At 40.5% G+C, this 144,179-nt stretch overlaps 1 protein-coding gene across 2 annotated transcripts; it reads left to right on the forward strand.

Moving 5' to 3' along the window:
• The first annotated feature begins 31,199 nt into the window (after window positions 1-31,199).
• LOC149458513 (uncharacterized) lies at window positions 31,200-110,043 on the forward strand. Of its 2 annotated transcripts, XM_089682094.1 has the most exons (54): window positions 31,200-31,337; window positions 33,982-34,078; window positions 35,463-35,500; window positions 38,312-38,428; window positions 39,773-39,794; window positions 39,884-39,914; window positions 41,030-41,108; window positions 41,596-41,748; window positions 41,946-42,154; window positions 43,062-43,153; window positions 44,434-44,540; window positions 45,991-46,340; window positions 48,934-49,037; window positions 49,706-49,821; window positions 51,415-51,600; window positions 52,398-52,609; window positions 53,660-53,757; window positions 55,229-55,332; window positions 55,745-55,927; window positions 60,326-60,525; window positions 60,726-60,832; window positions 61,740-61,858; window positions 62,182-62,355; window positions 65,017-65,219; window positions 65,498-65,598; window positions 67,635-67,747; window positions 68,996-69,175; window positions 69,471-69,673; window positions 70,711-70,817; window positions 71,970-72,085; window positions 72,406-72,573; window positions 74,520-74,722; window positions 76,225-76,328; window positions 77,378-77,496; window positions 78,630-78,788; window positions 80,259-80,458; window positions 82,887-82,993; window positions 83,843-83,961; window positions 84,051-84,212; window positions 84,539-84,744; window positions 85,252-85,355; window positions 85,940-86,055; window positions 87,640-87,807; window positions 88,326-88,543; window positions 89,804-89,907; window positions 92,815-92,930; window positions 94,241-94,399; window positions 96,086-96,294; window positions 98,291-98,385; window positions 99,606-99,721; window positions 101,962-102,126; window positions 104,388-104,590; window positions 105,494-105,597; window positions 107,253-110,043. In XM_089682094.1, exons 2-54 carry the CDS (start codon window positions 34,021-34,023, stop codon window positions 107,402-107,404), a joined length of 7,458 nt encoding a protein of 2,485 aa, XP_089538220.1. In that variant the 5' UTR covers window positions 31,200-31,337; window positions 33,982-34,020; the 3' UTR covers window positions 107,405-110,043. The 2 variants fall into 2 exon arrangements, with proteins under 2 accessions (XP_089538220.1, XP_089538221.1); XM_089682095.1 differs by lacking the exon at window positions 38,312-38,428.
• Window positions 110,044-144,179: the final 34,136 nt, after the last annotated feature.

Here is a 144,179-nt window from a genome sequence, read left to right on the forward strand (position 1 = left end):
CCTCATCCCTTTAAAATCGAACACATATTAATTACATAGGTTCTGTGGCTGATTAAGTTGGTATGTAAACTCACTTAGCGCCTTATCTGCCTCAGAACCTGTGTAATTAATATGTGTTCAGTTTTAAAGGGATGAGGTGGCAACCCTACTAGGGCCTCTGCTAAAAAATATATCATGTTTGTGGGATCTAAGTAATTTTCTAGCAAATTATACTTAATTTTAAAAAGTGTCAGAAAAAGGCCCGGTCTTCAAGAAGTTAATGATCCACTTCATCAATTTTCAGCCTCTCTACCTCACTTTCTATATTTTCTTTGTTACTGACCATGAACAAGCTTTCAGCCTGTGAAGTCCAAAATGTTGACTCGTGTACTTGTTCTAGGTCAGTGATTCAGAAAATATTGAAGTCATTTGTAGCAAGTAAAACATCTTGAATCCAGCGATTTTTCCCCGCAGTGTTTTTTGCCTCTATATGTCCCTATTCTCATGGACAATATCATTAAGTCCACTTCCTTTGAGCCCATGTTGTCCTGGACCTGCCCCCAGCCTGTGATTGGACAGTGAAAAGAAGAGCAACACCATGATGAGTTCAGCTGTCTGTCACTCTGCTTTCTCCTCATATCAGCATGCTTCTTGTCAAGACATGAACTGATTTGCTCCTGCCAGGTCAAATTCAGATACTTACTTGCCTCAAAAACGCATTTAAAATTGTATTAATGATTACAGAACTGCATTATGTTGTGTTTTTTTTTATCCGTTGCCTAATCTATTTAAAATTAAATAAAAATCTGGCTTTTGACATACTTTACAAGATGGGGGAGTGGACCGATGTTTCAGGTTTTTATTTTGGAGGATACTTGCACACATTTGGTTTTGGTGCTGGAAGCCCAAAACCGAAAACATTAGTGCCAGGTTTTCAAATCTGAATACTAGACACCAAGATATTACCAGGAACACATATCACAGAAGGGACATTATTTAAAAAAATGTTCTCCACCCTTCTGAGCCACTTATAAAATGTTCACTTGCAGTAGAATATGACTTTCACATACTAAACAATGACAGCTCAAGTGATATGCAAGATCTTACTGCATGTACTGACTGTTTATACGTCAGAATCAGTCATCATACATAAATGGAAAAAAAAAGAATTTTTTTATGAGCCCGCAGTCTGACTGTGCAAAACATGATCGCGACCCCACCCAAAACACATATTTCAAATCCATGACAAAGATGTCACTCACAGCTAGCTAGCGTCTTTAGTTATGTGCCAGTTTAACATTATAGGGCATCCAAAAGGGGAATGTGACACCATCAACCAACTTAGTAACCGAACAGAATTGGCAATTTTGGTTCTCACTACTGAGAATTAGCTAGAATGTGATTCAAACTGACAGCAATCACATCATATTGAACTATCCCTTTAAAGTGGAGATTTTTTGTTATTTTTATAGGAAAATGCATATGAAAATTTAAATCCACCCAAAAGTGATATTACAGTTATTCTGATGATTATAAATAGGTAAAAAGTCTCTCGGGACTTTATTGGTGAAATCTTTGCACTGTGTTCCCGGGTCTGCCAATCTGTTGTGGACAACACGAGTGGTTCCCACCATTAACGATGGATTTGTATTTAGAAAATATTATGCAGAATGTACTTGAGCAGGAGGAGAACAACCAGAGCTCTCAGATGGACAGGCTAGAGTCAGAATTTATGGCAAGAAGTTCTCACTGTTGACCCACCAGACTCCACCGAATATTAATAGGATTTTGACTTACTTTTCTTGGAGTACATTACAGGATAAAGAATCTGAGTTATGCAAATATCTTCAGGTGATTGGACCTTGGCAAACAAAACTGTAAGGCACTACACAACCCAAGGATCTAAGGCTGGCCATAGATGACTTGTTTTATTTCAATCAGCCAGGGGACTGAATGAAAAATTACAGATTACCCCATCCACACAAATGAGGTGGATGGAGGAATCCTCCTCATTGTGCCATTGAATTCTGACAGTGAGACTCCTCTGCTAATACACTGATCAGCGATTGCACTTAGCTGCAGCTGCTGATCATCAAAGACTGGCAGGAACAGCCATACATGGATGGAAATTTCATCCAACTATGGCCAGCTTAAAGTGATTTTAAAAGCTCACTATTTATTTTTTAAAAATAACAAACATGTCATACTTACCTGCTCTGTGCAATGGTTTATCCTCCTCTTTTGGGGTCTTTCACTGGTGCTCTAGGCTTCTCCCTCTGTGGCTTGCTCAGGGGGCTCTCATGCAGGCTCGCTCCTAAGCCCTGCTCTGTGTATCCATAAGACAGACAGTCTCGGTCCTGCTCCTCATCACTGGCTCTGATTGACAGCAGTGGGGACAAATTGCTCCTGCTACTGTGTCTGAACCCAGGAATGAGACAGCCAAGACAGTCTGGGCTCTGTTGCACATTGCTGGATTGAGATTGGGATCAGGTAAGTATTGGGGGGCTCTGGGGGAAGCTGCATGTAGAAGGTTTTTTATCTTGCTGTATAGAATGCATTAAGGTAAAAAAAACCTTCTGCCTTTACAACCTCTTTAAGAAATTACTTTTAGGTGTACTGACCCTTTACATAAATTGTGCAAAAGGAGAAATCCAGGGCAGCCAAATGTGAGAATGAAGTGTTTTGAATCAACTGCCGCTGTGAGAACATTCAGTGTGGATTCTACAAAACTCTAGGAAATCAGCCAAACGCACAACAGAAATAAATATATAAAATATTGTTTTACCAACCATTCTTGTCATTCAGGTACCGCTGCCAGACAGCACTGCCAGGTCCTGCACTCCATGACACTTCCTTGCAGACTATGCTGGAGTTTATCCTAACCTTCAGCTCTCTCTCCTCCTACAGGGAATCTTCTAGTGTTAGATGGACAGCATTGAGAATCGCAGCACATCTGATTGGCCTCTAGTATCAAAAGGTCTGAGGAATTTTTAAGTTTTTCAGAAATCACATTGCTGAAATTTAATATAACCACAAGGTCCGTTGAGTTTGCTGGTTTGGCTGCGCTATTATTTGGGCTTATACTTTAACCTCAGTCATCCTCTCCCTATTTATTTAACAAACCTTAAAGAGGTAGTAAAGTCACAATGTTGATTTTTACCTATAAGTAAGCGTATAATTAAGCACACCTGTAGATAAAATGAATATCTCCTAAACTTGCACTGATTAGGAGATATTGAAGCAAGCAGCAGGCCGTGACATTACTGGCGCATGCACTCTGAAGGAACGGCTTACCGGGGCCGCTCCTTCAGAGCTGTGTGCCGTGGCCAGGATGCATGTGCGAGTGACGTCATCGTGGTTCGACCATTCAAGCGGCCGCAGCCCTCGAATCTGGAAGGAAGACAGGGTGAAGATGGAAACCTCTGCACCGGCGACAGCTTGCTGCTGCAGAGATTCATTTCAAGGTACATCTTCCATAATGTGCTTTTTTTTTTTATAAAGAGGTTACTACCGCTTTAATGCACAAAATCCCACTTGGTCAATTTTCAACAATATCAACAGTCTGCAATATATGCTTCTGTATGTGCTCTCTGCTGATTGGTCTAATTCACCCTGGGGGCTTATGGGATTGCTAGGCTCCCATTCTGGGACAGAATAAATAAGTGACAGTGGGGCATTCTTACACTTAAATAGCATGTAAGACTTTATTTACCTGTTATTTTGATGTACCTTGATGTAAATGGCTACAATTTTGTGCAGGAGATTAAAGTATATCTCTAGGCCAAATTATTTTTTTGTTCGTTTTGGATAGTCTGGGGAAGGGTTAGACCTTCTGTCAAGTTTTTTTTCGTTCTTTCCCCACTGGGGGGATTTACCTCTATTTATTCTGGTGACCATTGTCATCAAGAAAAAAGATGGGGCTAAGTCCATAATTTTAGAGTTGTTCCCAGAACAAGAGGCATGGGGAAATTGTCTAATGGGGTTTTCCCTTCACTTTAGAAGATTTACACTAACTTCTTGTTGCATTTCTGGGACGGGAAGTGAAGGGACAATTCACCAATACTATTCAGATTGGAAAAAAAAATAACTTGGCAAGGATTTTAACCCTTACCTACTCTATCCCAAATAAACAAACACAAAATTGGCTATATATACACTTTAACCACTTGCCACCTTCCCACTGCAATTATACGGGATAACATACATGTATGTCATCCAGCCTGCTCTGGTTTAGAAGCAAGCTGTACACTTGTTGGGGTGTGCAGTTCATCCCTCCTGTGATTACAATTACCGGTAACTGAGTATCATGTGATTGCTATGATTAGTCATAGCAATCACATGATAACAATTTAAACAACCTGCCATGAATGAATTTCCATTCATGAACAGCTTGCTTACTCTTGTGATTGGCCCACAGCAATCACATCGTACCTGGCTATCTGTACCATGTTATTAGCTGTAGCCAATCACAGATCACAACCATAGGCAAGCTGTTTATGAATGGGAAACCCATTCATGACAGCTAAAGCTATTGCGTATACAGTGATCATCAATGCATAACCAATAGCTGTGTAAAGATTTTTTAGGTTTTGTTAACATACTGTCACCAGTCAGTGTCCCTGATCACTGCCACACCAGTTATATGATGACATTGTACTGCACTGGTGAAAGTATGTTAAAAAAAATCGTGAAAAAACAATTTTTTAAAATTTCTTAATTTTCCAAAAAATTGTGACAAACAAATTACAATTTAATGCCTCTTACTAAATAGCTCAGACTATGCTTTCCAAGAAGGGTTAATTTGGTGGTATTTGTACTGTCCTAGCATTTAACCCCTTGGCGCCCGTGCCTCCCAGCCCTTTAAGGGTTTCAAAACCCGGGAGGCAAGGCGGAGTTTTAGGGTCATGTGACCGCCGTGATTCGCTGTCATGGCAGTCACATGATCGGGAAAGGTCCCGATCGCAAGAGGAGATCGGGACCTTTCTGTGAGTACCAGACATGTGCTGGGAGCACGCGGGTTTGCACTCTCAGCACATATGCTTTTCTTAATTGTACACAAATGTGCGGCTCCTCGGTGTTAAGGCCCAGTTGCCAGGAGGCCGCACGTAAATTTACGTGCGGCCGGCGCCAAGAGGTTAAGGGCCTTGAGAAAGGAGATAAGCCGGCAACACATCAGGACAGATCAATTTTCAAATATAAATACCATAGTTTGTAGACACTATAACTTTCACACAAATCAATCAAAATACACATATTGGGATTTTTTCTTTACCATAGACATGTAGCAAAATACATTTTGGCCTAAATGTATGAAGAAATTTGATTTTTTAAATTTTTTTATTGGATGTGATTTATAACAGAATGTAAAACATATCTTTTTTTTTTGCTAAAAATTTTGAGTCTTTTTTAATTTATATGCTGCCAAAAGAAAGCAGTATTTCTGTGAAAAAATGATATAAATTTAATTTGGGTACACTGTTGCACGTCGCAATTGCCAGTTAAAGTAGCACACTGATGAATAGCATAAAAAGCCCTGACCATGCAGGAGTTAAAACATTCCGGAGGTCAAGTGATTAATAGGGCTATAAAGTGAGCTTGTGCAAGACAAAGCAGCCAGTTAAAGTGGTTGTAAACCCTTGCATTTACCCAGTTAAGTGACTGGCCTCAGGTGATACATAGAGATGAAACGAATCATCCTAAGTTGTACCTGTCTATCTACAGCTATCTTTCCCCTACATCCATTTAACCACTTGCCCTCTAGAGGATTTACCCCCCTTCCTGACCAGGCCATTTTTTTGCGGTATGGTGCTGTGTTACTTTAACCTCTTTTTACTGTTTTTACTGCGGCAGGGCGGCACCTGTGCGCACAGTGACGTCTTTTAACATCGCTGTGCAAAACAGGTAGAGGGCGCGCGCGAGGCACCTGCCCGCCCTATCCGTCCCGCCGATCGAGGCAGCGGGTGTCCATCTCCGGCCGTCATTCCCGGCGATTACCGGTAATCACTGACAGATAGCACGGCTGCAGTGTTTACATTGCAGCTCTGCCATCTGTCAGTTTAGAGCACGCTGATCCTGAGAGAAGACTTTATCTCTCGGGATCAGCGTGTTCCTGTGAAGCACACCCCCCCCTGCCCTCTAGTAAAACACTCCCCTCACACAGTTAACCCTTTCACTGAATAAAAAAGTTAACCCCTTCCTCCCCCAGTGCCATTAGTACAGTGTCAGTGTTTTGTTTTTTTGCACTGATCACTGTATTGGTGTCACTGGGGATGTCAGTGACCCCAAGTCAGTCTCCCCCCCAATGTCAGAATGTCCGCCGCAGTTCCGCCATAAGTCGCTGATCACTGTCATAAATCGCTGATTACCGCCATAAGTCGCTGATCGTCGCCATCAGTATAATAAAAAAAAAATCCCAGTATCTTTCCCGCCATTTGTAAACGCTATAACTTTCACGTAAACCAATTAATTTACATGTATTGGGATTTTTTTTTAGCAAAGACATGTTGCAGAATGCATTTTGGCAGAAATTTATGATTAACTTTGATTTTAACATTTTTTTTACTGGACATGTTTTATAGCAAAAAGTCCAAAATATTTTTTTTTTTTTCAAAATTGTCAGCCTTTTTTTTTATAGCGCAAAAAATAAAAACCGCACAGGCGATCAAATACCACCGAAAGAAAGCTCAATTTGTGGGAAAAAAAGGATGTAAATTTAATTTGGGTGCAGTGTTGCATGACTGCGCAATTGTCCGTTAAACTAGCGCAGCGCTGTATAGCAAAAAAATGGTGTAAATTGCAGTATCTATACCATAGTTTGTAGACGCTATAACTTCCACACAAAGCAATCAATATACACTTATTGGGATTTCTTTACCAAAAACATGGAGCAGAATACATTTTGGCCTAAATTTATAACTAACTTTACTATATATTTTTTATAGCTGAAAGTAAAAAATATTGTTTTTCTTCAAAATATTTTGTTTATAGCGTGAAAAATAAAAAGCGCACAGGTGATAAAATACCACCAAAAGAAAGCTCTATTTGTGTGAAAAAAAGGACGTACATTTCGTTTGGGTGCAGCATTGCATCACCGTGCAATTATCAGTTGAATTAGTGCAGAGCCTTGTAGCAAAAAGAGGCCTGGTCAGAAAGGGGGGTAAATCCTCAGGAGGGCAAGTGGTTAACTAACAATTGTGCAGTCATGCAACACTGCACCCAAATTAAATTTACATCCTTTTTTCCCACAAATAGAGCTTTGTTTCAGTGGTATTCGATCGCCTGTGCGTTTTTATTTTTTATGCTATAAACAAAAAAACACAGACAATTTTGAGAAAAAAAAATATTTTTGACTTTTTGCTATTAACCAATTCAATACCGGGCAATTTTACACCTTCCTGCCCAGGCCATTTTTCAGGTTTCAGCGCTCTCACACTTTGAATGACAATTGCGCAGTCATACAACATTGTACCCAAACTAAAATTTTATCATTTTCTTCACACAACTAGAGCTTTCTTTTGGTGGTATTTAATCACTGCTGGGGTTTTCATTTTTTGCTAAATTAACAAAAAAGACTGAAAATTTTGAAAAAAACCCACGTTTTTCTTTGTTACTGTTATAAAACTTTGCAAATAAATAATTGTTCTTCATAAATTTAGGCCGAGATGTATTCTACTACATGTCTTTGGTGAAAATAACCCAAATTAGGATGTATTATTTAGTTTGTAGGAAAGTTATAGAGTTCACAAACTATGGTATAGATCTAAATATTGATCAATCCTGAAGTACTGACAGCCAATCTAATTTCTTGAGGTCCAAGAATGTCAGAACAGTACAGATATCCCCCAAATGACCACTTTTTACAAAGTAGACAGTCGGACGTACTTCATAAGAGGCATGGCGAGTTTTTTGAAGTTGTATTTTTTTTGTCATAATTTTTCGGAAAATGAAAAAATAAAAACAAATTATTTTCACTATTTGATTTTTACATACTGTCACCAGTGCAGTACAGTGTCATCATATAACTGGCATGGCGGTGATCAGGGACACTGACTGGTGACTGGTATATATATTTTTTTTAATTTTTTTTTATGTTAAATTTTTTATTAAACTTTTTTTCTTTTTTTAAGATTTTTTTTTCATATTTCACTATGTCCAAAGTAGTACAATGTTACCATAGTAACATTGTACTACTTTGGGGAAGTGATCAGTATTTTTTTTTTTACACAATTTGCTTATAGCAAAGAATTACTTTGCTATAAGCAAGCATTTACCTGAATGACATCGATTCATTCAGGGTTTTTTTTGCTTTTTTTTGTGCTTAGCTGTGATTTGGCCACAGCTAATCACATGACATGTGCATGTGATTAGCTGTGACCATTCTCAGCTAGACACACTAGTATAGAATGGATGGCATGAATGAAGCCATCCATTGTATACAACTGTCATGTGACCTGCTGTGATTGGTCACAGCAGGTCACATGGTACTGGCAATGGGGGACGGTACTCAGATCTGTCATCGGCTGTGTCCGAGGTACACGGTCGGTGACAGATCGCGCCGCGCGAACTGCGCATGTGCGGGAGGACGCCATATGGCGGCCTCCCGGAAAGCTAATGCATTTTTGCGGACGCCATTTGGCCATAGGCCGGGCATCAAATGGTTAATCATGTCCAATAAAAAAATCAAATTTCAGCATAAATTTAAGGCAAAATAGATTCTGCTACGTCCTTGCGAAAAAATGTGTAAATTAATTAGTTTACGTGAAAGTTATAGCGTTTACAAATGGCGGTATAGGTACTGGAATTTTTTTTTTTTTTTTACTAGTAATGGTGGTGAACAGCAACTAATAGCGGGACTGCGGCGGGCATTCTGACACTGGGGGGGGGGACTGACTTGGTGTCACATCCCCATTGACACCAATACAGTGATCAGTGCTAATAAAAAGCACTGACACTGTACTAATGGAACTGGGCTGGAAGGGGTTAACATCTGGGGAGATCAAATGTAATGTACAGCGCCGAGCGAACTGTTGGCACTATATAAATACTGTATAATAATAATAATAATCAAATGGTTAACTGTGTGCTGTGTGCTGTTTCACAGTATGTTGTGTGTTTGCTTTCCATTGTAAGCACACTGCTTTGTATGGCTCACTGAGGAGAGCTCTGAGAGCTGATTGGAGGGATGGGATACACTCCCCTTCACACAGGAACATAACTGAGGCTGTCAATCACAGACTGTGCCCTCCAATGTCACCATATTTTTTTTGGTGTCAGGAAAACTCAGCAGAAATGACTCATGGTGATAACAGGGACAAGGCAGTAGACATGAATGACACTAAGTGCTCTGGATTGAGACAAGTACATACTATAGAGGGATATGCTTTGTTCATATATCATATCATAGGTTTAATGTTGCTCCACTGCTTATACCTATCTTCTCTTCACTCCCAAGAAGCAAAGAGAATAGGATGGGGGAGCTTTTGACCCACTCCCCTTACTCCAATGGTGAAGTCACATGTGTAGCAGGAGATATTAATCCTGTCTCATGGCTGTGATCTGCTGACTGGCCTCTCCTGTGTAACCTGACACTTACCCTGACACAGTCAAAGCAGTGAGGGATTTCAGCCCCCCCTTCTCCTCTCAGACTGTAAGAGAGTGAGAGAGCCAATTACAAGAGCCATTAAAGGAGCCAATGACAAGGACTCTGTCAAACAGGAAGTGCAGGTGCAAAGCATTGTGGACGATGGAGTCTTGAACCGAAACGGCCTTATAGGCTAATATGGAGATAGAATTATAAAAGAACTACGAAAGCCATCATGCTGAGGGAGAGCAGAGTGAAGGGATCCATCTTGGGGTTTTTCTCCTGAGGAGAGGAGACTGCATGTGGCAGCAGAGAGATTGGACCTGGCAAAGAAGTGCTTTTGGGCAGTGCACTGCATGCTTGGTGATCTGCATCAGCCAAGGGAACATCCAAACTGAGAGAAGTGGCTTACAGTACAGAGGCCATCCTGACCATGTGAAGTGCTCATCCTGAGGTGACCAGAGGAACCTGTCATTTCCAGGACGATCGTTTGGGCCTTTGTCACAGGATCTGGTGAGAGGGATTTTTCCCACTGTCAGATGACAGGAACACTGCACACATACTGCATCATACCTTGCTCAAATTCACCAGGCACTGGGTTGTGTAGATGGCCCTGCTGAACAGACACAGTATTCGCTTTGCTATACAAATACTGCCACAGGATTACAATTATACTTTAAGTGTTTAAGGAGTTTAAGTGCACCAACGAAAGTGGCTAGCTGAAGATCCGAAGATTCATCCTGTTACCAAGAGACTGAAGTTACTGGTGCCATACGTGCACGCGCATGCGTATTTAGGCCTCTATATTGCATGGTGTGTGAGGGAATAGCTTTACCTTGGAAAGCAGCTATTAAGCATCATTTGGATACAGTGTTTGCCTATTGGGCTTGTAGTGTCGGGGGTTAGAAGGGAGAAGTTTGACACAATAGAGAGTCATTCTTCTGCCCTCCTCCTGCTTGGACATCATAGAGCCGAATCTATGTAGAGGAGGTAATTCCACTTTCAGGTTGCCATTTAAGTGTTTGCCTCTGCTCTTGGGGTTAATTCATGGTTGGAATCCCCTGAAAGCAGCCTGAGTGTAAAAGTGAGTTATATTGCTTTCGGTCACAGTATTTGCTGTTCTCTTGATTCTCCTAACATATACCTGTTGTTAATGTTTATTACTTCCCATAGAGGTCTTACAGTAAAGCTGATCTCTGTGTTTTATTATAACATGTGTGCTTTTCATTGATCCTTGCACTTACACTATTGCCAGGTGTGCCAGTTGGGGCTGAGACAGTTCTTGGGGTTGAGAAGCAGAGTGGCGGAGTGAACAAACTTAAACAGCCCCTACGGGGGTATCGCTACATGTGGGGGCTCGTCCGGGATAATTTCCAATACTCTGCAATCAACTCTTAAAGATAGTGCCATGCTGGACCCAGAAGTCAGAACCTCAAAGTCAGGGACATCCTCAGAAGAATCCCCTTCTCTGCTAGTGGCTGAGTTTGGCAAACTAGTTACAGGGCTTCTCAAAAACTCAGTAGGGTCCACCAATTATGAGTATCGCAAACTACAGTTCTTCTCGGGGAAAGTTCCCACACCTTCAGGAGAAGATGGCTTTTATACTTGGATGGATCAAGCCATCCAAGCGGTGGAAGAGTGGGATGTGGTTGACACGGTAAAGAGACAAAGGGTGGTAGAGAGCCTGCGGGCACCAGCTTCTGATGTAGTTCGAAACCTGAAACGGGATAAACCCACCTGCTCAGTTTCTGAGTGTCTAGAAGCACTCTGTGAAGTTTATGGGAGAGTTGAAGATTGCACAGAATTAATCTATCTCTTTCATCACACTTATCAAATGGAGGGTGAGAAATTAATAAACTATGTCACACGGCTGGATAAAACCCTTCAACAAGTTTTAATGAAAGGTGGGATGAAAGCTGAAGAGGCCAATAAATCCTTAATGCTACAGGTGCAAAGGGGAGCCCAGCCACTGGATCCCATTGTGTTACAACTTCGATCCAGGAGTCCAACTGACCTCCTCACTTACTCCAAATTCATAAAGGCTATTAAAGAGGAAGAAGCTCTCATTTCAGCCAAGGCACAGATACCTGAGTCTGCCAAGGGTCTTAAACATGGCGCTACGGCTTACATCATACAGTCTGGGTCTGCATTGGAGACCAGCTCAGATGGAGGGCCCGTCAGCTCTATTGACACTTTGACACAAGCTATAGTTCAGTTGGCACAGGCGCAAACTACTCTACAGCAAACATTCTGTGGAATTCAGAAAACAGTAGGACAAGTGATGGAAGCCCATGCCGATATGCAACAATCACTTGAGGAAGTGAAGCAGACGGTGTCCACTCTGATCAAGGAAGGAAGGGGTGTTGTCTCCTCTAACGATAAGAAGTGTTATCGCTGTGGAGAGGAAGGCCATTTAATCGCTAATTGCTCAAATGAAGAGAACTTGACAGACCTTACTGCAGAGTTGGTGAGAGCATTAAAGAAGTTGTCTCTTGGAAAGTCGCAGAAAAACCTTCAGAAGGCCCCGGTGAAGGAACAAACTGGGTGCCCATCTGAAGTAGAGAGCTTCATAAAAAAAGACAAGAGGAGACAGCGGCGGAAGTTCAACCCTTTGCAGAAGGCTCCTGTTGTAGCCTCTGAGCGACCCAGTGCCCCATTTACTTTGGCACATACGGCCCAGCAGCGGAGGATCAATGCACACCAGATGCCCAGCACTCAAAGGGGACTCAAACCAGATCAGAATTTTCACAAGAAAGTAGTGTGGATTCAGGCCACCAAACAGACTCAGATCCCAACCACCCCCAAGCTTCCAGACAGGCTGGTGGGACCTGCTCCTGTCGTTTCCATCCAAGTAGAGGGAATCTACACTAAGGCCCTTTTGGATACTGGAGCTCAAGTGACCCTTCTCTACCGAGACTTCTATGACAAGCACCTCAAGCACCTGTCCTTGCAGAAGTTGGAAGAGCTGGAGATATGGGGCATTGGCACTCAAAACTTCCCCTATGACGGTTATTTACCAGTCAGGCTGACTTTTGATCCCTCGGTGGCTGGGAAAACTGAGACTTTTGACATGTTAGCAGTGGTCTGTCCTCGCCCAGTAGGGGTCAGTACGGGTTCCCTTATTATAGGAACCAATACTGATCTGGTCAGAAGACTGTTGATGCCTGTTGTTCTGGAGTCAGACACTTCAACTACAAGTGTGCACCCCTTGTTGAGACAGGCCTATCAGCGCCTGGTGCAAGAACAGAAAGCTCCAGCTGAAGGAGTGGGGAAGATCTGGCGTTTGGACCGAAGGGAGAAGGTGTTACAGCCTGGTGAAGTGGCCTGTTTACAAGCGTCCGTCAAGTTGAACTGGAAGCAACCAGGCCCTTTCATTGTCGTCGAGGCAGATGGCCAGAGGAAAGGTTCGGGAGTAGAGATAATTCCTGAAGTTGTTTCAACTAAAGCGTTAGAAAGAAGTCATGGAAAAATCCCAGTTAGTGTCTGCAACATAACGGCCTTACCTGTGAAGATGCCAGCACGGATGTTGTTGGGACGAGTTAACCCAGCCACCCCAGTCTCACTATCTGATTTGGTGGGGGAAGAGAAAAATGGGATCCCTGCCAAGGAATTTTATCTGGAAAATACTCCCCTTCCACCTGAATGGAAGGAAAGGGCCAAGGCTCAGCTTCAGGGATGGAAGGTTGCATTCTCCAAGAGTGAATTCGATGTGGGATGTGCAAAAAGTGCCAAACACCGAATCCGTCTTAAAGAGGATAAGCCATTCAGGGAGAGAGTTCGACGGATTCCTTTAGGGGACTTGGAAGACCTGCGTGAGCAACTGGCAGAGTTGAAAGGGGCAGGTATCATCCGAGAGTCCCGGAGTCCATATGCTTCTCCAATAGTGGTGGTACGGAAGAAGAATGGTGCATTGAGGCTGTGTATTGATTATCGGACGCTGAACAGGAGGACCATTCCTGACCAATACACCACCCCAAGAATAGAAGACACTTTGCAGAGTCTATCAGGGGCCAAGTGGTTTAGTGTGTTGGATTTGAAGAGCGGATACTATCAAATTCCCATGCACCCTGAAGACCGAGAGAAGACCGCTTTCATTACCCCGGTGGGGTTCTTTGAATTCAACCGCATGCCACAAGGCCTTTTCGGTGCCCCAGCGACTTTCCAGAGGTTAATGGAGAAGACGGTGGGAGACATGAACCTGATAGAGGTATTGGTGTACCTAGATGATATCATTGTGTTTGGCAAGACTCTGGAGGAGCACGAAGAGCGTCTAGAGAAGGTACTGAAGAGACTCCATGATGAGGGGTTGAAGTTATCCCTGGAGAAGTGCCAGTTCTATCAACCCTCAGTTAATTACCTTGGCCACATTGTGTCTGCTGATGGAGTGGCCACCGACCCCCAGAAGCTAGAGGCCGTCACTTCCTGGCCAAGGCCTACTAATGTGACCGAACTTAGGTCATTTCTGGGATTCTGTTCCTACTACAGAAGATTTGTTGAGGGATTCGCTAAAACAGCTCGCCCACTCAACGAACTACTGAAGAGTGGAGAGGAAGATGATGACCCAGATCTGCCAAAACCTGTTCGATCAGCTGGAGGTCCTAGGAAACCCAGAGAGTCCATTCAAGAACAGTGGACTGCTCAGTGTGAAGAGGCTTTCAGACAGCTGAAGTGGAGTCTAACCACTGCTCCAGTTCTAGCCTATGCAGACCCAACCAAGCCATACGAGCTGCATGTTGATGCTAGCAGAGATGGGTTGGGCGGGGTGCTGTATCAAGAGCATGACGGGCACCCTCGGCCTGTTGCCTATGTGAGTCGGAGCTTGGCACCCACTGAGAAGAACTATCCCACACACAAGCTCGAATTTCTGGCTCTAAAGTGGGCAGTAGTGGATAAGCTGAGCGATTACTTGTACGGGGCTGAATTTGTGATCAAGACCGACAATAACCCTCTCACCTATATCCTCACTACGGCGAAGTTAGATGCCACAGGTCACAGATGGCTGGCTGCCTTATCTGAATTCACTTTCAGTCTGAAATATCGACCAGGAGTTGGAAACAAAGATGCGGATGCATTGTCAAGAAGGCCTCATTGTTCCAGGGACTATACTGAAGAATGGACACAGCTGACTCCCGAAGGGGTACAAGCCTTATGTCAAGGAGCAGAACACCAAGCTGGAGGAGGATCCAGGGCCAAAGACCTTGGAGTGTCAGCCGCTGGTGTTCCCAGATGTTACTGCAACGTCACCCAAGTCGGGGATGAAGGTCTGCCAAAACTCTCCAAGAAAGACTTGCGAAGGGATCAGTTGGAAGACCCTCTCTGTAGTTTGGCATTGAAAGCCTTGGAGAGCCAATGCCCTGACTTGCTCCTCACTGACTCTCTTAAGGAAGCCCGTCTACTACACCGAGAGTGGGATCGGTTGCAGTTGCACCAAGGGGTGGTCTACCGAAGGGGCCCCTCTGGAGATCCTGGAGAAAGATGGCAGCTGTTCCTGCCAGAAAAACACAGAGAGACAGTATTAACTGCTTTGCATGATAGTCATGGTCACTTAGGACCCGACAGGACCTTCCACCTGGTGAGGGACAGATTCTACTGGCCCTGCATGCGAGCTGAAGTTGAGGGTTACTGTCACTCCTGCATTAGGTGCATCCAAAGGAAGACTTTGCCTCACCGAGCTGCCCCAATGGGCCACCTTCAGAGTCAGGGACCCATGGAGCTGGTGTGCATTGATTTTCTAAGCTTGGAGCCTGATTTGAGTGGACAGGGAAATATCCTAGTAGTAACTGATCACTTCACTAGGTATGCTCAGGCTTTTCCCACAAGAGACCAACAAGCACTCACGGTGGCCAAGATCTTGGTGGAAAAAATCTTTGTGCACTATGGTCTACCTCAACGCATCCATTCTGATCAAGGGAGAGACTTTGAAAGCAGTCTCATCAAGAAACTGTTAGATCTTTTGGGCATCAGGAAGTCTAGAACCACCCCATACCATCCTCAGGGAGATCCCCAACCAGAGAGATTCAACAGAACCCTCTTGCATATGCTTGGGACTCTGACGTCTGAGAAAAAGCAGCACTGGAGCAAGCACATAGCAGCTATCGTGCATGCTTATAACAGCACCACAAACAATGCCACAGGATACTCTCCCTATCGTCTAATGTTTGGGCGAGAGGCCCGGCTGCCAGTAGATTTGGCTTTTGGCACATCCATAGACCGTACCTCTGCAACCTCACACAGAGGATATGTGGACCGCCTGCGGAAAAGTCTGAAGGCTGCCTATGACAAGGCCCAAGCTGCCTCAGATGCCCGAGGACAGAGAAATAAAAGAAACTTTGACCTCCGGGTACGAGTGCAGGACTTACAGCCGGGTGACAAGGTGCTGCTGAGAAACCTGGGTGTCCCTGGAAAACAAAAATTGGCTGACCGGTGGAAATCGCAGCCCTATGTCATCTGCAAACAGCTGCCAGGACTCCCAGTGTACCAGATCCGGCCAGAGGGAAGCACAGGCCCGCTGAAAACTTGGCATCGTAATCATTTGTTGCCTCTATCTGAAGCAGTTCGTGTGCCACTACAGCCAGATCCACAGTCATCATCCAGGGCCCCCCAGAGATCTCGGCCAGTGACTCGGTTTCAGTCTGTGCTTCAGCCTGCAGAAGATGGAGACAGCGAAGATGAAGAGATGGGAATGGATTGGCTGTGGTTGTCTCAGATGCTTGAATCTGCTATCCCTCCTCCTGCCACAGTAATCGACACCGGGATACTCAGGCCAGAAGCTCCTGAGTTTGTGCCTCAGAGTCCACCAATTGAAGAGCTGGAAGACTCTCAGTCCTCTTTGCTGACAACAGACTCTGCAGACTTCCCATCCTTCATTGAAGAGGAAGTTAGGGATGAAGCTAAAATTCAGGGAGAAGAGACCAGTGTGCTTGCAACCCCAGAGCCTAAAGAACAGCGAGAGCGTAGGGTTATTCACCCGCCAAAGAGACTAACATATGATACTTTGGGTGAGAGCTCTGAAGAGGTTGTTCTCACCGCAAAAAGGACTCTTGAAGCACCTGATCCTCCCACCACAGATTTGGTGGTTGAAAATCCTGACTCACCCCCTGACACATCTGGCTGGGCAAGTCCAATTAAGGTGGCTTATAGGCTACTAACTGGTGGGAGGTTCCCCTGCCAAGATTTTATGAGAATGTAAATTGTTTGGTTTCCTGTGTGTACTAACTTGTTTTTCTCCGCGTGTATATATCAAGCATGTACCAGGTCAAGGATTATTACTGCCTTTGGAGGACCAAAGGTTCTTTGGTGGGGGGAGTGTGTAGCAGGAGATATTAATCCTGTCTCATGGCTGTGATCTGCTGACTGGCCTCTCCTGTGTAACCTGACACTTGCCCTGACACAGACAAAGCAGTGAGGGATTTCAGCCCCCCCTTCTCCTCTCAGACTGTAAGAGAGTGAGAGAGCCAATTACAAGAGCCATTAAAGGAGCCAATGACAAGGACTCTGTCAAACAGGAAGTGCAGGTGCAAAGCATTGTGGACGATGGAGTCTTGAACCGAAACGGCCTTATAGGCTAATATGGAGATAGAATTATAAAAGAACTACGAAAGCCATCATGCTGAGGGAGAGCAGAGTGAAGGGATCCATCTTGGGGTTTTTCTCCTGAGGAGAGGAGACTGCATGTGGCAGCAGAGAGATTGGACCTGGCAAAGAAGTGCTTTTGGGCAGTGCACTGCATGCTTGGTGATCTGCATCAGCCAAGGGAACATCCAAACTGAGAGAAGTGGCTTACAGTACAGAGGCCATCCTGACCATGTGAAGTGCTCATCCTGAGGTGACCAGAGGAACCTGTCATTTCCAGGACGATCGTTTGGGCCTTTGTCACAGGATCTGGTGAGAGGGATTTTTCCCACTGTCAGATGACAGGAACTGTCAGGAATGGACTAGCCAGCAATGGTGGGACTCACCTGCCTTTTGATCTGCAGTACCAGGGCTGGCCAGCGGGTGCTCCCGGCAATCAGAGACTCAACTTTGCAGCCAGCTAACACCTGGAACTGATTATGCTGGGGTATTTAAGGGATGGCCAGACTTGCAGACTCTGCCTTGGTGTTGTGTTTCTCTTGGGCCCTGTATCCTGTTCCTGCTCTCTGTTCCTGTCTGATGCTCTGCTACCTGTTCTGATCCCTGGCTTGTCTGACCATCCCTCTGCCTGACCCTCTGTACTACGCTGCCTGCTACCTGTTCTGATCTCTGGCTTGTGACCCTGACCATCCCTCTGCCTGACCCTCTGTACTACGCTGCTAGCTACCTGCTGAACCTGGCCTGTGACCCCGACCAATCTCCGCTTGCTCCCCCTGTACCTACCTGCCCAATTGATATTGACCCGGCCTGCCTGACGACGCTTGCTTGTATGTACTGTTATCTGTGGATGGTTGGTTTGGTTTGTTTGCACTGTATTATGTTTAGTATTGCACTGCGTTTATGTTTGTATTGTTAGTGTTAATAAACTATATTGTTTATCACATATCTGAAGTCTGCGTTTCCCTGCGTCAGTCACACACCTCTGGTCACACCTGGGAGCCCTGACATTACACCAAGGCCAATCCTGACCAGAAGTGGCTGCACAGGGAAGCCATCTTGGCTTGTTGCTGGGAAGGATGGATCTGGATGAGGTTGTGTATTTATATCTGCTAGTGTTTGATGACAGGGAGTATGCTTATCAAACTCTGAAGGAGTATCCCAGGGATCAACTACTAGAATGTATACGGCTCGCTCATGTTCTAGTAGATCAGGGCACAGAGTTCTCTGAGGTGCAGCCTTTGATTGAGGTTTGTGCTGAGTTGGTTTCATCTGGTTCCCCCAAATGCAGGGATGAATTTTTGCCACCATTTAGTGCAGACCAGGTAGAGTCCCTGGTGTGGTTATTAGAGGATGATGTGGGTTACTTTCTGGAGCGTTATTCCACATGTTCACCACAGACACTAAGAGATTGTATAAACGCAGTGCAGTCATTGACCAGACAGGCTTTGTGTAAGCTCAGCTTTGTTCAACCCCTACTGCAGACATGGACAGACTTGTTGCACCCAGCCTCAGTCAGCTTACAAAAACCCAGTCCTGCTTCTAACTCTACTCCTGCATTCCCACCAGCTCCTCCAGTTACAGCCCAGTATACTTGGCTATCTACCGCATGTCAGTACCCTGTTCCCACTCGCTGCACCTATCCTGCCTTTAACCATGTAAAAAAGCCCTCTGTAGCAACTGCTCCCTCTCCTGTTCCATCCTCCAGTTTTTCTCTGTCTCCAGCTGCTCCATTCGTTTGCAGACCTGCGTTTACTTGCAGTGCTCCAGTAGTTAAAACCAGAAAAAAGCGAAAATTCTTTCCAACTAATACCATCCTGCCAGTATCCAAACCGGTGAACCTGCCTTCCGTGACTCAGCCTGAAGCCTCTACTCAGCCTGAAGCCTCTACTCAGCCTGAAGCCTCTACTCGGCCTGAAGCCTCTACTCGGCCTGAAGCCTCTGCTCAGCCTGATGCCTCTCTTCAGCCGGATGCCTCTCTTCAGCCGGATGCCTCTCTTCAGCCGGATGCCTCTCTTCAGCCTGATGCCTCTCTTCAGCCTGATGCCTCTCTTCAGCCTGATGCCGCTACTCAGCATGATGAACTGATCCAGCCCGACGATCCTATTAGGCCAGTTGACTAGATGCCCGCTGTCGAGCCAGACAATCCGATACCTGATGACCCGGTGCCCACTGTCTTGCCAGTCGACTCGGTGCCCGCAGTCTTGCCAGTCGACTCGGTGCCCGCAGTCTTGCCAGACGACTCGGTGCCCGCAGTCTTGCCAGACGACTCGGTGCCCGCAGTCTTGCCAGGCGACTCGGTGCCCGCTGTTCCGCCAGTTGACTCGATGCCCGCAGTCTTGCCAGACGACTCGGTGCCCGCAGTCTTGCCAGACGACTCGGTGCCCGCTGTTCCACCAGTTGACTCGATGCCCGCAGTCTTGCCAGACGACTCGGTGCCCGCAGTCTTGCCAGACGACTCGGTGCCCGCTGTTCCGCCAGTTGACTCGATGCCCGCAGTCTTGCCAGACGACTCGGTGCCCGCTGTTCCGCCAGTTGACTCGATGCCCGCAGTCTTGCCAGACGACTCGGTGCCCGCAGTTCCGCCAGTTGACTCGATGCCCGCTGTTCCGCCAGTTGACTCGGTGCCCGCAGTCTTGCCAGACGACTCGGTGCCCGCAGTCTTGCCAGACGACTCGGTGCCCGCAGTCTTGCCAGACGACTCGGTGCCCGCAGTTCCGCCAGTTGACTCGATGCCCGCAGTCTTGCCAGACGACTCGGTGCCCGCTGTTCCGCCAGTTGACTCGATGCCCGCAGTCTTGCCAGACGACTCGGTGCCCGCAGTTCCGCCAGTTGACTCGATGCCCGCTGTTCCGCCAGTTGACTCGATGCCCGCAGTCTTGCCAGACGACTCAGTGCCCGCAGTTCCGCCAGTTGACTCGATGCCCGCTGTTCCGCCAGTTGACTCGGTGCCCGCAGTCTTGCCAGACGACTCGGTGCCCGCAGTCTTGCCAGACGACTCGGTGCCCGCAGTCTTGCCAGACGACTCGGTGCCCGCAGTTCCGCCAGTTGACTCGATGCCCGCAGTCTTGCCAGACGACTCGGTGCCCACTGTCGTGCCTGGTGACTCGGTGCCCACCGCTTCGCCTGAGGGCCCGAGACCTGTCGCTCCGCCTGGGGGCCCGAGACCTGTCGCTCCACCTGGGGGTCCGGCGCCCGCCGCTCCGCCTGAGGGCCCGAGACCTGTCGCTCCACCTGGGGGTCCGGCTCCCGCCGCCCCGCCTGAGGGCCCGAGACCTGTCGCGCCATCTGGGGGTCCGGCGCCCGCCGCCCCGCCTGAGGGCCCGAGACCTGTCGCCCCGCCTGGGGGCCCGATGCCTGTCGCCCCGCCTGGGGGCCCGATGCCTGTCGCCCCGCCTGGGGGCCCGGTGCCTGTCGCTCCGCCCGGGGGCCCGGTGCCTGCCGCTCCGCCCGGGGGCCCGGTGCCTGCCGCTCCGCCCGGGGGCCCGGTGCCTGCCGCTCCGCCCGGGGGCCCGGTGCCTGCTGCCCCGCCCGGGGGCCCGGTGCCTGCTGCTCCGCCTGGTAATCCGATGTGCCTCTGCCCGGAGTCCTGCCCGATGTGCCTCTGCCCGGAGTCCAGCCCGATGTGCCTCTGCCCGGAGTCCAGCCCGATGTGCCTCTGCCCGGAGTCCAGCCCGATGTGCCTCTGCCCGGAGTCCAGCCCGATGTGCCTCTGCCCGGAGTCCTGCCCGATGTGCCTCTGCCCGGAGTCCTGCTTGATGTGCCTCTGCCCGGAGTCCTGCCCGATGTGCCTCTGCCCGATGTGCCTCTGCCCGGTGTGCCTCTGCCCGGTGTGCCCCTGCCCGGTGTGCCGCTGCCCGGAGTCCTGCCCGGTGTGCCAGTCTTTGATATCCCGCCAGTTACCAGACCCGGGCGGTGGAACATTTTGCCCAGCTAGGACTGTTTGGAGTGTCCTGAGGCCGCTCCTTGAGGGGGGGGTACTGTCAGGAATGGACTAGCCAGCAATGGTGGGACTCACCTGCCTTTTGATCTGCAGTACCAGGGCTGGCCAGCGGGTGCTCCCAGCAATCAGAGACTCAACTTTGCAGCCAGCTAACACCTGGAACTGATTATGCTGGGGTATTTAAGGGATGGCCAGACTTGCAGACTCTGCCTTGGTGTTGTGTTTCTCTTGGGCCCTGTATCCTGTTCCTGCTCTCTGTTCCTGTCTGATGCTCTGCTACCTGTTCTGATCCCTGGCTTGTCTGACCATCCCTCTGCCTGACCCTCTGTACTACGCTGCCTGCTACCTGTTCTGATCTCTGGCTTGTGACCCTGACCATCCCTCTGCCTGACCCTCTGTACTACGCTGCTAGCTACCTGCTGAACCTGGCCTGTGACCCCGACCAATCTCCGCTTGCTCCCCCTGTACCTACCTGCCCAATTGATATTGACCCGGCCTGCCTGACGACGCTTGCTTGTATGTACTGTTATCTGTGGATGGTTGGTTTGGTTTGTTTGCACTGTATTATGTTTAGTATTGCACTGCGTTTATGTTTGTATTGTTAGTGTTAATAAACTATATTGTTTATCACATATCTGAAGTCTGCGTTTCCCTGCGTCAGTCACACACCTCTGGTCACACCTGGGAGCCCTGACAGGAACACTGCACACATACTGCATCATACCTTGCTCAAATTCACCAGGCACTGGGTTGTGTAGATGGCCCTGCTGAACAGACACAGTATTCGCTTTGCTATACAAATACTGCCACAGGATTACAATTATACTTTAAGTGTTTAAGGAGTTTAAGTGCACCAACGAAAGTGGCTAGCTGAAGATCCGAAGATTCATCCTGTTACCAAGAGACTGAAGTTACTGGTGCCATACGTGCACGCGCATGCGTATTTAGGCCTCTATATTGCATGGTGTGTGAGGGAATAGCTTTACCTTGGAAAGCAGCTATTAAGCATCATTTGGATACAGTGTTTGCCTATTGGGCTTGTGGTGTCGGGGGTTAGAAGGGAGAAGTTTGACACAATAGAGAGTCATTCTTCTGCCCTCCTCCTGCTTGGACATCATAGAGCCGAATCTATGTAGAGGAGGTAATTCCACTTTCAGGTTGCCATTTAAGTGTTTGCCTCTGCTCTTGGGGTTAATTCATGGTTGGAATCCCCTGAAAGCAGCCTGAGTGTAAAAGTGAGCTATATTGCTTTCGGTCACAGTATTTGCTGTTCTCTTGATTCTCCTAACATACAGTTGCAAGAAAAAGTATGTGAACCCTTTGGGATTACGTGGAGTTTTGCATGAATTGGGCATAAAATGTGCTCTGAACATCATCTAAGTCACAACAATAGAAGAACACAGTCTGCTGAACATAATACTACACAAACATTAGAGGTTGCCATGGTTTAATTGCACATAACATGTAAACATTCACAGTGCAGGGAGGAAAAAGTATGTGAACCTTTGGACTTAATAACTGGTTGACCCTCCTTTGGCAGCAATAACCTCAACCAAACGTTTCCTGTAGTTGCAGATCAGACCTGCACAACGATCTGGAGTCATTTTGGACCACTCCTTTTCACAAAACTGTTTCAGTGTAGCAATATTCTTGGGATGTCTGGTGTGAATCGCTCTCTTAAGGTCATGCCTCAGCATTTCAATCGGGTTGAGGTCAGGACTCTGACTGGGCCACTCCAGAAGGCGTATTCTGTGCTGTTGCAGCCATTGTTTTGTTGAATTACTTGTATGCTTTGGGTCATTGTCCTGTTGCATCACCCATCCTCTGCGGAGCTTCAGTTGGCGGACAGATGGTCGTACGTTTTCCTGCAAAATGTCTTGATAAACTCTGGAATTCATTTTCCCATCAATGACAACAATCCGTCCAGGCCCTGAGGCAGCAAAGCAGCCCCAAACCATGATGCTCCCTCCACCATGTTTCACAGTGGGGATGAGGTTTTGATGTTGGTGTGCTGTGCCTTTTTTTCTCCATACATAGTGTTGTGTGTTCTTCCCAAACAACTCAATCTTGGTTTCATCTGTCCACAGTATATTTTGCCAGTAGTGCTGTGGAACATCCAGGTGCTCTTTTGCAAACTTCAAACGTGCTGCAATCTTCTTTTTGGACAGCAATGGCTTCCTCCGTGGTGTCCTCCCATGTACTCCATTCTTGTTTAATGTTTTCCTTATTGTAGATGTGTCAACAAAAATGTTAGCATGTGCCAGAGATTTCTGTAGGTCTTTAGCTGACACTCTGGGATTCTTCTTTACCTCATGCAGCATTCTGCGCTGTGCTCTTGCAGTCATTTTTACAGGACGACCACGCCTAGGGAGAGTAGCAACAGTGCTAAACTTTCTCCATTTGTAGACAGTCTGTCTTACCGTGAACACATGAACATCAAGGCTTTTGGAGATACTTTTGTAACTCTTTCCAGCTTCATGCAAGTCAACAATTCTTGATCGTAGGTCTTCTGAGAGCTCTTTTCTGCAAGGCATGGTTCACATCAGACAGTGCTTCTTGAAACCAGTAAACCCAAAACAGGTGTGTGTTTTTTAAGGGCAGGACAGCTGTCAGCAACACATCCAATATCATCACACTGATTGGAGTCAAGGTTGGCTCACTCCTGGCTCCAATTAGCTCTGGGAGAAGTCATTAAGCTAGGGCCTCACATACTTTTTCCTCCCTGTACTGTGAATGTTTACATGTTATGTGCAATTAAACCATGGCAACATCTAATGTTTGTGTAGTATTATGTTCAGCAGACTGTGTTCTTCTATTGTTGTGACTTAGATGACGTTCAGAGCACATTTTATGCCCAATTCATGCAAAACTCCACGTAATCCCAAGGGGTTCACATACTTTTTCTTGCAACTGTATACCTGTTGTTAATGTTTATTACTTCCCATAGAGGTCTTACAGTAAAGCTGATCTCTGTGTTTTATTATAACATGTGTGCTTTTCATTGTTCCTTGCACTTACACTGTTGCCAGGTGTGCCAGTTGGGGCTGAGACAGTTCTTGGGGTTGAGAAGCAGAGTGGCGGAGTGAACAAACTTAGGCAGCCCCTACGGGGGTATCGCTACACATGGGAGCAAAGAAAGAGTCCTTAGTCCATTGTAAGCCCTGACCAGTCTGAATTGGATCATGTACAGGGACTCTTCCCTGAAATCCTGAGGATGAACGAAGAGACAAAGGAGCAAGGGAAGGTAAGTGAAAACAACTGGAAAGAGGAGGGGGCAGGGGGCAGGTGGCATTTAAGTGATGGAGGACACACAAGTTCATTTTAAACAACTTGTTTTGACCACAGGTGTGAAGAAGCAGCAAGAAGAAAATGTCCAAAGGGTAGGTGAAGATCTCGATGAATCTGAAATATTGCAGCTAGTCATATGTTCTGATTGGTGCCATGTGTGGAACATATTTTTGTACTCTGTACAGCTTGTACAACATTGCTCAGCTTTTTTATGCTTCAAAGATGAAACACAGCAAGTGCGTCACTCCAGATATTTGTGAGAAAAATTTCCTCAGGGGCACATGTCCTAGCTAATAGGATTGCCCAACCCCACCCGCCACTCAACCCCACTTGAGTAGATTAAAAATAGCTGAGCATGGCAATGCAGGTCTAATGAAGGGATGAAAGAAAATTATTAGAAAATTATTAGAAATCAGACGGTATGTTCTACATTCTGTTTTGCCTAGGGTGACATTATAAAATGCAAATTCCACCCAAAACTGATGTTTTGACTGCTGGGTGGCAAGGTGAATCATCATGTGACTTATTATAGCTCTCAGTTACTGAAAACAGTATTATACCTAAAAGAAAAACATGGATTATATTGCAGTTTACCAATTTTTAGATGTGATGGCTGCAGTATTATTCTTTTTTAGGCTTTCTTTCTTTCTTTTATTTTCATTTGGTGATCCAGCCAGTAAGTCCATTGTTTTTTAACAGAACAAGCTCTCTGCAAATATAGTGATTAGTGTATTGAGACAAACCATTTACCACTGACATGGGGTGTTTCCAATAATCAACTTTTATTTATTCATATAAATTTTTTATCCCAAAAGAAACAAATACTGTAACTGCTTGGTAACTGCAGTGTGAGCTGGAGTTTGGCTTCATTTTGTTAATATATCTAAATCTACTAGTCTATCTAACACTCCCCGCCTCCAAGGCTGACAATACTGCTGTCCAGGACCCCCAGGTGACCATCCCAGGGCCCAGAGGAGAGCTGTATCCGGCAGATCCCGTCCGTAGCCAGACCTTTAAAGGGGACCTCTAGGAGTTCCATTATCCGCTGAGGAGTTATCCATTCCAGGCTACATCCTATTCAGGATTGAGGGGACCTCTGTTACATATGACATAAATGCGCATTTATATTGCGCCTCTGGTGAGTGTGCAATTTACTCGTTATTCCTGCACAACCCCGGATCGTATGTGTCACTGGGATTTAATCAAGTCACCTCCTTTCAGTTTATTTGTGGTTTCCTCACCATCTTTATTTGTTGTTATTTGCTGTTTCATTAAGTGCTCACTGAACCCTATTTATTTACAAATGTTAGCTGTCCCTCATGCACCCCACACTAAATACACCAACAAAATTGGCAAAAGACTGCTGGTAAAGCAGCTTTTTATTGCAAGTGGGCTGCAAATTTATTGTGAACCAACATTGGCTAAAGCCTTGCACCTGACCAGGGGTCACCTTGGCCAATGATGCTTTAAGCCAGCGTATTTCAACCACTGTGCCGCGGCACACTAGTGTGCCGTGAGATATTGTCTGGTGTGCCGTGGGAAAAATTGCAATTTCATCCGTAACATAGACCTTTTAATCCGGCCCGCGGAGCGTGATACTGTCAGGATGATCTGTCCCCCTCGACGTATCTGCGCATGTGCCGGAGATCGCCGATCGGCTGCTAATGCCTGAAACTGGCACATGCGCAGATACGTCGAGGGGGACAGATCCTCATAGGAGACAGATTTTCATGCTACACCGGAACGGCGTGGGAAGACGGCGAGAGGAACGCGCGGAGCAAAGGTAAGTGAATTGACACAGGGGGGGCTTGGGGACTTAATATGGGGGATGAATTAATATGGGGGATGAATTACTATGGGGGATGAATTACTATATGGGGGATGAATTACTATGGGGGATGAATTACTATGGGGGATGAATTACTATATGGGGGATGAATTACTATGGGGGATGAATTACTATATGGGGGATTAATTACTATGCTTACTATGGGGGAATATTACTATACTTACTATGGATGACACATACACATCATTCATCTACTCTTGGTCCGGCCCCCGGGTCCAATTATAAAATACTTTATTATTTCATAATAAAGTAATTATAAAATAATTTCTTTGTGTTTGATTCCTATTCAAGAGAATTACTTTATATATAGTCAATATAGGCACAGAGGTAAATCTTTTTAACATTTTCTAATGGTGGTGTGCCTCGTGATTTTTTTCATGAAAAAAGTGTGCCTTTGCACAAAAAAGGTTGAAAAACACTGCTTTAAGCAATGTGGGAAAGTTCCAATATTTCCTAGTAGCCATATGTATATGTTCACACAGGACACACATAGTATTCAGATACTAAAAGGTACATTTTAACCTAAATTAGAAATGATATAAATTTAGAAAAAAATTTAGCAATAGTCTCTGTCGTTAACCCATACCAATATCGTACCCATGTAGGCTGGTGAACTGTTAAGAGGTGGCAAACCAGTTTACCATAATGGAGGATCGAGTAGCTTTCACATAACTACCCCACCAAGAAGCAATGAGAGTGCCAAGGAGCCAGGTGACAAAATTTGCACCATTGCTTTGGGGGTTGCCCCTTTTTATAGGGAGACCCCCTCAATATTTTCCCCCACCCAAGCATTAGAGCCCGTTAACAAAAAAAAAGAAGAAATGAGAAAAAAATGCAGCTCTTTGCAAAGGCTCAGAGAGCATAATGATTTTCTCTGTGCTACGCTCACACTTATTATTATTATACAGTATTTATATAGCGCCAAAAGGTTTGCTCAGCGCTGTACATTATAGTGGGGGACAGAACATGAGACAATACAGCAGTGTTTCTCAACTCCAGTCCTCATGGACCCCCAACAGGTCATGTTTTCAGGATTTCCATTATTTTGCACTGGTGATTTTATCAGTTTCACTGCCTTAGTAATTACCACAGCTGTTTCATCTGAGGGAAATCCTGAATCATGACCTGTTGGGGGTCCATGAGGACTGGAGTTGAGAAACACTGCAATACAGTAACACTTCCCCACACTTGTCACCTCCAGAGCAGAGTAGTGCAAAAACTGCAACACTGCTGCAGTTACCCGCACCGCTCCACAGGTGAACTCCAAGATGTTCAGAAAAATCTCACAGCTGTGAACTGGAGGAGGTGATCAGTGGGGCAATCAGAGACAGCTATCAGCAGCTGAAATCCAGCTTAGTCTCCTCTCCTACCTGCTGCTTTCAGCTGCTGTACAGACAAGGGATCAGTTACTCTAGTTTTCCCTCCCATCACACCAATCACCCCCTCCTGTCCACTGTCTGATTCTTCCAGCTGCAAGCTTCTTCCTTGTGCCACCCCGCAGTGCTGTCGGATTCCCTCTTTTCTTCTTCCACCGATCACTGCAGACACACAGAGCAGGGATCTTCAGGATGGAGAGTGTCCCTTTTCTAAATGAACACAGTGAATGATCAGTACTGATCATTCACTGTGTTCATTCATAACTGAGGCATAGTAAATGTGTTTACTATGCTTCAGTTTATGAATGAACTGGAGCTTATATCTCCTGTTCATTCAACTGCAGTGCAGATGTGGCTACAGAGAAAGGTACTGGTGAATGTGTTTCCTCATTCAGTCTCTCTAACTCAAAATTGAGACTCTGTTTAGACCCCTGATATTTCACAACAAAAACAAAATTTTTTAAATTTGTTTTAATTGCCTTATTTGGGGGAAAAAAGGCAGTTAAAACAAATTAAAAAAATATTAACAAATTAAATTGTAAAAAAGAATAAAATAATAAAAATAAAAAAACTAGTGACACCATCCACTGCCCTTCTGACACCTTCCACTGCTCTACTGACACTGCCCACTGCCCTACTGACACCATCCACTGCTCCCCTTTCCCCCCCCCCTCAAAAAAAAGAATTGTGAAAAAAATGTAAACCATAAAATTATTGTAACATATTACTCTATGGGGACACAGCTGCTGTTTGAACACAGCCGCAACTCCTAATTTGACAGGTGTCCAAATGCTGGTGAGTGGCCCTGAATGCGCACTGTCTGTGTACACATGCACCCACATGCCTGTCAAATTAGGACCTGCCACGGTGTTTGTACAGTTGTTGCATCCACTTAGCGTAACATAGGCCTGCACAGTAAAAAAAATAAATCTGCCTTACACTGTACAGACCACAACACTTATGTGACTGAACCCCAAGACCTCATTCACACACAGAGCTTTATTTATTGCTTCAATATAGATCTGTCTTTTAGATTTAGCAGGAATTAAAAGTTATGTTGTGTTTGTGTCCGCTAATAATGATTTTATTGTCTTTTGTCTGAAAAGGAAATGATGACACAGGAGATAGTCAGAAAACTCACAAAAAAGCAGCTAAACGTAATATGAGTTAAAAAAACGCATAAAATGCAGGTATACTGTACATACATAAAAATGCAGGTATACAGACACAGAACTCAGGTACATGCAGGTAAATGTATATCAGTTTTTACCTGCATTTTTTATTCACAAAAGTTTAAACCAGCCCTAAAGGGTATGGCAAACGGCTTGATGCTTAATGCCATGGTGGATACCAGTCACTATGGTTAGTGTGTCAAGCTGATAACTTTTACATTTTTTAATCAAAAAGTCAAATAATTAAATACATTTAGCCACCCAAAACTGAGCACAGATTCAATATTATGGATACTGGTCTCCACAGGCAATTACTGTACTTTCATTGGGAAATGTACCCTTTCTCTTTCTTCGCCTGGCAAATGTGCAAAAAACATGTCCAGACAAAGTGCTAGTCTTCATTTTTAAAATGAGTGAATGATACACCAATCACTTTTTTTCAATGAAGAACAGATATTATCAAACTTCCACTAATGTTTTTGAATGGGCAAACGTGCACATAAATGTGAGGCCAATGTGCAGCCAATTTATTTATAAATGTGCTTGGAATACAGGAGGGGAAGTAGTAACCCCTTTAAAAAATAAATACGAGGTGCATTCAAGTCAGACTGGGGCTTTTGAGTTTATATAATAAAAGAACAAATTTCAAGGAGCGGAAATTACATTTTTTTCTACATACTCCCCTGCTACATTTATACACCTATCCCCGTGTTTAACTAATGCCTTTAACCTCCCTGGCGGGATGATTATTTCAGATTTTTGGTGCTGAAAGCGGTACCATTATTTTGCATGGAAATTTGGCGTTTTATATTGTAGGCCTGTAATTTTTAGGAATAACTCACTGAAATCTATCTGAACAAGAGTCTAGTAAACATCCCAGGTATGTTAAAATTTGAAACGTGAAATCATAAATGATAATTTAATAAATAATCATAAAAAATAATAATATAATAATAATACATTTAATTCAATAATATAATCAAACCAAAAACACTGAAATTGGAAATATAGCGCCAAGTTCGCACATCACTGAGCAAAGTTGCAAAATCGTTTTCAGTGTCTGATGACGAATTTCCCCACGAATCATTATCACTCAATTCTGCAAGTGGTTCTGATTTACTATCGCTGTTCTCTAGCCGGTCTAAAACCGCTTTTGACCTAAAGGGACACTTTTTGGGCGCCATGGACATTTCTCAGTTTCCAGGCAGAAAGAACAGTAAAAATGCAGGCAGGGCGCCGGACAAAGCACTCGGGACAAAATGTATGTGAAATGCTTTGATACGGTAATGTTTTACTATGTGATTTTAGTGATTTTAGTGAATGTCACTTTTTGTCATTTTCAAATTTCCTGCCGTTCCGTCCCCCATACGTCCCGACGCTCGCAGGAGACGGAACCCAGATGACAGATGCCGGCATCTGCCGGATTACATTGCCGAGGACACTGCAGGGGGGATATGGCGGGAGCGCAGGACAAGGTAAGGTGATCAAGGGATCCCAGAGCAGCGCCGCATGGTAAGCCCGAGTGTAGCTTGGGGTTACCGCTTGTGGTACTGAAACTTTACCCCGAGCTACACTCCGGAATACCACCAGGGAGGTTAAAGCTTTGGCATAGAAAGATTTATCAGTACGTCTGAACCATCCTAGGACAGCCTGCTTCACTGCACCATCATTGTGTTCACTGTTCCCACAGCAAGATTCGTCTCTTGCGCCGATTATCCAGGATCAGGCGTTCACAGGAATGACTGCTGTCGGCTAGAAACCACCAAGGCCGCTATCGTCACTGACCTTTAAAAGTTTAAAATGTCTTACTGTGGCTGAGCATCTCATCACCGACCTGTGATTGACGTCTTCTGTAGATATCTGTGAGTTATACACCTTCGTTCACAAGAAACTTCATCAGCACACGCTGTTCCATGCACACACCAACACTGTTGTCTGCCATCTTGAATGGTCTCTGGACTGGCCCCCAACATGTGCACTGCCTATCAGTAATAGGACACACTTGCCACTTACTACTACGTGTAGTACCTCCATGCTAGCATTCCTTTTATAATATTAAAAGTCCTGGTTTGATTTGAACGCTCCTCGTAAAATGGCAGAATTGTTGAAATAAAGTAAGAAAACATAAAATAACAGAATTGTTAAAATGAAGAAGAAAACATTAAATAAAATGACAGAAAAAAGACATAAACATTAAATTAAACTGAAAACTAGAAATAAATGTATGGTTTTATTTTATACGTGATATTTTATTCACTTATTTCTGAAGAAAATGGTCCCATCATTCTGAAGTGTTGTGACCTAGTTACACCAAAGGGTCCTATCTACCCTTCAGGTACAGGGTAGGGACAGAGAAGTACCTCAGGCCAGAGAATGTCCTCTGATGTACAGCACAAGCTAGGAATGTAGTGACACACAGAACAGCCTTTATCTGGGCTGGGCCATTTGACTGCTGTCCAAATAGCTAGGAGCTGTAACCCTAAGCCTTGTGTCAGGCTATAAGTACTCCTTATGTAGGTGACAAAGCATCAGTCTACATCGTATTTCTTCTAAGGACAGGTGCAGAAGACTGAAAACCAGAGTAAGTACTCCTTCTATTCTCACTAGCTGTATCACCTCTATCTACCCAACCATTAGGCATTGATGGCAATGGAATGGATGATCCAGATAAATACTGGACTATCACACTTTAAAGAAAGATTATTAGTTATAAATGCATTTTTATTTTTGCAACTTTGGACTTCAGGGGACTAAAACAAACATTTGAAGCATATGTTTTGATATTATTAATTCTTAATTAAATAAAACAAAGTAAACATATTTTTATATTCGCAACATTTTACTTCGAGAGAAACAAAAATCTGAATAATTATCATTCATATAATTAAAAAAAAAATCTTAACTGCTTATGGCATTTAATATGTACTTAAACAATTCCTTGCTCATGTGTCTTGCACCTATGTGGACTATATTTTTTAAAAAAAGAACTGTAATTGCTAGATAATGTCTGTTCGCCATTATAATTGCATTAACATTTTTTTTTACATTTTAAGCATTGGCATATTTTTACTACTGATAACTTTTATTTTGGCACTGGACATTTGTATGGACTTTAAAGGGCTATGGATACCCACAGACATTAGATGGCAATTCAGATCGATCTAACGTCTTTGTGGCAGCACCAACCAGAAAGCATTCTCTAGGGCATGGGTGTCAAACTGACGGCCCTCCAGCTGTTGCCAAACTACAAGTCCCATGAGGCATTGCAAGATTGAAAGTTACAAGCATGACTCCGAAAGGCAGAGGCATGATGGGACTTGTAGTTTCGCAACAGCTGGAGGGCCGCTAGTTTGACACCCCTGCTCTAGGGGAAAAAACAACAATCAGGTTTGCAAACTGATTTCTGTTGTTTCATCCAAGATAAGTGGGAACTGCCATTTATTCTCTGAGCAGGAACTCCCTGTGTAAGGTGGAAGCTGGTCCATAAGACCGTCCAAGACCCTGGACATTCGTGAACATTCAACCATTGTCGATGTATAAGACCAGCTTAAACAATTAGTTATGTCTGAAAATCTCCTTTAATATCGCTCTGCAATTAAAAACAAAGCTTTTTACATGTCATTTTAAAACAGATCTTGGTCTAAACAATGAAAGAAAAATTATATTTCTTCCGGAATAAAGTTATGTACCACTTACAGCTAAATAAGATGAAATTCAGTTTACATTCTTTTATATATATAAAAATGTTTTTTTTTTTTTTAAATTGTATGTGCAGTTGTTATTATTCCAAGGCTAAGTTGGGCAATACAGCTTTTAATATCAGTTATGCTGCAGATCTGGTTTGAGGCTTGTTCTACTACCGTTATGCATAGTGCCTTTTCCATATTCAACAGTACATGGACGCAGTGTTATTAACTATGATGATCAGTTTCACAGTAATTAACACTGATAGAGCTTTTATATTCCGTTGGGGCTAGTGTCAGAAATATAAACACAATTTTCTGCGTTTTTGATATAGAAAAACACTTTAAGAAAATGTAAATGGCCACTCCTGAAGGGTTTTGTTTTGTTGGAATAGTGCTTGTTCTGGTTATGTAAGTGCAATTTATAGAGCATTCATATAGCTCATACATAAACCAATAGATTACTGCATTCTAAAATGTTAAAAAGTAAAATGTTAGATGATGCTTGAATACCATTAGTCTGGTTTGTATATTTAGGAATCTTGCTTACAAAACGCTGCTATAAGTTTGATTATATATAGATGCTTGTAAACAATGTAATGATTTAGTTATATGCTGTGAATAGCCTGTACAATATAATCTTCTGCTATTTATGTCTATTCATACCAAAAACACAGCTGAATGAGTTGGAGACAGAACAGACCCCCATTAGTTAGAAACAGTCATGAACTAAAAAGTCAATGATTTGCACCCCCCCCCCCTGTTAAATGTAGCTTTCTAAAATATACATTTTTTTTCCATGTAAAGTGGGTAATAATCTTAGTTTTGGATAGAGTGGGGAAACGTTAGACCCCTGCCAATTTCGTATTGCTGTCTGTGTTTCCAGTGGGGAGATTTACCCTCTATTTCTGCTGAAGACCATTGTCATTTAGCAATAAAGTGAGGGGAAATCCATAGGTTGTCCCCAGAACAAGTTTTAAAGGGACATCTTCCAATGGTGCCACTTGTATCGGGGACAACTGTCTAAGAGAGGAATTCCTCTCTCTTTGGGAGATATCTTCTAACTTCCTGCTGTGTCTCTGGGACAGGAAATGAAGGAAACCTTTCCCTAATTGGACAAAAGGAGCAAACAATGAGCTTGCAGGGGTTTGAACCCCTTCCTACACAATACAAAATAAAAAAAAAGGTTTTGGCTATATATATTCCTTATCAAAAGCAATGAAATAAAATATTAGTTTATAAACTTTTAAAATTGAAATAAAATGTATTATCAGCCATTATAGTTTTACTTTAAAGGCTTTTAAATTTCCTTTAGAATGATAAGTCAAACCTACAGAGAGATTTTGAATTATATTGGCTGGGCCATGTTGGGCCAGTTCTTTAATTTATTCCAGGTAGCATGTTCAGGATTTATTTGTGCCTATCCAAAACTTACACTATGTTAATATAATCATTCTAAATTGAGATTAGGTAACACTTATACCTTGATGACAGTTAATTAACTATTTTATATCAATAAATTTTAATATGTTTAATCAACAGTAGAAAGAGCGGCACAGATACAGACAGGTGTCTGGAAGGATGGGCAGGATATCAGCCTCAACCGTCCTTTTATTTATATCAGGAATACTGCTTTCAAGTAAGTTTTTTTTTAATCTACTACTTTACTATTTTATTGTACTTTGTTAGTAGTAGTTTTGTTTGTTGGAAACTACATCCGGCCTATTTATTAAAATACGGACAATAGAGAACTTGCCTTCAGCATAATGAATGCAGTCACCTAGATTTTGGCTCAGCACACAAATGAAGGGACATCATAAATAAACATGATAAATTATATAGTGGTGACTTGGATTTACTGGAACAACATGCTCCTTATTTTCATGATGCTTGTATGCTCATTTTAAAAGTTATTTGAAATGCTTTGTACATATTTGACATTTGTGACGTATAGAAAGTCAGTTTGAAAAATGACATATGCCCATCGACTTCAACCAAAAGACTAAGGAAGCCCATAGACCACTGGGTTGAACGTAAAAATCTGACTTATTTCCCCAATCCACACACTCAGTATGGATGGAGGAATCTTCCCTGCTGAGCTATTGTATTCTGAGTGGAGAAACCTCCTTGCCATCAGAATACACTGATCAGATTTTCAGGCTATAGCCTGCGGTGGTGAATAAGCACGGAAAATGCGACAGAGCAGTTGTACAGAAGTCAATCTGTGAATCAACTTCTGTACAACCACAGTGCCCATACATGGATTGAAATTCGACCAGTCCTTGCTTTGTATGGTCAGCTTAAAATAAATAACTAAAAAATCTAGAGGAAGAGTGATCAAAGTTGCTCTAACAAGGAACAACTTCTTTCCTGACCTCCTAAGACAATCTGATACTCCCCAGGTTAACAATCAACAGTGTTATTTCTTCTACATATTAATAGCCAATTAAATTTTGAGTATTTTAAAACACATCCAGACTTTTTTTAAACCATCAACTGAGTTGGCTAGGAGTAGCTATAGTGGAAGTCTATTCCACATTTTCACAAATATTACTGTAAAGAAAACTTTCCATATGCGGAGGGTAACCCTCTTGTGTTTTGCTAAAGTTCATTTATTACTATCTGTAAGCAACAATAACAAGTACTCACTTGTCAGATCCCATTCCTTTTAACCCTAGGTTCACATTGGTGTGGCTCCGTGAGCCGCATTTTGCGTGGGCATGGCAGCCCATTCATTTGAATGAGCTGCCATTCCTTCTGAAATACAGGGAAAAACACACCATTTCTGGAATCGCAGCCCACACAGGTACTGCAAGTGCAGTGTGGTTCCCAGTGTGGGAGTGATTTCCAGTGCATGCGGTGTGCAATTAGGAATAGTGGCACCTGCACATATCTCCTGAATTTTTCTGTGCAGGTGGCTGCAGGAACAGGTGCAGTCTAGCCTAACAGAGTATATAAGACAATTTTTTAATTTCTGAGTCTCATTCAAAATAAATAGTAACTGTCATTTGTGCTATGTTTAGATCACTGTATAAATGGACAGACATCAGGCCCCGAAATTGTAAGTATTTAAAATTTGGATTTATTGTTCTCTGTGTGCTGCCTGGAATTAGAGAATTCTTGTTCTGTATATGAAAGGAACAGATGTGTGTCATTTTGTGCTGCTAATTTTGAAATTGTAACCTGCATTAAATTCATACATTAAAAATGACATAGTGGTTCAAGGTCGAAGGATCACATCATGATGGCATCAACAATTTTTATTACTGAAACTGGGTTTTATTTCACCAGTTTTAGAGAATTCCTCTAGTCTTAGGTCTTCATGGTTTCCTTCTTAAAAAGGAGGTAGTATGATTTCCATGGTTTACGTGATTTCCATGGAAGTATGATTTCCATGAACAAAATATTGAATGCCAACCTCATAATATTAAACTTCCTAGTTAAATTTTCAGTACTTTATATGACAGATGATAAACGTCACTAAATAGTTGATGCTTAGATGGATCATAATGAGCTGGTAAAGTCAAACGGGTGTAAGTCCCAGGCTGTGTGGTTAGACTGCATGTTGCTTTGATCAAACTAATTTTGCTTGTTCACAAAAGAATGCACATAAATGTAAATGAAAACAGCAGATCCCTAGGTCCAGCTTAGACAGGATTTCCATCATGTCCTCATTTTTGGCTACTTGTCACATTCAGTAAACATATGGTTTTTACACATCCCTAAAAATGTTTAGCGGACATTTAAGCTAGCAAGAAGCTCCCAAGAGCGCTTTTATATTATCTTGGTGTTTAGGCACATAACATTCTTTGTGCTTTGTGGGAGGTCCTGTACCCAAATATATCAATTGGGTTACACCCTTATTTGTATCATTAAATAACTTATTTCTTTCTGTGTGCAAACATCCTAGACAAAGAGACACATGTAATAAAACTATTGTTATGAAATCTCTTTTATTAACTGAATAACATATCCCCTGTTGTTTATCCACTTGATATATTCCAAGTTCAGCTCTACATAAAACTTCTCGAAAAAGTGAACAATTCCACATGTGGGCTTAAAGTTCAGTTTTGTCACTATGTTCATCAATAACGTATTTTTCTTTTATCCTTCTAAAACTGCCTCAGGGCACATACTGGAAATTACTTTGTATGTCTTTGGTAACCAGAATTGATTTAAAACATGAAGCACCTTCTGCCCCTAAGGAAAAAGAACACACGCAAATTTACCACACCTTACACCTAAATACTGCTCAATCTTCACATTTTTCAGCTTTATTTATTAAAAAAACAACAAAAACAAGAAAAAAACCCACTGGTATTTAGCAAACTGAAAAATGCCTATATTCTTTGAATTTGTGGTTTTCCACTTTGCAGATTTTACCTGTTGCGTTTGCTAAATTTCAAGCACAGGTATACTCTAGTACAGTGGTATCCAAACTGCAGCCCGGGGCCAGATGATGTCCTTTGCTTGCTTTTATCTGGCCCTTGGGGCACTATTTCATCCACTGATACCAACAATGGGGCATATTTCCCCCCAATGACACAGATGATGGGATACAATTTCTCCAAATGACACCAACGATAGGGCACAATTCCTCCCACTGACATCAATAATGGGGCACAGTTCCTATCACTGACACCAACAATGGGGCACAATTCCTCCCTCTGACACAAACAATGGGGTGCAATTCCTTCCACTGACACCAAAAATAGGGTGCTATCCTCCCACTGATACCAAAAACGGGGCATTATTTATTCCCACTGACGTCGGGACCTTTTCTACTCCCAATGGGCACAGTCCAGACCCCATAAAGACTGAAGGGCAGAAAACTGGCCCTTTGTTTAGAAAGTTTGGAGACCCCTGCTCTAGTACTTACTACACAACGTTTTAATTGTTAGACAAATCAAAAACAGCTTAAAAAGCGGCTTCAAGATAATTAATAAGGCATGTCCTCACTTGTCATCATTTCTGTCCTTATATTTCCTGTAACCCTATAGGGCCTTTGCAGTGTTATACTTTAAAAACAAATTGGACACAAGGGGGCGCCAATCTCTGTGTAGAGGGTTAAAAATGTATTGGTAACAAGTGGTGTAAAAACTACTCACAAACGTAAGAAGTCTTAAAGCATGGTAAAAGAATGCCTTTGGTAAGCCCTCAGTCTGCCAGTGATGTGTAGATGGGTCCTGGTCATGCGTGGACCGCAAGAAAGTCAGGACCTCGGCGGGCGACCAATGACAGGGCAGGAACAGGGTCAGGTGACGTGTTTTGAAGCACGTTTTGAAGCACTTGCTTCTTCTTCAGACCCTGGCTTCTTCAGAGCCTTCGAAACACGTCAGCTGACCCTGTTCCTGCCTTGCCATTGGTCGCCCGCCGAGGTCCCGACTTCCTTGCGGTCCACGCTGGTTTCGGTGCCATTTTCAAAAACTCTCTGCATTGCTTACTACTGACGGCTGCATCTCTGCTCATCCTGCATGACCAGGACCACGCTGCACATCACTGGCAGACTGAGGGCTTACCAAAGGCATTCTTTTACCATGCTTTAACACTTCTACAGAGTTCTGCTTCGCTCTATGGGGAGCTGCCTTCACCAACCATCCTCTACCTAGGACCCTTGGACTATGGACTTTTATGTCTCTATTATCATTTGTCGCTTTATTGCCATCCAATTTTGATTTAATTATTATTGTACTTTTTTTCCTGTTTTATTTCTCCTGTTTTATCCGTTATATGTCACTAACCATATCTTGACTTTTATATGCGTGGTCCTCTCCCTGCACCGATTTGTTTTTATTTATACTTTAAAAACATCAGTTGTTTTTGTTTTAAAACATGCTAGACAGTAACCTTCAAACTATGGTTTTCCATAAAGTTATCTGCAGAACCAGAAGGAGCAGCTGCAAATCCATCTGCAGAACCAAAAGAATTAGGCGCTTGGGCATTTGAAACAACAATAATAGCTGATGTTGTAGCAACGAATTCTGACAGTGTAAGGACCCCTTTCTTTTTTATATCTCAGTTTCTCATAATAAGACCAATGTTTTAAATACTGTATATTTAATATGAAGTGTTTAAGACTACAGTCACTACCAACATCATGTTGTTATAGGCTTACTAAGCTGTCATCCTTTTTTGTCCCGTTCCTTGTGTGTGTCCATACCGTTCAGTCCTTGTTATTTTGTCTCTTCTATTCCTGTTTTCCGTGTCCCAGTTCTGTCATTTTTGTCTTGTCACCAAAGAAGAAATGGTTTATTTTATTTTGTCTTCTTATTCAATATCCAGAGTGACAAATGACCTCTAGTAATAAGGGAATGGCCAGTTTGATCATACTCCCTTAACTTGTGTGTCATTTGTCAAATTATACTCCTTCATCTCTGGTCATGTCTTGTGGCTTTTGATTTGTGTCTTGCTGACCTTTTACCTGACTCTGCAATTCGACTTCTAATAACTTCAGTCTGTCCTTTGTTCCCTGCCTTCTGGACTTTTCATGTTTGTTATCTTACACTGTTGCACCATTGTTCCACGTTTCCATGTCCTTAGTTTTCACCATGCAACCCTAACTAAATAGCTGACCTAACTCAAGAGGCAAGTTATCCCAACACTCCGATTGTGAAATTCTGTTTCCTACTTTTCTTGGTGCACTGCTTATATTATCTTCTGTGCTAAGTATCCAGAGAAAGGTCAAGAGAAAAAAAGAATAAAAGGAGGTGTGCATAAGTATAACACTGGACCTATAGTTGTACAACAGTTCACTGCTCTACTATCTACTATGTTCCCTACTTTATCATATCAGTAGATGAAAATAGAAGCCCAGAAATAATTACCTCACATAAAAAAATTGGCACATGATCAAACTCCTTGTCACCTAGTCCTGTGACCAGCCACAGTGGGATATCGGAATAGTATCGGAACAGTAATATCTAGAAAACAAGTACTTATTGGATCATCTTGTATCTCAGAAAAGGCAGCATGGCAAGGCAGATCAAAAACTCATTTTAAATGGTCCAGACATACAAATTTAATTTTTCAGTTGGGGGTGAAGAACAATGGTCATTTGATTACTCAGCTATAGGTGGGAGGAGTTAGGAATTAAGGTGCCAAGGGATAATAAAAAAAACACAAGATTTTAATTTTAACATCAGGTGAATTGACCCTTTAAATAAGTATCTGTATCTACTTGAAAGTGAGATGCTCAAGAAAAGAATTAAAGGAATGTTATCTTGTATTTATTTTAATGTTCAGTTTATATAAGTATGTTTAATATTGTTGTGATGGAATATAAAAACGTTTGCCAAAAGCAAAATAATTAACTATTTTATTTAACATTTTGCAGTGCCCCTCTTACGTGCAAGCTGGTAAGTACACATACTGCTTTTTTTTTTCTAGTGTATGGGTAAGAACTAGGTAAGTCAATGCTTAATACATGTATGTTTCTCTATGACAGGTCGTGCAATCTGCTCCAGCTATGTTGGGCTGTAAGTATCCTCTTTAAATAAAACATTCTAAATGATGAACATAATGATCAGAAGCATGGAAAAAACTGTCATGTGTTATATGATTCAGCATTTATAAACTGTATACCTTAACAATGAATTTCACTTGTTTGATTTCTTTTGGTTCTTTGAATGTACCATGGAAAGCATGTTGTTATATCAGTGAGATCAGTGAGATCCACAGGCATTTTTTGCATTTATCAAACAAATATAACAAAATGCTCTCCATGGTATATTTAAAAAACTAAAATGAATCAAAGAAGTGAAATGTATTGTTAAGGTAGTGCTCTCTTGTGTCTTGTGCACTCCTCAGCATTATCTCAAGCAACATTTTCAGCCCTTCCCAGTTTACCTCTGTGAACTACAGAACACCCCCCTCCAATGTTATAGAGAAAAGAAGAGGGATATATTTTCTATAGTCCTGCTTCTCCCGTAAATGCAGTGAGTGAGAATTGTAATTCTAGGACAGAGCATGTTTTACTGGCAGGATTACTAGATAGAAAATAAGGGGAAAAGTGCCTGAAAAATTGCTAATTCAGCCACCTGCAATAGAGGGGAAATCTTGCAATAGGGACTAGACGTGTGCGTTTCGTTTCGTAATGAGTCACTTTTTAGAAGAAAATGCATCCAAAACGAACATTTCCAACATACATATGTCTAATAGGGACACCTGTTTCAAAGATAATGGTGATTTCTTTTATTTTGGAGAGATTTCCTCTACCTGTGTCTACAGGACAGAAAGTAAAGATAAATCTCTCAGTGGGACACAGAAAGCCAAAGTAAAAACCCTAAACCCTTCCCTTAACTTAAAATATTTTCTTAACTTCGAAAACTTAAACAAAGGTTTTGCCTAATAATATACCCTAATAAGTTAAGCTTGCCTCCTATCTAACTGACATATTACTAATAAATAGAGCAACCCTTTAAACAGAGGAAGCAGTGAATATTGGTAGGCACTGTAACTGTGAAATGTTTCTATGTATAGCGTTTGGCATTTTAGAAAAATTTTTCACCCAATATCCACCTTATATTACTTACTAATAGTCTGTTCCCTTTTATAATATTTTTTGTATAATACTTTTTTTTTTAAAAACTAGTGACGATCTAGTTCAGCTTCTGAAAAGTCCAACCTTTGATGTGTGCGGCACTTCTTTTCAACACTATGCTTGTGCAGACGTAAGTTTGATTGTGTTTTGTGTTTCATTGTGTCTCATGAATTAAAACAATACTGTGTCCATTGTTCAGCAACTGCATCAGGAAAGATTTGGTGTGTGTTCAAGAAGGGGTTCACTTAATTGCCTGTCCACTTACTCTTCCATTGTGAACTTTTGTTCAACCCCTCCCTCCACTTATTATGATAAAAAAAATGTGGTCAATATCTGCGCCTTTATGCCTCTGCCAATTGTTATGTTGCAACTGATTGTGTAATCACATTGCAATATCTTTAGTCCCAAAACACACTAAATCTTTCCTTTCATTATGGTAAGAACCAAGCACAGTGTCTGTCGTCTTCTCTTTTACCTTTTACAGTTTTAACTCTGTTTCTAAAATGTGAATTATCTTTAAGTGCAATGCCAGGGAAGACTCAGGTCATGTTCACTGTGTCATGGACAATGACAGGGTCACTTTAAAATGGTTTTATTTCCTGCTGTTTTATTCACAGTTGAGCAATGTGGCAGACAACACAGTTTATGACATCCTGAACTGCTTCATTACAAACCCTGATGCGATCATTACGCAAGGAGGATTCTCGCTTTTCTTCAACCAACTCAGTTTGAACACAATTGGGTTCGTGCTGAACAAGGTCAATCTTATGGTAAGTCCCTTCCTTGTGCCCTGAATATGAAGCAGAAAGTTCGCTTTCATAGCAGTCCCATTGTTTGTACATATTCACCTTCTGGCAGCATATGGCTTAGTCTCCAGCATGTCAGTGAGAAGCCCTTTTTTAAACTTTTGGGAGTCCTAGGGTCAGACTGATATGCAACATCACTTTCACAAACTTCTGTCTTTCAGGTTCCTTATTCATCCATTACAGCACGAAGCAGACAATATGTGTTGAATGCAGTGTGGGAGAAACTAAGGCAAGATCCACAAAATCTGAGCCCTGGGTCACTAGCTATTTGGGTACTGGACAAGCTATATCCCTTCATACCTGCCATCAACAATGAGATCCTGAACTGCTTAACTACCACCACAGTGACATGTGAAGGACTGGAGATCATGTAAGTCCAATATGTTCTCATTACATGGGCTATTCAAGTAGAAGTAGCTTTGCTAAAAATTACCTTTGCTAAAGCACTGGGTATCTTAAATCATTGCCACATGGGGTTTTTTTTGTCTTTCTAATAAATAAACATTTTTACTTTTTTGTTATCTCAGTGCCTCTAATCTTCTCCAGCCTCTTTCAGCCACTTCTTGTCTCAAGCATCACTTGTAAATTGTTGCTGTGGACTGGCTTCCTGACAGTGACAACCCTGGGACATGTCTGCTCAATGTGTGTCAGCTTGGCATCTTGTAGTTTCCATTATGGAAGCATGTAAAGGATGTAGTTGCATAGTTGTCATTCCATAGCAAGAAGTGGCTGATCAAGGACCTTTTTGTCAGGATCACCAGATATTCTCTCAATGAATCTGCAGACATAAAAGGAAAACAACTTTTCACAAGGCATTAACATGTGAAAACATATATGAGATTTTAGAGACTGGGTTTAGATCTACTTTAAAGTTGAACTGCAAATTGCTTTGTTAGTTGTGGAAAAAATGGGGAAGTCTTTTGATGTCTTTGACTCCACTGGGGATCTCTTGAAAGCTCACCAAACATGTTACAGCCTGATTACACGATCTCCTTTAGATTTACCAACATGCATGTAGTGCAAAAGTCTGCCATATTGAATTTAGATTAATTGGATAGTTCAGGTAGGCCCTCACTCAAATTGTATAGTTTTGGTAGATCTAAAGGTGAATGTACAGAAATAATATGGTCATATTTCAACGTGCATACTGAGCCTAACTCACTAGCCACTATGTACTGATCTAATCACCATTAAGGTGGCAGCCATCCTTTGTGCTTGGCATTGTGTAAAACAGACGTTGGAAGTAAACCTCAGCATCCTTTTTTCCTTCCTTTCAGTGTCCAGGCACTGCATTTGCAATATTCTTCATTTAGCAATGTAACTAAGGATGACATTGGAATGTGGATAACCAGTTTCATCAAGGCAAAATGTGAGTATGCAAACTTACACAACGCCAAAGTGATCCCTGCCAGACACACCCTATGACTAAACACGTCATACCATGTATAAGCTATATATAGTTTCTTTCAATATTTCTCTTTACATATATTTGTATAACCCTTACAGTTAAACCAAAATGATCCCAAAAGCACTCTGCTGTGAAGCAAGCATTATTTTCTTAGAAGGATGGTATAGTGTATATTCAGTGAGCACATATTTCATGTTTTGTACATTAATGAGAACTTGTCACTTTCCCAGTGAAGGCATACATTTAAAAGGACAGAGTAAATACTCACCTTCCCCACTGTGTGCACTGCCAAACATTGTTCTGATCCTGAGAATTCATCCCCCAAACTAGAGACAGTAGGGACATAGGGATCAGTAGAAGGAACCAATGATAGCTGCAGGGGACTCAGGAGACTGACATTCTTAGAAATGTCTATTTCCCAGTGGAATCTGGGGGACCACTTCTCAGGACCGAAGCTGCATTTAGAAGCACCAGCAGAGGGGGAGGTGAGTAATTACACTCTCCTTTTAAAGGTATAATTTCACTAGTAAACTTTTGAGTAGTGAAAGGGTTGCTTTAACAGGTGACTTTCACATTTTTACAAGCTTGACCTTCCATATTTTTGTTGTTGCATTAAAACCGGAATGCGTAGATTAACCATAGAGCTCTCAGTGTCTCAGTGAAATAGCTTTGCCTCTCCTTCTTTTAACAAGTGTTGAGATATCATATTAGCCATGCTTGTCTTGTGACATAGAGCAGTAAAGTGCAACTATTGTGTAACGCTGCAAAACAGGATGCAGGTCTTGAGTATGTAATGAACAGATATCGCTATAGATGTGTGATATATATTTAAAAATATACACAGGAACAATGATATACAAATATAGGAACATACTGATATGTTTAGTTACATCTCTCTCTCTCTCTCTTTATATATATATATATATATATATATATATATATATATATATTATTTTTATTTTTTTTGCAGAAGCTTAGATCTTATATGAGGGGTCTTCAAATAGTTTCCGCGCTTTTATATTTTTGTTGGAAACAGTGAGGGCAAGAGGAGTAGTAATTGGTTGTGTCTGAGGGTGTCATGTGACTAGTCTGTCTGGCAAACCAGCTGACCTTGCAGTTTAGTATATAAGTTGTCATGCTGTTTTTTAAATTCCTAATAAATAAAGTTATGGAAACTTTTTGACGACCCCTCTTAGATACTATCTAGTTTATAATATACTGTATTATGTTTGTTTCTGTAGCTTGCTGGAAAGACACCCTAGCAAACTCAATTAATGTCTACTACATGGATTATAAGAGTAACATGAACTTTGAAGACTTTCAAATAGCCTTTGGTAATCGGAACTGGGTAAGTTTCCAACCGTTTATAAAATATCCTAGATAGACATGCTCTATCTAACTGGTCTTCAGCCATTCAGGTATAATAATTTACCCTGGGTACCACTGTATCTTATCATTACATTGCAATACCAGATTTCTCCAGAGGTAACAGAAATGTTACTACTATCTTAAAGTAGTAAACTGCCACTAGAATAAAAGAAATATTTGATCCCCCCTGCAGGCTTAAGTCATAATGTACTAATATGCACCACATACTAGCACATTATGATAGACTTACCTGCACACGGAGCCCTCCATCGCAGCTCTGTCACAGCTCCTTGGTGCTTCCATCTTCATCTGGTCTTCCTTCCAGGTTTTTGAATGGGGGCCAAGATGATGTTAGTCTCGTGCATGCCCTGGCCATGGCACGGCGCTCTGCATTCTATGGCATACTGTATGCCATGAATGCAGACCGTCACTTAGCATGTGCAGGTGATGTCATTGGCTATTGCTGATGTACAGTGCAGGTTTAGGAGATATTAATTGTACCTACAGGTTAGCCTGATTGTAAGTCTACCTGCAGGTACAACCTAAAAAATAGAGTTTACTACCGCTTTAAACCCTAACTTTTCACCCTAGGGAAAAAAAATCATAGGTGATCTTCTTGACCTTTGCACAAAAATGTAAATACTTTTTATTCTTTATAATGCCCAAAATAATGTGTATGCAGTTTTTTTCTGCATCAAATCCCTATCTGGATGGAGCCTAAAGGGTTTTTTTAGGGAACAGACACAAACTGTTTCATAATTTACTAGAGCTTTTCGGATATTTAAAGTAGGAAAAAATAGAGCTGTGTTAGGTCTGAGTGCTTAGTTGAAAATTATGTGCTATGATGGACTGTATTTCCTGGGAATGCATTATGGCGGATATGCCCATAACTGAACGTGATCTATAGCAGTACCACCCCTTTCGGCTCAGCATATACTGAGATCATATAAGGCCTTAGACATCACACAGCTCCTGGTTGTTTGCATAGCCTGCCTTTCTCTCTATCTAGAAAGAGTTGAACTTATTCCCAAAGATCCTCCAAACATATAAAAGAGATCTTCAGATGTCCCTGGGTGTATTGCTGGTCTTCCAAGGAAGGTGGGAGCTGCACAGAATGTGACCTGTAGTGAAAACCTGTGTGCACAATTTTTCTTTGGTGGTAGGAACCAGAAAAGTGAAATAATAATAACCAAATATGTCCAAAATAAAGTTGTTGGCATAAAGCTAATCTCAGGGCAGATGTTATAAAGCAAAAATTAAATCAGGTATGTACAGTATCTATTGAAAAATATTCAATGCATTTTAAATGCAACTAAAGTACCTGCCTCTTGCATCCACTTGTCAGAACATAGAAGGAGGGACAGCCCTAGAAGCTTTGGCTCTGAGTTTATATTTAAATGATCTAATCAGATTTCTTGTTTGCCTTGCAGGGCTCCGCAGTAAGCAGCTTCACTGAGATACAATTGACGCAATATGTTGAAAGCACCAATGCATTTAACAGCTACGATTCCTCAGTTGAGGTGCTTAATTTTCTGGGAAGCAATGACTTTGCCTACAGTTATGGGTTCCTGAGCAGCTTGCCAACCAAAAATGTCAATTCTGATGTCCTTTTTTCCTTGCTGAAAAATCTTGTGGAAAAACTAAACCAAATTCAAGATCCCCTCTGTAAGCCTCAACTAAATACCATCTTCCAGGGAACACTTAGTTATTTGCTCGTAGCCACCAATGAGACCATCCTCCAGATGCTTGCTCCAATAGACTGCTCTGACTTCCAGGCCATGTAAGTAGAAACAAAATACATAGCATGTCATTTTGTTTTACACTGAGAATAGGTCATAAGATGCCTATTGACATATGAGAGCCTTCAGAGGTTCAGGGATTCTCCAGCTACAGTCAGGCAACTGTTTCTACTGATTACACTGTAAAAATGCATGTTTGTCTTGGCCAAGTGTCCTTTTGTATGCCTATTTTAAGTTTATATCAGCATCAGCTTATTTTAGGGGAAAAATAATGGTCAGACAAATATATTTTACCCTTCATTTGCCCAAACTGCCAAAAGGTATCATAGACATTAAGCGGTTGCCCAATGCAACTGAAGAAAATCACCAAATCTGGCTCAAGATGACTGTATTGGAATATGTTGATTTCAAATCAATTGTCCATCTTACACTATTTGACTCTCTTTACAATGGGAGTACACATGGTATAAAAATCTATGGCAATGACAGTACTAATACAGTTGCAAGAAAAAGTATGTGAAAACCTTGCGATTACGTGGAGTTTTGCATGAATTGGGCATAAAATGTGCTCTGAACATCATCTAAGTCACAACAATAGAAGAACACAGTCTGCTGAACATAATACTACACAAACATTAGATGTTGCCATGGTTTAATTGCACATAACATGTAAACATTCACAGTGCAGGGAGGAAAAAGTATGTGAACCTTTGGACTTAATAACTGGTTGACCCTCCTTTGGCAGCAATAACCTCAACCAAACGTTTCCTGTAGTTGCAGATCAGACCTGCAAAATGATCTGGAGTCATTTTGGACCACTCCTCTTCACAAAACTGTTTCAGTGTACCAATATTCTTGGGATGTCTGGTGTGAATCGCTCTCTTAAGGTCATGCCACAGCATTTCAATCGGGTTGAGGTCAGGACTCTGACTGGGCCACTCCAGAAGGCGTGTTTTGTGCTGTTGCAGCCATTGTTTTGTTGAATTACTTGTATGCTTTGGGTCATTGTCTTGTTGCATCACCCATCCTCTGCGGAGCTTCAGTTGGTGGACAGATGGTCATACGTTTTCCTGCAAAATGTCTTGATAAACTCTGGAATTAATTTTCCCATCATTGACAACAATCCGTCCAGGCCCTGAGGCAGCAAAGCAGCCCCAAACCATGATGCTCCCTCCGCCATGTTTTACAGTGGGGATGAGGTTTTGATGTTGGTGTGCTGTGCCTTTTTTTCTCCACACATAGTGTTGTGTGTTCTTCCCAAACAACTCAATCTTGGTTTCATCTGTCCACAGTATATTTTGCCAGTAGTGCTGTGGAACATCCAGGTGCTCTTTTGCAAACTTCAAACGTGCTGCAATATTCTTTTTGGACAGCAATGGCTTCCTCCGTGGTGTCCTCCCATGTACTCCATTCTTGTTTAATGTTTTCCTTATTGTAGATGTGTCAACAAAAATGTTAGCATGTGACAGAGATTTCTGTAGGACTTTAGCTGACACTCTGGGATTCTTCTTTACCTCATGCAGCATTCTGCGCTGTGCTCTTGCAGTCATTTTTACAGGACGACCACGCCTAGGGAGAGTAGCAACAGTTTTGCTCACTCCTGGCTCCAATTAGCTCTGGGAGAAGTCATTAAGCTAGGGCCTCACATATTTTTTCCTCCCTGCACTGCGAATGTTTACATGTTATGTGCAATTAAACCATGGCAACATCTATTGTTTGTGTAGTATTATGTTCAGCAGACTGTGTTCTTCTATTGTTGTGACTTAGATGACGTTCAGAGCACATTTTATGCCCAATTCATGCAAAACTCCACGTAATCCCAAGAGGTTCACATACTTTTTCTTGCAACTGTATGTGACTTCTCCAGATATTTATACTTTATTACCAATAATGCTCTTAATTTATCGTCTGCTGTACCAAGCCTTGTGTTTGATAGTTCCACCTCTGCTTTGTCAATTGTGTCACGTTTTACCTGTACAATGGCTACACACAGTACAAAGGGGGGAGTAAAATTTGCGCTTGTCAAAAGCAGTTCTGGCCTATTCAAATCATGGTCAAGTTAGAAAAGGCTTTTTGGGGATGATCAACAGCAGAGCTTAATGTGAAAGTTAGGTAGAAGATTTTACTACCTCCCTAACTGCTATCTTTGACCCTGGAGCTTTTATACCGTCACTATTTGCCCCCCCCCCCCCCCCGAATGTAAGGCAGGGATCCCCTTGACTATCATGCCCCCCATTCCTCAAGAGAACATCCATTCAAAATGCTTCTCCTTCCATAGAGGCATATCCTGCTCATGCTTGAGATATCTCACAAACACCATATGGAGGGTCTGTGTTCGCTCCATGGAGTTAAAGTGTCTATTATTCAGAGTCCCATTGTTACCACCAGAGTTGCCAATCCAAAATGTATATACCTTTATAGACAACTGCTAGGTTTCGGACAGCTTAAACATTTTACTAGTTAATCATTGAAGCAACAGTAAACTGCCCTATATGATGTAGACCTGTACTGAAATCAAGATATCATTTGATTTGATTCCTAAGTTCTGATGCCTATATGATATTTGTAATGAGCTGTAACCCATTGCTGCTTTCCTTATCGCTGTTTAGCTTTCACATATTGTTATTTTTTTAGCTACCAAGGAATCGACATAGTCTATGATCAGCTGTCTGATGACTTGAAAGAGTTAGTGTTCCAATACAGGATGAACTTTTTGAATGCTGAGGCTACCAAATCAGGTAAAAATCCACTTTTCTTCAATTTTTATGTATTAAAGCAAAACAAATTGCTTCATTTTTCAAATATGTAACCTTTGCTTTATCTACATCATGCAATGCAATAAAAACTTTATTGTGACTTATCAGCTGTACACTCTTGTAACAACCAGGAGCCAATCACTGTGGTTCTTGGTCATGTGATGGTGACAGCCAGTTGTATTATTCACAGTTTTGTCTGATAATAGAAAATTGTCATCAATATAAAAAAATATAATAAACTCTATAATAATTATGTATTTTTATATAGACAGGACCATTATAAAAAAGTTTTTATGTATTTTGCAAATACTTTATGTATGAAGTAAACATTAAAGCAAAACTCAAACAGCTAAGCACACAGATGACTCAGGGATTGCATTTTGCGATTCTCGTTTCACACTGCACATCAAAGCAGGTGACACCTGATAGCTTTTTCTGGTTTTGCAACTACCTGTGTAACCTCTACTCCTGTCTATATATTAAAAAGTAAATTAAAAGTATCATGTTGCCTATTTGTTTCAAGAGATCTGGCAGGTAACACTGAAGGCTAGACTAAAAAGCAAAATAACCATTGTCAGGCAAACCATGACATCTGTAAATGTTGTGTTCAAAGTTGTGATCTCATGTGATAAGTGTTGTATTGTTCCTAGAATCTGCATGCACATATGGACTCAACAGCGTTCAGTGGCTGGAGCAAAATTTTGGAAAATCAATTGAATATGCAACCTATGCTGACCTAGTTCGTCTCAATCTACACTTTGATGGAGTAAGTTGTTTTTTGTTTTGGGCTTCGCTACTTGATTCAGTCCCTGCCACAACTGATATGAGGAGGTTCTCAATAATGTTTCTGGTTGTCACAGTCAGAAGAAAGTTGACAAGGGTTTGAGTCAATAGACGTTGGGCTTCTGTTGATGGCAGAAGTTTGACATCAATTTAAGATTCTTCTGAGATCATTCAGAATTCATTGACAGGTGTGTTTGACCTGTAGTTGACCTTCTAATCTGCATTTGACCTGCTTCAAGGGGGTTTTGCATTTCCTTAGATTTGTGAATGCAAGACCTGTCTGATGGGACTAGAGCCCTGTAGACACAGGCCTTATTACAGCAGAATTCCTTGGAGATTTTGCTGCTGCAAAATTAGTGGTCAACTTCATCCATCAACATGCACCTAAAACATCCCTCGTCTGACTGAGATAACCTAGGTTTCCTCTTTTCACTTTTTTTAAACTTTGAATAGAATGTGGTTAAAAACTCTGTGAATTTTGGATTGTGGTCTGTGTCCCTGCTGGAGAGACTCACTCAGTCTGTTGGTCCAGGTGACCATTTTCTTTAGAGGAAATCTTCCAATGAGGGCAACAGTTCTATGATCCGATATCCCCTTTCTTTGAAGGGATATGCTCTAATTTTGTGCTATGTCTCTAGGATAGGAAATGAAGGTGAATCTCACTAAAAGGACACAAGCAATACATAAATAGATACTGACAGGATCTTTTGTAAACCTCTTCCTGCCCTCCCCTGGGGTCCCTTTAACAGAGGCTAGAGACAAGGAGCTGTCTATGACAACTTGGCTACTGTGCTGGGAGCGTGCAGTGAGCTCAGCTGCCCATGGACGCACTTGTGCAGAGTGGGCATTACAGCCCTTCCTCTTTGCTGATGTGCATATGCATTTCATGGATGCCACAAGGTTAAGCAATCCTTGCATCGGGGGTCTCCAAACATTTCAGTATGAGGACCATGTTATATTTTTTTTTAAAATAATTGCTGTCCATAAAAAATCCCCATCAAAGTACTTCCTTCAATCACGGTAGCCACCAGAGTCTCCCCTTCATCTGGGTCCCAATCAGAATTCCCTCTTGCACTGGGGTCCCCACCAGAGCCTCCGCACATCAGAGTCTGCCTTAGGAGTACCCCCTGCCATCAGGATCCCCAGTAGCATCCCCCTTTACATAAGAGCAGAGACTATAGGTAGCTTCTGTTGACTTTAATCCTCAGTGCACATTGAAGATACACTACTGACCCTTGCTGGGGGATGAAAAAATCTTCTAAGGAGCCAGATGTGGTCTGGGGGAGGTAGTTTGGAGACCGCTGCCTTAATGCATTCAAAACAAAACAAAAAATATGTTTGCTTTACATACACTTTTTGCAGAAGCTTGAGCAAGGAATGAAAAAGCAGGATAGAACCAAAACTATAGCATGCAAATCTTTCCACTAAAAAGATATGTTAAACAGACATAGGATTTAGCTAGCCAATATCCTTACATGAAATATAATGTTTAGGTGAAATGAACAGAATGCTGAATTTTAGATTATTTTACATTTATCATGTACCGATAAAGTCTTTTCTTTCTTTGTTTTTTTAGTACCAAGCTATTCAATATCTGAACGTAAATCAGACTATCGATATGTTCATAGAAACCAAAATCTTCACTTCCGCCTCTCCCAGTGACATTGAAACTCGAGTTACATCAGTAACTAATGCCTGGAAGACCAAAGGATATGAGTACATAAAGTTGTTTCTAGTGGAACTAAAAACCGTCTTAATTAAGGTGAGTTGTACAGTAGATCACAGATACGTTCAAAGGAAAAACTTTGGCCTAATGCAGACATCTCAAACTAGTATTTTTTGGGGGCTGCATGTGACCCGCTTACTCCATCCTGGTGACTTCAGCCCTCATTTTGTTTGCTAAAGTTCTTATCAAAAACAATTGCCATATTTTTAAATAAAATACTTGTTTTTAGACATTTTTAATCCCAACCTCTTTTCAGACACTTTCTAACTACCTGTAGCTCAACAACTGACACTCCAAAAGCTACATGAGCAACTTTTGAGGCAGGTTTGGGTATTTTTGGCCCCTAGACTTCAATAGAAATGGTTGTAAATGCTCAAATTGTATGTTTTCTGAGGTATAGTTTAGGCATTTTTAGCTGGTTGAAACTGCACAAAAGCTCTGAAAACACCTGAAAATCACTAGCTCTGAAGAAGGGGGTATGCCCCCGAAACGCCAGCATAGCGGTAATGTTTTTCGGGCCACTAGATTCCTGCACTGGATGGTGTCTGGCGGTTTAAACACTCTTTTATTTTCTACCTTTGTGAGTACCCATTTTGAAATGTACCTTTGGTAATGCACCAGGTGTTTGCACTCTTCTGTATATTTTCTTTCTTTACCATCATCAGAGCTTGTAGAAGTATGAGGTATGTTGTGCACACTTGGGCAGTGATTTATACTCTGAATATGATATGTTGTCAAAAAGTACTCAGTAACGTTCAGCAGCTGGTTTAGGTGACACCAGTTCGAACATCTTCTAGTTTAGTGATTGACATGTTCTCTTTCCCCCCCAACAGCTTAATATTAAGATCATTGTGAATTTCCAAGTACGGTTCCAATTCTTGGAAGGTATGTGGGGAATAATGAAGACAAAGTTTCCTGAGTTCACATCAAATGACTGGTACAGCTTTACTGAGTCCCTGAGCTACTTCACATCAGCAATTAGTACTGAACAACTTTCCGATCTGTCTGTTGATGTGGTTGAAGACTGCTCTAATCTGCATACAATGTAAGGATGGATGGTACAAGGAGGGGAAGTGTGCTCATGGCTAGGTGTTGGGGCTTCACAGTTTCCTGTCTGAGTCAAGAAAAGAAGTTTTACTTTAAAGTGAATCTCTGCTTTGACTGTGCAGGGCAAAGCAACAGGTTCACTTTAATGCAGACCTCCACAGACACATGTACTTGTCTCACTTTCACTCCACTACCACTCTGCTCAGCCACTGAGGGTGAAAGCCTTGTTATGAGTCTATAGACTGAGAATGCTGAATGGCCTGCAAAGTGGTGGGGTTGCATTAAATAACGACTAAAAGCTTCTGTATGACAGTCTAAACAAGCATATAGAAAACAAAAAACTTCAAAAACAAAAACCATCCCTGACTGAGCCAAATGCATCTTCATTTGTGTCTCACACGTTCCTCTTCCCGGACACTGCAACTCACAGTGGGAGGGTTTCAGCAACAGAAATGTACTGTCAATCCAGAAATCAATGGGTAGTTCTAGGTGTGGCCAGGTGCTTATTGCCAAGAAGAGAAAACGCAGATAGTCATGCCCCCTACAATATTTTTTCATCCCACTGTAGTGCAATTAAGCACAGTCTATATGAGGAAGGCAACTCTGCTCTGAATTTGGGAGCAGCGCAACATTAATGCCACACCATCACAGGAAGCTGCATAAGGTAGACCTCCCTAGCAGGCTTAGCAGGTATTTGTGGGACTTTTCAGAGGAGCTGAGAGAAAACTATAAATGCAGATGTACTCATAATTAGGTAAGGGCATACAGTATTAGAGCGAATATAGAAGAGCATTCCATGGAGGAACTGTAACTCTAGAGAATTCCTATGGTAACCAAAAGAAGTCCTAGGTGCAGAACTGGAAGAGAAAAAAAAATATTTTGGTAAGCACAGGATTATCTTAAGTTAAAACAGATAAACACATCTTTCTTCTGTTCTATCAAGGTATGTGATACCTTTTTTTGAGGGGGTTACATCTGTGTTTCATTTTATGATGTTTACTGTAAAATGATCAAAATTTAATTTTATACAATTATGATTTTCCTTTAGTGTGGCTGGCTTTGGCTCTGGTTACAGTGACATGAATGACAAATCAATATCAGAAGTCACCGACTGGATCTCAAATTTCCTCAGGAATGTGCCAAGCCGTAAGTTTTTGTTTTTCATCTTTATGCATTAGAATGGATGGATAAAATTATTATTATCTTTTACTTGAATGATGCTATCAAATCCTGGGGCGTTTTACAATGGGGTATGAAAAAGTAGTCAAGTGGGTCTGGTGCTATTGCGAGGGTTAGGTGTCAGAACTCTAACACAAGATATGTTCAAGATGGAGGGTTGTGAATAATAATGTCATCAACATTTTTATTTGCAGGTACTTGCCAGTCTAAACTAAAGTATTGTTGATTAACTGTATATTTAAAAATCTTTATTCACAAAAGAAATATTTATTAAAGAGTGCCTCCAAGACATAATTTGTAAAGCATTTTGGGTTTTCTAAAGCTGGCCATACACTATTAGATTCTAAAACTAAGTTTTGTATAAATATTTGTATGAAAATTCTCAGCACATTTGATGACTTGATGACATCCAAAAGTACTTCAGAATTTTGTTTTCTTTTAGAAAATTTAAAGAACGTTCCTAAAATGAAAAAAATTCAAAGTATTACTAGTATATGGACAGCTAAAGTAAGAAAAGAGACAATAGTCTAATTCACGCTAAGGCTTTGCCCAGCTCTTATGAACACCTTTTCTCCAGGCAGGAGAAAAGCAGTGTAAAAAAGCAATTAAAACCATTTTGCAAATGCACTTTTCAAGCATTTGAGTGTTTATTCATTCCATTGACCAGAATATTAATTTATCCTGGCCATTGAAATGAATGAACATTCAAGTGCTAAATTTGTCTAGTATTTAGGCACATCTGACATTTTTTTTCTGCCAAAACACTCCTCTCCTGAATGCACAAGGGATTTTTTTTCTGTCTCTAAATACTCCTGCATTTTAATGCATCCAAATGCTTATGTGTGCATGGCCGCATAGGCTAACATGGAGGGACATTTAGAGGCAGAAAAACAAAAGGTAAAATTCCCTTAAAAGTGGTGTTTTTGACGCCCAGTGTGCATGAGCCCTAAAAGGAAAAGCCTATCTCTGAGCAACTGTGTCCTGCCCACCCCTTTAAAAAAAATCCCCACCCCTTCTCTTTGCTCCTACTTACCTTGCTGCTGTAAGGAAAACATCTTTGGAGTCTGAGTTGCATCACCATCTAGGCTTTATCTGGATTTCAGACCAGAACAAAAGTGTATGTCACACAGAGGCTCCCTCCAGAACTAGTGGGAAATCGGTCACCTAGCATAAACATAGTTGGCTGGGGGTTACCAGTCTCTTCAATGGGAAATGCCGCTCAGTTAGCAGGCTGCATTCCTTAATGATCTGTGGGCAAAAAGGATTTAGAGCCAAATTAAAAAATAAACATGTAAAGTTAAGCTGGGGCACTTGCTGTTATTTATTTAAAAAAATTCCCTGGACAACAATATTTAAGCTGCAGAATAAATTGCTGATGATGTAGATGTTTCTAGGGATGACAGCAGTCATTTTTTAATTTCTCATCTTTGAATTGTAGACTGTATAAGTGAAGTGGGAGATTGGCTGGTTGACAACTATAAGGAATTTAAATCAGACGTTGATGTTCGTGTACTCCTAGAAATCAACCCTGATTACAATTTGGTAAGGAAATATGGAAAAACAAACTGGAGCTGTAGCCAGTATCTCATGGCACATAAGACCTACTGTATGTTTAAGCAGTCACAACATTTAAGAAAACATGTCTTAAAAAGCCTGTGTGTTTTATCTATGTCAGCTTACTATTATACTTGTGTGTAACCGCAATCATCTATAGCAGATATAAATGTGCATAAAAAGTCAGCAGGCTATATACTAAGTGAATGCTTGACATGCTGTTATTTTTTTATATTGTATATGCAATTGACCTACCATAAATCTCCTACCAATTGAGATTCTTGATTGAGTCAAAAGAGTGACAGACAGGTTAATGTAATAGCCTTTTATTCTGTCATTGCATACACAAAGAAGCAGACTATGACTTTAAAGGTTTCTAACTTGCAATATCTTTTTTTAGGTGGGTTCCATCAACATAATGGTTCCAGACCAGCTTGGACAATTTGTCATGTTGAGCTCGGAAGCACACACCGATATAACAGTTATAGAAAAGGTCTTTGACGTACTTATCAATGGTACTCACGAGGAAATTATGGAAAAGTTGGGCACTTTCTGGGAAAGTTTTTCTGCTGAATATATTAAGGTAGTGTGTTAATCCTACTGTGTTATATTGTGCTCTCCAGTGCATTATATACAATTTACTGTGCAAGCACCATGGTAGTCTCACTAAACATACTTTTTTCTGTCTAGTTCCAAACAGTACATAAATACCTCTGATAAGTTACACAGATAATAGTAGATGCATCAAGAATTTATTGAAGATTGTTTGAAAAAGTAATATCTCACACTGGGCATTGATATACGGTTAAACATTGTATATGCCTACTAGCAGCTATATCAAGATGAATTCCATAAGCATTAAACAATGCTGTTCAATTTTGTCCTCAGAGGCCACAATCTTTCTTAGTTTTAGAAATTCTGTAATCAATTGTCAAAACAGAGATGAAAGACCAATTCTACCCATTTCTATTTTGGGTGGACACCAGTGGATTTAATCACCATCCAGTCTCTGGCATCTTTTGGAACATTCAGTGGTTCAATTTCCATGTAGTAGTTTGTTTCTCAACCCTTCCCTTTTTGAGAATGCTGCCTAAGATTAACTATCTGTAACTGTAGCTAACAAAGAAAACAAAACCAGAAATACTTACTTTGATAGGTAAATGGAAAAAAGGTAAAAGGAAAAAAAGTGCAGATTTCCAAAAGGAGACAAAGAAGGTCTCTTTATCCGGTAATCTGTGGTGTGAAAAGCAATCACAGGACTTTGTACTGGACCTTGAGTTTCTCTTTTACTCCTCTAGTACTCTTTTGTATGTCTTAGATCAGTTTTCAGATGTTTTTTGCAGGTTAATAATGTGTGTTCGGGTGGCAGTACAACTTGTTGATATTCTGCTATTCCTTCCAGCAAGAGTGTTACAGGAAAAATAAATTGATCATCAATTCAGAGTTATAGAGAGCTAATCAGGACATTAAGCTGCTATATTCTTCCATGTAGTCAATTATTGAATAAGGGGTTGTAATGGGATTGAAAAGGTGCCCATTGCCGTTCCTATATATTGGTGACATTTTAGGATTTTAAATACATATTTCTTCATTGTGTACCAGTAAAGGAATATTAAAAAGAAACGTTTTACACATTTCAGTAACCCTGCATCCTCTTGATGTTAAGGAATGTTCTGCTTATATGATTTTTGTACGCTTTCCGGCTGCTTTGTGTTTGTAAAAGATGTTATTGATCAGAGATGAATAGCCATAAAAATGACATTTCTTTAAAAGACTAATTAGTCCCATTTTTGAAAATCAGTGCATGAATGAATAATAGAACTACTATCACCTGTCTTTAATGTCTAACCTGACTAAAAATGTCTCTTTATTTAAAATAACCTCATTACTAAATTGAAAATAGCTTCCATTGGGGGTTTCACTGCTCACATATACTATGGGCAGTTTAAAAAAAACGTTTACATAATTCCTAATGAATTTAACACAACAAACCCAAAGGCACACTAAAAAATAAATAACCCCCTAACACCACTTTCTGCTTCTAAGCATTGGCTTAACATTTAATAGAAACTTATATTAATCATGAACTGAAAAACAGGGTAGCATGACTGCTCAATGCAGCTGTAGAACAAAATTTGCATTGAGCAGTCATGCAACCCAGTAACTGTTAGCCGGTTGCTATAGGTTACTGCAATTTGCACAATATTCTTTGCTTTTCTAATTTAAACTATAATCAATAATTATCTCCCATGAAAAAGTCTAGGTAGTGCAACAAAAAGCAGCCTTAACTTTTAAATATGGTAGACTTGTAGCCATGTAAAAAATTGAGGATTTGATTTGTTCTGCTAATGAGGTAGCTGAAGGAAACCCTACAAGGAATGACAAAGGACCCAAGAAAGGGCTAAAAGTGATTTAGAACACAAAATGGGTGCAAGTATCTACCCAAAGTTATATTCGTTTTGGGACTGCCCTTTATAATGTTTGGTGGTATGTGTAAAAATGTGACTAAAAGTAATTACTGGAGGTAAAATTCATATTTTGTGTTGCACAGTTCTGGATATGACAATCACCTGTTCTGTCACGCTTTGGCCATAGAAGCTAGCAGTTCTAGATATAGAAGGTCTGCTGCACTCTGCTTGCCTCTTTGCCTTGCGTTACCACTTTCTGTCTCTTGTGGCTTCACTTACTTGACTTCCTATTTATTGAATCTGGTACCATTCATAGTGAGTAATAATACTCTTCCAATTTTTTTAAACTTTTGTGAAACAAGAATTTTCAAAGTAATCAAAAGCAGGACAGATTGTGTTATATGCAGTGGTTGATGACACAAATGTAACAAAACTGCCTTTTTCTGCTAAGATGTACAGCAAACAGGAATAAATACAATGGCAGATTTACAGTGGGTAATCCAATACTTGTTGGAAATTGGTGAGGGGGTACTGTCTTGGAAGAAAAAATAAAATTCCTCAGACTTAAACTGATTCGTAGATACTTAAAACACAATGCAGTGGATTAATTAGAGTATATTAAACACATACATGCACACTTGATAAACAGCAGAAAGTGCAATACGAATACAGTAGGCCACAGCAAACACTTACATTTTTGATTAATAAGAGAAGAGGATAAGAGAGAGAAAAGAAAGAGTTGGAATGCAAGAGAGCCCTTTATAGAGTAGTACTGTTTATTAACTTGCAACTGAGAGACTGCACAAATCTACTGGAGTGGTGATCAAACCTAGGGTATCAGCTTAAGGAGAATACTTCTGTCTCCATGTATATTTATGTGTAGGCCTGTAGTCACTGAAGTGGTGTAGATGGGGCAAAAAACCTGTGGCTCAGCAGAGGGACTCAGATTGGTGTTAATGGCCCCAGTGATGGAAAATAAAATGATGGAAAATGGTCAGCTGGTGGGGAGAACCTTCAGCTGTGTAGCAAAGTGTTCTATTATTAGACTTAATCTGCACACCTTCAGACCTGGTTCACACTAATGCGATGCGGGAACTGCAGTGAATCCTGTGTGTTTCCCACACCACATTGCAATTGGACAGAGTCCGTGCGAGCTGGTCAGGTGTCAGTGTTAAATAAATGACACCCTAAAACAGATCACCAAAGATATCAGATGGAAAATGGAAAAAATGGAAAAAAAATGGTCCAGAACCATTTTGGTTAGGATGCGATTTGAACTATACAAAATGTATGGCTCAAATCACACCACACAGACATTGCATGTGATGTGCACAGGAATGCAGTGCGATCCCGTTGTGAATCACATGCGGTCTCCCGCACTGCACAAGTGTGAACCTAGTCTTAATGTCTGTACCACCTTATGGAATAGGCCTGGCAGGGAGAAGGTTCAGTTTATATCAGTTAAATGCTAACAACCAGCAAACTCAAAACAAAAAAATAAAATAGCTAATATAAGAGCTGAACATATTAGTTACAAATTTGTGTTTGTGACGCCTATACAGAATATGTGATACTTAGTATGCACTAGAAAATACCACCTACTGTCCTTCAACATTCATTTCAAATATAATTAGCTCTTATACATTTCTGTAACTTTTTTAACACATATTAATAAAAACTCAAAACTTAAATAAAAAAAGCTTCATAAAAAGTGTAGGCATGCTCTTTTGCCTCAAATCAATAGACTTTCATTCATAACTGATCTGCTAACAGTTTGTTCGCATTTCTTTAGCTTGCACAGCATAGAAAATAGAATGACTTTGTATGTACTCCTGTGGACTTTGTTATCACTTCCAGGACCAATCACCCTTTATCTTTTCATTCAGGTGTTAGATTTTCCCCATAGAGTTCAGCTCTACTGCCTACCTAGTGGAGCTAGTAAGACACACATGCCCAAAAGAACCATTAGTAGCTTACTGTAGATCTGCAAAAAGAAAAAGATGGAAGCTGCCATTGATGTCCCCTTTTTAAAAATGCAAGCTGCCTGAAAGTTGTGTCAAGCCACTGGCTTGGTTCTTAAGGGACAAGTAAGCAGATCAGCAAAGTCAAAGAAAAAGCCTTATCTGCATACTATCAACAAGCTAAAATACTAAACCAAGAAGGTCAGTATAAAAGCCAAAGCAACATTTTCAGAAAGACAAACCAGCAATGGCAGCCTCCAGTTTTTCCTCACAAAAGATTTCATTTTAAAGGAGTTCCAAGCATGTTCCAACTCTCTGACTCTAAATTATAATGTTAGTGGACTTACATGACAGCCAGGCAACTAGCTTTTTGAGAAGGTCAGCAATGGCTGATAATGCTTTATCCTTTAAGACACCACCACTGGCAAAAATGTTAGCTTTGATTTTATTAGACTGGTTAAACTTTAATCAATCCCTGCAAGTGTTTCATAAGCTGCCCATATTTCATACCACGCAGCAAACTCCTTGAGTGAGAACCCAAACTGGTTTGTGTGATACTGTACAGCTGAAACCATTATTAAACATTGTTCATGTCTTTTTTTTTTTCTTTAGACTGAGAACTTCACCTACGAGGTGAAGCACTACATGTTGCAGGAAACTATTACCGAACTGTCCACAAGTTTTGTAAGCTTTAATTCAGAGGATACCACCCTCTGGTTGGAGACAAGGATGTACCCTGTCATGTCTGTAATTGACACTGCAATTCTAAATGAAATCCCTCTAGAAGTGGGATGTGGATTCCAGAAATCTTTGTGAGTATTAGTTTGTTTCATGTTGAACCGCTAAAAGGAAAAATGATTAAAATACAGAAATTCTGGATCACTGACATCTGCAGAGGCCACAGGGCAATAATCAGTAAAAAATACTTTGGTTGTAATAAATGTATTTAATACTAGGAGTCATTATATTTATTGGTCCTTCAGTTTGAGCAACTGCAATTTCTCTCTTACAGCATACAAGCCGTTGACTTTGTCTACACTGACACACTGGATACAAACCAGGAGGACATCACTAGCCATATTCAGAAGTACATGAACAATGATCAGAGCAGGCCAGAAGGTAATTACTGTTGAAAAATGTTGGTTGTTTGCAATGGAGAAGAGCCATAAGGGCATACCAAATAGGAGAGGTCCATTTTAGAATTAGGCACAGTAGGCCTGAATGCCTGTGTCAAAGGATAAGAGGTGTGCTTACAGGCTCCGGTGATGGAAATCTAGTCCAATGAATAGGGTCTGCAGTGTGTGTGTGTGGTGCACCAAATGCCTTTGCATTAATAATGTATTAGCATTTAAAAGCAGGTGTGACATCATCACTATGCTGTACGTATCCTGGGCAGAGAGCAAAGCTGTGGGAGGGACCCAGTAGATTACCTACAGAAAACTGTAGAAGGGGGCGGATACAAGACCAGTAACCCTGCACAATAAAGAGAGCAGCAGTGACTGGTCTTTAATACAGTCACTGCTTTTTTGTAATCACAATAATCCTGAAAAGAGGCAACATTTCACACTGATTGGCTGCACAGATCTGGCAGAGATATGCAAAGTGCACCAGGATTCAAGTAAGCATGCCTTTTGTATTTAAAGAATATTTACTTATCCTGGAGTTCAGCTTTATTCTCCTTCAAAACTTCAGGTACCACGTGCAAGCTTCAGTATTAAGCCCCTCCACTCCTGGATCTCAATTTGCATAAACTGAGATAAGAATGTAGAGATACAGGTTCGAAACTCCCTTTACCCCTAACTTGTATATGCAGAAGCACAAAGTAGAAGGCTATCAGTAGAAGACAAAAAGGCCCCATTTCAAGCTTCCCCTAGAAGACTCTAAATGGGCTACGTGTTAGTCAAATTGGAGGGAGCAGATTGCGAAGGCGATGGGTAGTGGGCATGCATATCTATATTTTATATTTATCAAAACTGTTGTTTATCCCTATGCTGCATTTTTCTATGTGTCATTTGTTTGCCTTTAGCTGAAAGATGCACAGCACAAGAGACCAGCACTGTCACTTATATTGAAGAATATTTTGGAGACTACTGTGGGAAGGTCACCTACGAAACATTGGCCAGTTATTTCATACACTTTGATGTGGTATGTATTTGACCTCTGTTAATAGTCATTAAAAATTATTAGAGCCACACAGTATCAAGAAGTACAGTCAGCATCCATGCTGATAACTGCTACAATAAAACAACCATATAGAGAACCTTTTTAAATACAGTCTGAGTAGCTAGATGGGCACTAAGAGAGAGAAAGATTTGCCTTGAGAGAGAGCATGTGTATTACCATCATGGGCATTCTAAAAATGATTTATTAGGTTATCTTTAAAGTAAAAATTATTTTTGGAGGGCTTAATGACAAAGTTTTAAAGATATCAATGTAATGCACAATTCTATTACACCCTTTTGATTTAGTTCCAGTCGGGAGTCTTTGAGATGCTCAACAGTGAACAGTTTGGCGACATGATTGTGTTGGATAATGTTTATCAGAGTGAAGAGAAAGTCTCCAAAGTGTTTTCATATCTCCAGACCAAAGAAATTGAAACTGTAGATGAGGTTATGACCCGCTTCTCTGAGACTGGATACACGGTAGGTATTTGCCAAGGTCACCACAGAATGAACATTTTGTTTATACTACACTATCTATTTACTTGCCAAGCCATACTTGGTAGAATCTGCTAAGAAGATGACAAAATGTTTAAACAAGCTGGATAAGCTGCTACATAGTATCCATCCCCAAATCCAGAACTATCTGGATGACACTACCATCCAGCCACTATAGTTAAAAAGATATGGATAATATTTTTAGTGGTGTTGTAATGGAGAAGAACAAAATATATTTTACCTTGGAAACACAAAGGCCAGTGCTTGATTGCTTTTCTTGTCTTTATTTATGGTAGTTGCAGGGTTTTGGAAATCTTTATTATTACTATAGATCTTAAAGGTAGAACTATAGGCAATTTTTGTTTATTTTGGATGGAGTCAGAGGTGAGTTATAACCCCTGTCAGATTTTTTTTCACCATCTGTGTCCCATAGCGGAGATTTCTCGCTGTGTCCCATAGCCAAACAGGAAGTGAGAGGAAATCTCTGAAAATTAAGATCACCAGAACTAGTGCCCCCATTGGAAGATTTCCCCTCTATTACTTTTCTGTGGACAACCCAAAATTTGGAATTTTCTTTTACTTTCCCTTTCAATGATAATGTAAACAGGACAAATAGAGAGGGTGAGTATCCTTATTGGGGGCACAGACAGCAATCAAAATTGACAGGTGTTCTAATCCTCACAAGTTTTGCCTTTAGTTATACTTTAAGACCCATATCTTTACCTTGTTCCTTAAATGATAGTAATGTTAGCTGCAATTTATAAAAAAAACTAAGCAACTATATCTTACGGGGGGCCTAATTTTTGGTCTCAGGCTGGTTCTATGTCTGGCAATAACCTATCAGTTTTGAAGAACCCTCCTTCAGCCTTTTCAGTGAAAGCTGTATTATGCAGACCTCACCACTCTTATAAAATTATGTCTGCGCTTTTGAACACTTCTTAGGCTGCTAGCAAAAGGGGCTGATATATGTGAATCCCTTATAACATAAAAGGTAAAACTAGCAGCACCACAACATAAACTGAGGCCCATTCACACTTCAGCATATCAGAATCATAAGCAGAATCATACAATTCTTCCCTCAATTCCAGATCATGCTAAAATTGTGGCAAAACACACAATACACATTTGGGGGCCATATATTTTTTAATGGCACCCCAAACATGCCAAAAAAATAGGCGTTTTGTCACATACCAAAGTGCAGAAAAATGGGCTATGTTGTGCTGTCCAAAAATACAACAACGTTGGGTCCTAAAAAGGGTACAGGAGTTACATTGGCACATTTTTTGAGTGGAGGGCAGCCCATTCACTTGAGTTGTGTTACTCCAAAAACACAGCAAAAAAGAGCATTAAAAAGTGCAAAAAAAGGCAATGCTCCAGGGCCCAAATGGTATAAATGAAAAGTAAAGTGTTATATAAAAAACAACAATCAATAAAACTCCTGTATTCAAAACAAGACACCATTCAGTTGATTTACCTAGGCCAAATAGACTGTTCACTTTTCACATTTTCCGCAGAGCTTAATAAATGTGGCGAAGCTTCATTTGTAAAGTATACCCAATCAGATTCAGGGAAAATAAAAGAGCAGTGTCTTTGTTTTTACTAAGCTCTTTGAAAAATGAATGCAACTGCACTTGCAAACTGCACAATGTATTTGCCTAGTAATTCAACCCTTATTTGTTGCAATCAGGTGAAATGAAAGTCCTTTGTCCAAAACAAATTTGTGTTACAAACAAAGCATATAATGTGAAATCATATGTGTGCTTCCTAAAATGACTCATCAAAAACGTATATAAATATACATAGAGAAAAACTTCCCTGTCTGGATTATTCAAAACCAACAAGGAGATTGTGAACAGAATAATTTAAATGTGAAGAAAGTATATCCTGTATGAGATCTCCACAGTGTAAACTCTACACTTACCAAATACTGTACCTCTATGTACCAAAATATAATCACTATTGTGATTCCAGCAGCCAAACACTCCAACAGCCAAACACCAGAATAGCTGCAAGACTGGTTTCCTCTGCCTGAGAATCCATTGTCACCAATCCACTCTAATCACTAGGGGAAGCTCCCTAATTTCTCCATGTCCCAATACTGAATGGCATGCATCAATAATACATGTACACAATAATCATATAAAAATAAAATAGGGAGGCAGCCTCATAATGTAACATTTATTATATAAAAACAAGAATACAAAATAAAACTAATAAAATAAAAGCTGGCATAACCTCACTTACATGTATGTCACTGTATAACCCCAAAGACAGCAGCTTGTAACGTCAATTAGTCAGTGCAACAAGCTCTGCCAAAAATATTTCATCCAACAGGACGTCATCAGGGGCTGCTTGCACTGACAGCAACCTCTGTTTAAAAACCCTAAGTGGGTGCGCCTCCAAAATGGCAATAAAAAAACGAATCCAAAAATTAACCTTGTGCTGTATTGGATGGCAAAGAATTATATATTTTAACATCAAAATAATTACTGGTATATGTAAGCCAGGTGTGGACAGAGGTAATGCCGAACGAATGAGTACACAGGATCAAGCACCATTTGGGAGGGACAGTTTCCTCTTGGGGCTGGGTTGATAAGATTAGCATCTGTTCTGGTATGTTAATTGTCAATCTCTTTTCCTTTCCAGCAAAAGATTCAAATTGTTAACACCGATGTCGGACAGCAGATGCTCCAAAGTTACCTCAATATAGTTAAGACTGAAGTGACAGCGTACAACACAACACAAATACAAAACCTATTTGAGAGTAAGATCTCTATCCTGACTGAGTTCTTTACAACGCAGACTCTGTCGATATTTTCTGTCCAGGACTGTGACACACTTGTTACCATGTAAGTGCTTTCTACAGGGGGAGGGTTCACATCCCATAAAAAAGAAGCGTCTGCAATATACTGGTTGCTGTTACTCTCTTAAACCAGAGTTCTCTTCCTTGACCTATTCTCCACAGTGTGTCTGAGCTTCTTTTGTTGACTTAAAGACTATTGTAGAGAAGTTAAATGAAATTATAACTAGGAAATCTCCTGTTACTATAACATTATGAAATAATCCATTAAGTGTTGGTTTAAGTTAACTATTTAATGAACTTGCCATATTCTAAATTATTTTGCAGTGTGGCCGAGTTAAACAAAGGTTTCAGTCAAATGACCGAAAAAACCAGAACAGACATTTCCAGCTGGATTATCAGCGATCTGAAGAGTTCATCTCTCAACGGTAAATATGACCATATTGACTAATCACTGCATGATTTGTGTGTTTACATCTTTGAAATGAAGATCAAACAGTGCTGTGGTGAGTGGTGAGATGATGATCTCAAGCTAAACATGATTTAGAAAAGCTCATTATCTCCCTATTTAGCAGAGGTTTCTATGTGCCAGTATGGATAACAATTATATCTTTGTCAAGGATGATATAGGAATTGAGTTCCTATAATAGGGGTCAGCCAGGTCCTTCCCACCATGGGTTCTTACCAGCCTTTCTTAACCTTTTCAACACAGAAATATCCATGAAATAACGTTCTGATTTCAGGGGACCCCTGCTAAAGATTACTAAATCTTAACTCTCTGTGAAGAACCTTAAATTTGCCGTCACCTAGAAAAATTACCCCCTTACAGAGAGCTAAACAGAACAATGGTGTCAATGGAAATTTATCTGAGAGGCAGACATTGCTCATTGCTCAAGAAACTTCTAATAACCTCTGGAAGGACCCTAGAGTTCCTTAGAACCTTGGTTGAAAAACCCTGATCTGAGCAAATTAAAAAGGAAAGTGCATCATATTATATAATTGCATGGCCAAATATGTTCATCAACTCAGCTTATGTTGAGGTAGGACAGTGGGGAAGAGGAGAGGGTGATGTGGGGTAAGGTTACTAGTTAGATGGAGTAATTATTGGAGATGTAGTTGCTGGACGTAAAGAATGAGGTAACAGTGTAGGACCTTTAGATGTTATGGAAGCTTAGAGAATAGGATGGGATGACATGGATGGTGGACTTGGTAAATACAGGAACTCATAAGGGATATAGAAAATAATAGTGCAGAGTGCTTTGGAGGGTAGTAAAAGTTGGTCAGGATACTGAGGGGCTAAAAGAAATAGAGGTACTAAGTGCGGGTGATGAGATGAAGGTGGGAGGTGCTATCACTAATGGCAGGAGCTGGGGGACATATGGTTTCTTCCTCATCAACATATGCCTCATGTTTTATTCAAAGCCATGATGCCACCGCTCATTATTATTTTCTTTAATTGCTGCACTTGTCCTGATATTTGCTCAGCAGCCAGTCCAGTGCTGTTAAATTAACTATCACTTCATTCTCTCTGGCATCTTTTGCAATACCATTGCTGCATTTTGGTACTTGCTCCTTTATTTCAGTGTTCGAATATTTACTTGAAGTAGAGGTGGATACAGATAGCACAGGCCATCCAGGGAACAGAAGAAGATAGTGGTGCTTCATCTTCATAAGCATTTAATTTTATAATGACATTATACAACCACTATACTGCTCTTCTCTCTTTGATGCGGTTTTACTAAGCATGGCATTGCCATTGGAGAAAGGAAATACATTTGGCATGCTTTATTGGCACATGCATCTTTTGCATGTCCCTAAATGATAAATCCCATGACACCAATCATTGCTACTTTCTCAGTCTTGCTGTTGAGTGTCAGCACTGCCATTTTTGCCATTTCCACTGGTAACAGACAAATGTGAACTCGAGGTAAACAGCTACATTCAGTATGCTGTATAGTTATATTTCTGTCCATCAGGTTCTGAGATTTACACAGTCTTTTTACACTGTATAACCCTCTTTGGCAGGAAACCTTTTTTTCCTGCTGCAATAAAATAACACATACTGGCCTTGTCGCTCCCACAGTCTGTGACTGGACATTGAATAGAAGAGCAGCACACTGATCAGCTGTTTTCTCTGTCACTCTGCTCTTTCTTCTTCTGTCCACATAGTCCTTGTTAGTACATAGCACTTCAGCACTTCAGCACAACTGATTGGCTCCTTGTGCTGTGTGGCTCTTTCTGCTACTTATCCCTCTCTCAGCCTGAGCTCTGCTGTACAGTGACTGCTTGCACTGCTTGTATTTAAAAATACATTTAAAAATGTGTGAATGAATACAGAACTGCATTTATTTTCAACTTATGTTCTGCTTAAAGTGTTGGCATAGAACAATTATCATAGGTGAAACTCAGATCTTTGTTCCTTTAGCTGATAAGCAGTAAACTTTTCACATTCTTTGATTTTCAGGTTGCACAAGTAGTTATACCACCACGGCCGAATGGACAAACAATGTCATGGGTAGCTTCTTCATGTATACCACTCTGAAACAGGTGCAAGAGGTTAATTCCCAAGTGAATGTGGTAAGTGAGCTGACATACTGAAACAAGGCCTTCAAGAAATGGCTGATGAATAATGATTTGTATAATGATGCAAAAAAATCTAAGGCCAAGACAGTTCAGCCTTGTAGATTCACAGTCATTGAATCAAAGCCACTTGCTAGTTGGTTAGTCATTTCTGCTACCCTTCTCACAACCAATCAGCAAGTGATCGTATGAATATCTGCTTTCCAGGGTAGGCATGTTTCGAAATATGTGACAACTGCTTGCTATGCACTTAAAGTAAGCCAGTACTAGTTCTTTACAAGGTAAAGGGGTCAGTCATCCCAAAACCTGATATTTTTGTCTATTGTAACGGCTAGAAAGTTAAACCAAACAGCAATTTTTTTATATCTCTTGGGGGCTCTTTGAGGGCCGGTTCACACCAATACGTCACCACAGGTAAACATGCTGCCCTTGTGATCTGCATGTGAGTGCTAATGTATTGTTAATGGCACCGCAAAGCAGAATGCAAATGCAGAGAGTTTACAGGCACCGAATTGCATGGTTTTCCATGTTCCAGTGCCATTTGCAGCCCTTTCAAATGAATGTCAAAATTGCACCGCATAGGAACAGGTGTGTTCCAGTATGAATCGGCCCTTAGAAAAATATCATTCCCTGAGCTGCACACTTGCCGAAGTCTTTCTGCAAATGTCTCACGGTATCTGTTTTATTTTATGTTACAAAAAAATTAAACATCAGCAGTTGGAAGGAGTGGGAGATCCCCCTTACTCCCACATGCGTTGGGGGGGGGGGGGGCATGTAAATCCCCATTAAAGCTGAAACCCCAGGCAAGATATGAAATACAGAATTGAAATACATATGTGGGAGATGCATATCTGCCAAAGGATTTTCATTCAGTCTTAAGATTTACACAACCCTTCCAGACTGCTTAGCCAGCCACTGGACCTAATTTTTCTCTGCCCTAGCTAAGCAAGAAAAAAAGGTCACTTAGCCCCCAGCCTGTGATTGTACAGTGAAGGAGCAGCAGCAATTCACTCAGCTGTCACCCTGTTCCATCTTCCTATATACAGTATTTTAACACCTGATTGCCTTCTATGGTTGCCCTTTCCTCTTACAGTCTTAGTGTTGCTATAAAGAATATTTCAAAGGCTGATACCAAGTTTTTTTAACATTTGTTTGAAGGTCAAAAATGAATGGATTTAGTTTCAAGACTTGAATTTTGTATTAAATGATAAACTAGGATGATAACTTTGAACATTCATATTCCAGATAGAAATCATATCCGAGACCAGCATCTCACAAAAAGTTGAATACCTTGTAAGCTCTAATGTTTTGACGAGCGTGAATGTAACTATGACAGTCCTGGAATCTTTGAAGGGGCAGGACGATGTCACCTCTGCACAGGAAGTGGTCACATTCTTAAATGATTTCAACACAGCTTATGAGCAGGTAAGGGTGCATGCTAGATGCAGGCCTGCAATACATTTTTTGTAACTTTGTAATTTGGTTTACTTGCAATAACTAGGATAGGAAAAGCAAGTAATGTACAGGAAAATACTATGTTGAAATGTCTATTGGCATAGTAATATTAATAATAAAAAAACATAACGATGTTGAATGATACTGTCCATTTCCCATGACTGGGGTAAATGGAGAAGTTACCTTGTTATTCCGCACTGCATTAATTATTATAACTTACTCAGAAATGGTTTTAAACTTCAACCATTGACCATTCCTTTCACAGCTCAATGTTCAGATTATGACCACAGAAGTGAGACAAGAAGCCATGACTTACCTGTTTGAGAGCTTTGTATCTGATTTGAATTCCGCGACGACAGAACAGATTTCAAGCTTCCAGGAGACCTTCCAATATTTCATACCAGGCATCACAGCTGAAGTGATCCATGAAATCCCAGTCACTATAAACTGTGACTCCTACAAGAGCTTGTAAGTACCAAGCACCTAAAGGGGGTTCTCACTTTGAAAGGAAATCCCTGATGTAGCTCATAGGGTTAACCAGGACCTATGGCTACAATTGCAGACTTGTCCTTCAGCTCCAACTATTGAGGTATACTTTACCAAATACTTTACCAAAATATGTTGTCACAGTGCTAACAAGGAAAATCTGCAAATGTTAGACTTTGTTAAACTTTGTTCCACCCAGCCATGTATTACAGAGAATAAAACAGGGTGTTATCTGAGTCAGCTGGGGGCTTCCCTTTATTAGCTGCAGCCAAAACTCTTGTGAAGTTTTGGGTATGGTGGGGAGGAGTTAGAATCTCTGGTGGGATTTATTACTGTCTGTGGCCCTACTGGGAGGATAATCATTTCTTTTTTGTCTTCAGGGAACCACATGTAAATGAAGTAAAGGGAAATCTCTCCGATGGGCAAAGAGACAATGATCAAAATATTTTTTTGTTAGAATGGGGAGGGGTTAGATCCTCTTTCAGATTTCATAGTTATCTGTGTCTCTGTTGGGGAGATATACCCTCCCATCCTGTTGCCATGACACCATGCCACTCTCTGGTGTTGAGGGTGACCCTTGAACAGAAAGTGAGGGTAAACCTTCCTAGTGGAGACAGAAACCGCAATAAAAACCAACATGAAAAATTGAGCACTGCAGTTCATGAGAGCTTTGATGGTGGTTTGAAGGGGGAAAAGAGCACAAAATGACTCTCAGTAATTAAAGATCAGCTTAGTGCAAAGAAAATTCCATAAATATATTAAACAATTTACTATACTAAGTTTCTGCAGCTGATTCTTATAGCATTAAATACCCTACAGCAATTCTAAAGCTTATCTACCATCTCTCTAAAATTACATTATTAGGTTCACATTTACCATACATTCATTAGTAATTGCCAACACTGGTTGACATTGTTACCCACCAGGTTCTGTACATGTTAGAACAAAATGGCTATTGGAATTACCAAATCCTAATGATGTTTAAGTAAGCCTTTTTTCCATTTCCTTTCTTCTTACAGACTTAGTGGCATTAGCAGTGGGCATGATAAATTTTCAGAAAGCGTCATAAGTGCTTCGTTTGATTGGATCATTAGCTTCCTGAACAACCAGTACAGTAGCTCTTCAAGTAAGACCAGAGATGTAAAATTTCCGGAAATTTTTAAGCGATGATTAAAAAATGTTTTATGTGAAGTCTCAGAAATCTTTCATTGAGGTCTTCATGTATCTATTGTTTGAATACCATGTCATAAATATTATTTTTCATAGTAAAATAACATATTCCAAACTCAATTTTTCCTGGAAAAAAAGCCAAAAAGCAGCTTTTGGAAAAAAACGGGTATTTCCCAATTTTCCAGTTTTTCCAGGCCTTCCCATCTATAGGTAAGACTTTTCAGCTTTCTGAGTTGGGGAAGAGTGAACTGTTTAGGGCCAACAGCCAAAAAAACAGACCTTGCCCACATCTCTTGTTCCAGGTCAGCATCAAAATGATGAGAACCACTGACTTCAAAGATGACAGCTATGATGGCAGCTCCCATAGTTCTGTTCTCAAAAGCTCACTTCAAATATGCTGCTTGAAAAAAAATCCATCATATACAATAGTGGGATTAAATACATTTTAATATTGTAATTTAGTTGTAGAAATCAAAACATGACCCTCAGAGTAGCTGTTGATACATCTAAAGGGAATTCTCCAATCAGACTGTAGGGTGTGTGGTGAGTTTAAATCTGCAATTTTCATGATTCTTTATAACACTTTTTCAATTTGTAGAACAAATTACTCCAAAAGGCTGTCATTTTTAACACACCCTGCATATTTAAAACCCAGGGCAAGATTTTGTAATAAAAGCTTGAGCAGGTAAAATAACACAATGTCTATAAGACTCATTGATCTGGCGCATACCTCTTTATTTCCCTTGGAAAGATGTCTATTGGAAATAATAGGGTTGCCAGGTCAGCCTATGTGAACATAAAGCAACAGGCAGCAGGAATAGCATAAATATACTGTAAATACCATGAAAGCATTATGGTGGAAAAACAATAAACCATGCATTACGATTCTTTCCTTTTGTTAATAGGCCATTTATATCAACTGCTGAAACAAATTTTCTATCAGCTAGTCAAATAATTTTCCCTTAGTGGAAAGAAGTAGCATTGCGCATCAAAACACAAGAAGTCTAAAATGGGCACCTCTTTCACTCATCGCTGGCTAAAAGGGATATACTATTTGTACAACTATTACAAATGTCATGTAATCTCCCTTTCTTCTCTCTACTTACAGGTGCCTGTAGCAGCTTGTACACAGATAGTACGAGTTATATTGAAGTCATATTCCAGAGCTTTAGCTCTGAAGCTACAATCTACCAATATGAGCACTACTACTCTGAATTTGATGCGGTAAATACAGTTTTTGCTTTACGATTTGTCATTCTCAATATAGATTTGGGCAGATAATTAAATACTGCATGCTGGGATCCGTTCAGGATTGTAAGATCTGTTAGTTATGGTCTTCTAGTGGTTGCCAAGTCTGAAAGAGAAAGAAAGCTACCAAACGGTGACACAGACAGCAATATATTATTTCTGTCCTTTCTCCTCTCTGCCCAAAACCATTGAACTAAAAGGAAAATATTTGGCTAGGTTTTCATTTTACAGTAACTGTTATATCAATCAACTTTCATTGAACCTTTTTATCTAAATTCTTCTTTTTTCCTGTCTAGTATTCCTGCCTAGACGTCTTTACTGGTACACAGCTGGGCAACCTTCTTGCAAATACCACAGCAATCACAGACCAACTGAATGCAGCCCTGATCCTTGCTGAAGTGAAAAAACATGATATTGAGACTATTACATCATTTATGACTGAAATAAACATGGTGTTTCAAGAGGTCAGTCAAGGCTTTAGCCTTACCTTCATGATTACATAGTTGTACAGATTCTCCTGCTTGAAGTTGTTTACTCTGATTTCACTGAACACTGTGAGCTTCTCACAATGTGCATCAGACATTGCAGGAAGTCAGATAGAGCCTGCCTAATTTCCTGGTTACAGGACATCCAGCATCATGTAGCCTTGTTAGGGGAGTGCTGCAAATGCAACCTGCTTAGAAAAACCCACTCCTCCAGACTAGCGTTCACTCATCAAGGTATTGGTATAAATTATTTGTGATAAGCCTTTATAATAGCCAACCTACTCCTTATCAGTGCTGAGGGCACTTGAGAGGAGTACTAAGGCAGGGTGCTCATGATTTGAATAAGCTATGTACAGCACCATGCTGACACCTCCCACCAGTCATGATCTTCCTGCAATTCAAAGAGAAGCACAGAGAACCAGTGATGATGTCACTGGGACTAAAATAAGTTAAAGTGGTCGTAAACCCTTACATATACCCAGTGAAGTGACCCTCAGGTGATACACAGAGATTAAATAAATCCTCCTACAAACGTTGTACCTGTTTATCTTTCTCCTACATCCATTCAAAGTGCAGAATTTTCATGGTATTTCTCAGCTCTGAAAAGCAGGGGGCAGGTAGCTGAAGTTACATCAGTGAGGAGAGCTCTGAGAGCTGATTGGAGGGAAGGGACACGCCCCCTCCACACAACACACAGGAACATAGCTGAGGCTGTCAATCTGCTGGAAGAGTCTACCCATCACCATTTTTATCTTGGTGTCAGGAAAATTCGTCAGACATGACTCATGCTTATAGCAAAGGAACGAGACAGTGGACAGTAATGACACTTAGCGCTCTGGATTGAGGCAATAATACTCTATAGAGGTTTATCCTTTGTTCATATTTCATGTCTGAGGTTTACAAGCACTTTAAATGCACCAAAAGGTTTTATTTTAAAAATTCTTTAGCATATTGAGGGCAGAGGTATGAACCAGGGAAGGTAAAGTATAAGTGGGAATAGCCTTTGGCTTTAAACATATTAATTACTATAATATCTTTTCCATAATGGAAAAAAATGGAGATTCTAAATGGAAAATTCTGAAAAGAAGTGAAAGCTTTAAAGGCTATTGGATAACATGAAAACAAGTTGAAAAAAGTTGAACGTGGTCCAAAAAGCACCAGTTGGACATTTTATTTTAACTAGATTGTAGCAACCATGTTCTATAATGACTAGCACTGGCTAGTAAGAATGTCTAGCACAAGGTTTACTTCAACACAATGAGCTCTGATTCGTTGCTATAGGTTGCTTTATAGAAAATGACTCTGTTGCTTCTCAAAGAAACCCCATAGAACAGTCCCTAAGTTATAAACATATTGTGGAAATGTATTTCTCCAGCAGGTAGTGAGTCCATACTTTGCTGTATTTAATCAACACAGCTTCCAGTAAAGTCTTCAGCATTTGCCACTTCTCGGAGTGTTGAATGCCTATGTTCTTTCGGCTAAACAAAGTAATGATGTTGAAAGAGGCAGAAGGAACCACTTAAAGCAGCAGGAACACCAGGCATTCTACACATGAAGAAGTGTGCTGGATGTGATGACTTTGCCTGAGCACTTGAGTTCAGACTCAGAGAGGTAGGTATTTACAGTGGTCTGTTGCAGGGGCCATTCTTTGGAGCTTTTTCTAAAGTAAAAGAATCCATTTAAGAGTTACTACATAAAAAAAACCCAAAAAACTTTTTGTTAGCTGTCAGAAGGAGGAGTAGGCATACACAGGTTCAATTCATATAATTCTACGAAATGTCTACAAATGTTTCCTGACCCCAAGGGCTGCAGTTTGTTTAAAATGTCACCAGATTTTGTCAGTTTAGATGCGAGTAATGCACAGAGAAGCTCTTCCTAAATTTTAAACGTGTTTCTCTTTGTTTAATTCTTATTGCCCTATCCAGAAAAACATTACAAAGCTGCCAGACAGTAATATCCAGGACCTGATTTTCAAAACGGTGTGGCCAACAGTGACTGAGACAATAACGACCCAGCAAGATTATGAATTATGGTTTGGAGACTTATTCGGCCTTGTAATCTCAAGTTGTACGGCTGCAGAGATTGCCTCCTTGAAAATGGATATTTCTTGTTCTTCCCAAAGCGAAATGTACGTCCACATTATTATTGAAACGTTTCTGGGGGGTTTTTTGCTTTAGTAAATGGAGATCCTCCTTCCGCCTCTACCTGATAATCACACCTTTCTGGTAGATATACTGTATACTGAGTCATAATTTTGAGTCATGTTTTGAGTAAATACTTGTAAATTTTTTTGCCTATCAGCTGAAGGTTCACATCAGGCTGACAGTGGTAGTGTTTAAAATGGGGTAGGGAAGTCAGAACTGGCTCAGATTAATGTCAATAATAACTTCTGTCTACAGCTTGGATGACGACATACATTGAAGGCCCCGGGTGGGGTTAGGATACAAAAAAGACAGGACGACCTATGGCAGGTGTCCATAGGTGGAGCTGAGACTCCTTAGGGTAAATTATTGTAAAATGAGTTCTGGCCTTTACAATGTAGCAGTTGTATTTTGGAGATAAACAGATATAGAGCTCAGGACTATTAAAACATTTTTTACAGGTAGGCAATAGTCATCAAAACTGTGTTTTTTCCTTTCTGAACTAAGCGTACCTTTTAAAGGGCGGAACGGTTAACTGAAAACACAGCTGAAACATATATAGAACCTGTTATATCTCCCATAACCTAAGAAAAGTAGCAATGCTTCTTCTGGCCTGCAGTTCTGCAGACTCCATAACACTTGCCCACTTTTTATCACCTGTACGTGTTCAAAGTAATTACATTATGTAAGCCTACAAAAGAACCTTCCATTTAGAGCATTGGTTTCTACTGCTGAAATTCCAGGGCCGATATCTTTAGGCACAGAGCGTTGGCCTTTGGCCCATAGTATCCCAGTACAGGAAAGGGGACTTATATAATAAGTGATTATATTTAAGGGTTAGTGTTTGAATTACAGGAGGCTTGGTGTTAGGGTTATAGGCAAGGTTAGTGTTATAATTATTATTCCAGGTACTTATATAGCGCCATCAATTTAATCAGCACTTTACATATATATTGTACAGTCACATCAGTCCCTAACCCTCAAAGGGTGTACAATCTAAGGTCCCTAACTTACATTCATACACATACTAGGGCCTATTTAGACAGGATCCAATAAACCTACCAGCATGTCTTTGGAGTGTGGGAAGAAACCAGAGAACCTGGAGGAAACCCACGCAGGAACAGGGAGAACATGCAAACTCCAGGCAGGTGGTGCCGTGGTTGGATTAGAACCAATGACCTTAGTACTGTCAGGTGGAAGTGCTAACCATTTAGCCACTGTGCTGCTGTTAGTGTTAAGGATAAAGGGAAAGTTAGTATTAGGGTTAAAGGGAGGTAATGTTAGGGTTACAAGAAGGGTTAGTGTTAGGATTATATGGAGGTTAATTCTAATGTTACAGGTAGGGTTAGTGTTAGGGTTATAGATGATGTTAGTGTTAGAATTAGGTTACGGGGAAGATTAATCTATTTTTTTCATGAAAGTGATATCATGTGTTGTGCGGACTGGACTCAAGTTGATGGGTTTTAATGGTCTTCTGCTCTGCATGCAGGGTTAAATGCTTCAGTGATGTCTATTCTGATCTGGAAGATAATCAAAAGACAGCCATGTACAACAGAATCAAAGATTACAACCAAGAAATCCTGACTTCTACAGGTATTGTTAAACACTGAACAGCAGCTCCCTTGTTATTAGGAAGACTATCTAACAGTATTTCCCTTTCCAATCCTTTCCTGACTATTTATGTTTAACCTGACCCTACTGGTACAATTCATATACAGATGATCAAGGATTATCGGTGACAAAAAAAACACAAACACAAAGGGAAGGAAAAGGACCAGCTTCAATCAATGTTACATTCATAAGATTAATAAAATGCCTAGCGTTTTTGTTAGTTTTGGATAGTGGTGAAGAGTTCAAATATCTTAACGGTTTTCTAAGTTCTATTTCATGTACAAGGTGGGTGGAAGAGTGACAGTTGTCAACAGAAAAGAGAGCAGTTAAACCAAAGTTAGACATTCTAATCTATCCTCACTCTACTAAAAAATGTTTTTTTTGTCTCCATCGGAGAGAAGATTTTTTGTCACTTCCTGTCCTGACAAATCATGTGCAGAAAGTCCCCTCCCTCAACATGGACACCAACAAGAATAAAAACAGACACTGATTCCAACTCTTCCCCACTCTATACAAAGCAAAATAAACAAATATTGCAGCTCAGTAATCCTTTTAGTGGCTGCATTCATTTCCTTTTTTCAGGCTAAAAACATCTCTGCAAGTACAGGAAAAATACATGTTCACAGCTATCATCTGTGAACTACAAAACACCATCTCTCTATGTAATGGAGATAGAAAAAGGAGGAGGTGTCTTGTGGTCCAGACCAGGAGAGCAGCCTAGGGTGACAACACTGCTTCTTCAAGATACAGTGAACGTTGACATCCTAGGACAGTAAAAGTGTAATCATTAGATTAAAACAAAGAGAAAATGAAAACGAGCCTGAAAAAGAAAACTTTTGCAGACATCTAAGGACTGGTAGGCTGCAATATGTTACAGTTTTGTTTGGGGTTTAGATAATTTTAAAATTACACTAAATATATATATATATTTATATATATATATATATATATATAAGGTACTTATATAGATATATGTTGCACTTTATTTGTGGCATTTGCAGACTATTGTTAATGTCAATGCTTTTGTCCAGCATCTGCTTGTTCAACACCTTCCGGAAGCAGTGGTGAATGGCTTGAGACATTCTGGGCAAAGTTTGGTGAACAGGCTACACTTGCGGATTTAATAGCAGGCAACCCAGACTTCAACCCAGTAAGTATTCTGTAATATATCTCAAATTTTTTTTTCAAGAGAGGCATTCACTGTAATAAAAGTAGGCATTTTTCATTTCTTATTACATTTACATAATGGATACTAGGGATCCACCAAATCTTCAGATTCACAGAGCAGAAAAGTAGTATTATATTTAGGTACATACCTCCTGATTTGAGAGCCTTTGCTGCAAAACACCTGTCCATAAGTATAATAAATAAAACAACCTTATCCTAAACTATTTTCCTGCTTTGGAGCTAACACACTTCACCTGCAGGGAATAGTCCCAGGTGACCCTATCTTAAAGGAACAATTTGTTTAATTACTATGACCAGGGTTACAAAAAAAAAAAAAGAAACATGTTTACACTAGTGGAGTTTGATAGGTGGTGAAGAGGCATTGCACATGGTTGTGGGGCAGTTGTGTCGGTACTGGGGGATATTTTTTGCAGTGCCTGTGTATACCCCCATGTGCTGCAGTTGGGGGGAGGGGCTTAGCGGTGTGTTTTTCACTCCCCCTCACCATCATCACAATTGTAAACCTAACCTAAAGTAAATATGAAATATCTCTTATTAATATTTTGTATTTTCATTTTGAGCCAGCAGGTGTAGCTCCAGTGACCTTTTCTTGCACATTTAGCTATGTACTCAGCTTTCCCAAAAGAAGCCCATTGATCACAGAACTCATGCCACAATGAGTGAGAGCAGTAACTCCTCCTTTATCATACCGCTAGGTCTGTCAGTCAGACAAATGTTGCCCTAAAGCAGGAAGTGACTGCTGTGCTGTCACTTTAGATAACCAATAGCGCTCTGTTAATCCTTTCTCATTTGTTAAAATCTTTTAGCAAAATTAATATTGTGAGTGTTGTAAAACAAAACAATGGTGTAAAAAAAAACAAACAAAACAAAATAAACACGCTTTTGCCAAAAGAGAATTAATTTCCTTTCCTTGTAAGGCGTAATTGGCAACGATAGTCTTGTTGCCTTCCTTTGGAGCAATGTAGTAAGAATTTGTGTGGAGCTGAGGGACATTTACTTTTAATATTGTTGACTATGTAACTAAACTCAGCAGATATGAAATAGAAAATGATAGTGTATGTGGATGTTTACATATTGTCTGATCATTTCTTGTAGGCCACTGCCCTGGACGTATGCAACGGTGTCCAGGTGGCAGAATATGCTATTACCTCTGGAGCCCTGAATAATGAAACAGCCATGTCTGCAATATTGGAAAGCTTAAACACCCCTAACAAAGTGAAAGACTTCTTAGACCAGTGCAACAGTGCTGCTGCGGTAAGTTGTAAGCTTTTACGCATGATGGTTTTGCAAAGAAGAATGTGTCAATGCCACTTTCACTTCAAGCAGTATTTTCATCTGGCGAAGAAGCCAATAGGTCTGTGTAAAAGAACAAACTTTTTTCCAGATGTATCAGTTTACAGTGATGAAACAAACCATTTAACACTGACAGGGCTGCTTACAGTGATCAGCTTTTAATTATTCATGTAAAATGTTTGTCCTGAAAGGAAAAAAAACTATTTGCTGTAGCTGATTATAAGTGTGGTCTGGAGTTTTGTTTCAGTTTGTTAGTATAGTTAAACCTGCTAGTACATCTAACACTCCCCTTACCTTCCCCCCAGACTGACAATGCTGCTCTCCAAAGGTGCTCCCTGTGCGCCTTCATCTAGTGAGGGTACGGGGGGGGGATTATTGGTCAGGTCACCAGGTTAAAACAGAGGGAAAAAGCTTAAAGAAAACTAATGCAGCCACTACATATAATGATATTATAAATATAAATTTTTTGTTCTGGGCTTAATACCTCTTTAAATTTTGTTTAATAGTGCTTATTTTCCCCTATTATAGTTAAAGCCTAAAACCAGACCACATTTTTTTCTAATTTCTGTTTGTTGTTTAGATTGGATAGATTTTGCCTGCAGATTGAAAGATGCTTGGGCACCTCATTCCAAAGTCATAGACATTAAATGGAGTTGGCCCCCACTTTGAAGCTCAAACAGGCTCTTGCTCTTCAGGGAAGGCTTTCCACATGATTTTGGATTGTGTCTGTGAGAATTTGTGCCCATTCAGGAAAAAGAGCATTTATGAGGTCAGGTGTTGATGTTGGATGAAAAGACCTGCCTGGCAGTTGGCATTCCAGTTCATGCCAAAGGTGTTCAGCTGGGTTGAAGTCAGTATTCTATGAAGGTTGCTGGAGTTTTCCACACCAAATTCATCAACCCATGTCTCTATGGAGCTTGCTCTGTGCATAGGGGCACACATACTGTATGCTGGAACAAAGTTGGAATCTCATTAATGTCTAAAAGGTTTTGGTATACTGTAGCATTAACAGTTTCCTTCATCGGAAACATCTGAACTCAACTTACTTGTTGTTCATAGAACTCAACCACATTTTTTTTCATAGAACTCATCCCATCAGTATCCAACCAAAATAGAAGTATATATTTTAGATGGGCTTGGTCTTTAATCGTAAAGTGCCTATTGCTATAGAAATGTGGTTGAATCACCCCCATTGGTCACCAGTCACCAATGAGTAACTCTTCCTAATGGGGACACAGCAATGGAAAGGTGACATGGGCTCTAACCCTACACCAAAACGTAAAAAGTGCTGGCTATAAACACACTTTATTGGTGCTTAGCTCATGTAGAATAAGGAGAAGGGCAGCCTAGATGGATCATTTGGCCTTTTTTGTTTTGCTGCCATTTTTTTTTAGATGTTGATTTTTAAACTGCATGGTTAATGATTTGTAGGAGCAACTGCAGAACAGCCCATTGGGAGATTTGATCCTGAATGCGACTCTTGAAGTACTCAGTCCAGTCATTAATACTTTCCAGCCTTCTGACTGGAAGGAGTGGACCCAGGATACACTACAGTATGTCCTGCACAATATTGATACAACAGAACTGAAGATAATCAACTACCCCATGACCTGCGACTCGTATCAAGAACTGTACGTACATGTGTTTCTAAATACTAGTTGTTTTATTTCATATGCTGGTTGTCATGTGCACTTGTGGTCTAAGACTGTGTAAATATGAACTTATGAACAATTCCTATCTGCCAATTCAGAAGGTGGAGCTGTATGTAAGAGTATTTTTATGCTTTGAAAAATTTCTCTCTGCAGGGGTAGGGCTAAAGGTAGACCTGCGCCGCAGACACAGCCTGTTCCTTCCCTCTTAGCAGATAAAACCTTGCCTTACCTAGTACCTAGTAGTCAACACAGCCACCCATAAGGCATACTGGCAGTGCTGAACCCTCTTATTATAAAACCTGGCATGCTTTTTAAACTTAATGTCATGGGTACACACTTCAATAAACTTTTATTTTTTTAAGTAACCAAGAACAGATACATTACGGTTAGAGAATTTTTTTTTTTTAGGTTTGTGTGCTTTTTACCTATGGGGACAGCAAACTACATTTCATTTAGAGATATAGCAAAAGTCATTGCCCTCCTGAGGATTTACACCTCTTTCTGACCAGGCAATTTTTTGCGATACTTTGACAATTTCACAGTCATGCAACGCTGCACCTAAATGAAATTTATGTCCTTTTTTTCCCACGAATTGAGCTTTCTTTTGGTGGTATTTGATTGCATGTGCATTTTTTATTTTTTGCGCTAAAAAAAAGGAGGCCGTCATTTTTAAGAAAAAAAACAATGTTTTTGACTTTTTGCTATTAATCATGTCCAGTAAAAAAATTTTAAAAATCTAATTTTGTCATAAATTTAAGCCAAAATGTATTCTGCTACGTGTCATTGCTAAAAACAATCCCAATACGTGTAAATTAATTGGTTTACGTGAAAGTTATAGCATTTATAAATGGCGGTATATCTACTGGGCTTTTAAAAAAATATTTTTACTAGTAATGGCGGCGATCAGCGACTTATAGAGGGACTGCGGCAGGCATTCTGACACAGGGGGGAACTGACCTGGTGTCCCTGACATCCCCAGTGATACCAATACAGTGATCAGTGCTAAAAAAAAGCACTGACACTGTACTAATGGCACTGGGCAGGAAAGGGTTAACATGAGGGACAATCAAAGGGTTAACTGTGTGCTGTTTTACATAGTGCTGTGTCTGTGTGCTTCACTGTAAGCACACTGCTTTGTATGGCTTTGCTATGCACAGCCACCCAAAGCAGTGTGCATGAGCCGACAGGGAGGAGAACTGTTTTGTTTACAATCAGTTCTCCTCCCTGTCAGAGATCCTCGGCAATCACCGGGGGCCGGCGAGTTATCACCGGCCGGGACCTGGTGATTGACAGCAAATGGCAATTTGGGCATGTCCCCTACCTGGAAATGCAAAATCACGTATATATACATGATTTTGCGCACCCGTTCTACCCTGTAGTATTTCTGCTATAGGGTGGTTGGGAAACGGATAAGATGGCTGCTTTGAGCAGGCAGCCATCCATGCAAGCATCATCTGACTATCTTCAGGAGTGGCATGGAGATCTGGCAGGCATAAAGTCGACACTGCATTCCATAACCTAATTTTTAAGGGTTCCTTTTTTATTTAACTTTATAGTATAGCCAGTATGGAAACTTAGCCTGTGTAAGGAAGGTTTTGTATACATGAGTATATGTTTTATTTATTTCAGGATTTACATGTCTCCTTTTGTGCTCCAATTACTTTTGTAATCAATTTAATTGAAAAGCAGGGTGGTGCACCTCCTTCCCACTGAAAGGAACAATTCTTCAAATACTTTCTCTAGATGAGTCAAGTAGCAGAGGGGAAAGAGCAAGAGACTTCACAAGGACTAAATGGGGCCTCATTTCATGAAAACGCTACCTGTTTACTGTTTTGGCATCTTTTGATCTCACAGCAAGTCTAGCAGACAAGGTGGGGTTTATTTACTAAAGCTGGAGAGTCCAAAATCAGACTCCCTTCTGCATAGAAACCAATCAGCTTCTAACCTCAGCTTGTTCAATGAAGCTTTGGCAATGAAACCTGGAAGCTGATTGGTTTCTATGCAGAAGGGAGTCTGATTTTGGACTCTCCAGCTTTAGTTAATAAACCCCGGTCTGTCTGATTGAAAATAACAAAATCTCTGAAGACTTTATTGATGCCAAGCACACAGGATGCCCCTGGTAGCCAGAGACCAAGTGGTTAGGGCTGTCTAGGCTTTAGATAACAGGGCAACAATTGCTAATTTTCTTTTTGAAATGCTAATTGGACTCTGTAAACACTGAAATCATTGGATCAGCATAACAACCAGGTAACCAGTATATTTCACTAGTTAATAAAGGTCAGGAGAGGCAGTTTATTTGGTCATGCTGACATCTTATTTGTGGTTGTCTTTAAGTTTCATGTACACTTTTTGAAATCATTTCAGTTTTAGAGCACACGATAACGGAAGGACATTTTTTCTACTACAGGCTGACTGGGTTAAACAACGTGTTTGATGCAATGAGTGAGGAGTCACGGCAGGCTGTATTTGACACATGTATCCAACCACAGTTTGATCACATTGTGGCTACATCAGGTAACCTAAATAATGTTGACATCATTGGTCGAAAAAAAACCCAATAGAAATCATAATATTGTTTCAAGCCTTGAGAGCATTTTGAATTTGTTTACTTACTAACCCTTGAAGTGCAATTGATCTTTATTTGAAATCAAGCTCCTTAAGTCCCTGTAGTAAAGTTTAAAACTTTCAACATCTCTAGTTCCCAGACAATCCTACTAACCGCAAGCATTAATTATGGGTGAGCCTTCCTGTACCTCCAGGTCTCCTCCACTCATACTAATCCCAGTTATTGATTGTGGGTGTGTCTTCTTGCACCTCAGACCCTCGTTTTCTAATCCCTAGCATTGATTATCTTCCTGCAGCTCCGATTCCCATTGGCTGTACTAGTAGGTAGTAGATTGCTGGTGTCTTCCTGCACCCCATTGGCAAAGATTGTGAGTGTGTCTACCTGCAACTTTAGGTTTCATTGGCTATACTAATCCTTTGACACAGATCTGGTGTGTTTTTTTTTGCTGCACCTCCAGTTCCCATTGGTTACAGTATTCCCCAATGTACTTGTGTTTTTCTGCACCTCCATTTCCCATTGGCGGTACTAATACCCAGCACTGAATGTAGGTATGTCTTTCTCAGTCCCAGATCCCATAAACTATGCTAATCCCCAGCGCTGAAGGGAATCCAGTGGGCATCCTTCTTATATTGAATGACAAAGGATACAGAAAATGACGTCATGAGATTCCTTTCATGATGTAATTGACCTAATAAGGGCATAATATAATTCCTTATAATTAGGTTCTAGTAATATGGAGCAAGCACCTAATTATCTATAAATGCTTATTAACATAATTTTTTTCTCCCATGTTGTAGGTGTTAAGTGCGGAAGTACAACAGACAATATTGAAGTATGGGTCCTAAAGAACTTTGGCGAATTTTCCGTGTATGTAGAGGTCAAACAATTTATGGAATGGAATGTTAACTACAACGCTGTGAGTATAAGTGCAGTCTTTGCAGATTTTCTGTACCTGTTCTTCTTTAACACCATTGATTGTATTTGTGTTTCCTTGTCATCTTCCAGGTTACTCAGATCAATAATTTGAGCCCTGACCAGCTGGTTGATGTTCTTGTCTCTTCAATCACCAAGGAGGGAGTTTCCTGCCAGGTTGCAGCCAGGTTGGAGCAGTTTGAAGTTAGTGGTGTCTACAGCTTCCTGGATACACTGTCTACGACTCTGACAGAGGTATGGTTACACATGCAAAACCTTTAAGGGAACCTATAACATGTCTTCTGCAAATACACATTTTTATTCAATATTGCAGTCTAAATGTAATAATGTTAATCATTTTCATGCTTACTTGGCCATCTATTATGTCAGGCAGTGCAATCTGTGTTCTTGCAGCGAGAATAATATTACACATAGAAATTTTATTGTGTTCAAGTTAGAGGTGATCCATACATTTCCAAAGATCTGTGTGTACAATATATATATATATATATATATATATATATATACATTTTGTAGATAATTTTTTTTACTATGAATTTTGTGTTTATCTTGTTTTACAGAAGAACATAAATTTGGTGTCAAGTGTGGTTGGCTCTGATCTCCTGTCTTCATCTCTCTCCATCATCAAAAGCTCTCTGTCCTCTTATAGCTTTAGTGATTGGGAAACCTTGGTGACTGTTAGACTACAACAATTATTTTTCAGCATAAACTCTAACCAGTTGTCCATCCTGTTGGAATCTGCTGACTGCAGTGCATACAAGTTAATGTAAGTCTGAGATGTGTCACCTATGTTCAAATTTGCTTTTAATTTTATTGTAAATTGTTTTTTGACCATCACTGTGATCAGGAAGAATGTGCTGTAACCCAAAGTACCAGTGTATCAAAGTGTACAATATACAATGACAAAACCTTTTTTTGTTTTAGTTTTGGATAGAGTTACCTACAAAAGTATACAATTGTCATGAGTGCAAGAGGTGAGGAGAAATCATCCAATTTGGACAAGTTTTCTGGTGGCAGCTGTCCACGACAGGATGTTTTCTCACTTAGGGGATATTTCCTCTCACATCCCATTGAGCCTTCCCAGTAGGACTCAGACAGCATAAAAACCTAACAAGAGTTGGTGTTAACTACTCTATCTAAAGTTAAAATTATACAAACAAGTTTGGGCTATATGTACACTTTAAGAACTATGCATTAAAGACCTACTTTTTTTTGTGAAATGTAAAAACAGTGTTTGACATTCTCTATATGGTTTCTGTTTTGTGTCGCACAGTTTGAAGCAGTTGAATGAAAAATATACGAGCTTCACACCTGACACTCGCCAAAGCATGTATGGAGTTTTGAATGGCTATATCAGCAGCAAAAAAACAGATTCAGGTATAGTCAGCACTTAAATGGAAATATTACACTATATTGAATGAAATTGTTAGGGCGTGGCCGTTCTGGTGAGAGCTGGAAGATCGCATTTTTGTGTATATACCTTATTTCCTTATTATAAAATGATCTTCAAATCTCTATAGTTCTTTCTATGACTTTGCAGTTTTCCCAGACTATGATGATTGGTGGAGGGAGTCATTGGGGGGAGATTTACTAAAACTGGAGCAGGCAAACTCTGGTGCATCTCAACATAGAAATCAATCAGCTTCCAAGTTTTATTGTCAAAGCATAACTGAACCAGCTGAAGTTAGAAGCTGATTGGCTACCATGCACAACTGCACCAGATTCTGCATGCACTCGTTTTCGTAAATCACCCCCATTGTTTTCCCCTCCTGCCATAATATGCATGAGTTCCATCAACCACGTCAGGGTAATTCTATACAGCATAAAGTGGTTACTATACAAGCTGCCATATCACCAGAAATTCACTGCAAATATTGTTTGTGACAAGAAGAAAATGTAAGAAAGATTAGTTACTTTTCTGGGCACTTGAGAGCTAACTTTCTGTCATTTGTTTCTTGCAGGTTTCTGTCTTGAGGGTGGAGAGGACAGCACCACTGCAGTCATGAACTCATTTGGCCAATTTTCATCTTATTTGGATTACTCCCAGTTCACGATAGTCTATCCCAATTTTCGATGGGTAGGTGTGCTTTTATGTCATACTGGCTTGGTTGACCACAAGCATAAAATAGCATGGAGGGAAGACAGCATGTTCTTATAGCATTCAATCATATTGGTCTAACATTATTATTATATTAGTATTATTATTATTATACAAGGTTTATATAATGCCAGCGGTTTGCACATCTATTTACAAAAAAGGGAGACAATACAGATGCAATATAAATCAATACAAGAGGATTAGGAGAACCCTGCTCATTGAAGCTTACAGTCTAACATAAATTAGAGTGTAAAGACTCATCATGTGATCGGTTGTGATGGGTAATGACTCCCCCCTATTTTTTTTTTTATTCGAGATGGATGTAGGGGCTTCTATTGCAAAGGTCTTTCTCAGTGTACATTACACTAAACCTGAACTTTCTTAATTACTGACCCAGAGCAACAGCACCTATCAAGTGTACTTAAAATGTATCTTAGGCCAAAACCATTTATCTTAGTTTTGGAAGGGTTTATATTGCTGTTTTTCCTGCTAGAGAAAGCCTTTGTCATCAGGACAGAAAATGATGGAAATTAGGACGTCTTATAATAGTCATTGCAACAGTAATAGAAAGCAAATCTTTCAACCTGTTCTGGTGACAAAACGTCTTGGTGTGTGGCTGGAACAGAAATTGAAGAGAAAACTCACTATGAGGGGAGACAAAAAAAATCCCCTGACATAATAATAAGTTTATCTAAAGATAGGTCAGTGTATTTTCTCCACAGTCTTGTATCTTGCTTAGTCCTCACTGCAATCCACCACTTCAATGGGAAAAACTCAGATTTTCCTATGGCTACAACATGTTACAATAGGCAAATCCTACAACAGGGACACCTGTTTAGGTGACAACAAGTCTTGTACTCCAGTGGGGATAACTCCCATTTTCCCAAGGCTTTTAAACCTAAGAGTGTGACTTTCTCAGTGAAGACAGTTGGTGTCACTGTCTTGGTTGTCCTGAGTACATATACTTCTTTAGAGATTCTACTAGAGCAGTGGTTCTCAACCTGTGGGTCGCGACCCCTTTGGGGGTCGAACGACCCTTTCACAGGGGTCCCCTAAGACCATCAGAAAACACATATTTCCGATGTGTAAAGAGCAGCTACTGTGTAGAAAGCAGCTGCTGTGTTGAAAGCAGCTACTCTGTTAAAAGCAGCTACTGTGTTGAAAGCAGCAGTATTAGAGGTAAAACGACACTTATAAATTATAATTACTGGGTAAATAATTTTATGGTTGGGGGTCACCACAACATGAGGAACTGTATTAAAGGGTCACGGCATTAGGAAGGTTGAGAATCACTGTACTAGAGGGTTGGGAGGGGATATTGTGAAAAAGACCTTCTAGTAGAACCTTCAAAATTGGGGAGCAATGGTTTCTTCAATATTTCTATTAAGTCAGATTTCCTTTAAATGTAGTTGATCTTGCAGTCTTCTTTTGCAGAATGTTTGTCTATTTGTACAACTGTCCATAAAAGCCTCTTAAAAATAAAAGCAAAGTTACATTTGCAAGCTGGGTCGTTATCAACATCTTTTCACTTTGTCTAAAAAAAATGTTGCTTTCTCCATTTAGGTGTCTGCAGTAGGAATCCTGAGCACCAGCCAGCTGGCCACTGTGACCCTCACCGAAAATGTATTTAATACTCAAGACCAGGCTGATGTGATCATTGGTAGACTGGGACAGATGTCTTTCACAGAGATAGATGCATACCTCAATGCCTTCCAAGCAATTGCACAGGCGGTAGGTTGCAGTTGTATCTTTTCTATGTTACCAGTGTCTACGTTTAATTTTCAGAAGTGTTGTGTTGTAAATATTCTTGATCATGTAAGAATACAACTTCCAGACAGAAAAGTAACTGGTATGAATGAACAAGGGTGCCAAAATAGTTTTGCAATACCACCAGTTTCATTAACAGCCCACCACTAGCCAGATTTCTTTTACATTCTAGATAAAGCTGGGAAAGATTAGACCCACAGTAAGCTTTGCCCTGCTGTATGTAGAGACCACTTGTAGCCTGACTGGGGTTATAACCCTTCCCTGGTTTGTCCAAAACTAAAACAAACATTTGGTTGGAGTAGTTCAGAAAATAGATACCAACCTAGCATGGCTATTGAAATCTCAGAACCAGATAGACAGAAATATAATGCTTTGAAAGATCACTTTTCCTATAGATACTTCAGGTATGCGTTCACCAACTGTGTGTAGAATGTTTTCTTTATATTGTATAATCTCACTAATCACCCCTTCTTCTTCTACAGAAAAGCTATGTGGCCATTCCATTTGGAGCCTCCTCACAGTCCATCTTCAGTGCCATCTTTGTCAAAGTCTCAGAAAGATTCAGCTCTTTCACCGATAACCAGTGGAGTAATTATTTTGGCTCTAGCTCTGCCTTATTTAGCTTGTTCTTCCCATCCTTCCAAGTGAGCCAGATTCAACTGATACCTGAAAACCTCAACTGTGGAGCTTTCCAGTCTGTGTAAGTAAAGAAGAGCAATAGAAGTGCCTCAGCAGCCCACATGTATTAATTGTCTAAAGGTTAATTCTTATTGTGCCCCATACTAACCAGTCAGAATCCTTTTTCAATGTATCCAGTATAGAATAAAAATAATTGCTTGAATTTAAATAATGACTAATTTTTAGCCTAAAGTTTCCACATGTTTAGATTCCTTGGCTGCTCTTTGTTAAAGTTTTATTATAAATGAAAAAGGAGCTTCAGTCAGTTCTAAATAAATTATGTCAGCAGCTACAAAAACTGAAAAATTTTATTAGAAAGACACTCACCAGGCCAGGGGTGGACTGACCATTTGGAAACTCAGGCACTGCCCGAGGGCCCGGGGTCAGTAGTGGGCCCCATGAGATGTCAGTCCGCCCCTGCACCAGGCCAGGGATCCAGTGCTTTCTTCACCCATTGCACTGTCAACTTGACTTTGGGAATCTGGCTGCTCCATACTGCGCATGCGCCAGACGCGCCATGCTACCTAAATGGTCCTGTAGCCTCCTGGGACCTGTGATGTGTCTAAGGAGGTTGTGGGCAAATGGGGAGGGGGGGCAGCTCCCTCCTGGATTGCCTAGGCAATCCCAGTGGAAGTTGGAAACTAGAAACCTCCCCCCCCCAAAAAAAAAATATTTTTTAGACTTTATCTGTGACCTATCCTGAAAATGCTGGTTGTTTGGCACATTGGCTTTGCTACATAGATCTTAAAAAAAGCATGTATATTGGATGCTGTACCTTTATTAGCTGCACATTTGCTTAGGGTCAGCAACTCATTGAAGTCAGCGGCAGTCAAGGATCAAGTGCTTTCAGAAAATATGGGAGCCTACTTGTTTATCTCAAGACAGATAGAATGGGTTCAGTCAAGATTTGCATTCACTTTTGTTTTTGACCCTGGCATGGATCTTTTGTTTTTATCAAGGCTATACTTAGGTTAAGTTTTGGAAACATTTGAATCTGAACCTGTGATTCCTCAGGACAATGATTCCCAATGCTACCTGTCAAAGGGCGCATTTCATGCAAATTAGGGAGAGACTTTGTGCTTCAAGTATGCAACACATGGCTGCTGTCTTGCCTGGAGGCAACATAAAAGCCCTACTTGATCTAGCAGTAGGGGTCTGGAGAAATGTATGCACAACTCAGATTAAGGTCACAAAAGCTTATTTTAGAACTTTGTTAACTGTGAGCTGAAAACAATTGTTTTTTAACTAGGTGTATTATTCTCTCTCTCCTCTCAATATGCAGTGTTTCTGGGTTTAGCAGTTCCTACGGACAATTGCAAACTGAAGTACAAGCTGCAACTTATGGAAAGATCAAATCATACCTGACAGGACAAAAAGCAAGAATGGGTAAGAAAGCACATGTTACTGCATGGCTTCTCCCTTTAATGTCCTTATTTATAAACAAGTTGCTCTCCAGTGTTTAATTTTTAAAGGTCAGTCTGCTCAAAGTTGATATTTCAGTTATGATTGGAGCAATGTCATTGAAGCTGATTTTGAGCTGGTTATGTGTAATTTGCTTGAAAAAACACCTACCGTATATACTCGAGTATAAGCCGACCCGAATATAAGCCGAGGTACCTAATTTTACCACAAAAAACTGGGAAAAACTATTGACTCAAGTATAAGCCGAGGGGGGAGGAATAGTGCCCCATCGTTGGTGTCAGTGGGGGGAGGAATAGTGCCCCATCGTTGGTGTCAGTGGGGGGAGGAATAGTGCCCCATCGTTGGTGACCCCTGCTCCAGCCTGGGCTCGCTCGCTCCCTCCCTCTCCCATGGTACACACTTACCGGTCAGATGTCTTCCTTCTCCGGCTGCTCTCCTCCTCTTCACTCGCTCGATCTTCGCGGTGCCGCTCGGTTCCTCCTCTCCAAGCTCCACCTCCTCGCCGGTGATTGGGCGCCTGTGTGCCTCTCCTGAGCTACAGTTCCGGCGGCCAATCACCGGCGAGGATTGATCCCGGGGGTGTGTCCAGATGACAGGGACGGCATGTCATCTGCAGACGTTCACTCAAGTATAAGCCGAGGGGGGCGTTTTTCAGCACAAAAAATGTGCTGAAAAACTCGGCTTATACTCGAGTATATACGGTACTCTTTTTTTGTTCCTTTTTAATAAGAGGTTATGCTAATTTGGCAAAGGGGGATAGCTGACTGGGGTTTATTTAGGGTCATTAGGTTTAAAGAAGTCCAAGATAGGCAAAAAAAATCACCCATTAGTACACCCTACTACACAAAGCGCTAAACAGTTAATACAATTTTGACAATCCTTATCATTTAGGAGAAACATCTAACTGAATTTTCATGACCTCATTTCTGTAATTCAAAAGATAACAGCATCTGTTCTGCCAAGGAGGAGGTGTAACAGCAGGGATTGCATCATATCCTCTCCTCTCTCTCTCTGCAATAAAAGGAAACTACAGTTTCCATCAACCACAGAGAATTATAGTGAATGTGAGCGGGTACACTAGGCCTGTACATGTTGAATGTGTTTGAGTCTCTGTCCGCCCACCACTACAAGTGGGGCTGTACTACATCATAGCTTCCTAGAGAAAGAGCTACAGAAGGGATGTGCCAAGACCAGTGGCTGGGGTAATAGGAGGCATAGCAGCCACTAGTCTTACAAACAGGAAACCAAAGAGAAATAGCTGTTTGATTTGAAAATGAATAGGCTATTTCAGAGCAACTACTGAGTGAACCAGAAGATGGATGACATATTCAGTGACAGTAGAAAATCAGCAACAAGAACAGGTAAAGACGTTTTTGCCTGGAGTTCTGCTTTAACTCATGTAGTGCTTTTTTATTTGTATTTTTTTCCCTTTTTTTGTGAATTTGATAAGTATGTCATTTTATTTAACTTTTTTCTCTATTTTTCTGTGATTTTTCTTTCTGTGATTAACCAGCATAAATATATGGATGCTAGTGAGATGCTTTTTTGGGTTCCAGAATAAATGAAAGTAGTGCCATTTAAAGCCCATTGAAACCACAAAAATCCGTTGACTCCAATGTATTTTGCAAACATGGCAAAAGTTTGCCAAAATATACAGATTTTACTGAAATTTACAGGAAATGTAAAATTGTTAATGTGACTAATCCCTTGTTATGGGTGAACTTTCCTGGATGCACTGACCCACTGATCTCTAGAGGACACCTGGGGAGAGATATCGAAAAAGGTGCAGTGTCAGATTAATTTATGCATCATACAGATAGTCAGTCTTCCCCTTTGTACCTGTGTTGATGGGATATGGGCTTGTGTCAATAACATCAGTTTGACATTAGTTTAAGATACATCTGAAATGATTCAAAACTAACTGACAGGTGCATTGGACCCACAGTTCCCCTACTTTTGAGCTGCTTATGACCTGCATCAGGAGAGTTTTGTTTTCCTGTTCTCTTGTATGGGAGTAGAAAATCCATCTGATACAAACATAAGGCTATTGACAAAGGCCCTTATAGTGCTTATGTTCGATTTGCAGAGCTTAGAGCTCTAGTTCATAGACCCCACTGTCAGAATCCTCAAAAGGTTTATTTAAAGTGGTTGTAAACCTCAGACATGAAATAGGAAAAAGCATATCCTTCTATAGTGTGTACATGTCTCAATGTAGAGAACCGAGTGTCATTTCTGTCAGCTGCCTCATTCCTCTGCTATCTGCATGAGTCACTTCTGACCAGGGGCGGACTGACAACTCATGGAGCCCCCGGGCAATAGGGGATCGTGGGGCCCCTGTGTCCTTGCCCAAACTCAAAAAAGCCTATGGAAAAGGTACCAGGGGCATCTCATGGGGCCCTCTACTGACCTCCGGCCCTCAGGCAGCGCCCGGGTTTCCAAATGGTCAGTCTGCCCCTGCTTCTGACAAGTTTTCCTGACACAAAGAGAAAAAAGGTGACAGGGGAGGATAGCCTCAGAATTATTCCTGTGAGCAGTGTGTAGGGGTGTGTGTCCCATCTCTCTAATCAGCTATCAGAACTCTCCTCACTAAGTGTAACTTCAGCTGCCAGCCCCCTGCTTTTCAGAGCTGAGAGATCCTGCGTAAATTTTGCACTCTTATTGATGTAGGGGACAGATGGCTGCAGACAAACAGGTACAACCTATGTAGGAGGATTTGTTTAATCTTTGTGTATCACCTGAGGCCAGTCACTTCACTTGAGTATATGTGAGGGCTTACAACCATAAACTGGTTAAAACTAAAACATAGTTTCTAAGTAACTAAGCAATTACAGTAGATTGTTTGTCATCCTGCTTTTTTTTTTTTTTTTTTAGGAACTGCATGCCCCATCTCAGGCAACAGTGGTAAATGGCTTGTTCTCAATTTTGGTGAAATGCGTGTACAAGCTTCCATGGCTGAAATTTTTGCTATAAACCCAGACTTTATTGTTGTAAGTACATGTGTGGAAGTTGTTTTACAAGTCCAACTCCAGTCAAAACATTTAGGCTAGTTTTTGATAAAATAGAAAAGGGATAGAACAAAAAGGAGTTAAAATTTCTGTCTCATTTTTATTGCTGTCTCTGCCACTATTGGGAAGATTTCCCTTCACTTACTCTTAAGGCAAGAAGCGAAGCGAAAATCTCTCTAATGTGGACACAGATAAAGTCTAAAAAATATATATTTTAGCATGGTGTGGAAGGGTGAATTGCTGAGAATGTTTTTATTACTGACTATGTCTTCTTTTCTCTGTGGCAATTACACCCTCTGTTTCCCTGGGGGGGGGGGGGGGGGGTCACAGGGACAGGAAGTGAGGGAACATCCCCCCAGTGGGGTCACAACCAGAAATTAAACCCCAAAATAAATTGTAAGACTTCTCAATGCTATAAAATATGTCACACTGGATGAACATTAGGAAAAATATGAGCAGTGACAGGTCCTCCTCAATATTCACCTTACTTGCAATTGTTCTTGTTTTCGGGAAAAATGGACCCCCAGTACTTGATGCTGTGATAGACCATCACACATAAATCCAAACCAGACTTTGACTTTAGTTCTCTCAAGCAAGAGTGTTTGCTAGGGTCTATAGCAGAAACCAGGATTGTCTTTTGAGGTCTACAGAAGACATCCATACTAGCCTGCAGCAGATGCCCCAGTTGGTTGATGAAGCCATGGTCATCAGTGGGTTGTGCAGATAGTGTCCAAACCAATAGAAAATAAATTTTTTACATATAAATAGAATTGGGCAAGAATCTAACAGCACAAACCCAGACAGACTGTTTTCAGGCACTGGTTAGAGCAGGGTTTCTCAGCCAGGGTTCCATGGAACCCTAGGGTTCCTCCACAGGTTGTTAGGGGTTCCTTGAGCAATTTCTGTCTCTCAGATAGGTTCTCATTGACACCATTGATCTTTTTAGCTATCTGTAAGGGAATAATTCTTCCTCAATGACCACAAGTGTAAGGCACATTCTTCCTACTGACCATCACAATAATGTATCATGAATTATAGATATACTAATTGTTATCTGGGGTCCGTGAGACTGGAAAGTTTTCTTCCAGTTCCTCTGTGTTTTATTAGTAGTGCAGGGATGGGCTAGTATTATAGTTCCCAGGTTACACTTGTGTGACGTGCACTGCACTTGGATGTCGATCTCTAATAAAGAAAAATCTATTTAGATGTTTTTGTAAAATGATAGGCTAGCTGTTATAAACCATTGTTCATGGCCAGTGCTATAGTGACAACATTTCTTTCCACTTTGGCAGACGGATGCACTGTCATATCTTGCTCCTCATCAGCTGGGTTCATATTTGGCCAGCAACGCTGTCTTGTCAGACCAGGGCAAGATTACTGCAGTCTTGTCAGCAGTGAACAGCCAAACTATTGGTTCCTTCCTGGATGCTTTCAATGCAGCAGCTGAAGAGGTAACTTTTTTTTTTTTGGTTTTGTTTACCTTCTGCAGTTTTTTCTTTCATTTGGCCTTCTTTGTCCTTTTTCTTCTACATTCACTTTCCAGTTCTTATTTTTCTATATCTACATGTTACTGTTTTTTAGCACTTCTTCTGTTTTACCCTTTTCATCTTCTTTGTTGAAATATTATAATATAAATATGAAACAGCAAGCATGTTACATAGTTACATATTTAGGTTGAAAAAAAGACTAGAGTCTATCAAGTTCAACCAATATAGGAAAATAACTAAGAAATAAATTGAAAACTTCCATATACAGAACCCTCTTCCCACAGTTGATCCAGAGGAAGGTAAAAATGCATTGTAAAGCATACCCCAGTGCAGATAAAAAAAATTTCTTCCTGATTCCCCCGGACAATTGGATCTTCCCTGGATCAATAATGTTCTGCGTTCTTCCTTACAAATGTTTATATCCAGTAATATTCTGTGCATTTATAAACACATCCAATGTTTTTTTAAACAATCAATTGACCTAGCTAGAACTAGTTCCTGAGGGAGCCCATTCTACATTTTTATAGCATTTACTGTGAAGAAGCCTTCCCCTATGTGGAGGTAAACTTCTTTTTCTCCAGAATGCACATTGTCATTTGCCATGATCCTAAATTGCATATGTTTGCATATAAATATTATATACATTTGTTTGTTAAAATGGTTCTAAAGGAATATTCTTAAAATAAAAAAAGAAGTTATGCTTGCTTGATCTATGTAATGGTATTGCACAGAACAGGCCCTCTTCCTTTTCTGAGGTCCCCAGCTGGCATGCTCCATTCTTTCACTTTTCCAAGTGCTCCCATGGTAACCATATGCTGAGATGGCACTCCTGCAAATACACCCCTGAGCCAGGCTGTGTGAGTCCATAGACATACACAATCTGACTTGTCCACGCCCCCACTCCCTTCTCACAGGATTTGACTGACAGCAACAAGAACCAGTAGCTCTGATACTGCCTGTGTGTCCTGTGAGAAGGGGAAGATAGATCATTGCTGCTACAGATGGAGCAGCACGGATCAAGAGAGGACTCAGGTAAGTGTTTAGGGAGTTGGGTGAAGGAACAATCAGTGGAACATTTTTTGCCTTAATGCAGGGAATGCATTAAGGTAAAATAAAAAAATAATGTCTTGACTTTTGAATCACTTTAAATTTTGTATACACAGTATAAGGAAGCAATTAAAACCTGTCAGGTTTTTTTTTTTCATTTAGTGAGATTTTGATTTATTTTGTGTCCCATAAACACATTTTGAAACAAGTACTTTCAAAGTGCACAATAATCACTTTGCTCATATGTAACTCAGATTTTCACAGCATTTTTAAAATAATAAATTGGATTCCATTGGGAAATCCACACTCCTTTCTACTCATTATTATTATACAGGATTTGTACAGAGCCAACAGTTTACGCTTTACATAAGGGCAAACAGTACAATTACAATACAGTTTAATACAGGAGGGATCACAGGGCCCTGCTCGTTAGAGCTTACAATCTTACAGATATATATACACCTTTTTGAACAAGTTTTTATCACACCTTACAGCCTAATTGTGCAGCTTGTTGTTTGTCACCAAATTGTGCAAACATTTCTATGTATGGGAGCATAGATAAAAAAAAACAGTTGGTTTGAAAAATGTGTCATTATCTCATAGAATGGAATCACTGCAATCAATAATGCAGCTGCTAAAAAGCTGTTCATTGGAGAAATCTTCTGCACGGTTGGGTCTGGCTTTTCGTCCTTCACTGCAGCTGATTACAGTGACTTTTTTGAGAAAAAGATCAAGATGGTCCGCTCATCCCTCGATAGCAGGGCTTTCGGGTTCCTTCCAACAGATTTAGGCTGTGATGCCCTTGCTGATATGTAAGATTCTGGTATTTTTTCATAGCTATAGTCTTCTTTAATGCTTCTTTAATGCTGTTGACCACATTTAGCAAAGTTCTGTTTACCGAATTATACTTTATATGAGCTCCTTTAGATACCCCAACAATGCACACTGTACCTCCAAGCCTCCCAGCAGGTGTACAGATCTCTGTGGCTCCTTTAGATAGCCCAACAATGCACACTATACCTCCAAGCCTCCCAGCAGGTGTACAGATTTCTGTGGATCCTTTAGATAGCCCAACAATGCACACTATACCTCCAAGCCTCCCAGCAGGTGTACAGATTACTGTGGATCCTTTAGATAGCCCAACAATGCCCACTGTACCTCCAAGCCTCCCAGCAGGTGTACAGATTGCTCTGGCTCTATTTCTATAGCCCAACAATGCCCACTGTACCTCCAAGCCTCCCAGCAGGTGTACAGATTGCTGTGGATCCTTTAGATAGCCCAACAATGCACACTATACCTCCAAGCCTCCCAGCAGGTGTACAGATTTCTGTGGATCCTTTAGATAGCCCAACAATGCACACTATACCTCCAAGCCTCCCAGCAGGTGTACAGATTACTGTGGATCCTTTAGATAGCCCAACAATGCCCACTGTACCTCCAAGCCTCCCAGCAGGTGTACAGATTGCTCTGGCTCTATTTCTATAGCCCAACAATGCCCACTGTACCTCCAAGCCTCCCAGCAGGTGTACAGATTGCTGTGGATCCTTTAGATAGCCCAACAATGCCCACTGTACCTCCAAGCCTCCCAGCAGGTGTACAGATTGCTCTGGCTCTATTTCTATAGCCCAACAATGCCCACTGTACCTCCAAGCCTCCCAGCAGGTGTACAGATTGCTGTGGACCCTTTAGATAGCCCAACAATGCCCACTGTACCTCCAAGCCTCCCAGCAGGTGTACAGATTGCTGTGGATCCTTTAGATAGCCCAACAATGCCCACTGTACCTCCAAGCCTCCCGGCAGGTGTACAAATTGCTGTGGCTCTATTTCTATAGCCCAACAATGCCCACTGTACCTCCAAGCCTCTTAGCAGCTGTATAGATTGCTGTGGATCCTTTAGATAGCCCAACAATGCACACTGTACCTCCAAGCCTCACAGCAGGTGTACAGATTGCTTTGGCTTCTTTAGATAGCCCAATAATGCACACTATACCTCTAAGCCTCCCAGCTGGTGTACAGATTTCTGTGGCTCCTTTAGATAGCCCAACAATGCACACTATACCTCCAAGCCCAGCAGATGTATAGATTGTTGTGGCTTTAGTTAAGTGAGAATGGGACCTATAGTCAGTGGCACATAATGAGAATTATATGTTTAACTGTTCCCCTTTAAGACCTGAGATTACCAGTTTTCCAGCACCAGCTTACTTTGCAGCTCTGAAAAGTCATGTGACTAAATGTTGAGAACTGCAAAATAAGCTGATGCTCCAAGATGTGTAACAATATTTCCTGTCCGCTTATAACTACGACCCAATGGCACATTTTGGATGCCTACAAAAATCTGTCCATGCCCTGAAAGAGTCAATTGGTTGTGTTTGCCCCCTGTGTTGAAGGTTCCCAGTACTCCTCTGACTTAAGCCCATGCTCTGAGCTGCCTATGATACTTTTTGTTAATTATTTTGCTATTAACAATATTTTATAAGATCAAGGGATACTTTTTATCCACTTCTACCTTTCTCAGGATTGATTGAGGTGGGAATAGCTTGTTTTCGCCGTGGGAAGAGATTAATATATTTGAGGAGGTAACCCAAAATTGATGTGTATCCATCTGTCTCTTCCTTTATGTTAATTGGTTTCTTTCAGTGCTTGTCAGTTAGCACCTGTCCATCAATATCCTCCAGCTAATGGCAAATGGTCTATGTCCATATCTTACAATCAGTGTCCATTGGTTTCTGTGTTAGAAAAATTATCAAAGGTAGTATATTTTCCACTTTCCAGAAAACCCCAGATAACTCTTTTTTTCTTCTTCTGCAGCATGAAACCCTTAATAAGTGATACAAATCCCGATAACCCCAGTGCTGTCTTTGACTTTGTGAGCTCAGCACTGTCAGCACAGAAAACAAACTCAGGTAACTGACATCTGAATACTTTGAGAGGAATTGTACCCAGGCAAAGCATGCTATACTTCATCACATTCCTGTGGGTTGATTTACTACAGGAACAGAGAATGTTTACTTTGCAAAAAAGAATGTTACATAAGCTTAGTGAAAATGGTGAAACTAAGTTCACTATGACTCTCAGTTATGAGGAAAGGATTAAGAGAAAATGAATTTGTGCTTGCACTTGATTGGATGATACAAAAGAACACAGCTTCACCTTTTTGCTAAGGTAATTAAACATTTTGTACTCCTTTGGTAAATCAACCCCTTAAAATTGGTTGCAAGAAAAGAAAAGTTTTTAAAGAGCCTGTGACCATTTTACCTTTTCGAGTTCCTTTTTTAACCACAAAGTCTTGTTTAAGGAGCTTATTTACTAATGCAGTTATTTGTACCTGAGGCTATTTTTACCCAGGTGGGTTCTCTCAAACCTAATGATTCAATGAAGCGTATCTAAATCCAAAAACAAAACTGTGATATTGCAGTTTACTGGTTCTTAGATGTGGTGGTCTGCATACATTTCCTTTTTCAGGCCTTCCTGTTCCTTCCTGTCCTAGGGTGCCAACACTCTGTCACTCACTGTTCTGTATGGAGGATCAGTGTTGTCACCCTAAGACATGAAGTGTGTAAGGACTACAAAAATACCTCCCCCTCTCCTTTTCACCATAACATAGGAAGGCGTATTCTACAATTCACAGAAAACTAGGAACAATGATAACTGACAACAGACAGCTATCAGCTAACACATTTTTTTCCTACTTTTGAACAGTTAAAACAAACATTTAATACAGTACAGTACAGTGGACTGTCCATGGAAAATTGTAGGTCCATTTTTTGCCATCCATTCTCCCCCAACACAATTGACTTTAAAATCCATTGATCAGCAAACTGTTCCCTTCACAAAAAATATTCCCATCAGAGCCGGGAGTTTGAAATCTCATTTTAATGCATTACTGTCATGCATTTTAAAGTAATTTATTCTTTTGGGAAGGGGGAGGGGGGGTCAGGAGGGTTGAAGAAAAAGTGGACATTCTGCTTTAATGGAAGGTCTGCTTTAACAGACCAAAAGGAAATAAGAGAATCTATGTATTAGTGTGTACATAGTATACATTTTAAGTGAATGAGACCTTTAACCTTTAATGCCATGGATAATCTGCACTCTATGACTCTTAACTAAAAAAATGTATTTTTAGGTTCTGCCTGCATGGGTAACCTTGACACAAGATCCTGGGCTATGACATACTTTAGTCAGTACTTGCAGTTAGGATCGTGGAATATTGTCATCACATTGAACCCGACCTTCGATGTGGTGAGTTGGTTTAAAGTATATTTTTTCTGCTTCTGTCACATCCTGCCATGCTAATAATATAACCTGGATATTTCAAAGAGTTTTTACAGTGTTACCTTATATTTATTTATTGTCAACGTATTAAACAGCACTTCCCAAAGCAACTGGAGCCATTCACATCAATCAATTATCTGGAGCTGACAGTCTAAAGTGTCTTGGGGGGGTTGGAGAGATGAGACAGACACAAGGAGAGACAACAGGAAAAGAAAAGTATAGTGAGGGACACAGCTGACTAGTGTAGCAAAAGAATGGGGCGGCACAGTGGCTTAGTGGTTAGCACTTCCGCCTGGCAGTACTCGTGTCGTTGGTGTGAATCCCAACCACGGCACCACCTGCCTGGAGTTTTCATGTTCTCCCTGTGCCTGCGTGGGTTTCCTCCAGGTACTCTGGTTTCCTCCCACACTCCGAAGACATGCAGGTAGGTTAATTGGATCCTGTCTAAATTGGCCCTAGTATGTGTATGTATGAATGTGAGTTAGGGACCTTAGATTGTACACCCCTTGAGGGTTAGGGACTGATGTGAATGTACTATATATATGTAAAGCGCTGCGCAAATTGACAGCGCTATATAAGTATCTGGAATAAATAAATAAATAATGAAGGCCAAAGTTGCCCCAGAGGGAGGTTCTAGTGGCAATAGATAGCCAGGGTATTTTTGGTGACCAGCATGTGCCTACATGTCAAGTCACTGTCTAGCATACAGTACTTGTCAAGTTTATGGAAGTGCAAGCATTTCAGTCAGTTGTTTTCCTGTTGAAGATAACTGGTCTAGCTGTTTACCTGCCTTGCTGATTTTAAAAAAGAAAACTAAGGCAGGCAGCTAAATGAATATACAGTATATTTCTCTTTTCATGTGTCAAAAGATTTTTAATTCTCTACAGCCAACTTTGTAAAATTACACAAATGTAGCTATAGTCCTGACTGAACAATCCATCTCCCAGTACGACACTTCCTGTGTCACCTTCCTTTCTACAGTACAACATTGAATCAATTTGGTCACCTCTGTCCACTGAGCAAAACAATGAAATATATATGTGAAAACTAATAGAAAAATTATAAAAAATCTTATAGCATCCCAAAAATTCATCATTCGCTAATAGATACAAAATAAGATAGTGTATATATAAATGAATCAATGCCTACTATGAGCATGTAATGTTTAACCAAGACAAAGTAGAACAATCTTACTGACCAGAGCTGTGTGTATTTCATATGAATAGCTCGCCAAAACATATCTGTATCTCAGCTATATATTAGGCTGTTTGAACTATCTGTAACTTTTTCCTCTAACTAAATGCACTGCTTAGAGTATCATTTTAAGAGCTAATAAGCTATTTCTACTTGGGTTCTACCAATATGCATTTGTGGCATTCATTTACTAACAGATAGGGGTTAAACCTTAAAGTAGAACTATAGGCAAAACGTTTTCTTTTTCATTTTGGATAGCATAAGGGCAGGTTATAACCCCTGTAAGGTTTATTTTTGCCATATGTACCCCATTGGGAAAATTGACTTTCACTTCCTGTCCCATAGCCAAAACAATAAGAGAGAGGAAATCCTTGAACATTAAGAGAATCTTTTGGGGACCCCCGAGACACCATAACTAGTGTCCCTATTAGAATATTTTCCCTTTTGTTACTTTTCTGGGGCCAACCCCAATTTTTTTTTCTTTAACTTTCAGTGATAATGGTAAATAGGACAAATTGAGAGGGTGAGTCTCCCTAACTTTGGGGACAGACAGCAATAAATACTGACAGGTGCTTTAATCCCTCTCCACTCTATCCAGAACTAAAAAAAAAAAGTTTTGTCTTTAGTTATACTTTAGTGAGATTTTCTACTGACTTATAGGGTTATCCCACTTAAAAGAAAAATAAATAAATAAAAATGGTAAATTAACTTACAGCACCATCCCTTACCCTTCTGATCCCTGCTGCATGTACCTTATATGATCTCCACCTTCCACTGCCCTTTTCAGCCGGAATATTGGTCAAGCACTTTAAAATATCGCTACACAGTGCCGGAGGCTCTGTGCTAGCAGAATGCAAGCAATGTCAAGTGCTCATTTGTCAGCACTTTTTGTGGGATTGCACTGAAAATCCTTTCTTCCGACAGAGAAGCAGAGATTCACGTTGGTGTTTGCAGACACATAGCCTGATCTGATCTGAAATGATGCATTAATAAGTATTTTCTTTGTTTTATAGGCGTCTTGTGCAGATCTTTTGAGCACTGTCCAGCTGGCTGAAGCATCTGCTGAAACCAATATCATCCAAAATATTACAGTTATAACAAGTGTGATGGTCACCTTCAATGGAAACATCACCGCCCTGTCCAATTTCATAGACACGTTGCGGCAGTACATGGCATTGGTAAGGAACTCATTTAAAGATATATATTTTTCATGCTTGTTAAGGACTGACACTGATTCAGCTTATAGTAAAGTCAGTGCAACTGAGTTCTGTCTTTCTCAAAAAAAAAAAAGAATGGGGATAGGCAACCCCCTAGCCTGGCTTCACATCTGTGCATTGGAGTAACACTATAAAATGTCAGATTTCAGGTGAAACGTCTTGTGACTTTTTTATCACTTCCTGTGGTATCTCCAGAACAAGAAGTGAAGAGAAATGTCCCAAATGCGACATGACTTCAAAGCAAAAAAAATCTTAACTGTACATGTAGCGACCCCCGGCATCAGGGTGTTCTGACATTTCAACTCAGGGTGCTGGTAGCTAGGCATTGTGGGCATGGACGGTTCCAGAAAAATGGGCACCAGTCATTTTTAGGCTGAACAAAAGTACGTTTATTACTCACAACAACAAAATTCAGGGAGAGAGGGTAAGGGCACAGGATACCCTATGACAGTAGGCAAACAGACCAGCAGAATCTTTAGACAAAAATAGTAAAGCAGACAGCAGTACAGAAAAAGGCCTTTGACTTGCATCCACCATTCTGTACCTCCATAGTTCTTGGTCTATGGAAGAGTAACCTCTGGTACTTCATCTTGGGGCTCAATCCCTTGCCTCTAGGCAACATAACCTAGAGAGCCTAGAGAACATGTCTAGGCCTTAGGCTTTCAGCTTACCCAATGCAGCTGTTCCTCATACACCCACACCAAACAATATCTGAGTTAGAAGACCCTGATCAATTGACCTCCCAAATATATATACTCTCTCAGCATGCACCAGTAGCCAGAGAAACCCCTACTGATTGGTTGGGAGAAGTATGCATATTCATAACACAGCTTTACTGTAGCTCATCATACTAATGCCCAGGGTACTAGTGACACCTACTAGCAAAAGGGAGCAACCACAGGTATGCTAAACTTATGGGTGAGCCCAAATTACCAAAAGACAACAAATCAGCCAGGTTATCTACAACCTAACACAGCTAAATTTACTGGTAGCCCCTGTTTACAACAAGGGGGCTACATATAAAACAAACAGGGGGGGCAATGATTTGTTAGGGACTTTAAAGCGGAGTTCCACCCAAAAAGGGAAGTTCCACTTTAAGGACTGGTCCTCTGCTCCCCATGAGGAATTGGTACCTTTGGGGAGCAGCGGAGGAGCGGATACCAATTTTGACAGGTACCCACTCCCACTACTGCTTCAACCGCTTAGGTTGTCATAAGTGGAAGTTGTCCTCCCCGCTCTCTCGCCGCAGTCTAATGGGACAAATGACAGGTCCCAGAAAACTATGGGACCATTCACAACGTGCAGCAACACTTGCGCATGCACAGCGGGCACCCGGCTGTGAGGCTGCAAGTTGTCACAGCTGGATGCCCAAACTTAAGATGCCAGAACCCTGCAAAGATGATGGCTGGTGAACCCAGCTGGTGTGCACACACCGCAGGATTGTAGGACAGGTAAATGGCTGTTTTTTAAAAGTCAGCAGCTACAGTTTTTGTAGCTGCTGACTTTTATTTTTTTCACTGGAGACTGGAGCTCTGCTTTAAAGAGTTTATCTGCAGCAGACTAAAATCATCACTCCTAAACAGGGGTGGCAGCCTTGAAAACCATTTGTTACTTATATGTAATGTCATTTTTGTATGTCTGTTCCTGATTATTTGACAAAAAGTCACTCCCTCAGCCATTGAACATGAACAATTCACACTTCAGGGCACCATAGAATATAATCATGTAATTCAAGCAAAGTGTTTTCACAAAATTTCACACCTTCCATCATGTTCAACTTCAACAATCTATGACCTATTCCATGCTGAATAGGTTACAGTGACTAAGTTGTGTTAATAAATGCTGAGGTATGTCCCTGACACTTATTAGAACTAAAGAAACTGCTTGGATAAGCAGTGAAACATCTTCAAAATTATAGAACAAGTTCAGTTAAACTATGAGTGACTACTACTAGCTAAACCATGATATGGATAAATAAGAACTTTCAAGGCATCCAAAACAAACAGAAAAATGTTTAGACTTTAGATATACTTTAAGAATTTTTCATCAAAAACTGTGCAGGCTGGGTGTTTAACTAAGCAGTGGTTAGGACAACTTGGAGGTGCCCCAGGAACTCACCTAGGAATGTTATGTATGCATGCCAAGTAGGCAAAGTGCTAAAATAACTATTTCTACAGGGCTGGCTGAACTCAGGATAACATTTTTATTTCATTGTCTTAAAGGACCCAACTCTGCTATCAAACTCACAAGTGAAAGCTGCTGTGCTGGAGGCTGTTGCACAGTCCGTGCTCACCCGATTTGATGTCTTTACTGTGGCAGAAGTCCAAGAATGGCTAACCAGAATCTCTTTCCTCTTACCATCATTCAATGAAACCTTTTTGGAATACATACCTGAAACCATTAGTTGTCCACAGCTCCAAGCCTTGTAAGTAATGTTTCCAGATCTTCAATCTTTACGGTGGTCATGCACAGCCGATTTTAACAGACAATGAGACAGACTTCAGCATAACTTGTGATAATAAAGCCAAGTTGTCAGGTGTTGACTAATTGTACAAGTCCCAGCTGTTTTAAATTATTAGTCCTTCTTCTAGCATAAATGTAAGCCCGCCTTTCATACTGGTGCAATTTGTCATGCAATTTGACAGTGCCTATGGAACCATTCAAATTGGCGCAGTTTGAAAAATATTCTGCCACTATTTTTGGTGGTTTCATGTGCGACCTGCATTGACATCTGTGCATGAAATCGCACAAATGTCAGCAAGCCACACATGAACTTGCAGACTGGCGGCTTTTAAATCGCACTTAAGTAGTGTGATTTCAAAGCCGCATTCAGTGTGGACGTGGGCTTAGAGTTAGTGTACATGGACATATGTGATTTTTGTGTCTAACATGGGTTTTTGTTAACCATTTCTACAGGATGCATTATTTGCATGTTTAATGTTTTTTCAACGATGCTCTCTTTACAAATGACTCATATTATGATGGCAGATAATATCTAATTGATGCTTCCAAGTTTATTGAGTGTACATTTTATTGGGTCTGATATTAATACAAAAGTTGCAATTGCTGATCACCTTCTCACAAAAAGTCTAAAGACTTTAGCTGAAGTTGACTTACTATAAACAGCACAGAAGTGCAGAACCTGACATTTTTAGCATTCCCATTGGCCCTCTTGGAGTCTGGGATTCCAGGCAACCTCCTGGTTTACCCTTTTTTTTATTCTGCCACTGCATGTAGAGGGCAACTAAGCAGCAACAATCACTTATGAATTTATTCCACATTAATTCCACTGAATGTTTTATACAATGCTGCATCTTTTGTTTTGCAGTGTCTATGCCATGAATTCGGTGTATACAAATCTCCCACAACCAAAACAGAAGGACGTAGCAAACTTCATTATGAGAGTCTTGAGTGATAAAATGATCAGTGGTGGTAAGCATAAAGTGGAGAAAATATTAATTTTGTTCTTCTTTAGAACCAAATGAGACTTGTGTTCTTGTGGGTGGGGTAATGATTCATATAAAAAAATTATGCCATCAGGCTATGAAGCCCCTGTCTTAGGGCATCAGGATTGGCAGGAGCAATGTAGACCAGTGAGAGAATCCAACTGAAAATACTATTGTATGCCAGGAAAAAAGAAACACACGTAATACATCTCTGCAATACACTTTCCCATGTTTTAGCCTTTAATGCTGCAAGCACAGAAAAATACCTGTTGATTGGTCAGAAATCCAGAGTACTGCTTCCTGTAATGATATGACAACACAGTGCCTTTGCTGCTCTGAAATCCCCACCAGCATTATCAGTGTTGACTGCTGGACTACAAAACCTGACCAATCCCCTTTCCTCTCTGTTCCTTTCTACATGCATACATTGATTTATTCCTAGCAAAACAATGCTGCTGCCTTGTCTGCAGAAAAATAAAACTGTTTATCTTCATCTTACACTGCTATCTTTAGTCACAACAGCTGAAAGAAGGAGTCTTCGAAGAATGCATAAAATTTCTGCTGTCTTCAAATTGAAAATATGAAACACTGATAAGCAGTATTTTATATTCACTTGACTAAAAAGATATTTAAAAAAACTATTTTTACTGTGAACATATGAAAAGCTGATGCAGTTTTCTTTTTCTTCGAGTTGAAGAAAAGAAAATCACTTGACTCCACCAACAACACACTCAGTGTTGATGGGGAATCTTTCCCACAGCGCTATGGTGTTCTGCCGTGGGGAGCCTTCACAGTCAACAGAACACAATGACCTTTTCTGGCGGCTATATCCGCTAGCAGTAAGCATATGCAAGAAATCCATCAGGCTGATTGTACTGAAGCCGATCGATGGATTGACTTCACTACATCCAGCCTGTCCATAGTTGGATCAAACTTCAGCATGTTCAGCAGGGCCTGGCCGAGATTCGATCTATCTATAGCTGGCTTTGGGAAAGAAAATATACAAAATAACATAATACATTCTCTTAAAAAATATGGATTCCATGAGCTTAGTAACCTGCGTTATGTCAAAATCTCATTTAAAGTGTATGTCTGGGAAAATAACATTCAGTACATCTCTGTAATACATACAGATTTCCCCATGTTGAATGCTGAAAGTACAGAAAATTACGTTAATCTGCCAAATGTCCATTGGGTTCCTAACTACCTATTTAAACCGCCAACACAGTGCCTCTGCTACATTTAAATTCCAAGCAGTGTTATGAGTCCTATTGCTCCCTTCTGGACTGCAAGGCACACCCCCTCCCCTCATCTACACAAAATAAGGGGAGGTGTTCTGTAGTCCAGCAGGGAAAACTGGGCAGGGCTGAAAACACTGCTTGTAATTTAAGTGCAGCAGAGGCATTGTGCTGTCAGCACAAACAGAATGTTAGGAGCTAACTTGATTTCTGGCAGATAAAATAATATTTTTGATACTTACAGCCTTTTTAACGAGATACAATATGGGAAAATGTACATGTATTGCAGATATGTACCAAATTCTTTTTTCTTTTGTATTTTGCTTCTCTTCATTTTCACTTTCATTAATGTTATCTGTGAGTAGAAAAATTAATTCAACATGTCACTTTTTTCTGCTTCCAGAGGATGTATGTACCACTGGCACGTCAAACACAGCTCAATGGGTACTTTTAAACCTTGGTCAATTTTGCTACCAAGTGAACATTACATCCATAACAGAGATTTACCCAAGTGTGGACACAGTAAGTTATGGATTAATATGCGTCATATCCTAGACTTGAACAAGCTAAAAGGTCCTTCTGGAAGACTAAATATGAGTCCTCTTCTCGTTCTGCTCTAATCCTACCCGCCAATGCTGTAAGGGTCTCTTGGGACATACTCTAGATTGTCACCTGAATTCCTGGATTTTCTCTTTATTTGCTGGGAATTGAGCAATGTCATGTGCTTTCCAGTCAGGTCAATAGTTTTAGTGATTAAACAAATGGTTATCTGTACATAGGCCTTTCTTTGTTGAGGGTTCTAAGTGGACTTGATTATAAACAGATAAAGCATTCATTTTTCTTTATGGGAATCCATTTCATTTGTGAAGCTTTAGCAGAAGTTGTTAATACACTAAATTTTGTAAAAATTTACTAACCAGGTTGTATAGGAGGTACAAGTATCCTGTTTAGAAAACCAGCTTCCCATCGTTATTTAACGCAGTACTTGCCAACTTAATTTTTTAATCAGCTTTATGTGCCTAAAACAAAAGTGTATGTATAGCCAATTTTTTTTTTCTTTTTAGTTCTGGATAGCGTATAGGAATGTCAATACCCCTGCTAGGTTATTTTTATGCTTTATGTGTTTCTTTGAAGTTGCAAAAGGGATTAAAAAACAATCTCCCAAAATGTGGAGAATTGCCTTCTTAGACAGTTGTCCATGGAATGGGTATCTCCAATGCAAGATTTCTCCTTTATCTGACTTGTTCTGAGAACAACCCTAAAATTTTGGATTTCTCCCCACTTTCTTTCTCTGTTATAATAGTCACCAGTGCAAAAAGAGGGTGAATATCTCCAATGGAGGCAATGATAGCAGAAAAAAATAATTAAGAAAGGGTCTAACCCCTCCCCTTTCTATTCAAATATTAAAAAAGTTTTTGGCTATCAACACCTTTTAAAGTGTACACTAACTAACGAATTAGAATTGCAGAACACTAGATCTGTGCATAGAGCATTCAAGGATTCCAATGGTGGCATATTCCCATTTGAGTTTATGGTCAGTTACAGAGGCTGCTATTAAGTTTTTAAAAAAGAGTGCTACCATGTCCTTATTAATAATTAAGTAGATATGACAACTATGATTGACAAATTCCAGCTGAGTGGTTTTGTCACTGTCCTTTAAAGATTTTACTGAAGTCAATGTTGTGTTAGCATCACCTTTAAGGAAGGTGTTGTTATTGCCAGCCTCCCTTAACAAACAGTCCCTCTCATCTTGGCTGATTCTAAACCAGGGCTCAGGCTTCACTCAGCCCTTAGCTTTCCAGTTAAAGTTGTTGAGTTGGGGTCTCTAAATCTAAAAGCAGCTGTGATTATGAGGAAAGGGTTTATCCTTACTCACAGAAGCACAGTTGCGGTTATCTGCAAGCACTAACACTACCAAAATTCACAAATTCTACAGAATGGATATCCAGCTGAATATTAGACCAGTCCATGGAAACCTGGAGTTTAAAGGCTAATCAAACTTTTAGTTGAAAGCCGCTAAATTCATTCTGGGCACATCAAAACAAAAGATGTGTAATGCGTTACAGTTTTTTTTCTTTAGAAACCAGTGACTGCCTGTCTCCTAGCACCCTATATAGAATGACCCTCCCTTTCTCTCTGTGAAAGCAGTGATGTCTCTGCGAAGGTCCAACATGCACATGCTGAGTCACACCTGCCGATGCAAAATGGAGTGTTGAACCTCTTTAGAGAGACCATTGCTTCCACCAGGGAGCAAGGGTTCTTCTCTATAGCATGCTGGCAAGGGACAGGCTTTTCAACTCAGACTGTGATTGCTTTCTATAGAAAACAAACTGTAAGCTTTTTACACACTTACTTTTACAATAAACTGAAAGTTCAGATGCATTATGAGATTTAGGAAATATTCAGATCTCTTTCTACCTATTGAGGCGAATGAGTTTAAAGATAGGCAATAAATTAGGCCACTTGTTTGGCCCTGATTTTAAAACATGTGTTGTCAATGCAATTTTTTTTCCCCCCAATTCCTCAAGAACACTGCTTTTAAAGGTACCGTACATCACCTGATTGGACTGTCCAAATACTTCATAGCAAAAGGAAGTTTACTTTGATCAGTAGCAAAGTTGTGTCCTGTGCAGATTTCAACTTCTCTTGCTGCTTGCTCTCTGCTTCCCCACCTGAAGGTCCACTCATTAAATATTGAGACCACTCTCCAAGTCCCAACAAAGACACAGCTTACATCCTTGGATGCCTGTACAGTATTTCCCTTTATCATGACATCCATAACAACAGCTGGCATTGGATAACTTGCAAACAGTTATTGCAAGATAGGTCCACTATTGTACAATTCCCTAAGATCTACCTATATTAACTCATTGTAAATAAATATAACCTGGGAGTAATGTGGAATCCTGGAGTAAACTTTAATATATATATATATATATTCCCACAACAAAATGTCTTGGTTAATAAATAACTCTGAGCTGGATTATTGCATGTACTTTAATCATGGAAGACATGAGATTGTTGTGTCATCGTATAATTTCTCTATGTTATTGTGAAGATCAGCTGAACATTGTACAATTGTTCATTGATTGTATTCCCTATAAGAACCCGCCAGCAATGCTTATTTCATCTATACTTTTTGTCTGTATAGCTGTCTACTTGCTTATAATAAATTTTCATTGAACAAAAAAAAAGACCTTTGTTGATCTTTCATGATGTGCTACAATGATGCATCTTTGCCGCTGCTTTTGTGTTGTTCTAGTGGTGTCTAATATAACTAACCTCTTTGCTACTGGTTAAACTAAACCAAAAACAAAATAGCACTAGGATGTAAAACAACTAACCTGGTTTGGGGATACTTATACTTATAACCTAAGAAGGAGGAAAGGGTTTGAGAGGAATTAACAAAAATGGTGAGGGCTTAGAGACCTCGAATGTTGTCCGTGAATGTGTTTGTTTAACCCATAATGTCTAGAGCACTAACTTCTTATTCTTCCTCTTTATATAGGTTGTTTTATGTGTTTTGTGTTATGTTGTTTTGTCTTTGATTGCTATGTGGTTGCTCATTACACATTTCTACCCACGTATACATTCATGCCGCCGCTGACATCCTGCTGGAAATGCTAGTTGTCCTGTTGATTCTCTGGCTTTGGCATTTTTTGGGTCACTCAAGCCAAAAAGTCAGTCAAAAACAGAAAACATGCAGCGCTAGGGTATATAGGTCTATCTCATGATGAAATATGACCATATGAACAAGTATAAACGCAGCTAGCACAATGGTCTTATACAACCCATACTATGACATAATTATCATCAAGAAGGTGCAATTAGTGGTATAGGTGTCAAAGTCAATATATCATAGGAGTGACGTAAATCTGTGACATCTGTGGTAGGAAGTGTGGCTGTAGAATGCACTAACCAGATAGCGCAGATATTAGCGCATTGGAGTAAAATGACCTACTCCTGGTCGATGGATCAGGAAACCTGCCGGAGTGGTGGTCGTCTCTGCTGTGGTCACTAGAATCATCTGCGTCCTCTCCGATTATGGAATTTCCGGGTGTCCAGTGGGGTAAACGCTCATCCGGTATGTTTTGGAATCCTTATGTCAGCGACCTCCAGGGGTGCGGTGTGCGCTCCAGAAACAGGAAACACCTTCAGGGCTCAGAAATAAACCCAAAAGAGAGGCTTCCGATAGTGTAATATCTTTTATTAAGGTGTAAATAAACAAATGAAGCACTTACATGGTGCAATGCACAATTTCCAAAGATGGCCGCCCGTGTCAAGGTGTGGACCATGTGGGTAGTAGTGGTAGATCAAATAGCATCTCCCTAACGCGTTTCGTGGCAACTGCACGTTATCAAAGCCCCTTTGATAACGTGCAGTTGCCACGAAACGCGTTAGGGAGATGCTATTTGATCTACCACTACTACCCACATGGTCCACACCTTGACACGGGCGGCCATCTTTGGAAATTGTGCATTGCACCATGTAAGTGCTTCATTTGTTTATTTACACCTTAATAAAAGATATTACACTATCGGAAGCCTCTCTTTTGGGTTTATTTCTGAGCCCTGAAGGTGTTTCCTGTTTCTGGAGCGCACACCGCACCCCTGGAGGTCGCTGACATAAGGATTCCAAAACATACCGGATGAGCGTTTACCCCACTGGACACCCGGAAATTCCATAATCGGAGAGGACGCAGATGATTCTAGTGACCACAGCAGAGACGACCACCACTCCGGCAGGTTTCCTGATCCATCGACCAGGAGTAGGTCATTTTACTCCAATGCGCTAATATCTGCGCTATCTGGTTAGTGCATTCTACAGCCACACTTCCTACCACAGATGTCACAGATTTACGTCACTCCTATGATATATTGACTTTGACACCTATACCACTAATTGCACCTTCTTGATGATAATTATGTCATAGTATGGGTTGTATAAGACCATTGTGCTAGCTGCGTTTATACTTGTTCATATGGTCATATTTCATCATGAGATAGACCTATATACCCTAGCGCTGCATGTTTTCTGTTTTTGACTGTATACCACAAGGCGTTTTGGAGGCTTACCTTTCATGCCAGCTGCTTTATAATTTGCTCTATTAACATCCAGCGCTCGTTACACCCCCCTTTTTTATTTATCGAAGCCAAAAAGTCAGATGAGCTTACCTGCGCATTTGCTCGAGATCAGTGGCTCACAGTATTGAAGCCTGAGGGCCAGAATGACAGCTGAGCAGCTTGTATTTTTAGAAAGAGAGATCAGCCAGGGAAACCTCCATTTCTCTTATAACAGGTGTACATGAACTCCAATGCCTATGCATAATAACACAGCCCAAAGAACGATGATATTCAGCAACCTACAGTAAAGCAACTCATAATTAAGTTTTTAGTGCCCTTTACAATTGTTTAATAAAGCCATAAATTAACATTGTAATTATCTTCAAGAAAAATATGAACATGAAGCCTTCCACATTAGATTTTGTAATACAGTCTAGTAAACTTAAAGCTGAAGTTTAGTGTTTTTTTTTTTAAATCAGCACCAAAAATGGTACCAACTAGACATGTGCGGTTCCCTTTGTTCTGCAGCCAAATTCTGGAAAAACCTTCGTTATTCGGATGTATCCAAATTTCCAAATTACGATAGTAACGAATTTAAACAAAACTGAAATAAAGAAAGGAAATATGTCTGAAATTCAAATCAAATTCAAATGGAATTTGAAAATGAAATTCAATTTGAAAACAAATTCAAAATATAAACATATTGCTGACTATTGCTGATTTGCTTTAAAGACATTGAGGTAGATTTACTAAAACTGGAGCACTCAGAATCTGGTGCAGTTGTGGGCGGTAACCAATCCTTTTCTAACTTCAGCTTGTTCAATTAACCATTGGCAATAAAACCTGGAAGCTGATTGGTTGCTATGCAAAGCTGCACCAGCTTTTGCACTCTCCAGTTTTAGTCAATAACCCTCTATGTGTATTAGCGTTAAAATATAGCCGTCTTTCGAAATTTGAATTCCAAAAAAGAATACAATAGAATAAAACAGAATAGAATAGAATAAAATATAATAGAAAATAAAGGAATAGAAAAGAATATAACAGAAAATAAAATAATAGAATAGAATGGCATAGAATAAAATATATTTGAATAGAATAAAAAAAGATTAGATTTGAATAGAATAAAATAGAAAGAATATAGCTGTCTTCCGAAATCTGAATTTGAAAATAAAAGAATAACATAAGACAGAATAGAATAGAAAAGAACATAATAAAACAGAACAGAATAGAAAATGAAATAATATAATAAAATATAATATTAAATAAAGGAATAGAATAGAGTAAAACTGAACAGAATAAAATAGAAAATAAAATAATAAAATAGAATAAAAAAGTAAAGGAATCGAATATAAAAAAATGAATAGAAAAACATTGAATAGAATAGAAAATAAAAAATATAATAAAAAATAAAGGAATATAATAGAATAGACTATAATAAAGTAGTAAATATAGGAACAGAATGGCATAAAATAGAATACATTTGAATAGAATAGAAAAAATAGAATAGATTTGAATAGAATAGCCATCTCCCAAAATTCTAATTGGGAAAAGAATAGAATAAAATAAAACAAAATAGAATAGAAAAGAACAGATTAAAACAGAACAGAATATAAAAAAAAGAATATAACAAAATATAATAGAAAATAAAGGACTAGAATAGAATAAAACAGAACACTGGATACAATAGAAAATAAAGGAACTGAATAAAATAGAATAGAAAATAAAGGAATAAAATAGAATATTAAAGAATAGAATAGAGAAGAGAGGAAAGAAAAATAGAATAAAATGGAAAGGATATGGTCATTTTCCGAAATTCAAATTTCAAAAAGAATAGAATAGAATAAAACAGAACAGAATAGAAACTAAAAGAATAGACTGGAAAAGAATAGAATATGAAAGAATAGAATAGAAAATAATAAATTAGAATACAATAGAATAAGCTAGAATATAACCTTCTTTCAAAATTCGAATTTCGAATAGACTAGAACCAGCTATTCTTATCAATTAATTTAGATCGATTCGAATTCTTTGATTCCATGGGAAATTTTTCAATCTGGTTGAAAACAAATGAAACAAAATGAAATTTATAACTTAACAAATCGATCTGAATCTAAACAAATTTTTTCATTCTGCACATGTCTAGTACTTACATTAATGAAGAGTGTCCCATGTGCTTGTGGTCACTGTGTGCCTTAAAATATTCAGTCCTCTGCCCCCCAGATATCTCTGCTGTGATCTTCTGGTGCTGCGGGGGTTAATATTAGTGGCTGCAGCTGTCACAGGCATTTGTCAAGTGCTGACTTTTCCTTCCCTTTCCTCCCCTCTGCCTCTTTTCATGGAAACTGTATTAACACTTCGGACAAATAAAAGGGTTCTATGAATGGAGAAAGCCAACCTTTCATTCATCCACTCATCCTCCATTCATAGAGCCCTTTTCATTGTGGAAACCCACAGTACAACTTCTATGAATGAAGCAAGGAGGCCAAAAGGGTGGGCATACCTGGCACTTTTGACCAGTGCATGTGACAAGTGCAACCATACATATTAACCCCCATAGCACCCGAATAGCACAACTTTGGGGGGTATCTGGGGGGACAGAGGACTGAAGATTTCAAGGAGCACAGCAGCCACCAGCACACAGAAATCACTTGATTAATGTAAGTATCATCCCTGGCGCTGATTAAATAAAAAACACCAAAAACACTAAACTTCAGTGGTAAGGGCTAAGTGGGTGCAGTGACATCCAGGTTATTATCAGGAAGCATCTAGAGCAGCCTTTCCTAATCTTTTTACCAAAATGTGTAATTCTGAAAAATGTTCAGGTTTCTGGAACCCCAGCTTGACCATTCATATACTGTATGTACAGATAAATTGGTGGTCAGTTTAAAAGGACCCCTTTACAACAGTGTTGAGTGGAGAAGTTCACAATTACATTGGTGATTAGTAGGGTGGTGTTTCCCTTATAATGGTTGTCTTCGCAATGCCCCTTTACATTGAAAGGATTCCCATGTTACATTATTGGTGGGTGTAGAAATGTCCCCATACATTGGTACTCCAATGAAGAAAAAAACATCCAAGGGGAGCTGGGACTTTGATATGAGTTCATTCAAAGTGAGAGGATAAAAATATTTGGAGCACTCACTGGCTCAGGTTAGGCTGCTCAGAACAGACAAGTCTACCCCCAAGTGATTACCCTGCAGGTTACAGAAAAGAAAAAAACCTGCACCATTGGAAGCAGTGCCAGACCAAATGATAGTACAGTCCAAATTAATTTATTGTTAAATAAAAAATAGGACGGGAGCTGGAGAGACATTCAATCTCACTTGTCCTTGTATATTGGTTTTATAGGTGCCACACCCCTATTTGATCAGAAAAATGCAAAAACCCTAACAGAAAAAAACGAATGGGGCTTTCTAAGGCACCATACCATATGAAAACACTAGATAATATAGAAACACGTTTTATTATTAAAAAACCACACAAGTGATAAGAGAGACCTTATGGTCAGACCAAATAGACACATACATAGTAAAGCAACAAAAACAAAATATAAATCTATAAGTAACAAAAAAGGGGGGAAGGCTCTGGCCCAGGACGCAAAAGTGTCATGAGCAAGAGTCTAAGAGCCCAACAATTAGATACGTAAATCGTCATTGGGCAAATGTATTTCCATAGAGTTGAATTAAAGAAATGGATAATTAATTCAGAAATCCGACGCGTTTCGTGGGATAGGACCCACTTCCTCAGGGAATTTAGGAAAACAAAATAACAGTGTCTATAATGAAATAAAAAATAAAAAATACAGAACCAAATAACAATGAAAAATACAAATAAAATATAATAATGAACTCAATGAAAGTGTAAAGCAAAAATACATGGATAAAGTAAAGGCAGACAATTACCAACCGATGGTGCTCTGTACAATAGTAACACCTGATGTAGACAAAGATCAATAATGGTAGAAAATACAAGAAAGCCTTATACAGCGGAAAACGGGGATTAAGCCACCAGTCCAAGAGTACCTCTGGTCCTATTAGGGAACCATCAGTCCAAGAGTACCTCTGGTAGGATAAACAGCATAAGCCAAACCAATATTCTAAGGGTCCATAAAATAATCAATAATTTAAAACTAAAAAACTTACAACAAAAAAGAAAAACATAAATATATGAGTCTCTTACTTCTCTGGAAACCATCTACACCCCTCCTCCCAAACGTTAGTCAAAAAAGTTACATATATTAGAGAAGAGCCAAAAATACAGAAAAGAGACCCATTATTTGACTAAGGTAAAATAGATAAATTATTATATAAATCCAAGAAAACATACCGTTCCAATTGTGCAAGGCTGCAGTAACCACTCATCAAAATTCATGGATGAAACCAAAGCTTAGCCGTATTCAGATGGAAAAAGAGCAGAAGTTCCAGCAATGAATAAAAGAGGGCAAAATCTGCCCAAACAAGAGCTTTCTGAATGAATTATCCATTTCTTTAATTCAACTCTATGGAAATACATTTGCCCAATGACGATTTACTTATCTAATGTTATTGTTGGGGCTTTTAGACTCTTGCTTGTGACACTTTTGCGTTGCGTGCCAGAGCCTTCCCCCCTTTTTTGTTACTTATAGATTTATATTTTGTTTTTGTTGCTTTACTATATATGTGTCTATTTTGGCTGACCATATGGTCTCTCTTGCCACTTATGTGTTTTTTTAATAATAAAACTCCCCTGGAACGAGTTAGCTATGTTTTCAATGTAAACCAATAAATTAATTTGAAAAATGCAAAAACCCTAACAGAGAAAAACTAATGGGGCTTTCTAAGGCACCATACCATATGAAAATATAAAGATGCGCAGCATCTAGTTATCTATTATCTATTATCTAGTGTTTTCATGCTGCGCATCTTTATATTTTCATATGGTATGGTGCCTTCGAAATTTTTTTCTAAAAAGTTTTTCTCTGTTAGGGTTTTTGCATTTTTTAAATTAATTTATTGGTTTACATTGAAAACATAGCTAACTCGTTCCAGGGGCCAGAAAAAAGCTCCCCCTTCATCAGGACTTCAGTTAAAACAAGAAACTTCTTATCTTGATTGCTCATGCAGATGCTGATGGCTGGTAACTCTCCTAGCCCAGCAGTTAGCTCCCCTATATAGCCCTATTTTGTATCCACTCAAGTTTCTTATTTTAACAGAGGCCGTGATGAAGAGGGAGTTTTTTTCTGGCCCCTGAAATGCCTTGGCTGTTTTATTAGTGTAAACCAATAAATACATTTGGGCTGTTCTATCATTTGGTCTGGCACTGCTTCCAATTGTGCAGGTTCCTTTTCTGTAACCTGCAGAGTAACAACTTGGGGGTAGACTTGTCTGTTCTGAGCAGCCTAACCTGAGCCAGTGAGCTCTCCAAATATTTTTATCCTCTCACTTTGAATGAACTCATATCAAAGTCCCAGCTCCCCTTGGATGTTTTTTTCTTCATTGGAGTACCAATGTATGGGGACATTTCTACACCCACCAATAATGTAAGATAGGAATCTTTTCAATGTAAAGGGGCATTGCGAAGACAACCATTATAAGGGGAACACCGCCTTACTAATCACCAATGTAATTATTTTTTTTCTTCATTGGAGTACCAATATACGGGGGGCATTTCTGGCACTCCTTCCTTTGGTTTCTTACATTGCCAATCAGTATAGAAGGGCTCCCTTACATTAGTGGTCACTGGGAGAAGGACCCTCTTACATTGCGGTCAGTGGGAAGAATGTCCCTCTTACATACAACTGAAAAGATTAAGTAGTTACTTTCCTGAGAGGTGAGAGTAAGTTACTGTCCTGTGAGGCAAAAGTAGAGGTTCTGCCAAGTGACAGTGGTGCCGAAACTACGGAGGTACAGTCAAGCAGGAAACCAATCTGGCACTGCTCACAGCTCAAGAAACCCCTAAAAGCGTCTAGAGATGGCTGGGGTTCCATCGGAAGGCTGATCAAAAGTACCATGTGGAAATTTGAATTGTCACTGGAACTGTAAGGGAATGTTTACATCATATCTACAGGAACACATGTACTACACACTCAAAGCATACATATATTTATAGGGCTATGACATGACACTAGTATTTGCTCATTGAAATATACAAGGCCTGAGTCTTACTAGAAAATTAATTACTGTAGATACATCTGGGCTTATACAAATGTACATTCTGTGATAGTTCAGTTGAGCTTTTTTGGACTGAGGAATATTCTGGCTTTTTATAGACCCTGTGATTACCATAGTTCAAGACTCAACTGTAGCTAAAAGTGGAAAAGATATGATCTCACTGGTTGCTGTAGATTATTGCACTTTACTTTGCACCGATAGATTTAGGGTCTGTGTTGACTGCCTTTCGGCTTGTGTTAATGACATCAGTGTGACATCAGTATGGCATACCTTGATGATCATCCAGTATTTATTGTCATGTGCAGTTGCCAAGCAGCTGACATCTTTCTGATCTGCACTTGATCTGCTTCAAGTGGGTTTTTAGCATTCCTAAAAACTTGTATGGATATGAACACCTGATTGAAGAAAGCTGAAGCCCTTTCGACATAGATCCTAAGTAAGGTCCATAGTGCATACATGTTCCCTTTATGATGAGTCAGTTTTGATCACTTAATAGGAGAAGGATCACACAGCACCAGCATTTCACTCAGAAACCAGCATTTCAATAATGGGTAGACACAAGTGATGTCTTGCATCTCAAGGACTCCGGTAGCAAGACCTCCCTAACAGAACTCAAGTGTTTTACCTCAAAGCCACAGAGTCTCACTTTACTATAAGGAATCTTAAACAAATATATAAAGATCCCAGAAAGAGACAAACTGTTGCCATGACCTTTGCATAGTACATACCTGGGAACTCAGGGCCAGAGACCCTTTTACAAATAGTAAGAAAAGTAAGAAGCCACTGAATGAAGCCATTTCACTTTTTGGTGGTCCATCCCTTTAAAACTGTATCTTTAAACAATATTGTTAAACAAATAAATACCTGGAGTGTTAGTAAACCCACAACAGTAAAATTAGTCTGTATATGCAGTTAAGCATGCTTGTTATACTCACTGTGGAACCTAAGGGGTTAATCCTCTGCATTGTGTAAAACAGCTGTATATTTCTGTCTTCTCTGCCCCTCCCCCTGTTTTACTGTCTCCAATCCATCTGCCATAGTACAGAGCAGCAGTGGAAAGTCTGCACATGCTCTGTTTGATGTGTACTGCTGGAAAGTTGTTTTTTTTTGGGGGGGAGGGTGCATGTGATATGCACAGGGCCAATCAGCCCTATCCGGACAGAAGGTCAGGGATCATGCAGCCTCATAGGACAGTCAGAAGAGAATGAAAACTCCTCCTACAATATTACCCAATGCTTGGCCGCGCACTGATAGAAGTCACCCGACTGCTATATGCTGCTAATGAGAAAAGAAATTTAGCAGTTTATATTTACCAAAATAATTGCATTTCCATGTTCTGTGTACTGTGGAAGACCAGATATAGTGAATGCAGGGTCCTGGGAGACCTGATATAGTGAATGCAGGGTCCTGGGTTTAGTAACACTTTCAGCACACAGCAAGTATGTAGTATGATAGTATATATTTTCCATACATAAAAAACAAAAACACATGATAAATAATAAGGAAGCAGTACTTCAAACACAAACACACAAAAAATAAAATGGATAGTGGTGGACGCTCAGCAGTGTTCCCAACCTCCCGCAGCTTTTTTTACTACCAAAAAATGGAAAATTTACTGTCCGAGCACATTTTTTTACTGACAATCTGAAAAATGACAGAACTCCTATTGAAAACTAAGACAAATCGAAACTTAAACAGTTTAAACACAATATGGAAATACTGATAATACCCATAATAAATAATTTGCCAGGTCTACATGTAGAAAGTCAACACAGCATGACAAATCAGCCACTGATATTTACAGACAGTTGTAAAAATCACTAATTTTTACAAACTGTCTGTAAATTTGCTGACAGTTGGCAACCCTGACCCTCAGTGTAAACATACAAATATACTATAGAAGAAGCATTAGTCAGTTACTCTACCTATAAAACTAAAAACAGTACAGGGCTGTTATTTATTAAAACAAAAAAACAATAAATACGTGAACTGGGCAGATATTTATATAAAAATCAGTAAAGAAGAGACACTGAGCTGTTACCTATAGTTAAAAAAAATGAAAACATAAATAAAGAAGTAGCAGTGTGCAATTAGAAAACAAATAAAGACATTATGTTACTAATGTTTTCTATAAAAATATACACAAGAAAAAGTACTAAACATTAATTTTTGTGAATAAAATACAGATGTACAGTGCCTTGAAAAAGTATTCATACCCCTTGAAATGTTCCACATTTTGTCATGTTACAACCAAAAATGGAAATGTATTTTATTGGGATTTTATGTGATAGACCAACACAAAGTGGCACATAATTGTGACGTGAAAGAAAAATGATAATGGTTTTCAAAATATTTTACAAATAAATATTTGAAAAATGTGGCATGCATTTATATTCAACCCCCGAGTCACAACTTTGTAGAACCACCTTTTGCTGCAATTACAGCTGCAATTTTGCTTTTTGGGGATGTCTCTACCAGCTTTGCACAACTAGGGACATTTTTGCCTATTCTTCTTTGCAAAACAGCTCAAGCTTTGTCACATTGGATGGAAAGCGTCTGTGAACAGCAATTTTCAAGTCTTGCCAAAGATTCTCAGTTGGATTTTGGTCTGGACTTTCTAAACACATGAATATGCTTTGATCTAAACCATTCCATTGCAACTCTGGCTGTATGTTTCAGCTTGTTGTCCTGCTGGAAGGTGAACCTCCGCCCCGGTCTCATGTCTTTTGCAGACTCTAACAAGTTTTCTTATAATATTGCCCTGTATTTGGCTCCATCCATCTTCCCATCAACTCTGACCAGCTTCCCTGTCCCTGCTGAAGAAAAGCATCCCTCCAACATGATGCCACCACCATATTTCACAGTGGGGATGGTGTGTTCAGGGTGATGTGCAGTGTTAGTTTTCCACCACAAATAGTGTTTTGCTTTTAGGCCAAAAAGTTAAATTTTGGTCTCCTCTGACCAGAGCACCTTCTTCCACATGTTTGCTGTGTCCCCCTCATGGTTTCTTGCAAACTGTAGACAAGACTTCATGTGGTTTTCTTTCAACAATGGCTTTCTTCTTGCCACTCTTTCATAAAGTCCAGAATTGTTGAGTGCACGACTAATAGTTGTCCTGTGGACAGATTCTGCCACCTGAGCTGTGGATCTCTGCAGCTCCTCCACAGTTCCCATGGGCCTCATGGCTGCTTCTCCGATTAATGCTCTCCTTGCCCGGCCTGTTAGTTAAGGTGGATGGCCATGTCTTGGTAGGTTTGCAGTTGTGCCATACTCTTTCCATTTTTGAATGATGGATTGAACAGTTCTCTGCTCTGCTAATCCTGCTTTAAACTCATCCAAAACTTTACCCCTGACCTGTCTGGTGCATTCCTTGGCCTTCATGATGCTATTTGTTCACTAATGTTCTCTAACAAACCTCTGAGGGCTTCACAGAACAGCTGTATTTATACTGAGATTAAATTACACACATGTGGACTCTATTTATTAATTAGGTGACCTCTGAAGGCAATTGGTTCCACTAGATTTTAGTTAGGGGTATCAGAGTAAAGGGGGCTGAATACAAATGCACGCCACACTTTTCAGATATTTATTTGTAAACAATTTTGAAAACCATTTATCATTTTCATCCTCCACATCACAATTTTTTTTGTGCCACTTTGTGTTGGTCTATCACATATATTCCCAATAAAATACATTTATGTTTTTGGTTGTAACATGACAAAATGTGGAAAATTTCTGGGGGTTTGAATACTTTTTCAAGCCACTGTACATTTGGCAGTTATCTATAAAAAGAAAATAAAGAAGCATTATTAGACAGTTATCTATATAAAGCAATATAGAAATGGTAATGAGAAGTTATCTAATAAAAAGTAAAGAAGGAATACTGGGCACTTTAAAGATAACATAGAAGTAATACTGGGCATTCATCTATAAACTATAAGAAAGTGGCCCCCGAGTAATTTATTTATAAACAAAAGAATTTGCATTGCGGCAGTGACATATAATAAAAAGATAGGAAGGTATAACTGGGCAGATATGTTTTAAAACAAAAAAGTAACAGTGGGAAGTTATCTAGAACAGTGTTTCTCAGCCTTTTTTCAGTCAAGGCACCTTTTACAAATATGGATAGTCTTGAGGCACACCATTCTAAAATGTGAAAAACTAAAAATAGTTTTATATAACGCAGTAACATCCACACATGTAGGACACCCAACATTAGAGGGGATTTATTCTTCCTAAGCAAATACACTGTTGCACACTGGTACTGACTAGTATTCCAATGTTTCTCTTCTCCATCACTGAGCTAATGTGACCCCAGCACTGATGGAGAGTGGTGGGGGAGGGTCAAACTAGGATGCTGTGCAGGCAGCTGACATCCTCCTTATCAACTGATGATGTCATTGGTTGTCAGGACACTGGTAGCTAGAAGGTCCTAATGGTGCACAATGAAAACCTGTGACTGTGCAACTAAAAGGCAGGCTTGTTCCACCCGCTGGCTTGTATACAAGTTTTGGTCAATTTTTAGTGCCAAGGTACCCCTGAAGAAACCTCAAGTTATCTATTTAAAAGGTAAAGAATTGGATCTAGGCTGTTATCTAGAAGACAAATAAAGCAGTGGTACTGGGCAGTAATCTACAGTTATCTACAGCAGTGGTCTCCAAACTGCAGCCCAAGGGCCGGATGCGGCCCTTTGCTAGCCTTTATCCGGCCCTTGGGGCACTATTACTAACACTGACACCAAAAATGGGGCATAATTCCCCCAACTGACACCAGCAATGGGACCCTATTCTTCCCACTAATATCAATGATGGGGCCCTATATCCATCCACTAACATCAATGATGGGCCTATATTCCTTCCAGTGATAGCAATGATGGGGCAATAATCCTTCCAGTGATAGCAATGATGGGGCAATATTCCTTCCAGTGATAGCAATGATGTGGCAATATTCCTTCCAGTGATAGCAATGGTGGGGCAATATTCCTTCCAGTGATAGCAATGATGGGCCAATATTCCTTCCAGTGATAGAAATGATGGGCCAATATTCCTTCCAGTGATAGCAATGATGGGCCAATATTCCTTCCAGTGATAGCAATGATGGGCCTATATTCCTTCCAGTGATAGCAATGATGGGCCAATATTCCTTCCAGTGATAGCAATGATGGGCCAATATTCCTTCCAGTGATAGCAATGATGGGCCAATATTCCTTCCAGTGATAGCAATGATGGGGCAATATTCCTTCCAGTGATAGCAATGATGGGCCAATATTCCTTCCAGTGATAGCAATGATGGGGCAATATTCCTTCCAGTGATAGCAATGATGGGGCACTACTCCTCTTACTGAACATAGGCACTATGCAACTGAACACCACACCTGAGACCTTGTTTACGCTCACTAATGTTGGGCCTGAGACTTTTTCTACTGCCACTGGCCACAATCCGGCCTCCCTAATGTCTGAAGGACAGCAAACTGACCCTTTGTTTGGGACACTATTCTTCCCACTAATATCAATGATGGGGCCCTATTCCATCCACTAACATCCATGATGGGCCAATATACCTTCCCGTAACAGCAATGATGGGGCACTACTCCTCCTCCTACTGACCACAGTCACTATGCAACTGAACACCACACCTGAGACCTTGTTTACGCTCACTAATGTTGGGCCTGAGACTTTTTCTACCCCCACTGGCCACAATCCGCCCCCCCCCCCAATGTCTGAAGGACAGTAAACGTTTGTTTGGAAATAATTGGTTCTAGGCTGTTATCTAGAAGACAAATAAAGCAGTGGTACTGGGCAGTAATCTACAGTTATCTACAGCAGTGGTCTCCAAACTGCAGCCCAAGGGCCGGATGCGGCCCTTTGCTAGCCTTTATCCGGCCCTTGGGGCACTATTACTAACACTGACACCAAAAATGGGGCATAATTCCCCCAACTGACACCAGCAATAGGACCCTATTCTTCCCACTAATATCAATGATGGGGCCCTATTCCATCCACTAACATCAATGATGGGCCTATATTCCTTCCAGTGATAGCAATGATGGGGCAATATTCCTTCCAGTGATAGCAATGATGGGCCAATATTCCTTCCAGTGATAGCAATGATGGGCCAATATTCCTTCCAGTGATAGCAATGATGGGGCAATATTCCTTCCAGTGATAGCAATGATGGGGCAATATTCCTTCCAGTGATAGCAATGATGGGCCAATATTTCTTCCAGTGATAGCAATGATGGGGCAATATTCCTTCCAGTGATAGCAATAATGGGGCACTACTCCTCCTACTGAACATAGGCACTATGCAACTGAACACCACACCTGAGACCTTGTTTACGCTCACTAATGTTGGGCCTGAGACTTTTTCTACTGCCACTGGCCACAATCCGGCCTCCCTAATGTCTGAAGGACAGCAAACTGACCCTTTGTTTGGGACACTATTCTTCCCACTAATATCAATGATGGGGCCCTATTCCATCCACTAACATCCATGATGGGCCAATATTCCTTCCCGTAACAGCAATGATGGGGCACTACTACTCCTCCCACTGACCACAGTCACTATGCAACTGAACACCACACCTGAGACCTTGTTTACGCTCACTAATGTTGGGTCTGAGACTTTTTCTACCCCCACTGGCCACAATCCGCCCCCCCCCCCCCCCCCCCAATGTCTGAAGGACAGTAAACTTTTGTTTGTAAAGTTTGGAGACCCCTGGACTACAGTATATAAAAAATAAAGAACTGGCACTGGGTAGTTATCTAAAGTAAAATAAAGATATGGCACTGGGAAGGTATCTGTTACAAAAATAAAGCAAAACTGGGAATGACAGACCGCACTTCGATATAATCACTGAAAAAAAAAAAAAAAAAAACTTTATTCCAAATTCAAACAAGCTGGCAGAATACCCCACCTTAAAGCTTTTCCACTCTAATGCATTTTACCTGAATGGGCTTAATCATCTCTATGATAAAGCCCATTTGAGTAAAACGCATTACAGAGAAGTAGTTTTAAAGCAGCATTAAATCCAAAAGCAAACATTTATTATATTGCAGCTTACCAATTCTTATATGTGATGCGATCCACATAAGCCAGTAAGTCTGTTTTTTTCCCCAGAAGTACAAGCTTTCTTCCAGATGTGTCAGTTTACAGGGAAGAGACAAACCATTTAACACTAGCAGGGGTGCTTTTATCCCAAAAGAAATACAAATGTTTGCTGTAACAGATTATAAAGTATTAGGTGGAGTTTGACTTCAATTTGTTAGTGTACTGTATATAAATCTGCTACTACATCTAAAACTCCCTATCCCTATCCCAGACTTACAATGCAGCTGTCTGCTGTGCCCCCTGTGCTCATTCATCCAGACTGGGGGCACTCTATTACAGAAGGTGTGATATTGGCCAGATCACCAGGTGAAAGCAACGGGGAAAAAACCCATAAAAACGAAGGCGACAACCACATCTAATGATTGGCAAGCTGCAATACATTTACATTACATTTTTGGTTTTGGGTTTATCACCGCTTTAAGGCAGTGTGTTCTGACAGCTTGTTTGGATTTGGTTATATAACAAATAAAGAAGAGGCACTGGAACGTTATCTTACAGTATATACAATTAAGAACATACTATTGAACAGTTATCTGTATAAACATAAGAAAGTTGTACTAGGTAATTATCCCTTTGAGGACCATAAGATTACGGAAGGCCAAAAGAATCAATTTTTTGTTTTTCAAGTTCGTACACTTCAGTTGCTGTAACTAGGCCATTTCATGAAATAACTGGCAAAAAGCTAGATCCATTTGTTGATAAGAACTAATATTTTGACTCAAACCAAAAAAAAAAAAGTATTTTAAGTTCTTAATCAGATGATACAGGCAATTAAAACATGGGACAAATACGTCCCTTGGTCCTCAAAGGGTTATCTAAATAAATAATAAAACAAAATGGTACTGAACAGTTAACTATAAGAAAGTAAAGAAGTGGCATTAGGCTGTGGTATATAATAAAGAAGATGTAGTATTGGGCAGTTGGCAATTTAGAAACTAAAGACACAATATTAGGCTATATATTATAATATGCCATCCAAAAGTGGGAGTCTTTACCCTGGCCTATCACTCCTCCTGGCTACAAACCTACATGTTATAATTCAGGTTTAGCCAAGTCCCATTCACCTTCTGCTCAGGGCCCCACCCACACCAGCATTTAAAGGGTCCCACACTCCTCCCACTGACATCATCAGGGGTGTGGCTTCTCTAAAAAGGTACTACCAACTCCTTACAAATACAAGCACATTTACCTGTGTTTTATCCCTTTAACCCCTTGCTCTCCAGAGGATTTACCCCCTTTCCTTACCAGGCCATTTTTTGAGATACGGCACTGAGTTAAGTTAACTGACAATTGCGCGGTCATGCCACGCTGCACCCAAATTAAATGTACATCCTTTTTTTCCCACAAATAGAGCTTTCGGTGGTATTTGATCGCGTTTTTTATTTTTTGCACTATAAACTAAAAAAGACCAACAATTTTGAGAAATAAACATTTTTGACTTTTTGCTATTAAACATATCCAGTAAAAACATTTTAATCAAATTTCGTCATAACTTTAGGCCAAAATGTATTCTGCTACATGTCTTTGTTAAAAAAAAATCCTAATACGTGCAAATTAATTGGTTTATGTGAAAGTAATAACGTTTACAAATGGTGGTATATATACTGGAATTTTTTTTTTTCTACTAGTAATGGTGGTGATCAGCGACTTATAGCGGGAGTGCGGCGGGCATTCTGACACTGGGGGGGGGGGAACCTACTTGGTGTCATTGACATCCCCAGTGACACCAATACAGTGATCAGTGCTAATAAAAAGCACTGACACTGTACTAATGGCACTGGGCAGGAAGAGGTTAACATGTGGGGTGATCAAAGGGTTAACTGTGTTGGGTTTTACTAGGGGGGGGCTGTGTGTGTGTTTCACTGTAAGCACACTGCTTTGCATGGCTTTGCTATGCAGAGCCGTACAAAGCAGTGTGCATGAGCTGACAGGGGAGCAATCTGTATTGTTTACATACAGGTCTCTCCCCCGTCGAAAATCCTCATAGATCGCCGGGTGCCTGCGGGTAATCACTGGCTGGGACCCAGTGATTGACAGCTGAGGCCGCAAATGGCGGTGTGGGTAGGATGCGCATGTGCAATCCCTACCTGAAACTGTAAAATCATGTATATATACGTGATTCTGTGCACCTGCGCAGCCCTGTAGCAGTATTTCTGCTATAGGGTGGCGCGGAAGTGGTTAATGATAACAGAAGTACAGAAAAATATCTGTTGATTAGCCAGGAATACACTCAGCTCCTATACCCTGTTGTGGGTTGACAGCACACAGATTGTTTTTGTAGATTGGGTGGTGTCAGCCCCCCAAAGTGTCTTTTGTTAACTATTTAACCACTCCCACTCTCAGATATTTGCATCATAAAGCCAAATCATACTGTAGTCCAAGATAAGAACTAAGACAATACAGGAAGTGTGTAGGAGACAGGGGAAAGGTCTGGATTTCTGGATTTTTAACACTCAAACAGGCATAATAAAATATTTGCAATGGTAGATCAAACAAACCAAAGGGGATGACATATGATAGGTTGTTAGGGTCTACACACACTTTAATACCAACATCTGCCAGAAATTCAGTGTGATCTCTACTGAACAATTGATGAAAATCATCAAAGAGCTGAGATAAATGTTCCTTGGCTAGTTCTGGCTGACAACCAGCTCAAGGTCTAGGACAGGGGTGGGCAAACTTTTTGACTTGAGGGCCGCAATGGGTTCATATATTGGACCCGGGGGCCGGACCAAGAGTAGATGAATGATGTGTATGTGTCATCCATAGTAAGTATAGTAATATTCCCCCATAGTAAGCATAGTAATTAATCCCCCATATAGTAATTCATCCCCCATAGTAATTCATCCCCCATATAGTAATTCATCCCCCATATAGTAATTCATCCCCCATAGTAATTCATCCCCCATATAGTAATTCATCCCCCATAGTAATTCATCCCCCATATAGTAATTCATCCCCCATAGTAATTCATCCCCCATATAGTAATTCATCCCCCATATAGTAATTCATCCCCCATAGTAATTCATCCCCCATATAGTAATTCATCCCCCATATTAATTCATCCCCCATATAGTAATTCATCCCCCATAGTAATTCATCCCCCGTATAGTAATTCATCCCCCATAGTAATTCATCCCCCATATAGTAATTCATCCCCCATAGTAATTCATCCACCATATAGTAATTCATCCCTCATATAGTAATTCATCCCCCATATAGTAATTCATCCCCCATAGTAATTCATCCCCCCTATAGTAATTCATCCCCCCTATAGTAATTCATTCCCCATATTAATTCATCCCCCATATTAATTCATCCCTCATATAGTATTTCATCCCCCACAGTACTATTCCCCCCCCAAGTAGTAAGCCAAGTCCCCCCTGTGTCAATTCACTTACCTTTGCTCCTCTCTCGCCGTGTTCCCGCGCCGTTCCGGTCTTCAGGGCGGACTGTGAGAGGAGCCTAGCTCCCCTCACGTTCCTCACGCTGCCCCGCCTACACACATCCTGACAGCCAATGTAGCACGCTCCGCGGGCCGGATTAAAAGGTCCGCCGGGCCGTATATGGCCCGCGGGCCGTAGTTTGCCCATTGCTGGTCTAGGACCTTATCAAGTGTGTGTGAAGTGTCATCTTGTGCTGGTGCCATCATAGTGGAAATCCTCTTCCCTTTTCCCTCCCCCAATACCCCCCAGCCATACTCTTCCAGCTTTCGATGCTGTGGGGATCATACCAATGCTGGACCTGTAACAGGCACTCATCAAGAGTGCAGACTATGCCAGCCCTTTTTGCACCCTCCTCCATTAATATGAAGCTGTACTATAGTTTCCGTGAATGAAAAGTGATCCATGAACTAAGGAGGAGGACCTACCATTCAACCGCCCATCCTCCTTTCATCGATTACTTTTCATTTATGGAAGCTATAGTACAGCTTCTGAGAATGGAGGAGGGGGTGGAAAGTGCAGGCATAGTCAGAACTCTTGATGAGTGTCAATTACAGTTCCAGCTCTAACATTAACCCCCTGAGCACCAGAAGATTGCAGCTGTGAGATATGAATGGTTGGTAAAGAACAGAAGATTTTCACTATGGCAACTTGCCCCAGCACAAGGGCACACTTCCATTGAATGTAAGTATCATCGCTTGTGTTACTTTTTTTAAAAACACTTTTTATCTAAACTTAGGCTTTAAAATCCTGTAAGTAACAAACTTCCTATCTCAGAGTGAATGTGCATTCACTGTAATGTATCTATGGAGGGCCAGGCTTGTCACCCTTGGACAGGATTGCAGAGCCCCTTCACTTCACCATAACAATAGGGGGATGGTGTTCTGTAGTCCTCAGAGATAGCTAGTAACAATACAACTAAAAATATTTAACACAGGATGTTATCAGCAGATGGTTAGGATTAGCGTGTACTTTTTGCACTAATCAAACAAATACAACAAAACAATTTCAGCTGTATATTTACCAGACCAAAAGGGAGCAATAAAAAGCAGTTTATGATTAGGGTAAAATAGATGTCAACTCTCAAAACACCATGACAACCGCTACGACACCATACCCCCTTTACTAGCTGTTCCAGAATAACTAGACAACATCATTTGGAGTGAAAATTGGTTATAGCAACTGTTTAATAACAATACAAAACATTCCTATAAACACAAACGCATTAACCCCTTGCCCTCCAGAGGATTCCCCCCCCCCTCTTGACCGGGCCATTTTGTGCGTTACGGCGCTGCATTATTTTAACTGACAACCTTTTTTCCTACAAATAGAGCTTTCTTTCGGTGGTATGTGATCGCCTGTGCATTTTTTTATTTTTTGCGCTATAAACAAAAAAATTTTGAGAAAAAAACAATATATTTGACTTTTTGCTATTAAACATGTCCAATAAAAAAAATTAAGAAAAATCTAATTTTGTCATACATTTAGGTCAAAATGTATTCTGTTCTATTACTTTGCTAGAAAGAATCCCAATACGTGTAAATTAATTGGTTTACGTGAAAGTTATAGCGTTTACAAATGGAGGTATATATACTGGATTTTTTTTCACCAATAATGGTGGCGATCAGCGACTTATAGCTGGACTGCAGGGCTGTGATTGGCATTCTGACACTGGGGGGGAACTGACTTGGTGTCACTGACAACCCCAGTGACACCAATACAGTGATCAGTGCTAATAAAAAGCACTGAAACTGTACTAATAGAACTGGGCAGGAAGGGGCTAACATCTGGGGTTATCAAAAGGTTAACTGTGTGCTGTTTCACTGTGGGGGCTGTGTGTGTGCTTCACTGTAAGTACACTGCTTTGTATGGCTTTGCTATGCAGAGACATACAAAGCAGTGTGCAGGAGCCGACAGGGGAGAGATCTGTGTTGTTTATACACAGGTCTCTCCCCCGTCTGAGATACTCAGCGATCCCTGGGTGCCAGGACCCGGTGATTGACATCCAAGGCTGCGAATGACAACGGGGGTAGGGCGCCGTGTATATATGTGATTTTGTGCATCCGTGCCGCCCTGTAGCAGTATTTCTGCTATAGGACAGCGTGGAACTGGTTAAACAGAAACGTATTAATATCAAAGATAAAACAATAATCAAGGTTCCCGATCTTTGAAGGCACTGAAGAACCAAAATTTGTGTTTGTATCTGCGTAAATACTTCTGGCCTATCTTTGTTAGGGATAAGTTCACTTTTGGGAACATGTTATATGTTCCACCCGTTTTTAGGAATTATTCATAAAATTCTTCAACAAGGTCACTGACAAAAAAAACACATTTTAGTAAAGTTGGAAAGGTTAGCACTTCTGTTACAATGTTTGTATTTCTGCCTGTTTTTTCTAGTTACAGTGATCGCCTCAAAAAAAAACAGGCAGGAAATGTAACTTTTTTTCATTCTATCTAAAATCATAAAAAAAATATTGCTTTAAAAGTGTATAAACTTAAAAAAAAATTGCCCAGGTACCATTATAGCTTTCAGTAACAAAAAAACTAACTTTCAAAATGCAGAAACCAACAACAAAGAATCAGCAGTCTTCTTGCTGTAAACTTAGGGAGATGAAATGTGAGCGTTTATATATCAATGACTTGAATGAATGAATGAATGTGGTAGAGGGTACTGTATATGAGCATTTAGATACACAAATGTGAATGCTTAGTGCTTCTTAAATATCACGTTTTTACCTTCTTCACAGATGCAGTTGGTCTTTTTCCTGGGTCCAACTGAACTTGCAGGTCTGACTGTAAACCAAACACTCAATAACATAAATTACAGCCGCGTGATCATTGCCACCGTCGAACGATTACCCTACAGCAACATTTCTGCCTTTGCTTGGTGGTTTAATGCCTATGCTCAAATGGTATGTATAACCTAAACTTTAACCAGGCAGCAAGTGAGAGATTTTATATACATGAGGACATACTAATTAAGAAAAAACTTGGCTAAAGCATCTAAAATAATCTCATTTAATTACTTATTTCATGGAGAGAAACCACCCTTACTAGTTATGGAGTACTTTCATACAGCTGTAAAAAAAATAGTAGAAAAAGGTCATTGAAAAATTAAAAAAATATTATAGTAAGTTAAATGCCATCCTATTATATATTCAGTAGAAATTTTAATTAGGTTATTCATAGAAGTTTTGTGGAGGTTTTTTCTTAACTGAAATCTGGGCTAAAAAATATTGTCTAAATACAATAGGTATGTATCCATACTTGGATCTTGTAGGCCTCTCTGTCCTGTGCAACCATTTTGACTGTGACATCATCAAGAGGCCTGCTGGCTCTTCCTTAGCTGGTCATAATGCAGTGCTAGGCCTGCCCAACTCCTTATTTCTGATTGAAGCTATTTGCCTCCTAGGATATATGATGTAATTATCTCAGGAAGCAAAGGGAGGACCATCCATGGCACTCGCCTTGGCAAATACAATGCTGGGGGGCAGAGCCGCACTCTAAAAAAAAAAAGGAATCCCAATTCAGGCAGCGGAGGGGAGGGGGGGGAGAGGAGGGATGTTTCTTAGGATGGTGAAGATCCCCTTTAACATGAAAAAATAAAAAGTGATAGTGGGTCCTCTTTAACTCTTCATCATCTGACAAAAATTACAATCTGGGTTTTAGGTGAGCTCTCTGTTGGCTAACATAACATTTATTTTGATCTAGGCCAACGTGACAGTTCTTCCCAATGCTGAGGTTCGGGATGCCTTCTTGTCCATGTTTCTTAACAGACTGAAGCCCTACTTTATGTACTTTCCATCGGAACTATGGGGTGTATGGTTCGGCGAATACTTACCTCTGTTCCTCCCAGGAATAAACAGCACACAGATATCATGGCTCTCCACAGATATTTCATGTTCTTTCTACCAATCAGTGTAAGTAGATCATAGTGCTCTTGTTGCATTCTGTCTATAGTTGTCTATATTCATATCCTACCTTTTCAATTAATGATGATTATGGGGACATTATATTCTAGTGTTCCCTACCTTGGTCTTACAACAGACACAAGAACAAACAGGGTGCTGGATTGGGATTTTCTAAGGGTCATTGAAATTTTCACTGGGCACACTGACTTCGATCTGGCAGCACAAGATGGGGACCATTCTCAGTGGTGAGAGGATCAAACAAAGGTTCAAGAATCCAAGACAATTTAATGATAAATTGATTCATAGCGGAATAGAGCCAATATGCTTCAGGGGTCAAACTGTCTGCCCCCTTCACCAGGGCTCATTTTAATCCTCTTTACCAATTTTCTGTTCTTATTTTCATAATTTCCAGAGACTTCAAATCATTGGCTCTATTCTGCTATGAATACATTTTTCATTAAATTATCTTGGACTCTTGGACCTTTTGTTTTTTGCTCTTATTGGTCTTACAACAAACAGCTAAGATGAAATATAAAGATAGAAATATTCTGTTAGCCCATACTCATCATTTGGGTAATGGTTCCTATAATATTGCCAAGTCCACTAGGGCAAAAGATATTTCTGCAGAAAGTGTGTATAACCATTGAGAGTTCAATGTGCACTTTTGAAAACCAAAAAGTATCAGAGCTCTCAGCCCATACTGGCAACTAAGAAAACCTGTTGCATAACTATACAAAGGATAGTAATAGCGCAGATGCATAGCAGGCACCCCTCAAGGCTACATCAAATCTTTACAGCTCCTGCCTGCCTTCCCTTTGCAAAAAGTTTAGAATTTGAAGAATTTGAAAAAGCTTCTGGTTAAGGAGCATAGTAATCCCACAATTTAATGCTCAGTAAACCTGGGCACTACCATATGAGAAAAGAAGCTGATTGTGCCTTAACAATATTCAAATATTAACTTTGAAGTATTTATATATTATCTTCCTTGAAAAAGCCATTTTTTAGTTTATGGTAGTTGTATAGTTTGTTTAGTTTAGCTAGTGAAATCAGCTTACAGTTGCAAGAAAAAGTATGTGAACCCCTTGGGATTACGTGGAGTTTTGCATGAATTGGGCATAAAATGTGCTCTGAACGTCATCTAAGTCACAACAATAGAAGAACACAGTCTGCTGAACATAATACTACACAAACATTAGATGTTGCCATGGTTTAATTGCACATAACATGTAAACTTTTACAGTGCAGGGAGGAAAAAGTATGTGAACCTTTGGACTTAATAACTGGTTGACCCTCCTTTGGCAGCAATAACCTCAACTAAACGTTTCCTGTAGTTGCAGATCAGACCTGCACAACGATCTGGAGTAATTTTGGACCACTCCTCTTCACAAAACTGTTTCAGTGTAGCAATATTCTTGGGATGTCTGGTGTGAATCGCTCTCTTAAGGTCATGCCACAGCATTTCAATCGGGTTGAGATCAGGGCTCTGACTGGGCCACTCCAGAAGGCGTATTCTGTGCTGTTGCAGCCATTGTTTTGTTGAATTACTTGTATGCTTTGGGTCATTGTCCTGTTGCATCACCCATCCTCTGCGGAGCTTCAGTTGGCGGACAGATGGTCGTACGTTTTCCTGCAAAATGTCTTGATAAACTCTGCAATTCATTTTCCCATCAATGGCAACAATCCGTCCAGGCCCTGAGGCAGCAAAGCAGCCCCAAACCATGATGCTCCCTCTGCCATGTTTTACAGTGGGGATGAGGTTTTGATGTTGGTGTGCTGTGCCTTTTTTTCTCCACACATAGTGTTGTGTGTTCTTCCCAAACAACTCAATCTTGGTTTCATCTGTCCACAGTATATTTTGCCAGTAGTGCTGTGGAATATCCAGTTGCTCTATTGCAAACTTCAAACGTGCTGCAATATTCTTTTTAGACAGCAATGGCTTCCTCCGTGGTGTCCTCCCATGTACTCCATTCTTGTTTAATGTTTTCCTTATTGTAGATGTGTCAACAAAAATGTTAGCATGTGCCAGAGATTTCTGCAGGTCTTTAGCTGACACTCTGGGATTCTTCTTTACCTCATGCAGCATTCTGCGCTGTGCTCTTACAGTCATTTTTACAGGACGACCACGCCTAGGGAGAGTAGCAACAGTGCTAAAGTTTCTCCATTTGTAGACAGTCTGTCTTACCGTGGACACATGAACATCAAGGCTTTTGGAGATACTTTTGTAACCCTTTCCAGCTTCATGCAAGTCAACAATTCTTGATCGTAGGTCTTCTGACAGCTCTTTTCTGTGAGGCATGGTTCACATCAGACAGTGCTTCTTGAAACCAGTAAACCCAAAACAAGTGTGTGTTTTTTAAGGGCAGGACAGCTGTCAGCAACACATCCAATATCATCACACTGATTGGAGTCAAGGTTGGCTCACTCCTGGCTCCAATTAGCTCTGGGAGAAGTCATTAAGTTAGGGCCTCACATACTTTTTCCTCCCTGCACTGTGAATGTTTACATGTTATGTGCAATAAACCATGGCAACATCTAATGTTTGTGTAGTATTATGTTCAGCAGACTGTGTTCTTCTATTGTTGTGACTTAGATGACGTTCAGAGCACATTTTATGCCCAATTCATGCAAAACTCCACGTAATCCCAAGGGGTTCACATACTTTTTCTTGCAACTGTAGCTGCTATGTGTTAGCTGAAAGTAGAATTTAGATTTATACTGGTACACACAGGAAGTTTATTTTTCATTCAACCCAGCGGGATGAACAATAAAAAACTAATAGATTGCCATGTTACCACATTAGATGTTAGTGCAGCGATCTTCCCGCTGAGCTATTGTGTTCTGACTTGGGGACTGCCCCCCCCCCCCCCGCCAGGACACACAGATCAGCACTTGCAGGCATTGACTGCCAGCGCTGATTGGATGCAGTTCGGATACTGGTTTTCCAGCATGCTTGTTCGACAGAAACCAGTCTCATGACTGGCTTCTGTCAAATGAGGAGCTGTACACATAGGCCAAAAGCCAGCCAGTTCCTACCAAGCTAACAATTTTCTGACAATTTTTCAGCCCGTGTGTGCCCAGCTTTAGAGTCGGGCTTGATGTTCAAGTCGAACATAAGTTTGATTCGAACATAGGTCGTTCGTGTGTTTGTCAAACATACAAATGGTAAGGGCGTTCAGCAGGCTTTTCACCAGCCGTGCCCCACAATGTACTGCGCCCTGACAGTGCATTGTGATTGGCCATGCTTTGGCCAATCACAACGCATGATGACATCATCACAGTATTTAAGAACTGTCATCCCGGCGCAGCTGTCAGATGGTGGAAGCCAGCGTTGAGAGCTGAGCGCTTTATTTTCTATTTTAAGGTCGGCAGTGGGGTGGGCTTCGTGATTGACATTGGATCTACTTCAGGGGACATTTTTTTTATTTTTGTTTTTAATAAAGGACTTGTCAAAGACTGTCTACTGTCATTTTTTTACGCTACAGTACACCATGTACCCCATACTCATTCACATGGGGATCTGGGGGCACCCTTGTTAAAGGGGGCTTCCAGATTCCAATAAGCCCCCCACCCACAGACCCCCACAACCACTGCCCACGGTTGTGGGGAAGATGCCCTTGTCCCCATCAACATGGGAACAAGGTGCTTTGGAGGGGGAGCTCCCCTGCCCCAAATCACCCCCCCCCCCCCATGTAGAGGGCATGTGGCCTGGTATGGTTCAGAAGGGGAGGGCGCTCGCTCGTTCCCCCCATCCTTTCCTGACCTGCTGGGCTGTATGCTAAGATAAGGGTCTGGTATGAATTTTGGGGGGACCCCACACCATTTCAAAATATTTTTTACAAAAAGACACAATGCCAACAATTCTTATACATTCAGCAGTCAGTGGGGAACCCTGCTGACATCTGAAACATTAAAGAATGTTTTCGCTACTAAAATACTGCATGACTTAATAATATAACTCGTGCAGAATTTTAGTAGCTATGCTGAGCTGTGCATACTCAGATGCGGTAAGATACAGCATAGTGAATTGCCCCCTTTGTTCGAAGTTCGCAGACAAACTTTCATTAGATTCGAATGTTCGACAGCGAACTGAATAGGGGGGTGTTCGGCCCATCACTACCTAGCTTTACAGTGGTAGGATCTGTTCTATAAGGTGATGGGTGGGGACGATATCTACCTATCTTTGTATGTATGTATGTATCTATCTATCTATATATCTTTCTCAGACCAGCCTTCATATATTGTGTTTATTCTTTTCAGGGTCAAAGGATTTAACCAAGGATATGCATATTTTCCCGATAACACAAGAACTGAGTTCTACGACATATACATTAGAACATTTTTGAAAAACAGAGCTCTGGCTAAAGGTAATCCCATGAATGTACATATACTAACTGTCCCTGCACTGTTGTGTAAATTCCTTCTCCCAATTTAGACCTTGCTTGCACAAATGTGATTCACACAATTACCACAATAGGTGTTGTTCTGGTATATCATGAATGCACAACTTTCCAAAAAGAATCCCAGAAGTGCTTGCATGCAAGAATACACTGGTATATGACTGACTAAGACAAGTGATAATGGGTCTTTTAAAGTTCATTTTTCAGTCTTTGTAATCTGGTCTTATTTCTTTTTAGATTGTTTTAGCACATCTGTAAATAAGTCAGGGTAATACATTCAGTGATGCTAGCACTCAGGATTATATTTAGCTTGGTTCTAAGTCAATGGATCAGCTTTTTGATGCAAGGTTGCTCACATAACCTGGGAACACTGTCACACCCATAGACTTTGTTAAAAAGTCTCTAGAGATCTGTTGCCCTTCCTTGGCAAGGCTGCAAGTAGTCAAAATCAACGCATATTTTTTTTTTTTACCTGGTCATAAAGAACACACAGTAATATATTCTGTTATATATTACCGGTAATTGTTTTTTTTTTTTTTGCCATGAAGTGGCAAAAATAACAATATATTTATTTTCTTCTAGATGTATGTAACTACACAAGTCTTCTGCAGTGGGCCATTGATAACCTTGGAAGTTTTTCAAACAAAGCCACATACCAAGACTTACTGTTGTATAATGGAAAATTCAGCAAGGTGAGACCCTCCTTCTGTGGTATTAAATAGGCTTCACAGGAATCCAGTGAATTCCCTTCTCTTTGCATTGGCAGGTCAGTGACAGAGACAGGAACATCAAAGTGGAGCTATTAAAAAAATTGCTAGCAGATAGAGTATTCTGGTAAATGAGACTGTATTTGCCTCTTCTTCCAAAAACATATTGATCCTTCTGCAATCAATTTGTTTTGTTTGCACACTGCCTGCAATACATGGGCAATGCAGTATACAGTCCTAGCCTACGCCTGACATCTGTAAGGTGCTAAGAATAAAGTGGGGTACTAAGTAGGGATGCACCGATACCCTTTTTTTATCAGTGATTACGAGTACCGATACTTTCGATCAAGTACTCGCCGAAACCGATTACCGATACTTTGCGGTGCAATTTGCGTGAATACAAAATTTATGGATGCAAATTGCACCACAAAGAATAGCATGCGATTTGAACGGGAATGTGATTCCCTCATAGCCTGAGTTCACACAGTAGCAGTGCAAGGAGGTTTTCCGCAGCGGAGAGTGGGAGAGTGGGCATGTGGGTATGTATATTATGGAAGTAGATGGTCCATATTTCTCAGCAGTAGGAGAGGAGAGAAAGCAGCAGGGATTTGAATTTCTCTACTGCTATCTCTCCTCTCCTTGTAGGGATGACAGTACGGGCTAGACGGTATCTGATTGGTCAGCATCGACCATGTGACGATGCTGAACAATCAAAAGCGCTTTAGCCCAAACTGTCAAATCCCCGCTACTTTCTATCCTCTCCTTGTAGGGATGACAGTATGGGCTAGACAGTATCTGATTGGTCAGCACCATCCATGTGACGGTGCTCGACAATCAAAAGCACTTTAGCCCGAACTGTCAAATCCCTTCTTTCTATCCTTTCCTACCACTGAGAACATGGAGCATCTGCTTCCATAGTATACCTCCCCACACATAGTATACATCAAATTGCATGCTAATCTTTGCAGTGCAACTTCTGTTGTTGCAAATTGCACTGCAAAGTATCGGTTTCTTGTTTTCATGAGTACCGATACTGATAACGATCCATCCCTAGTACTAAGATCACGTAACTCCAGGTTGCGTGCATGGGCAGACCCTGAGGAAGCACAGAGGAAGATGACAGCAGTGGCGAGAATTACAAACCTTGTATGGCAGAAGAAGGGAAAACCAAGAGGTAAGTGTGCTACATATACTTGCACCTTGTGGCAAATGCTGCTGCGGCCAACCCTCTTTCCCCCAAACACACGCATACGCAAAGTTCTGCTAGACTAGGTCAGTGCTAAGTAATAAGGTTAATATTAGGCTTTATTAGATTAAGGTAAGGTATCAAGTACTAGGTGACTAAGTGATTGGGTTACAGTCAGGTGTGCCAATGCCACGGGTAACTACAGCGAACTGCAGGAACTGCAGGTTTTAGCATTCAGCAGGGGCTAAGGGTGCTTGATTATTTCAGAGTCACAGAACCTCTTGTTTTAATCAAATTCACAAGCATTTTGATGCACAAGTGTCAGTTTCCATCTGTGGTTTCTCCTTTAATTCCTAAAATATGGTGGTTTTCCCTGTCAGGACTGATTTGTCAGTCTCTGCCCTCTTACACCTGCATCTCTTCTACTCTGTCTGTGGGTGCTTAGGGGCTCATTAACATTATGGACTGGAAAGATCTAAAGAGGCCCTTGAACAATGTCATTATCAATCATTATAATGTTGGAAAGCGGTTGGGTGCAGGGGCAGACTGACAACTAATGGGGCCCCTGGGCATTAGGGGATCATGGGGCCCCTGTGTCCTTGCCCAAACTCAAAAAAGCCTATGAAAAAGGTACCAGGGGCATCTCTTGGGGCCCCCTACTGACCCCGGGTCCTCGGGCAGTGCCAGTTCCAAATAGTCAGTCCGCCCCTGGTTGGGTGCACTTTGTATGTGAGGATTTCAGGTAGGGGGATATATGTCAGATGTTCTGGCACTACAAGGAAATAAAGTATCTTCTAAGACAAAAATATACAAAAAATAATAATCCTTCCATTTTTTTTAAGAATATTTGGTGATTCAATATAACAGGTGAAAAGCATTATGTGCAATGTGAACAACTCGCAGCATTGACAGAAGCATCCTGCATTGGCCTGACCTGAGTAAAGTGAATTCTGGTTGGTGGCTGCACTTTTTCAACTGTACACAATATTGCAGGTTAACACTGTTTGGTTGGTGAAGGATTATTACACTCAACTTGAAACGCTGAGTGTTGATTTACTAAGGACAAATAAACTGTGCACTTGCCAGTGCAGCTGCACTAATTTTCCCTAGAGCTTAGTGAAGGTGTTAAAGCTTACCAAAAGAATACCCAATCAGGTTGGCTTCAGCAGGGACTGTCCGAGATGTGATCCATTCATGGGCAGGCTGATTATACATCCATCCATTGATCCACTGAACAATTTTCGTTCCTACAACCTGTGGTTGCAGGAAAGAAAATCTCATCATCTATGGCAGGATTAAGTGTTATGTATTAATAAAAAAAATCATAAAATGTACTATTAAATGATGCTTATACAAGTACCTACATTTGATATGGTAACAGCAGTGGCAGTGGCAGTAGCTAGGAGGGAGGAGAAGTAGGGAGATGGAGCATAGAAATAACTTTTTCTGTCTGCCATTGCTTTTTCACAGCACAATCACAGATGGGAGCCAGCGTGGTGACCAACCTGTCTGTGCTGTCTAGCAGGATTGTGAAAAAAGTGTCAGGACTGGATACACAGGAATACAATTAGCAGGCAAAACAGCTCCCTTATATGTATTTCAGTTGTATCTTTAGCTGTTTGCTGGGAGTTGAGCTTTAAATATCAGGAACATGAAAGCAAGAGGCACTGCTGGGGGCAAGGACTAATATGAAATATTCTATATTCTATATACACTGCTTTGAAAATAAGTGTCCGCACTATATAAATGAGATTCAAAGAACCAATGTTGCTGTTTCAATTTATAGGTGATGGATACCAGCTTCTCAACTACACAAGAACTGGCAGAATTCACAATCATATCAGACAGCGTGTGCAACAGCACTCTACTAAATATCGTGCTAACCAAAGTTGCTTCTTTGGAGTCCTATGAAGATGTTCAGGATTACCTGGTGTACCTCCAAAACAATTTAGTGCCGGTAGGTTAATGTCATTTTTCTTTCAGAGATCAGAGCTGTTAGTTTGTTGTGTAGAGCTCCTGGTGTGGACAGTATTGTTCTACCCTAAAGCCCATGTAAACACCAACTGTAACCATAACTGTAACATTAATACAAGCCATCCCTTTAACCCTAACACTAAGGGTAGATTTTGAGGTGCATCTAAATCTACCTTTGCTGTGAAGCTCTGATTCATGTTCGGATTGCGCTTCAGACGCTACTGACAGGTGGTGAGGGAGTGATGTGACACCTCCTCACCACATGTTTTAACCTCATTTTTGCCTACAAATGCACTGCAATGACATGCATTACATGTGGTTGCGAGGCATCTGCAGCACTTCCTCACTTGCCTGAATGTGTCTCGTTTGATGGGCTTGCTGCCTGCTGATTGCTACATGTCAGGTAGATTTTGCAGCAGCTGCGAAGCATTGCGACCACGAAATTTAAACACCCCCATTCACTGGCTATTGCAGATTAAGGAGGTGTTTGGTGGACAGGAAAAGCCATCCTTCAGCTGCACACCTAAATTAAGCCTAACTCTAACAGTAATCCCTGTAACTGGAGCAATAATCCTCCCTAACACTATCCTTCCCTTTACCCCAACACTAATCTACCCTGTAACCTGAACACTAATCCTCCTTTCCCTTTAACCCTAACAGTCGTCTTTTCTCTAACCTTACACTAATACTATCACTCCCTTTAACCTCTTTGTAACCTGAACACTAATCCTCCCTAACGCTATCCCTTCCTTTTACCATATCATTAGTTCTCCTTGTAACCTGAACACTAATTGTTTTCTAACACTTACTCTTCTTTTAACCCTAACACGCACCCTTCATTACTAGTCCTTCCTGTACATCAATCCTCCATAACACTATCCCTCCATTTAACCCTAATGCTAACCCTCCCTGTAACCCCAACCCCAAGACAATGACTTGTAATCCTCATACTGTTCCTCCTAGTAATCCCAACACTTACCTTCCTTTTATTCCTAAAACCAACCTTACACTAACCCTCCCACTAATCCATTCTGTAAACCTAACATCAACTCTCATTGTAGGAGCAGGGCCCTCCTATTCGTCTTGTATTGAACTGTATTGTTGCTGTATTGTCTCCCATTATATTGTAAAATGCTGAGCAAACTGTTGGCGCTATATAAATCCTGTATAATAATAATAATAATAACCTAACAGTAACCCTAACACTTCTTTGGAGCATAACACTATCCCCCCCCCCCCCGTAACAATAACCCTTCCTATACAAGTCTATGGGAATGTAAAACCTACTTGAAGCAGGTCAAATGCAAGTTCAAAGCTGTCAAATGCAAGTGAAATGTAATTGTTAACAGTTTCTGAATTTCTGCATAAGACGTTTCTCAAACTGATGTCAAACTGATGCCATCAACCAACCAAAGTCCAAAGCCCATTGACACAGGCACTAACTGTAACCCTCCATGTATCCCAAACTCTAAACTTCAGTATAACACTAATAGTAACTCTAAAACTACCCCTCCTTTAAACCCTATCACTAACTCTTCCTCTTCTACGTCAGGATTCTGTGTGTTCCTTACTGCTTTGATAGAGTCAGACAGTGAAGATCCACAGCTGGAATCTTCTGCTTTGATTTACTTTTTATGGCAAGCTTTGAACTTACATTGATGCAATATTTAGTTTCTAATATTTGCAATAGGTGCAGATAATGATCAACAAAGTGACTAGGGTCAATTTATGCATTTGTAAGCTTATATAGTTATAAAAGACAATGTGGTCTCTGTTTGGATCTGACCTTTCTTGTAGACCATTTATGAATATGGAAAGTACTTTACATGCTTGTATCATGTATTATAGGTATCAGCAGCAGGCCTGCCTTGGTGCAGCAGTAACAAACTCCTTGGCCAGTTAAGTGAGATGACAACACAGGACATTATCAGCAAAGTCCTTTTCGTGCTGAACACTGAATGGGCTTTGAGCAATATGACGGAGTGGATGACAACATTGACTTTTCTACTTGAGAACTTCCCCAAAGCCTTTAATGAATCTCATATCGTAAGCCTCCCTCTTAATATGTCCTGTGGAACCTACCAAGATCTGTAAGTAACTTGAGTTGGAAAAAGATAGCAAACTGAGATAAAAGATAGTTCTTTTATCAAAAAAATTCTTATGTATAACTAAACTGCAGGCAGTGAAGACCACAAGTTGTTATATATTTAATTATTATTATTAGGTCAGAGTTGGTAAAGAAATTGAGAAGTTAAAGTGACAGACTTAGGAGAGTCCAGAAGAGTTTACATTTTCCCTAACTTTACTTTCTTAAAACTTCACTTCATTTGATTATAATTTTTCAGGTTATTTCAAGAAAACCCATCTAAGTAAAGTGATAAAATAAGCTTTTTCAAATTAGATTTCTGTACTCTTAAAAAACAGTTTTAAGAAAGTTTTAAAGTTGTTAATTGTTTTAAAGTTGTTTCATCTAAATATGCCTTGTTTTTTAAAGATTTTGTTTACTTTACTTTTATGTGTTTGTCCCCTCTGAGAGACAGAATAAAATGTACTTTTATGATTTGTGAAAGGAGATTGATTTCCAATCCAAAAAGCCCTAGATTTACAGGTGAAACTCAAAAAAAATAGAATATTGTTTATTTCAGTAATGCAACTTAAAAGGTGAAACTAATATATGAGATAGATTCATTACATGCAAAGCAAGATAGTTCAAGCCGTGATTTGTCATAATTGTGATGATTATGGCTTACAGCTCATGAAAATCCCAAATCCACAATCTCAGAAAGTTTGAATATTACACGCAATCAATAAAACAAGGATTGTACATAGAACAATATCAGACCTCTGAAAAGTATGAGCATGCATATGTACTCAGTACTTGGTTTGGGCCCCTTTTGCAGCAATTACTGCCTCAATGCAGCGTGGCATGGAAGCTATCAGCCTGTGGCACTGCTGAGGTGTTATGGAAGACCAGGATGCTTCACTAGTGGCCACCAGCTCTCCTGCATTGTTCGGTCTCATGTCTCTCATCTTTCTCTTGGCAATGTCACATAGATTCTCTATGGGGTTTAGGTCATTGAACCAGGTTTTGGTGCTTTTGGCAGTGTGGACAGGTGCCAAGTCCTGCTGGAAAATGAAGTCAGCATCCCCAAAACGCTTGTCTGCGGAAGGAAGCATAAAGTGCTCCAAAATCTCCTGGTAGACGGCTGCGTTGACCCTGGACTTAATGAAGCACAGTGGAACAACACCAGCAGATGACATGGCTCCCCAAATCAACACAGACTGTGGAAACTTCACACTGAACTTCAAGCATCTTGCAGTGTGGGCCTCTCCATTCTTCCTCCATACTCTGGGTCCTTGGTTTCCAAATGATATGCAAAAGTTTCTCTC

This window comes from Staurois parvus, unplaced genomic scaffold, assembly GCF_062004578.1.
Source record: "Staurois parvus isolate SC_StPar_1 unplaced genomic scaffold, SC_StPar_1.0 ptg000285l, whole genome shotgun sequence".
In the NCBI taxonomy this organism is placed as follows: domain Eukaryota; kingdom Metazoa; phylum Chordata; class Amphibia; order Anura; family Ranidae; genus Staurois; species Staurois parvus.

Bases quoted from the DNA above. Each gene is read 5' to 3' on its own strand.
- LOC149458513 (XM_089682094.1), top strand. From the start codon at position 34,021: ATGGGCAGGATATCAGCCTCAACCGTCCTTTTATTTATATCAGGAATA. The intron at 72,086-72,405 runs GTAAATACAGTT...TTTCCTGTCTAG, and splicing joins ACTACTCTGAATTTGATGCG to TATTCCTGCCTAGACGTCTT. The intron at 83,962-84,050 runs GTGAGTATAAGT...GTCATCTTCCAG, and splicing joins GGAATGTTAACTACAACGCT to GTTACTCAGATCAATAATTT.